Source organism: Sebastes umbrosus, chromosome 5 (assembly GCF_015220745.1).
Source record: "Sebastes umbrosus isolate fSebUmb1 chromosome 5, fSebUmb1.pri, whole genome shotgun sequence".
Taxonomy (NCBI): Eukaryota; Metazoa; Chordata; class Actinopteri; order Perciformes; family Sebastidae; genus Sebastes; species Sebastes umbrosus.
In genome coordinates this window covers 16272564-16394459 of record NC_051273.1, presented here as the reverse complement: position 1 = coordinate 16394459, position 121896 = coordinate 16272564, and the positions used below count along the sequence as shown (strand labels likewise).

The following is a 121896-nucleotide window of genomic DNA, read 5'->3' as shown; positions in this document are numbered from 1 at the left end:
TGGTTTGTCCGTTCTGTAGAAGCATGGCGGACTGTGAAGAGGACCCGCTCCCTATGTAGATATGAAGGGCTCATTCTAAGTTGACAAAAACACGATTCTTAGTTTTAGGTGATTATACACTAATGAAAACATAGTTATGAATATTATATTTCATTTCTGCTAATAGATCCCCAAAATGTTACACACTGCTCATTTAAGATTTTGGAAAGCTAGGATGCTCGTGTGACACACTTTTCCTATCTTAGGCTAGGTTAGGAAAATTGACCTAGGAACTGTTCATCTCTGTCTTTTTTTTTTCCTAAATCAGGTTCTTAACCTAATTACCATGGTTACCAAACAGTTAAGATAGAGACAGTGGTTTTCATTACAAATCATTGCGATGGTAATGAGAATGTACTCAAAGCAAATCACATACTTCACTTTGACATAACTACTGAATGCATATGGTCAACTCTTCACGTTACAAGTCTGATTAAGAAGTGCAAATATCACTGATTTGTATCAATGGTCTGTTAACTGGTCTGCTTGTGCTTTGGCCAATAATCTGAGATCTCACTGTGACTGAGAAAGTCCTAAAAGCTTGACAGTAACAGGCTACCAGCTATCCACCACATTAATGACTAAAGCACATCCTGTATTTCCTTTTGCCATATCTGTGTTGTTGGCAAACTGGTCCGACGAAGCCCTTATGCTGACAGAAAAAACAAACACGGAACAGACTTCACAAAGCCACGGGACGATCAACCAATCCACCGACCACTCTTGTGTTTTCTCATAAAAGATCTATACAGACGGACAACTCCAGGCCCGGGTGCTGCGGACCAACGGAGGCCTGTGGTGTGCCTGAAGAATATATCTGATGTTTGCAGTCTTACAGCTGATGTCCAGCTCTAGCAGTCTTTGAATCCCATATCTGCATCTGTGGCAGTTTTTGCAGCACATACGACTCTGCAACAGGCATCTGTGTGGAGACACGTCAAAACATCTGGCCGATCTTCCGAATGACGTTTTCTTCTCCATTGTCCTGCAGTGTGGCGCAACAAACACAATCTGCAGCCTCATGGTGATGGTCAATGTCTTTCCTTTGTATTCTGTTCATTTCAATGATGAGTAAATAAAGGAAGTGTGTTACTGGTCAGCATTGTGTTTATATTCCAGGATATGAAAGTGGATCTTAATCATATCCGTTAACCGTCGTTCCACTCCCATCCCATCCCCCATTGTCAGTAACCGTCATTCATGCCTCTCCTCGATCCAGCTCCTTCAGACTTGTCTTTAACACCGACACTCTGTTCATTCCTCCATTCCTGTCCAGCAGGCCAACTGGTGAACTTGTGCAGCACACACATACACGCTCGCTCACACACACAGACAGACATACACGCACACACATACAGAGTTCATCCCAAATCTTTTACATCGTCACTGTTTTTATATCACCACCTTACTAATCCAGGATACAGGTTAGCAAGATGGAAATTGTGTGTATGTCCATTTGTGTGCATATTGTATGTGTGTGTGTCAAGTCTGGTCCACAGGTACCTGTGGGCATATACAGTATGTGTGTGTGTGTGTGTGTGTGTGTGTGTGTATGTGTGCGTGTGTGTGTGTGTGTGTCAGTTGGTCTCGTAGGAGGAAAGCAGCGCGGCGTCCACAGGCTCCATGCAGGAGGGGCAGGTGAAGGATCTCATCAGCCAGTCGTCTATGCAGTCCATGTGGTAGATGTGCATGCAGGGCAGGAACCGGATGGGGTCTCCGTACACAAAGTCCATCATACAGATGACGCACCTGTGTAGGTGAACACAGATACATTTTGCTAGGGATTGCATGGACAGCACAGAAATGCAGAACATAATGGAAGTTCAATAAAAAGTGCAAAAATGATTTTGCCACTTGACACTACGTAGACTTAAATGACTTACAGTGTTGTATTCAATTTAAAATGGGAAGGACAGTGCAAGTTTCTGCAAATAGATCAAAGTGTTTAAACTCTCCATGGCATTTAATGATAGGGAAGAATAACTCCACTGGTTTTAACCGTTACCATTTACAAACAAAACTTTTAAGGAATTAACCATGTACTGCGCTATAAAAAAGTTATAGATTATATACTACTTACATGCACTGCTTACACAGCAATGCCACAATATCACAATATCATCAACATTTTGAATATGTATAACCATCCATCTCTGTATTACAGCAGTAACCCTAACCCTGCACACCAATAATTACAAAGTTCTTACATGACATCATTTCAATTTCTAGAAGTGTGTGGTGGTTTCACACAAGGCCCCCTTTGGCTCTGTCAGACACAAAGCGGTCGTATTTCACGGATGAGAACGGGTTGTGTGTTTTTATGTGCATGTGCTCCAGACAGTGTGTCCTGCGTAAACAGAGATCACTGCTGTGAAGCAGTCTCTCTCCTAACTGTGTTACTAGGGCTGTGTATTGGCAAGAATCTGGCGATACAATACGTATCATTATACAGGGGTTATGATTCAATGTATTGCATTATATTGCAATAATGTAAGTAAGGCGATTAATTGCGTTTTTTTAAATCTAGTTTTCCTAAATTTAGATTTTTTAATCTTATTTTAAGAAAACTGTCATAGTATCAAGAACACACCACCATGTGCATAAAATTGGAGTAAAAAAAGTAAACTTTTTTTCTGCAGTCAGAACAGTGGAATCTGTATTTGAATTTATCACAGTCCCTGTAACATTCAACATCATAGCACTACTTTGAGAGGGCACATCTCTTTGCAAATGATATAAAGTTTTGACTGAGTTAATCTTTGCAAGTAAACTATTAATTAAAAATTAGTAGTGTTTTTGAGAGTCGATTCAGTATCACAAAAACATAATATCAAGATATTAAATTTTTTCTATATTTTCTTACACCCCTATGGGTTACTGTGTGTCACTCCCACTGCTGAGTCCGACCACACAGCGTTTCTACTCACTCTCTGATCTTCTTCTCAGAGCCATCCCGCCCCGGGTCGTACACGCCCTTCGGGAGGTGCTGGATGAGTCCGATTCGCTGGGCGATCCGAATCTGCTCCTCCTCTGTCAGCTGAGTGGCCAGTCGGGCTTGGCTGGGCGTTGGGTGGTAGACAGGCACATGGATCTGCTCCTGCAGAAAGACAGAGAGAGAAGACCACATAAAAAGGTCAGACTAAATAACTGAGGATTTACAGAGAAAAAAAAACATACGTCATGATTAGTTACCAATTCATGCAGACACCTCACTAGCAAACGTATTTCTGCTGCTCTCACTTTGCAGCTCCAGGACCGTCATAGTCAAGTGTTCACCTCTGAATAATTTCTTGTTTCATAAAATCTCTCCACCTTTAATTCTACCATTATGAGATGTTATTCTCAGAAAAGCGGAAGATGTTGTTCTTGTTATCACTTTCGGTGGAAGTGAGGACACACCGAGCAGTTGAACCACAAGCACATAAAATGTAATCCTCCCCCTAAAGGGTGGATTTCACTTTGGCTCACTACACAATGAAGGTACTCAGTTGACTGCAAGAGTTTCACAATCAAACACACATTCTTTGTTCTAATATGTAATTATCCCTCTGAAAAAGAAGGCCAGCAGGATGTAAACTCTCACAATAACTTTTGTCAATAAGTGATGCAATCAATGATTAATAACAAGCCAGCAATATTTCTGGGCATGCTGTGATTCTGTTCACAGGCAGTAGGTGGAAGTGTTTCACCACGCCGCTGCAGCAGAGAGCTACACGGCTACTTTTACACGACTTGGCTGGAGATAAGAAATGTTTTCTAACTGGTACATAATAAAAATAAATTGTGTAGCTTAATTTCTGGTGTCATACAGATTTATGAAATGGGGATTAATAAAACAATTTCACTTGACTTTGATTTAATCAGAGGACCGGAGTCTACAAAGTGAAATGAAAGATGAGCTCTTGCAAAGCCGTTCTCCTGGCTGGGAGTCAACAACAAAACTGTGAAGTCACTATAGACTGCTCACTGCAGGAAATATCTATTCAAATTGTCTGCACCAAACTTCAAAGCAGCCAAAACCTCTGAACGTGAAGAGTGACAAGTCGATAGTCTTTCATTATGTCTGTCATCAATATTTTACATATTGTTCCACTAAACCACATAAGTGGGAATTTAAAGTGTAATGAAAGTAACATCAAATCAAGATGACAGGCAGGGTTTCAGTATCAGACTGTAATGAGTCTATTGAGTTGAAAAAGTCCTACAGTATTATCACACCCCAAACCTATACTCTATATTACACTGAGTATACAGTATATTGTTAGATATTTTGGTGAAAATTATTTTCTCAAAAAGGATTATTCATTGGCTGAAACTTTACTGCCGATATCAAGTCCAGCTCAAGTATTGGTAATCTTTAGAAACTAACAAGAGTACGCTAGATTATAAAAAAAATGATCCAACCGAAAAACCCAGCCCAGTGTTGCTAAATCTTTTCCAATGAAAGTAGCAATTAACATAAATAATGTTAGTACTCACAGCTGTCAAACTAGCAGATTGTGGAAAACTCCGGTGACGTGCAATGAGAGCACACGCAGAGTGCCGAATGAAATGATTGAACAGGCTTATTACAGTCCTGTGACAGCCACAGATACCAGATTTATTTGTTTTTTTGTCAGAGCATTTGATTCATTGATGTCGGGATGTAAAGAGAATTTCAACAAATAAAATAAAAAATGTTTTTAAAGCTTGGCTTTAAAATTAAGGTTCTTAAACAATTGCACAAAAAAAAAGAGAATTTTAAATAATAGCATCATATTACACAGAAAACTAAAATAATAAAAGATAGAGCTAAACATACATAAAATTGCTGCTTTTCTCTGTCTGATATGATAGGAAACTGATATCTCTGGGTTTTGCACAGTTTGACGGACAAAACAAAACGCAATTTTCAGCTTTAGGAAATTTCGATGGACATTTTAAACTATTTTCCGACATTTAATAGAGAAAAAAGTTATCGAGAAAAGTATCTGTAAATCAATCGATGGTGAAAATAAATGTAAGTTGCAGCCCTAAAAAAAAGTTGTTTCCAAATGGCATATTAATTGTCAAATAATTTTATAAAATTAAAATGGCAGGACCATCACAGCAGAGCGACCATGCTTTCATTTCCTGTAAAAACAGAATGCCAAACATGAAATAAAAAAATAATTAAGCTTTTTTAAGGAATGGCAGTGATAAAACAGATTGATCTATCTGTTCTATCTAGTGCGGTCCTCCTTTATATCCTTGTATTTGATAAAGTGGATTTAACATATACAGTAGAAAACAGTTTACATAAATTCAGAGGAGAAAAGGTATGCATATATTTTGTCTGTCTTGTGCACTTCCTACATCTGTAAGCTTCTTCCTCCTCTCAAACACAACTTTCTATACGATCCTCTCTCTCACTTTGCGGTCTGTGACCGTGCGTTTTCCTTTCCTTCCTCCCTCCATCTCATACATTCTTATACACTTACTACAGTCTTTTTGTGGTTCGAGTACTAGTTCCTCCTCTTCCTCTATGAGCCCACACTTCAGCCCACTGACTCTCTTCTCCTCCTCATTCAGTGTGCCAAACCTTCATGTCGGGCAACAGCCAGGTCATGGATTAGGCTAAATCCACTCTAATGCCATTAAGTGAGCTCCTTCATTAACCACCTGTATATCCACACTCCAGAGACGACCTTTTGACACAAGCACCGTACACTTGAATGAATGCAGCTGGAAATGAGCGGGGCCTTAGCAAGAGAGAAACCTATCTAAACATGTATGATTGTGTTTCTGATCTGCCGGCACAAAATAGCAGGTAAAGTAACTACTGTGCAAAATCTTGGTGTTAGGCCGACCGCTAGATACAAAACTCTAGTCGCTCTCCATTTCCTGCTTTCTTTTTGACTGAATAAATGGTAGTAGGCAGGGTTTATTGAGAGACAAGCTACAAAAGGAAGGGTACCGTGTTCAAATGATGCAACACTTCCAGTTTCTTTTACCAATGACTGGTGATTTTCTTATATAGTGATTTCGGGAATTCAATCAAGGTGTTTCAGGCGGTTCAGGAGCAGAGTTTCTGTGGAGGAGAGTAACTCCCTTTGGCGTGGACTTTGAACTTTGCAGACCTTTTTACATGCACAAAATACTATATAACACTCTAAAGGAAAGGGAAAAAGCACAAAAGCATAAAAGGTCCCCTTTAATCGAAATTTTATCAAAATCGCAAAATGGCCTACTACAATTTTCAATTTGCAAGAGGCACAATATTTGTTAAAGTTGTCAAAATGTGTGTAAAACTGCCATTTTATTAAATATTGTGGTGCTTCAGAGATGTCCTGGCCTACACACCATATTCTAAAGACTTAAGAAAACACTTGAAAACTTTGTTTGGTACAGATCCACGAAAAAAACACAACATAATCATTTTAATATGTTTTTCAAAGAAAATGAGAATAATGATGTAAAAATGATCATTCCCTCTAATATCGCAAATCATATCGCAATTACAATATCAGTCAAAATAATCGCAATTAGATATTATTTTCAAAATCGTTTAACCCTATTTGTAAAGAGGATTTTCTACAACCTAAAATCATGAAAGACCATTTAAAAATATAGAGTAGTCCTCTCAGACAACCAAACCCAATCAAGCTTTTATGGCAGGTGATTCCAAACTTTTGAACGATATTGTAGTCTCATTTCAGTTCTTGAAATCTTTCTTTTTAAGTTAAATGGTTTTCATAGTAAACATGCAGAACAACGATGACGAAGCTAGCTAGCAGTCAGCCTCTCAGAACCGAAACATTTTAAGCCATGAGTCGGCATAACTTTAGTAGTTGAGGCTATCTGCTGCTCCCCTGACAGCCACTCCTTTCTCCCATGATGTCAAAAAGAGACGGCGGCCAGGCAGCAGGAATGAAAGCTACAGACGGGGCCTCAGAGGGGGGCAGCAGCTGTACTCTCTGTGTTAGGGGGATTCACTGTGCAGCGGTCAGCAGTGTCATTGTTGTCATTTGCCTCTCCCTTCCTTCATACATGGCCTGTCAGCTGGGCTGTGATAAATGTTCATTATGTGACCTCAGATTGACCAGAGGGACAAATGCCATACTGTACAGACCCTGGTTTCCTCGGCCAAGCAATGCTGTAGGCTGCTGAGCCGGGCGCAGCAGCAGAAACTGTCACCCTGCCAGGCCCAGACTGATAATGGTGAACGAGGAGGAAGGTGAAGATTGTAGACAACAAGGACTGAGAGCAGATGCACTGAGTGAAAGTGGAAAAAAGATAGATGGAAAGGGAAGGTATTTATCCTAGCTCTTCCATCATACATCACTAATTGACATTCAGAAAAAACAAGAGTGGGAAAATGAAAGATAGAGGCACTCTCAGCCCACAAGTGCAATAACAGGCAACAGTTCAAGTGCGCACACACACACAGCCCAGATTTCCCCCGCTGTCCTATTTGTGTATCGATGTGTACGTGTGTGTGGCCATGTAAAGGACGGGAAAATGGGTTCGAACCACACAAGCCCCTTTCACTTGCAACATCAATCATCTAGGCGTGGTGCTGTTGTTGGCATTCACATATAGAAATATTTGAACGGTTTGCTGTGGTCATTTGACTTTAAGAAAATGCAGATTGTGGTTAGTTGTTATGGTGACAACACACGTCAGTGGGGCCGTAAGGTGTGTCACACATTGTTGCTTTGCCGCTAAGCCGGCAGCTGACAAGATGACATTTTAGATGGGTAACTTTAGCCCACTACTCTGAGGTGATTCGTGTTTTTCCTCCAGTCTTTCCTCTGTGTTGCCTCCAACTAACACAGTGATGTAATCGTGGCGTTGGCTGTAAAAGGGTCTATATGGAAGTAGCCTGCTTCTTTCTTTGCAAACAGCAACGAGATGGGTCTATCTGCAGTCTCGCAGGCTACACGAAACACTTTAACCTATACATTTTAACCCAAACCACAATGCTTTCCTAAACCTAACCAAGTAGTTTTGCGGCCTAAACGTTTTGGTGCCTAACCCTAACCGAACTGCGACCATTTCGAAGGCGCTTTATGTAGTACGGGCAGTACAGTGGACCCGCAGATAGACCTACTTGACGGCAACGGTACACATAAAAATGGCTGCCGCTCTGACCATCCTGCTATATTGATTTTAATGTGCGTTCTACTCCTATTCTATTTCTATGGTCACCACATTAAATGACTGCTCCAGACAGATTTGAAACAGAAAAAAATAACGTGTTAACAGCGGAGGAGTTCTGAATACTCTCAAAGGCTGCCAAATTGGTGGATTTTAAAACTTGTTTTACAGTTAAATGTCTCCCCAACTGGACTAAAAAAGATAGATTTTGGGTGGAATATCACTATAAGCATCATAAGACTGCTTTCAAAAGGGAAATACAGTGAGTTTTCCACCTGTGCTTCAAGAGACAGGGTCACCTTGATGGCTATGTAAATCTGTAATATGCAAATAATAAGCATGATTTTGTATTCTGGGAATATTTCTGCTTTATTCCTACTCAAGCCATGATGTAGCATTTACAAAATTGGTCCTGAGCTGGCAGAATGCTGGATGTGGGAAAGGGGCTGCAGACAGGAAGCATGATGATGACTGGGCAAAATTACTCTTTTTAACACTTGCTGTAGGAACAGCTTAGTGGCAAGATATTACAAATACAAAAAAAATGCATTTCCATCAATTCTGTCTGTCAAATCTTAGAAACCTCAATCATATCCAGTACAGGAAATATATACTTGCCAAACATGGCTCTATCTTTTGTGCAACCTAAGCAGCGTCAATATGCACTTAAAGGGAAGAAACACCAGATGAAGCGTTAGCGGGCTCTGAAATCTTAGCTCTCGTTCTAGTCCTAGTGACTGCAGTGTAACAAAATCTTTGAACAGGACACCTGCACACAATACAGGCGAGCATGCACTCACTTGATCACACAAGCATGCACAGTGATAACAATGGGAGGAGGAAAAGAATGGACATTAGCATCACAGGATGTGTTTGTTGATGTGATAGTGGGACAGGCCGACGACGATAACAGTATGTGTGTGTATCGCATTACTTCATCATCCTGGTAAAGCAGGCTAAGAGTATTAACCCCAATATTTACACATAACACATGACGAAGCTCACACAAAGCCTACACTGTAGCCGCACAAAACCTGCGGATGATGAACATAATGAACATATCTTGGTGGAAAAGGGAAAAGTGCATTTAAGGGAAACAAAGTTGAGTAAATGTTATGGCTGTCAATCGATTAAAATATTTAATCGCGATTAATCGCATGACTGTCCATAGTTAATCACGATTAATTGCAAATGAATCACATTTTGTATCTGTTGAAACTGTACCTTACAGGGAGATTTGTCAAGTATTTAATACTCTTATCAACATAGGAGTGGGAAAATATGCTAGCTTTATGCAAATGTATGTATACATTTATTGTAAGAAATCAATTAATAACACAAAACAATGACAAATATTGTCCAGAAACCCTTACAGGTACTGCATTTAGAATAAAAAATATGCTTTAATCATAACATTGGTAAACTCAAGCTCAACAGGCAACAACAGCTGTCAGTGTGCTGACTTGAATATGACTTCCCCCAAAACTGCATGTGATTATCATAAAGTGGGCATGTCTGTAAAGGGGAGACTCGTGGGTACCCATAGAACCCATTTTCATTCACATATCTTGAGGTCAGAGGTCAAGGGACCCCTTTGAAAAGGGCCATGCCACTTTTACCTCGCCAAAATTAAGAGCAAATTTGGAGCGTTACTTAGCCTCCTTCACGACAAGCTAGTATGATATGATACCAATGGTTGGTACCAATGGATTCCTTAGGTTTAGTTTCATATGATGCCAGTATCTTCACTCTAGCTTTAAAACTGAGCCTGCTACAACCTAAAAATCATAAGTTGCTTTAATGCGTTAAAGAGATTAGTGGCGTTAAAACAAATTTGCGTTAATGCGTTATTATCACATTAACTGTGACAGTCCTTGTAAATAATAAAAAGTAATCATATTTTTATGTATTTTACCAGCAGCCATAAGTTAATCATTCCAGAGCAGCAATGGCCAATCAAAACAAGTATCAATAGAGTCCACATTATGTAGACCCTTTAACAGTTATTTACTTAGTTATGACACTGTAATGTAATGTCCAAAACCACCTTGACCCCTCTGATCATATGAACCAGTGCTGCCAACTGTCATTCAAAGGAAGATGAGAACTAAACTAAAGGGAGAGGGAGTCGTGGAGACAAAAGAGTTATTCGTGGTTCTTGTAGTTTGTGCTCAGGAACAGCAACCCCTATGTGGCTGCGTGTCAGCCAAAGCCCACAGACTATGTCACTGACCTGCAGTACAATGGCTTGTTTGTCAGCACTGCCTCCTCCACTCCCCCCCTTAGTTTCTGTTGCCATATTAGGTCAAGACGGTAGGTAATCCGTCACATCTAGGGCTCTCTGATGGGGTGTATCACTGCCTTACAAGGCTAAAAACCAACAGTATATCTGAGGTAAGTGACTTAGTCATGCCAGCGGTGAAATCAGTGTTACACTCATCTGCCTGACACATTACTGTTATCTGAACACAGTGAGGAAGTCACACTCTTCCCCTGCCTTCACTGATTGTAGGGCTGTCCTCAACCAAAGAAATTCATAGTCGACTAACACTCATACAATTTTTTCAACTAATCGATTAGTCGATTTAATCGACTGTGAAACTGAGTTTCTCCACAAAGAATCACGCAAAAGCACCACTTTAAATCTTGTGTTTACCAGAGATGTGCTCATAAGTTTCTTGACAATAAGTCATTGAGCATGAAAAAGCATTGAAAAATGATTAAAGAAATCTTAGTCGACTAGTAGACTAATCGACTAAGCGCGAACCAATCAGCATCCTGTGAGGAGCATCTGGCAGCTACGTGCGTGGCTTAGGTGTATGTGAGGCGACACAGAGAGGCGACTTTTTGTTCTAAACAACAATGGTGGCTCCTGAAGAGGTTAACGTAGATGCTGCAATAGCCTCAGTTATATCAGAACTATTTCTTCAGTCTTCTCCCAAGTCCGACTGGCTTTTAGGTAGGCTAAAATACGTTTTGCTGTCAGCCCGGTCCACAGCAGTACATTGCTTTGGTTCTGTGTGGTAACTCCTGTCTGCTTCGCCAAACTGGGGGCGTGCTGACCGTCATCTACTGTAGGTAATACACTGACTATGGATAAGTACCTCATACAACCCCACTTCAAACTATACCTTTAATATTTATGTCACTTACACACATGGCTTATCATGTCCTTCACGACCAGAAGACAGATTTAATTGTAGTTGAACTTTTGGATTTGAAAGCTGAAAAGCCTCCTTTTCAGACGGTCTCAGTCGGTTCTTCCCATCTCCTACGCTCCCACGTCTCCACTCCAGGTTTGACAGCTAATTATAAACCACCTCTAAAGCAAACTTTCTCTCCCCATTTCTTCTGACCAAGCTGGCTGAGCTCAAACCAAACTGCTGACTGCAAGCCTTTTCATCTCAACGGCAAGGCAGGTGGTTGACAGACTCTGTGTGTATCCACCACATTGAGTACCCCCCGGTCTACTAAACCATCTGAAAGTAGATTTGGCCCTTTTGGTCTTTGAGCAGAGCAGCAGGCGCTTATTTGACATGTTTTAAATCATTTCTTACCCTCTAGGCCTCATGTTCACACAAAAGTGAGAGAAACAGTGGGACTAAAAGGCCGAACCCGAGTTCAGCTACATGCAAACACAGTGGATTTTTTAAAGTCTGCAAGGTGTTCCAACCAATACGGTTTGGCCATAAAGATACATGTCATAGCAGCATAAAGGCCTTTGTGCCAAACTCAATGTGATCAATTAAAACTCCTGTCGCTGCTCTCATCTATGAGGCTTACAAGGGAGACATTACAAGCCATACCAGGGGGCCAAAACACAAACACACACACACACACACTCTCTCCCTCTCAAATGCAAACACACACGGGTGCTTTATCTCCCACAGCGCAGTCCCACAGCGATGAGTCAGCAGTCGTCTCACCAGCTGCTTTCCAAATCACCACACAACGTGTTTTCAGCAACACACACTCACCAACCGCAGCCATCACAATATTAGGAGCAAAAACAGAACCGCACCTCCTCCGAAACAAACATGAACGCAACTCACACACACACACGCTCATTTTGAAATCATTTTGACAAGACATTAAATGGCCCACTAGCCTAAGTGGTTGGCTCAGAGCTGATCTCATCCACTTTAAGTCTTATAGCTTTCAACATCCACCCATCCTATGTGTATGCAGAGATTATAGATAATAGAAGATAATTTTGCAAGTCAAGAAAGTGGCAGTTTGTTGTAAAACTGTTGAAGTATAAGACTGTGAAAATACATAATTAGAAAGACTACACACCCAAAAGTCGCGTAAGTGACGTCTCTCTCTCTCTGAAGCTACGATGCCTGTGTGTTTTGTATGCTACGATGTACTCTCACACCAGCAACGGGTCTCGCTCGTTCTTTCGCTTCCTGGCTGTGAAAAAAAACAGGAGTCGCTCAAAAAAACACAGCTAGCTAGTGTTGGTGACGTATATTGTGCGAGACGAGAGACACGCGGTTACACACAGAAATAAATTATACTACGACAAACGGCAAATTTCTTGACATGCAAAATTATGTTTTAAATTGACAATCATATGTGTGATTCATGGCGCAATTCAAATGGGATCAAAAAATTCTTTGTGTCTTGCCGTTGACTACCGTTCATATTTTTTCCCAAAATAAGGTCCCATGGGGCCCACCAGAAGGGAAGGGACTTCGCCTCTCTATAAGGGGCAAAGAATAAAAGGTGTGTCCCCTAGTATCTATAGCCACTTACTGTGACAGAAAGTGATATTATAAAAAGTATTTTCCTACCCCTACTGACTCTTACGTATGGCTCAAACCATGTGGATTTTTCAAAAGTTGGACATATCTGGAAACATGGAACAGGAAACAGGAAACATGGTCTGATCGGTGGCAGCGAGACAGACAAACTCAGGTAACAGCAGACGCTTATAACCTTCACCATTCTACGTGCACTGTACATGTGTTGGAATGATATTCACTTCATTGAAATTTTCAGTGTCATTCACGGCTCCCCAATGTCTCCAAGCTCCCAGTTTATCTGTTGTTTCTATCATTTCCAGCTTAAAATACAGAAGACCCCAGAATTCAGCACATGAAATACGAATCTTATTTAATTAATATCATGTTAGTTATTCTGTGACTTTATTGTATTTCCAGTTCTTTCATTCTAATTTTATACTAAAAAACAAAAATAATGTATCCACCCATCTCCCTTTGTTTGTTTTGGGCTGTACAAACAATACCAGGGCTGGTTCTAAATCATTGTCTGTCTTCTGTGTTCATTTTCTGTAGCTTAAGCCCAGCCAGAGCTCATGTTGTCTTTGCTTTGGATTTCACTGTTGGGATTCCTGGCATCATGTTTTTCACCATGACAAGCAAACTTCACCCTCTGGTATGAAGGAACGACCTCCAGCACAGTGAGAACACTGGCCTTTACACACCGGTCCATACTCAACAGCTTTTAAGAAAACACCAAATTCAATTTCAAGTCGAGTATGGTGGAGCCTTTACTCCCCTTTCTGACACACACACACAGCATTTCCACAGTGTGTTAATCTGAACTGCAAGCTCACAAAAAAAATGTGTGCTGTGTTCTCAGGCTGGGTTCAGATGGTGAAGGTGCTGATTACTGTGGTCAGCTGGGAGAAAAGAGCTGGCAGGTCTCAAAGAGCCCTTTATAAGTAGCATTTAACTAGTTAGTTAACCCTCTTGTAAAACTCTGTCAGTATAAGCAAAAAACAGCACACAGATTTTCTTAACACCACCGAAAGCTTAGTCAGAACTCTTCCAAAGAAACTGGGCATGTTTGTGTCGTTGATTACATCATCACGCCTCCATGATACAGAGCTGGTTGCTTTGGCCTAATTACACACTGCTGTATGCCAGACATGACATACTTGTAGCAACCTGGACATGGATGCACACCAAGGACTCCTCCTAGCCCTGTTCAGATATTATCTGTGACTGACTCTGATGAGTATATAGCTGAACCGTGTATGGTCAGTCTGTGAATTTGTGGATAAATTGTAATACAAATAGTCAGTGGTCATGTCTATAATGTTAAATCCAGCGGTACATGTCCACCAGGTGACAGGTCCGGCGAGGACACTAGGGGACGCGCTGCTCCACTCAACTGGCCGTTCAAGTAGTGACGTACCCTATTTTTGAATACACCTGATTGGTCCCTGGTTTTCTGCCTGCCATTTCAATCGGGAAACAACATGGCGACCTGCTCGTAAACTTTCTGTTATTCCGTCTAAACAATCCACCAAAATCTACTTCTGAAAACATTTGAAGCGAGAAATAGCCTATGCCACTGCTGAATGTTCGTTTCATTTTAGAACTAAATCGCCTAGTTTGACAGCTTGGTCCAAGTTTCGTGAGCCGGACACGTCACACTGAACTGGCTCATTTGCATTAAGGAATGTTCCGCGCCTTTTCATTTTGAAAGAGCAACAGCCAATGAGGAAACTCCAACACTCGGCCGACCAATTGTGTAACTTCATCACTCACTCAGTGACAGACTTTTGCATTCCTGCGGTCCAGCCAAAAACATAACATACATTAAAGACTAGTAACTGGAATTGGCCATCACCTGTTTCTACAGAAGCCCAGAACGGACAAACCAAACACTGGCTCTAGAGAGGGCCTTTCGTGTTGTTACGTTTCCTGAAGGCCACCGTAGTTTTCCAACAGGTTTGGAAAAGGAGGGGTGAGCGGAGGGGTATTCAGTTAGTTGTAATCTGCAGCCTCACTGTTAGATTGCACTAAATACACTGGTCCGATAAGACCGATTTAAATATATAAAACAAAAAGGAAAAGATATATCCATTGTCGGTTTTAGGCCTTCTAAAGAAATGTATTGATAATAAAGATAATAAAGAAGCCCCACACTGACCTTGACTATAATGGTGATAGAGTGAGATTGTCAATAAAGAAACAAAATTGAGCCGACTCATAACGGTTAAAAACAGCTGAAGATTTCCTGGACATATAATGTATGGTGAAAGTAAATTAGATCTTTGAAGTGGAAACCAATAATCTGTGTTTATGACATTTTAAAAAATATATATATATATATATCACATCTGTTTATCTTCCTATCTATTTATAAATTGAAAATGAAGCATTTTAAAATCTAGTTTAACCATTATGAACATCCAATTTTGCTTTTCAAATGATAAACGATAACAGACTGAGACAGTAGTATGTTTATGTAGCATATGTGTGTGTTTTCATCTCTGCAGAATTGAGTAGTTTTCTACAATAAAAGCTCTCATGACCTGAGACCTGAGATCGCCTTCAGTTTCCCATGCTGTAAAAAACACTTATCCTAAATCTACAGATAAGGCTTGGCTTAACCTAGTAGCTCTCTGCCCAGGCCTTACATAACGCATACCAGCCGCCTCTCAACATAGATAAACACACAAGAGAAGGGTAACACCATGAATCATATTTACAGCTACAACATGGCCTGGTCTGTTTGCAGATGATCTAATTCAGGAAATAAGGACACCAGACAAACAAGTGCTGCCCTGGAGGGGATCAGGGATAGAAAGAAGCAGCTGTGAAAGTTATGAGAGCCAAAACTCCCCTCTTTAAATGGAGAGCTGGGGTTTGTTTCAAGTCAATTAAAATAAATTACAGTACATACTGTTAACCTCCTTTACCCAACGAACCCAGTACCGGGTTCAGCTGAGCTGTGTGTTAAAACACTGCCTTTAAACACTTCATAAAATGCTGTGGTGGTCTTTTTTCCGAATTGTTTCTAAATGACGAGGCCTTAACGCTACTAAAACAACACTCCCAGTGTAACTTGTCCAAACAATGTTTGTTTGGCAATGATTTCAATATTTTAGTTACAAAATCAACGCACGAGAAATTGTATTTTTTACTTTATAATATTTTTGTTTTTATATTGAATGTACATACTTGACTTTGGATTCTTATTCTTATTTACATTGTTATTGATCTTATTTGTTATTATCTAAGTTTTACTTGATCATATTTCATTATTATAATAAAACTATTCCATTTGGAGTCAAAAGTATACAATTTAGTTGTTTCTTTTAATTGATTTTATACTGTGCACAATGGTAGAATCTGATGATGCACAGGGTAAATGTCATGGCCAAAGGCTCTATTGTGTGCACATAGCCTCCTGTAGTGGATATAAGTAGTATTTTATAGCCAGATTCCCTTTCAAGAGGTAGAAAACCCATTTGGCACACTTTAGGCATCCAAGTGGCCAAATGGAGAGTCCAACTGGTCCTATCCTTACTAAAAACCTTCGTAGAATCTATGTGCTTTGTGTTATTTACATCTGCTTTGGCACAGTTGCAGTCAAGGAGTTGCTGAATTAATTCAATGGCATCGTTGCTATAATGGTGTTATCCACTGTCTAATCTGGAAAACATATTGGGTGAGGATAAAAATGTAAATTCTTCCTTTCGTTCATCACAATTTACCCAGGCATACTAACACTGGGGATTAATTCTCTGCAGTCTTACCTATCCATAGAGACCAAGATGCATGCATATAGACCTTTATTTTGGGTATGTCTGGCGAACCACACCTTCCAGCACCCCTAGGGCTTAAGAGGTTCAAGAGATGTCTGGCATTGCACCTGGTCATGTACAAAACTTAATATCTTTTGGCAGGACTTCTCTGACATTATGACAAGACTTACAAGATTTACCTTCCCATTGGATCCGCAAATTTGCTTATTAGGGAATTTCACAGTCATTAGTAAACCTTTAAGAAACTTTCAAAAAAAAGTTTTTAGAAATAGCTCTATGCATCGCCAGGAAGTGTATAGCAATTACATGAAAGTCTGATTCCCATCTCCTCATATCTAGATGGCTTTTAGAAATGAACAGCTGCATTCCACTTGAAAAGATCACATATACCCTCAGAAATGAATACAACACCTTTCTGAAGATTTGGCAACCCTATTTAACCTACATGGACTCCTTACCAACACCTATATCGGATTTGATATAACAAAATTATCAGACTTGATACATCATTAGTCATCTGAATATGTCAGAACACTGCATCTCGTTATTTATGATTTCTTTATTTTTGTATTTAATTTGTTTTTTTCTATATCTTTTTTTAATTCAATTGATAGTTAACTAGCCTACTCCTTTTGAGTATAGTTCTTTTTTTCAGTTTGTATGTGGGTGGGATAGGGAGGGAATTTGGAGCCATGTTTGTGTGAGTTTGTATGTTTTGTATATTTGGTTAACTAAAAAATTTGAAAATAAAATATTCAAAAAAAAAAAAAAAAGAGATGTCTGTGGTTCATCTACAGTTAATATTAGCCTAAACTATTGGACTCCTGCAGGCCAGGAGAATGATAGCTTTGTCTTGGAGAAAAATGGATTTACCTTCGATACATGTATGGGTGAGGGAGATGGCATCTTGTGTTGTACTGGAGAGACTTACATACATAACCAGAGGAAAAGCAGCAGAATTTGAAAATGTTTGGAAACCTTTGTTGGAGTTTCTTGGACGTCAAGGGGCACAGTCAAATTGAAACTCTTGTGTGTTGCTGAGTTCTGTTGTTGAAATTGTTGTGTGTTGGATGTTTTGTTTTTGTTCTTCTTCTTTGAGGTATTTATTTATTTTGTCTTATCTGTTTTCTTTGTTAGATATGTGAAATACATGAAATGGCACGTCTCTCTTTCTTTGAAATTCTGACTAAACATTTCATTGTATAATTTAATTATTAATATTGTTAGTCTGTCTGATTGTGTATATATGTATATATGTAAAATTCAATAAAAATATTGTTTAAAAAAATACAAACAAATATGAGTCTAAACTACATGGTTCAATGTTTTAGAATGGCTACTATAGCAAGTGATACTATCATATCAGCAAAAGGATGAATCATAATATGACTTGAGGGAAATGGTTAGACAGAGACAGGACCTTCGGATATAACAAAGCGGATTAGTATCAAAGCCATGAAGGGAGGGGGTCAGTGGGCATGGCCAAGGGTGATGTTAGATCAGCTGATCCAGCCTCACATATTGTTGAACACCTACAGAGAGAGAGGCTAGACTGGGGCCAGACATCACATGACATCATCTTTAACCCTCCTGTTGTCTTCCCGTCGACCATGCAACTTTTATCTTCCCGGGTCAAAATTGACCCAATCTGGTTTGACTGTCTATAAATCATACACTATAAATTATCACCCAATTCTGTGTTACACTTTTTTGGCCGACTTCATTCCAACTCATTACCATTGGGGGGAATTTAAGGTTAATAAACTAAATTTTTGTAAAATTCTACTTAATTTTTTATTTAAAAAAAAAGAAGCAGAAATTATGAATTATTTTGACTATCAGAGGAACATAATGTTGATGGATTATCACAGATGGGTAGATGTAAAGTTTAGTTAGAATATTATTTTGAAACCATTTTTCTTAATGACACCTGTGGTCCTCAATTTTACCACAGATGCTATAAATTAGAATAAAACACCCAGAATTCAACGAAGGTAGTGGTCATTCATTGTTTTTGCAAAGACCATATAGTAGGGAATGAGCATGATATGGGATCTTTAAGACAAAAACACAGTGGTCATGTTTTGGTCCCAGACAGTTGGGTGAAAGGTTACCTGATAGGGGGGCGGTGGCTCCTGGTCTGGGTCGGCACCGTCTCCGTAGCTGGCTCGGTCCGATTGGGATTCATGAAGCAAAGAAATATCATCCGAGGTGGGAGATTTCAGACAGTTTCCCATCTCCTTCCTCTTCTGGTCAAACTCTCTCCTCTCTCTCTCGGTTTACTGAACGTTACACTAACGGGACACTTTGATAACAATGTCAGCAGATGAGAAGAAGAAGGCGTTTCTCCATACACCAGCTGATGAATCTCCTCTCGGACGGGAGGGCTGCTCAGTTCAACAACAAACAAAACATTCCCTCAGCTAGCAGCTAGCAGTTAGCCACACAAAGAGCTAGCATTACACAAAGAGCTAGCACTCACAGGAGAGACTCGGTTAAAGCTCAAATTCACGACTGAAACAAACCCACACAATGTTGTATCCGCGGTAGATAGCGAAACGAAGAAAATATTAATATCATTAATTTAATTTGACAAAGCCTCTCAGTGGTTTTCCTGTCTGAAACCTCCCTGGTTGTCAGGGACTTTCCAGTTTGCAGCTGCTGCTGAGCAACGACTAGTGATGTGTCGGTCACGAACGAGCCGGTTCTTGGAGCCGGCTCCCGTCTGACGGTACGTGTCCACAGGCTCTGTGCTTTTCACGCATCCTCTTTCATTGTCTATGTAAGCAGCCGTGCAATGCATTATGGTAGCGTGGCGTCGCGATTCGAGAAACGGAGCGTCACAAAGCCTGCTCCTCATTTGCATAAAGTTGAGGGCTAGTCCACTTTATGCAAATCAGGGGCGTCCGACGCGACTCGCCGCCTCTCGAAACTCCCGAGAATCTTTTAAAATAAAAGTTGTCGATCAAAAATAACAGATTTAGCAACTGCATGGCTTATTTCTCGCCTCAAATGTTTTCAGAAACACATTTCGGTGAACTATTTTCGTGAAATAAGAGAAGAAAGTTTCCAAACGAGCATCCATACTGTTTCCGGTTTGAAAGCTGGGAGCAGCAGCCCACGGCGGGAAAGCATTTGTCCAATCAGGTGGGGACAGCCTTGTGTCTAGGACAGCCCACCAAGTGTCCGATGTTGGGAAGCGTCGCGTCCCCTCGCGTTAAAAAATGCCCCTGTGGACACGTACCATGACTGTGACTGAATGTTGTGTTAATGACGTCCGTGGGACCAATCAGGTGATGACAGCCAAGGATCATACCATTAAGCAGGGATGGGCGGGGGTGCGCGGCGCGCTGACGGTCTACAGGTACAGAGCAGGAGGGAGAGGAGGAGAGAAAGAGAGAGGAGTGCGGTCGGCGAATAGCAGTCGGAAACGAAGCAGCATGTAAAATTATGGTATTCTGGAAATTATAAGGATTAGTATAATTATATTGAATAATTTAAGTGATATAAATGTGAACACATACTAATCATAGGTCAAAACAGCGCTAAATTTGGCTGAATTATAAAAGGCAGAAGTGGTAAAACGAAGAGTCGTTTGGGAGTCGAAAGAGCCGGCTCTTCTTGGTGAGCTGAGCCAAATGATTTGGCTCACTAAAAAGAGCCGGAATTCCCATCACTAGCTACGACAAAGGTGGCGATATAGCAACACGAAGCCCCGCCCCCTTTCCTACAACGAGCCAATGAGCTTTTAGCTACATACCAGGAAGCTCTTGTTGGCAGCCAATCAGATTCGGGATCACATTACCCTTTGCTGAAACATAAACACAGAGCTGAAAAATCAATAAATGAGTCTTTGTGATTGCAATTTCAGGGCAGTTTTGCTATTACCAGTACTGGCCTCAAAATACTACATGATCATCCACTCTTTTACCAGTTTCTTGCTAGAACACCAAAATACATGTTATCAAGAGCTCGTTAACCTTAGAGCATTTTAAAAGGAAATTATCATCACATTTAATTCATGATGTCTAATTATCTTTTGATATGGTTAGATACATTTTCTTTTTTTCTCTGTACTGTTTTTTGTATGTATTTCATTGTTTTTATTGGATTGTTTTCCACTGTTTGGTTAGGTTTTTCTGCACATTTTGTGTACTTCTTGTTGTTTCAATTTTGTTGTATATTTAATAATTATGTTAGTTTAGATCTTTTTTTCTTTTTTGTTATTGTTTTTTTTTCTCCTGGGTTTGGGGGGGAGGGGGGGTCCTTTGTATAAGCTTGTGGCTTCTTGACCTCTCCTGACACATTTCTTGTTTTGTTTTGTTTCATTGACTGGATTTTGTGCAGTTTTATATATGTGCAAATAAAAAAAATAGTCAATTTAAGCCATCTTTGTTTATTTTGAATTAAATATTATGTGTATACTATTCCAATACCCCTTTTTGTGTTCTTATCCCTGGCTGCCATTGCCTTGCACATCAACAAGATGAGATGACTTTACTGTATCTGTAGAGGATTACATCACACGTATGAGAACAAAGAGTGCAAAGATTTGCAAGCAAGCAGTGCCCTCTTTGTTCTGTAAATAATACCACTTTGTACTGTACATATTGTATTTTCTGCTTCTGTTTGTGGTGCACAAATGACAAAAAAAAAGACAACACAAAATGGGATTTTTTTTTTTTAGTTGCTTATCATCATGTCATCTTAAATTACATTAGAAACATTCAGTATGTACAGGAATGTCATTCTGCTCAGTAGTAGCCGTGCCCAATAAAATATGCTGATTGTAAACAATGCCACTAAATTTGGTTAGAGTTTCGTTCAGCTATATCTGCAAAACTAAAGGGAGGGGGGGAAGAGAAATAAGCTTAATTCATTATCAGAAAATTAAATATAATTTGTTATTGAAATATTCCAGAGAGCTGGAAGACAACAATATTGAAAGTATGTTTCCTTCACCATTAAAAAAAAATGGAAACTGACTCCTCATCATCGTCTTGAATCCCAAACCTTACTCTAATCATGAATAAATAAGCAGTGCTCTAATTCCAACACTTGAGACACCATCTGAGTTTCTAGGTTTTGGACAATCTGTTGCTGAGACACAGCCCTTCAAATAACCTCACCACAGACACGATTAGACCCCTTTCTGTCTTATTATCAATCATTACAAGTGTTTGTTCATATACAGATTACTATTTGATACAGGAGCGTGGTTATGATGTTCATGTCCCTCTATAGGTGGTTGTAGTCAAGCATGGCTGATACAGGAGCAGCAGAGGACGTTCGCTAAGCCGGAAGACTGTGGTGGTTCCCGTTCAGAGCTTCTTCACTCACTATAGATGCAACAGGCGGACGAGCACACAGTCCTTCGCTGCTCGGCGTGAATGGCCTATTTGTTTGAGCTCAAGTACTGCTGGAGCCTGTCCCACGCGCCAGGAGGAGAAAAGGAGGGAGTCTGCCTTTCTAAAAGACACATGCATCTGTCCTCTTAAAACAGGACAATTTGTGTAAAAGGTGCCACTTACAGTATATAAATGTAAAGAACAACTCTCACTTCAACTCTGATTCTTTGACTCTGGAGAGTTTACATGGCTGGCTGATTTACAAAGCGCTGTGCAAAAGCCATTACATGTGACTGTAAATACAACAGGATTGCAGATTTAATTATTTCTTCAGAAGGAGACTGTTTCAATAGGTTTAAAGGAAAAATGTAAAATAATAAAAACAATAAAACTCACTCTGAGAAACACACTGAACCAAAGTTTATGTAGTGTAAAAGTGAATCCAACATATAAATAATTTATATCTAATTATGTCGTATTGGTTTTGATCAAATATCTAAATAGAGGTGAAACCTGTCAACCAAAATGTATCAAATGACACAGTATAAGACAGTCTCATAGTCCTCATGGACCATGTGGTGAGTTGCATGATATGATATGTACGTGATGTGTCAACACATAACTATGTGTCATCTCCCATCGACACAAGTCATTTAATCAATAATCTCTAATTTACATTAAATTAAAAGAGGTGGGAGAGCTTTGTAGCAACCAGGTCAAATGGAGCTGCTGGCCAGGTGGAGTTACTGTCAGTAATTTATATGGGAGGTATTTGTGCCACCACCCTGAACCGGGCACATTTTTATTCCGGGGTAGTAGTGGAGGCCATCTGCAGTATATACTACACAAATGTCACCTTGTTTCCTACCCTAGTGCGCCCCTTATGGGTGGCCACAGTGCTAGACAAACAAGCCTGCTAAAAGCAATGTTTCATAAATATAGGCACATTCCTCAACTCGTCTCTATTTCAAATCACACAAGGAAGTGGAGTTCATCATAATATATCTCTGGAAGAGGACGTAGCAAACCTGCCTCAGCCGGTCAGAGCCACATAGAGCTGCAGTCGCCCGAAAGGGCAGCACGCATGAGGAAAACAAGCATCCACCTTCCCCTACCCTCCTGATGGACAAAACAAATCACCCACCCGAATGGACGGAGCTGGGTTGGGCTGAGTGTTGCATTGTGGGACTGCGGAAACAGAAATCTGTCTCTGCTCTAGTGCGCTCTCCTCTGTCTGTTATGGGCTGGTGGGAACATTGATACCGTTCTCCCCCGCGCCCACTCCTGCGCCCGCGCCCTTGGCCTTGTGCAGAGCAGCCTGAATACGGAAGTGTGTTCGTGATTCCATCGAGTAGTTTTTGTAGTTTTGCCTGAAGCAGAGCAAACAGAGTCATTTACAATCACATCAGGGGTAAATCTATTATTCTCACACATGGGTATTGTAATAAACCCATAAAATCACAAGGATGGTTTAAAATCACTCGTTTACTTACTCAAAAATGAATGGGTGTGGCATATTTATTTCAAAAGCCTCTCCTTACAGATGATTTGAATACGTGTTGCTGATTGACAGACTTACTTTGCGGTTTCTAGGAGTCTGACAGCTTCGGCTGTCCTGCCTTGCTCCAGACACAGCAGGCCGTTCTCCAGCAGGGCATTAGGAACCAGGTAGTGGTCGTACTTGATCTGAGTCTCACTGTAGAAAACGCCAAAAACACAGTGGATACAGTATGTGTGTGGAAGTGAAGTCAGTATTAAAAGAAGATTCCCTCAAACTGTTGTGCTGTTTGTTTTTTTTAAAACAAAACTGCCTTTAATTACCAGAGAACGCACAACAAATATGATCAGGCTAACTGGTGATGACACACTGCAAAAAACTAGAGCATCTGTTTTTTCTGGTTTGGTTGCGTATGCATATACTGTACATGTCTGTACACATTACTGAGAGACGCTTACTTGCAGAGGACGAGGGTAAAGTAGTGTTCGGCTTCCTCTTGATGCCCCAGGTGTTTGAGACACAGTCCCTTCAAGAGGCTGATCAGACACTGATCATCTATGGTGAACTCAGACCCTGACAAACACACAACCAGACAGTTAGGACCAAATTTGTAGATTATATCTACAGATTAGATAATTCCCTGAGATGCTCCCAGTAAATGTAGCATCATTATAGCATCTAAAATAAATGCAATCCAGGTTAGCATATTAATATCAAAAGAAAGAAAATGAGAATTTTTAATCCATTCGAAATGATCCTCTTGGCTCTGGTAAATAATTTTTCATACTTGGGCTGCTCTCGAGATTAGCCTGTGCCTCCTCCAGTGTTTTCAGCATGCCTTCAGTCAGGTCTTTGTGTTTGCCAATGACTGTGTAGCCGTTCCAGATGTACATCATCTCCTAGACAACACAAATCGTGCAAAATCAATAATCAGATCATTTTCAGTGATAGAGGTGAACATAAAAAAAAGTATTTTCTCTGTGACAAAGCTCAGCTCTCTTTATGGATTTGACTTAAAGGGGACATATCATGCTCATTTTCAGGTTCATACTTTAATTTATTTTTTATTTTTCTGGAAACCAGGAGGGGTTGGTGGGTCCATCCTGATTGAACCAACCTGTACACGCTATTTTCAGCATGGGGTCTACAAAACCTGTGTGAAACTAAACTACTAATTTCTCTGATATTTTTTTTTATCAATTTACTTCATGCAACACACTGTAGTAACTGTGTAAATATCCAGTCAAGCTACTAGTGAAGCAGTGCGACATGGCAAATAGCCTCGTCCAGTACTGACCAGTGGAGGAGCAGGAAGAGGAATGGGTTTTTCTGCAAGGTAGCGACGGGCTTTCCTGATAGCAAACTTCTCTGTTGGTAAAGATTTCCCCGCTATTTTCTGCTTCAGCCCTGGGACCTGCCTGAAATATAATAAAGTACACACATGCACATCAGCAGTAAATATGTGACACAGTTTCTAGTACTTACATATCTCACAAACTGTTAAAAAATTAGGTCCAATCAAATGTTCAATTAGTGGAGCATTTTGTACCATCAATAAATAATTTAATGTCAAAAAACACCAATTCAATTCTTGCTATATTTATAATATTATGTTCATATTCCCTACCAATGAAAGCCTCTTCCCAGAAGAAGAGACTATGATATCATAGATATATAGCTGTCACAGCGAATCATCTTTGTTTCACTGTGGTTGCTGTGAGTAGTTTCAGTAGTGCCTAACCTCTTAGCTCATACCTGAAAAGAGTGAGCGCAGTCTCCCCGAAGGTTAGGCAGTCATCCTCAGTCAGCATGCTGAGGTAGGCTGCTTTCATATACGCATAGGTAGCCTGAAGGAGGGAAAAAAGTGGTTACTACTGCAATCCCATCTTTCCTTTTTAAATGAGATGAGGAGACATTTTTTTAAGACATTTATGTTCAGCCACTACAAGATGCTGACTAGGCTTTCTGTCTCTCTAAATAGCACAAAATGTAATTCATTTTCTTTTTTAACTATGCAAACATTTAATGGATTTTGCTTTGTGTATTGTTGCTGCCAGGTGAAAACACTGCAGGGTGAGGGAGAGATGGAGACTGACTTACAACAAAAAAGCCCCACTAGAACTGAACAGGGGAGCAATTCCTCTATAAGGTATGTGTCATAACCATAAGACACCCCCACTGGTGTTGATTTTTATGTTGGAATGATTACATGTTTCTCTACTTTGAGCTGAGAAAAGGTCAAACAACATTGCACTTTAAATGAATTTGATAAATTAAAAACATTTGTCAAACTAATTATGAGGTTGGTGTCAAATCCCACCTTAGACCAGGTGTTCTCCTTGCTGAGCAGGTCGGCGTAGAAGTAGGCCATCTTCCAGTGCCTCTTGTACGTGAAGCACCACATCAGCTCCCAGTAACACATGTGGTGGAACTGCTTCCACTGCTGCTGAGCCTCGCAGCACTCCTCAAAACGCATGATAGCCTGGAAACATAAAAAACATTTAGGATCCATCAAACCATCAACTAAAAGGCCACATTAAGTATATTTGCCTGTATTTAATTAAAATGATACATATAGTAAAAACCTGTCCTGACTGTAAATCAAGGTTATAATAACTTAGAATTTTCAATTAGGTTTTTTTATTTTAGTTTTGACTTTTTCGATTTCATTTTAGTTTAGTTACTTTTCAGAGTTTTAGTTTAGTTTCAGTTTTCCAGAAAGGTTTAGTTTTTATATATTTAGTTTTACAGTAGTTTTAGTTTGTTTTTGTTAGAGCCAGCTATAAAGTCTCAGAAGTATGTAGCTACATACAAAATACATGGTTGGAGGACTTTGTAGGAATGTCCATAACGTTTAATGTTTAGTCTTTGTGCTAATTTAGTGTCCGATGTGAAGCAATTGTGTCATAGTGCCATCTCCTGGAATGACAAGTCGGTTCAGTTTCTGTGGTTCAACGACAGAAATTCATGCCGTCTCATTTTTTGGGTAGTTACATATTATAGTTAAAAAAACTAAAACTGAAATTAATTTATGTTCATTTTTATTTTATTAGTTTTTTAACAAAAAAAAAAGTTTTTATTTTAGTTATAGTTTACTATAAAAAAAAACTGCTGTAAATTGATGGCAAAATACAGTATGTCACCATGTTAATAGGTAGCTGGTTACGGTAAACAATCACTGAAAGTTATCTTCTCAGCACAAAAGTTAGGAGGGAAAAGGTTAAAATGCAAGAAAAACACTGCTGAGAGTTCAATAGTGTATACACTTGCCAAAGCTTGCCACAGTCAGACAGGTTTTTTGTAGCCTAGTCTGACATGGAGGCAGACTGACAATTAAAAACAGATTTCTCAATAAAAAAGATAACCACATCATTTAACAGATGGTGTTTTGTTTTGTTTGTGTATAGAAATGACTAGAACTCACAGCATCCAGGTTGCCTTTGATCTCCTCTATTCGACCAGCGAAGAACAAGAAGATGGATCCCTGGAAAAAGACCACCCACAGTTTGTTTAGGAACATTTCTAATTATGCAGGAATTGGAAAAAGAAACTCAGTGTTTAATTCTGGCAACCTTCGGATATTTTTTCAGATATGGCTGCAGCAGTTTCTCTGCATCTTCAACGTCTCCTTCTCCAGTGCCTGCGAGACACAAACAGAACAAAACCAATTAAGATGCTGTTTTTGAGGTTGGTTGCAACTGCATGCGTGTGTGTGTTTGTGTGTGTGTGTGTGTGTGTGTGCGTGCGTAGGTGCGTGCGTGCGTGCGTGCGTGCGTCCTTGCTCACCTAGTATGAAGCTCATGAAGGTGTGATAACAGAGCAGCAGCATGTTACACAGGAATGACCTGAATGTGCTTTCTACAGAACCCTCCAGAAGCTGCTGAAGACCAAACTCCTGCATGAACACACACACACACACGGACATCAAGTTTGAATCGAGTCTCATTTCAGGGAAAATCTGTTGGTGAAAGCTGCACACACAGGACACACTAATGCAATTTGAAGACATTCTCTGTGCAGGAAAATTACAGAGGCAAGAATAGTTGTCTTATTAAGTTTGTGCTGAAGGATGAGCAGCATCTGCTTGTTTACCAGAGTACTTTTAGGCATCCAATCTGAACAGAGCTAGGTTTGTGTGCAAAATATGCAAGTACATATATATATACAGGATATGCAAGTTCACTGTGTCAAGATCTTGTCAGCATAACTCTTAAGACTTTCAGAAATAAGATGTCTTTGTTTTTGCAACCGGAAGATAAATCAATCAAATTCGGAGAACAATACCCCAAGCGATATCCAGAACTAAATGCCTTTAATCGCCAGATCTGTAAAACTGAGTTTCTCCACAAAGACTCACACAAAAGCAGCACTTTACATCCAGTGTTTACCAGAGATGTGCTCATTAGTGTCTTGGGAGTAAGTCATTCCGCATGAAAATAACTCAAAAAGCATAAAAACTACAAATCGTCTAAAGAAATCTTAGTTGACTGAGACCACAAGGACTGATTAGTCGACTTATCCAGTGGTTCCCAAACTTTTTAACGTCAAGAACCGCTAAACTGACACAAATTAGACCTCAATTTGATAAGATTTTGTCCCAGGGTCCCTTATCTGATAGGATTTTTGTCATGCATTCTGTCATCGTGTTACTTATGGATACAATTTTAGTGAAAATCATTTTTCCCCTTTTTGCTGGGGACCCAATGAAACCCCCTAAAGGACCCCTGGGGGTCCCCGGATCCCACTTTGAAAGCCACTGGACTAATCGACTAAGAGAGGGCAGCTCTAAGTGACAGAATCAAAAAGCAAAAACATTTCTTTTAGCTCAACAAATAATAGGAAGTCCAAAGAAATGGTACAGTCATAATCTATTATGATCAAAGCAATTTTAAAGCCATTCACCCATCAACTAAAAGTGTCAGCTTCAGCACTGTAGTAGTCACATTAGTTTCACCACAAACCATAGGCATGATTTACTGTGAGTCAATGAACCAGTGAGGCTGAAATTAGAGATTGAGACAATTTCCGCCTTCCATATACGCTTTTCATTGTTTACAGCAAAAACCCAGCACTTCCCACATCACAGAACAATCCCGCCCCTGTCAAACATCTCTAAGTCGACCCATTCCGCCCTCAGTCTTGCCCGCAGCTCCGTCTTTCAGCCATAACTGGCTCTTACATGTCAACTCACCTTATTACCAGAGAAACCGACAAACTCCAGCAGCTTCAGCGTCCGCGTGGGCAACATGGAAATCATCTGCAGGAAGTAGACAAGCAGTGCAATTGAAAGGCCGCAGGATTACAGTCATTCCTTTGTCATTACGACACCGGTGGTTTCCAAAAAGTGGTCTTGAATTTACTGTACAGTATTTACAGAAGTTTTCCATTTCAAAGTTTCTACCGCAAAAACGTGAAACAAATGAAAACATGCACAAAAGAGCAGAAGAACAAAATGTGATTGGCTATAATCTAACACGGATCCAGAACTGCTGCATGAGCAGCACTAATCTCAAAACACACTGCTTGTCTGCATGGTAGATTATAGTTGATCTTACTACATATTCATAATTTGCTTTTTATGTGCTTCTATTTAGCCCTAAGATACCCACAGACCCGTTTTTGTCTTTCTTAGGAGGTCTTTAGGGGGAGATCGCAGGTCAGCAATATATGTCACATAGAAGTGGTGTACATCATCAACCAGTAAAGTCTTTCTACTCATAACTCAGAAATAAACATGAATGAATGAATGAATGAATTAAAATAAAGTGTAAAAGTGTATAAGGGTTTAGAACATTATGATAGATTGATATGATGGTCATTCCTATGCTCTATTATGTCTCATAAGTCGTTGCAGCATGGGGGTTGGGTTGATACCATTTGTTACACAGATTTGATGCTAAATTTAAAAAAATTTTACCGCTCATGAATTGCTAAAAATTATCAATAATCCCTCCAAAATACCACATTAAGACACCAAGACCTAGAAAACACCACAGAAAAAGCCATGCTGTGATCTGGTATCAAAAACTTTTGACATTTGGAGATTTCTGCAAGAATTTTTCAATATTTTTCGACGAATGTATGGCGAGCACTTCTGTTCTGGAAATTGCTCAGAAATCCCCTTTTTGTTAATCTACCTAGGAAAGGCATCCATCCTCTGAATGCTATAGGTCTGTAGTTTGTGGTTCTAAAGTTTCATGAGGCTGTGATTATCCTAGAGGTCACCACAGGTCATTTTATACAGTGACGTCGTGTTTCAAAAAATGGTCTCAATATATTAAATGGCTCCTCTGCGGATTAACATTCATAACATACATGAATACAATTGAGCTCATTGGATCCACAAGAGTCTCGGCTTTACAGTGATACCCAATTTATGTGATTCTAAGAGTGTTTATACACCCCAGTATGCAGAAATATTCAAATACACCATTTTAGAATAGGGAAAAAGAACACATTTGTACTGCATTAAAAAAAACTGCATGGTTTTTGCCCCAAACTGCATGTGATTATCATTAAGTGGGCATTTATGTAAAGGGGAGACTCGTTGGTACCCATAGAACCCATTTTCATCCACATATCTTGAGGTCAGAGGTCAAGGGACCCCTTTGAAAATGGCCATGCCAGTTTTTCCTCGGCAAAATTTAGCCTAATTTTGGGTTTGCGTTATTTAGCAATCATCCCGACAAGCTAACATGACATGGTTGGTACCAGTGGATTCCGAAGGTTTTCTCGTTTCATATGATACCAGTATCTTCACTCTATCTATCTTAAGACTGAGCCTGCTACAGCCTCTTAAAGACAGTAATGTCGGTTTCAGAGAGTGCACATGGCTTCGGCCCTGGACTGCTTTTTCATTCATATGTTTTTTATATCCATAGGTACCGTATACTGTGTATACTGCGCTATTTTGCAATACTATAATTTCATAATTTATTAGTACTATATTAGTATCATTATTTTTAACTTTCAAGATGTTTAAAATTTGTCTGTATTGTGTTGTTAATTGTATTACTCTACAAGCCTCTACAATTGCCCCTCGGGGACAAATAAAGTGATTTGAATTGAATTGAATTGAATTGAATTAATTATGACCGTCTTAAGCATCACAGAAAATGTATGGCAAGCAAGTAGTTTTTTTTTTTTTTTTTTTACTTTGGTTCAGACTTGATACTTTCTGGATGCAAACTTTTACTTACTAGATTAAAGGCTCCTACTCCCAGTTTAACGCCACCCTCAAAATGTCCGTGGTTGTCACCGTGAGAGTATCCAGAGGACTGGAGGACTGTGTGAAGCTCTCTGTGAGTTAACAATAAAGGAAGCAGATTAAATGCAAGGTTTTACAAAGTAATAGAAGGTCTGCTAAGAGAATGGGAACATCACAAGCACAATGAGATGAGAACAGAAATGATAAGATAGGATTTCAGATTCTCACTTGTATGTCTGGTAGCTGTTCCTCACTTTGATTCCCCCTTTGATGAAACTGATCATGTTTTCATCCTGAACAAGAGAGACGGCAAGGACAGGTAAGAGAAGGAAACAGAGAATGAAACAAGCATGAAAGTATCAGTGGTGGCAGATTCAGTGGAAGGCTATCTGGGTATAATCCTCAGTCCTGACCTGAAGGAAGGTGAGTGCTGCCCTCTGCAGGAGACACTCGGCGTAGCACACCTCGGCGTGGAGCTCCTCTGAGGAGAAAATGATTACGTCAAAGTTACCTTGAGTCACAGTAATGGCCAAACACATTCATGTGCCATCTGTTTGTCACACATTTTACTCATCCTGTCAGCACATGACTTTACTGACCTTCTGTGAAGTTTTTGGAGAAGCTCGACTTCTTGCGGTGCCTGATTGAGGAAGCACAAAAACGCAAAAGCATCATGAGTTATCAGTGGGTTTGTTCCGCTGAAAATCTTCAGGATTGTTTTTCAGCTGCACGGCACATGTCCTGCATTTCATTGCTTATCTTGTTTCTATGCAAATCGGTGGCTCAGCCTCTGTTCAGTGAATACAGGATGCTGAGCTGCTGGCGGAGTGAAGTTACCACAAGGTGCTGAGCATGCATTAAATCTCCTCTCTAATCTCAGATCAGTGTTGGTCTGAAGAAGGGTGGGGGTTTGTCTGGGTGGGCTGATGCTAAGAATCTTGGTGTCATATTTGACCGGTATATGACTTTTGATCATCATGTCACTAAACTTGTCCAGTCCTGTTTTCTCCAGCTAAGAAAAATATACTATAAAATACATATTACAATATTCTGTTACTGTAATGCTTATTTCTCGCCTCAAATGTTTTCAGAAGCATCTTGTAGTGTACTGTTTAGCTGTAAAATGAGAAAGTTTGTGACCCGGCAGCCATGTTGAGATCTGCTGAGGAAATACCAACCACCGCCCACCAGCCGGAGCACAGCCAATAGGAACGCTCTCTCTGAAATGACCTGTGATTGACCAAAGTCTCCCGTCACGGGCTAGATTTTTTAAAGCCTGAAGACAGAGCCATGAGGAGGTGCAGAAGTCTAGTTTTCTCTCAGAACACTTGAATTACAATATGCTGAAAGGTTATTTTGGACTTTTTGCCCAATGATGCCTAAAACGTGTTGCCTACTGCAGGTTTAATTCACACTTTCATTTTCTCCTGTCTAGACAATTGTAATTCCCTCTACACCTGGGAGTCAAACTGCTTTAAATCGCAGTTACAGTTTGTTCAAAATGCAGCTGGCAGGTTATTAACCAGAACTAGCCGTCGGTCTCACATCACCCCTGTTGTGGCATCCCTCCATTGGCTTCCTGTAAAATTCAGAATAAACTATAAGATCTTGCTAATTACATATAAGGCACTGTATGACGTCGCCCCTAGTTACATTTGTGATCTCCTTGTTCCATATTCTACCTCTCCACCACTCCGATCCTCAAATCTCGGCTTTGTATCCATCCCCTGCTCCAACTGCAAAACAAAAGGTGATCAGACCTTTTCTGTCGTAGCCCCATCCCTCTCGAAACACTTCCCCCAATCCATCAGAGCTGCTGAATCTTTTGACTGCTTTAAGCAGCTTCTAAAGACCCATCTTTATAGGCATGCCTTTTTATAGGCCTCATCCACATTCGTTTTGTTTGTTTTAGTCTGGTCTGCCTCTCATTGTTTCTGTGTTTCATATTGTAATTATTCTTTGGTTTCTGTCATTGTTCAATGTTTTTTTTGTTTGTGAGGCGATTTGTAACGGTGTATTTTAAAAGGTGCTATATAAATAAAGCTTTACTTACTCACTTACTGATGAGATGTACCGTTAGTCCGGCTCTGAGTCATGACAGATTCTCACATTGTGACAGACATTTGTGAAATTCCTTCGGCCAGTGAGTCAGGATGATCTCAGCATGTTTTCTGGTTTTGGTACGATGTTACTAATGGGAACCATGTGTTCAAAAGATAAACCTTTTTGTTTGTTTCAAAAGGGGCTTGACTCGAGACCGACTAAATTCATTTCTGCCGGCAACAAGAGAGGAACTAACAAAGAAAAAAAACAACCCCGTCACAGTTTATCAGCTGGTCATCGGGCCATTATTTCACACAAGTGTTGTGGGAAAGTCTCACCGCTGACAGATGGCCTGGGCCTCCTTCATGGTGTTTCCTGCAGTCAGGATGTGTTGGGGGTCAAAGGTCATCATGGCCTGCATCTCCAGTATGGTGGCATAGTTCAGGGCGTGGTACATGCTGTCTTTGCTTCTGTAAAATAGACATCACATGATATTTGTTTTCAGTTTTATTGCAAGAGGAAGTTGAAGGTATTAAACTGGTGTGCTGACAGAGATGATGAAGAGGTGAAGTTATTTGATTAAGAGAAGAGTTAAAGAGTCGTACAGTAGTCACTTAATCAGGCAGTTTAAACACCACTTCACAGAAAAAAAAACAGTTAGTGTCTATTTATACCTGCAGTTGTTGGTGTGTCACGTCACACCCTGTGTTTAACTACAGCACTTCTCGCAGGTTTTAAAGTGATGACGGAGGAGTGTTCGATGTCACACATGTTTCCACTAGATGTACTTGTTGTTCCAGTTAAAAAGCTTGATGGTCCAGTTATAAGTAATTATTTGAACTAATTATTAAAAAAGTTAAACAAAAACAAAACAAAAACGTGGGTGGTTTAAATGGCTTTATATGTACCCATGTATTACACACATGCACAAACACAAACACAAAGACATGGCTGAATAATTTTGGTAAAACATAAAGGCAGAGCGAGGTGTGTGGAGAAGAATGCAGTCGGTCTGCATTACTGAGTCATGTGACCAGCCTCTGTGATGTCACTTTGAGCTCCAGCCAGTCGTCTTTCATGGAAACTAAATTTGCATCAACATTTGAACCCATGGAAATAGAGCACAAAGACACACCACCACGTTAATCCTGTTTAACTTGACTTATATTTATAGGCTATATATGTGATAAAGGTGAAAGTGGTATCATCTCTGTGCATCTTAGCCAGTCAGGGACATAAAATTGCTTTAGTAGTAGACAGAGAGCAGAGGGCAGAGATTCAACCTTTCACCTAGAGGAATTATTAATTCTAAACAAGTGGCCAATCGGTAAACAAGAGCCAACTCAGTAACAACCAGGAAGCAACAGCAGAGAGCCGGAGAAGGCGGAGGTACACACTGAGAAGCAAAGAGATTTGCCTGACTTACATTTCCATTGCGTCAGGCTTATGGAAGACGACAGCCCAAACTCAAGCTAAGAAACCTTTTAAGATGGACCTGTGAGGTGAAATGAATTGCTTGTCGCCGTGCTGAAGGTTGGCTGAGAATTCAAAATATTTCACAGCAGCACTCAGATCATCTCAGGGCTCAGGGACACAAAGGTCCTCACCCGTCTGACAGCATTGAAGTCGGGTCTCCCACATATTTTCACCACATATGCTCCATGATGCGAGGGAAGAGTTGTTCGGTGCTTTCTACAAAAATGCAGACAGGAGCACCGACACCGGAGCAAAGCAATACAGTACTGTGGGTGGGGACGGCAGAAAAAAATATTTTTGCCACCTGAAAGAAAGGATCACCTAACAAAATGGATATCTGTTTAAGTGTACGCTATATTTAGAATATTTTCCAACAGCAAACTGAATTGAAAGTGAAACGTATTTATACTGTTTTTGTCATCTGGGCCTGCTGGCTTTGGAGAGAGCCTAGATACATTTCACTTTCAGTTCAGTTCCCCATCGGAGAGGAGAAGGAAAGGGCTGTCTGACGGCAAGATAAAGCAGTGAAATATTCTAAATATAGCGTACACATAAACGGATATCAAATGTTTTAGGTGGCTAAAATAAATGGCTCTGCCGTCCCCGTCCACAGCACTGTATTGCTTTGCTTAGGTACCGGTGCTCCTGTCTGTTTCTCGATGCTGGGGGCACACAGACCGTCATCTAGTGTGGGTAATACACCTACTATGGATAAGTACCTCATACAACCCCACTTCAAAACACCCAAACTATCCCTTTAAGACTGAGTCCTCACTGCAGCGCCCAGATTCCCTCACTCTCCTCTGCCTTTCCTGTCTGTCTCTGTCACTATCAAAATAAAGCTGAAATGCCAAAAAAAATATCTTGAAAAAGGAAGTGGGGTAACGGCCAGAGTGTCAATATGCAAAATTGTTTATTTCTGTCAAAATACATAATGGTTTTCAGTGTGAAAGTTGCCGAAATTAGCAGCTAAATTCCAAAATTACATATGAACCTTTGAAAGATAGGGTCACCTTTTCTGAAAAAAAAAGTTGTGAAACTTTGACACTCAAAGAAGCACACGGGCACAACTTATCAAGTATGTTCATCATACTTCTACAGTACACCTCATGCACCCACTCCCTGCTATGGCTGTGAGGAATAAGGCAGGACAGCATTATGGGAGAATACGATTGTATGCATGTTTGAACAGAGAGCTGGCAAATTAAACTAAGCCTGCTGTTGGATACCTCTGGGATCGGAAGGCAGATGAATTAGTAGGCATGTTTCTACAACGTTGAGTCTACAGTGGCTCCTTGACTACGACTCAGAGGAGGAGAAGCTTTAAGCGCAGGGCCTAAATATCTGAACGAAAATAAGAGAGTAGCAATTTAAAGAGAAAGCTCCTCTTATAGGCTTATTTAACATGGTATGAGTGGCTCACTCGTATAGTGAAACTGACGCATGGACAATAGTTTAGTGTATAATCACCTAAAAATAAAAAATAGTTATGTTTCTGTTACCTTAGAATGAGCCGGTTATATCTACATAGGGAGCGGGTCCTCTTCACAGAGCCGGCCGCCATGTTTCTACAGTGGCCCTAAATGGACAAATGGCCGGAGTTGATAATGTTACTCGCTGCCGTCGCCGCCTCTCTCTTGCTTCTTCACTCACTTCCCACGTACACACACACTCCACACACTGGCTCTGCTCCAGATGACCTACGCTACTGTTATAACAACTGGCTCTAGATGGGACCGTTCATGTTTTTACATCGGCCACCGTAATTGTCCTACATGCTTGGCACACGGGAGAGGTTTCCATCTGCAACGTCACCGCTAGATGCTGCTAAATCCTACACACTGTTCCTTTAACCCTGTAATGGCAGACCCTGTCTTCCTCCCAATGTATGCTAGAATAGCTTCCAGTTGCCAGAGACCATAAACAGAAATGTAGGAGGTAAAAGTAGATTGAAGTACATCCAGATGATGAAAGCTCTCTGAAAGAGTCTCTCCTGTATTTTAGTTTCAGTGTGTGCGTGTGTGCTGCAGAGCCTCTAGTAGACTGTATACCCTTGTCCCACCTGACTGCGTCAGATCACAGCTGGAGGAAGAGGAAACGAGATTGGAGGAGGAGAGAACTGGCAAGCACACGTGGACTAAAGTAGAGCACAGACAAGCACCGAGGAGGACGAGGACAGATTCTTCCAGTGCTTCACATCCCCGGGGCTGCTTGTTCCCTCAGTCTTTCAGAGTATCTCTCTCATAATGCAGCAGATGTCATCACACCTTACATAATATTATATAAGTCTGATGCCTCGAGCCATCGGCTTCGTCACGAAACCCTTTTCTGAGCAGCATACAGGAGTTTGTGGGTGTTATTGGGCTTTGTATAAAGCCAAACAAAATAAAGTGCTGTCTCAATTTGATTAGAGTGCTGCATTCAAATGTAAAACAACACTACACAATAATACCTGGCCAGATCACCACGCAGGCCCTGGTTATTATAGGATAGACGTGTCTTATCTCTTAAGTTTCAATCTGCACTCTCATACTGTCCTACTGTCAAATCCAACCATCTGGGCTCAAACAGCTACAAACATGATCATATTTGCAACTCCTGTTTGTTCAGGTGCACTTTAGTGACTGGAGGAGACAGAGATATCACAAGATAGCACACACAGACAGAAATGAGGACGCCTGCTGAGCTGACAAGCCTCAGGTGGCAGCAGCTAGATGTTGGATTTAAACAGATTTTCCCTCCAGGTTGGAATATTTGACAAATCCGGATTTAAATACTAAAACATATATTATGATTATGACAACAGGGCAGTCACTTGGCAACAGGGTACTTATGTAATGTTGCAATAAAAGTCTCCATGTCTGAGTCGGAGCTTAAAAACCAAACTAAATACATCATTCTAAACTTTCCCAACACTTACAGTGCTAAACACACTAAAATGGCTCCAAACAACAACACCAAACTGACAATCTATAGCCGTATAGTACTAAATTATAAAAAGAATGTACAGGCTGACAGGAAGACGTTCTTGTGCTTCGATGTAAGACGGCACTGAAAAGGAGAAACTGGGGCTAAGGAGTGGCCCGCAACCCCAGAGAGGAGATCGAGGGTGGAGGATAATAGCGACGGTGTGATGAAGTTTCTGATAATAGAGGAGAGAATGAGCGGTGAACAATGGAGAAACTTGATGACACCAACTAGAGGCGGGGTGTGAGCCCGGAGAGGGAGTTTGTGTTTGTAAATGTAACTCAAAGCACCATGTCAATCATGGAAAACCTACTGCCACAAAATCCTCTAATCAGCAACAAACACCAAAGTTCCTTTAGCCCATGGTGACCAGATGTTTTACCGGTTTCAAGTGTCCTGAGTCCCGACAACTATCTGTAAAACACTAAAATGTCCCGGTTTTCACCACAGTTAAAATAATAAAAATAATATTCTACATGTTTTCAGCGTTTACATAGATGTTCATCATGTTCTTTCCCATTCATTACTATTTAACCAAATATAAAAACATAAAAAATGCATCTGAACTCAACACTGATTTGACTGTATGTGTGTCAATCAATGTGTTGTTGTTAAGGCTGTTACTACGACGCTTGCTCTTGTGCTAACATGCTCACAAAGATGCATTACACTGATGTTTAGCAGCTATAATGTTTACTATGTTCATCATCTTAGTTTAGTGTGTTAGCATGCCAACATTTATTAATTAGCACTAAAAAAAGCACTACAGCCATACGCCTTTTCCATAGACAACATATTGACTTGTCATAGTACTGTAGGAAAAGCACAGGTGTTACTAATGATGTCTCTGTTCTGTTCAGGTATCCCTGTAGGTTACGACAGTGTGACAGTGGTAACAATACCAGGACCCTGAAACTGAATCAGCTAGGTATTCATCCATCATTGGTTCTATTATTTACACCTGTGTTTTCCTACTGTTATATGTAAAAATGTATTCCCTTAAAAAGGCCTTCTGCGCATGAATGCAATTTGCTGTCGGAAATCTTCGCCTTGTAACACCTGAGAGTGCAAAAACACCTACAAATACAGTTGCTTGCACGTAAATCATCAGCTGTTTGTCTCTCATATTTGTCCACAAAAGCACAAAGCCAGGTGGGTCAGAGCTCGACCAGAGCTGAGAACAACAGTTGTATTAGCACGTGGTTTCGGGTTGTTCTCGTACCTGCATCTAAGCCGGGTTTGCGCTTCCTCAAAGTCGTTTCTGAGAAACAGATCCAGGGCTACCATGCAGTCCTCCAGAGCCAGCGTCAGGTCTGACCGCGAGCACCTGCAGAACGAAAACAAACACACAAATCTGGATGAGAAAAGAAAGAGAGTGCTGAAAATACATTATGTCATAAATAAGCCAAGGGGTTTGAGCATTTCTGATCTCTTAAAAGGCACAGTGTGTAGGATTTGACAGCATCTAGCGGTGTGGTTACAAACTGCAACCAGCTGTACAGAGTGCTGCAGGGATGATGTATTTTTGTAGAAGAAAATAGCAAGTTAGCATCGCCCTGGTTCGCTCAACAAAAACCCAATGACATTTTTCCATTGGATTTTAGATTATTGCAGAAAATAAGCTCTGTGGCAAACAAACGTTTATGATATTTACACATATACGTACATAAAATTATTTACTGACATATTTTATATCGTACAACAAAACATTAAAATCTCTTAAAATTGTGTTAACCACAGACTTTATTTCAAGCATCTAACTAAAAACCCATTGACTGGAATTGACACAATTTCACAGTCTGGGTCTGGGAATATAAACATTCCCCAAAAACTTCCCTAAAAACTTCTTTAAGTGGACACTTTTTTCAAATTAAACTCTAAATTGATTCATATTTCAACACACAAAAAAAGATTCATGTTACTCTGTTCTCTGTAACTGTCTCTCTCACTACTGCAGTGACCCTGTTCTCATTTACTGCAACAAAAACCGTCTCCAAACACTGACCTACAACAGAGACCGGGAACTTGATATAGTCTCATTTTACATATTCCTCCTTTATTCAACCCTTTCTATTCCTCTATTATGTCACCCAAGGGAAACAGGAACACACGCAGGGTGAGCCAGACGAGCAAAATGGCTCGAGAGAGAGTGCTTTGCTGTTTGCGTTGTTGGATTAAACTGCACATTACAAAGGGAATCATCTTAAATTACAATACTTGCACAACCATCCACTTCTAGGCTAATGAAATACACACTCAGGGAGCAGTTTTGAACATCTTCATCTTCTAAATGTGAGGAACGGGTGTTGCTGCTGCTTTAAATAAGTTATGTTTCCTCTCGTACTCACTGTTGTAAGCTGTCTTTGTGAACGTGAGGAACTACTCCGATTGATTGTTGATAATGTTGCTGTGTATTAAGACTTCATTACATGGTGCACATGTTCCTCACGTGACGAGTGTATAATGTGGCCAAACTGATCATGCACTCCTCTTTCCTTTCATCACAAGGCTCCCTCCTCTCTGATTTCACTCGCTGTACTGATGATGTATCTGTTTTAAATCCGTTTTATTCCTTCACTTCAGCAGCACACAGCGTTTGAAAAACACATCAACATTCGGCATAATGAGCTGAACGAATGAATTAAGGTGACGGTACATCTGAAAAACCTAATGTTATTCACATTCATTTGGATCATGACTTGTTTGTTTTGTAGAATGACTTTTATTATTTTTGTATTGTTATTTGTCATTAATGTTCATTTGTCTCATGAAATGCTTGAAAAAGTGGCACATTTTCTGAGTTGTTTATTTGTTTGCTACGTTATTGATGTGTATTTTTTTGTGAAATAGGAAGCTGATTTCTATTTTGTTTTGTCTTGAAATGCAGTTTGGTTTTGTGCTCTGAACTTCCAGCCCACTGTGATCACATGAGCATGACAATTATTACCCGTTTAGTCAGTCAGTCAGTCAGTTTTACCTCTTTAACTCAGACTTCAGATGTCAGCAGCAAACATTAGAAGAAGAATAGGAGAGCAGAAAGTGAGCAAACACAACTAAGACTAATGTGTATAACAGCAGTGACGAATAGACAGCATTCACTTTACATTCCTGCCCATTAGAAACACAGAGGAACTATACACTCATCACACACACCCACCACCACCATAAAGGAGCACACACACTGGTGCAGCTCTGGCTAATGACATGCGGGTGACTGCTGTGTTCACCATATGACCAGCAACAAGCTGAGCTTCCTGTAAACAGCATGAGATTTAAAATGACAACTGCTGTCAGAGAAACATGTATGTTCAGTATGCATGTGTCTTTAGGTGTGCACACAATCAAGATTTCCCCCAAAAAAACATTAAAGTTTCAGTTGTTCTGACAAATCTGACGAACAGACAGATAAAAACTATAATTACCACCTCGTGGTTGTGGGCCTCGGCCAACCAGTCAAGTTGTAGTTTACATAAATGTCTGTCCAAAATGTCAGAATTTCCTCATTTTATCTTGTTAGAAATTTGTGTCAAATTGTCCTGAATTCTTGAGTTATGACCAAAAACGTGTTTGTTTTTTGAGGTCACAATGACCTCGACCTTTGACCTTCTCTTATCAGTTCATCCTCGAATCCAAGTGGACGATTGTTCCAAATTTGAATACGCTCAAGGCGTTCCTAGATATCGCTTTTTACAAGAATGGGATGGACATAAGGTCACACTAACCTTGATCTTTGACCTTTGACCACCAAAAACAGTTCATCTTTGAGACCAAGTGTACCAACTTTGAAGAAATTTCACAAGGCATTTCTTAAATATCACGAAAATGTGACGGATGTGAGGTCACAGTGACCTTTGACCACCAAAATCGAATCCATTCATCCTCGAGTCCAAGTGGACGTTTGTGCCAAATTTGAAGAAATTGCCTCCTGAGATATCACAAGAATGGGTCATACGAACGGACGGACGGACGGACAACCTGAAAACATAGTGCCTCCGGCCTCGGCTGAGGCATAAAATATAACAATAAAAGGGAAATTGTTTTATTCTCCAAGATCATGTGGGATATCCAGTACTGTCTTGTAAATATAATATAAATTGATAAAAGAAGAGCACTAATTCTATTACAATACACATTGTGATAATAAACTTGATTTAAATTTAGCCATTCAGCCTACTAACAATAAAACAATGAGACAAAAAGGGATCAATAATAGAAACATTAATAACACCAGGAGGATGTTAAAACAAGGTAGCACGCTGTATATGTGTTTATGTGTTTATGTATTTATGTGTTTATGTTACTGATGGAAAGGATAATGCTGTAGAGTCGCATCTCTTCCAGTGGCTGCTGACTTAATCCAACCAATCCAACCGGAGCTTCCTCTACGGTGTCGAAATACTTTTCTTCTCTCTGTATGACTGTAGCTGCAGTGGCTGCCTACTGTCACTTTAACTTAAAACAACAAGCTTACAGAAGAACGAGAAAACTGTCAGCCACGTGTGCAAGCACAGCTATCAACATCAGGTTTGTCTTGGAAACCAATTGTCTCACTGTTTTTGTGCTGACTCTGCACTGACTAGATCCATTCCCTGGACCTTAACTATCAAAAATACATGTTTAATCTTACTCTAATCTTAGCCTAAATTTAATTATAATCTAAACACTAAAACCAAGTCTTAATCCCACACAACTCCCAAGGTTGGAGTCAAATCAGAGTACAAGCATAAGCTCATAAATAATAAATGTCAATAATCATTAAGGGACCATGGTGTTATGGAGAGCTTGTTTACTTATCTGGCTGTAACCAGCAGGTACATGTGCGCACAACATAATGCCTCTTCCTGATGGTCTAGTGGCGAGTAGGGCAAGAATCTAGCGATGCGATATGTATCATAATACAGGGGTTACGATTCAATATATTGCGATACTGTAGGCACGGCGATATATTGTGATTTTTTAAAATCTTATTTTATGAATTGTCATAGTATAAAGAACTAGGACTTCCCCCTCTTAGGTGATTAGTCGGAACTAATCGGTCATTTTGGTTTTTGAGTTTTTGAGCATGTAAATTATTAAAGATCTCATATTATGCTCATTTTCAGGTTCATACTTGTATTTTATGTTTCTACTAGAACATGTTTACATGCTGTAATGTTGAATAAACCCTGTATTTTCCTCATACTGTCTGCCTGAATAGGCCTGTATTCACCCTCTGTCTAGTACGCAAATTGCATACTATTTCCAGTGAAATATTACAGTATGTAACGCTGGACACTACAGCTGCATAAATATCCCACAATGCACAGCGGTAGTGATGACAAGGTTCATATTAGACGTTGACTGGCAGCTCTGTAACATCAATAACACTTCAATTTAACTGCAAGTATAAGATTTCACTTTGCTAAACGTCATATATATTTTAAATGAATTCAGACGTTTTGGTGAACATAAGGCTGTCACGGGTTACCATGGTTACACGTCCCCAAATCATCAAGGAGGCTCTCAGGAAGTGACGACGTAAATTACTGCTCAGTGCGACCGAAAAGATACTTACTACTGTTTATTCACACAAAAGTATGTTGAACGATAGTACAACTATTGAGTATGTAGTAAATAGTATACGATTGCGGACGAAGCCACACTGCAACTGGAAAGAAACTGGGTCACATTTAGAATGTTTACGTTTAAAACTGTGAAATGGTCGAAATATTGTAGATTTGTGACATCACAAAATTACAGAAATCCTGACGGCTTGTTTCAAACGCACAATTTCTGAATACGGGCTGTGTGTATTTCTCCATGGATTGAGTGTTTCGATACTTTCACAGTATTTATATAGCACTTCAACCTGCTTTATAATAATAAAAAAACATGAAAATCTAACTTTTTACAATATGGGACCTTTAATTAAAAAGCGATGCAGTGTTTGTGTGAATCAATACAGTATCACAAAACACAATATCGCGATACTCAAGGGTATCGATATTTTGTTACACCCCTTGTGGCTAGGATTTGGCGCTCTCACCGCCGCGGCCTAGGGTTCAATTCCAGGCCAGGTAAACTTTACAACTGCATTTTGTTGTCTCAGGACTTATAGAAGTTACTTTGCTGGCGGCAAACAATCAGTGCCTACATAACTTGCTTATAGCTGAAAACTGACTCAACTGGTCCCGACTGACAGGAAAACACTTGGAGGATAATCTGAGGCCTGGGGACATGGAAAAGAAACCAGATCCCAGTCAGTGAGCACAGATTATTACACAGTAAGCCTACAGGACAATGTCCTCTATATGGAGGGAATAATTGACAATTAAATGAAAGAAAGAAAAGGCACAATGAGGAGAGACTGCTGGATTCAGGATGTGCATACCGTGCATTGTCCAAATAATCTAATTGAACTTCAAGTCAGCTGAAATTCTGGGTTGATTTCTCTAGAGAACATCTTGCACAATGATGATCATTATCAGCGAGGCACACACACACAAATAAAACCACTTCTTTTCACGCACACAACCACTATTCATATACACACCCATGCATGTGCTCACGTAACCCATAATCCACACACACACACACACACACACACACACACACACACACACACACACACACACACACACACACACACTCCTCTAAGAGTGACGAAGCATTCGACTGCGGTTCACAGAGCTTTCACCACATTCATTCCAGCTGGTATAAGATGTTTCGGAGGCCTCGCGGCCGAGCTGTGATACAAAAGAGCCGAGCTGCTCCTATAATAAACTGAACGAGTTTGTCCACATGCCTGAGAGTCAGAGCTTGAACATACACACACACACACACACACACACAGACACACACACACATACAAAACACTTAAAGAGCATCTGACCCAACTGAATGACGCACGGCATGCAAACATGTATCTCACCCATTTGACAGAGTCTCTTCCTCTCCTGACATTTTCATCTGGCGAAAGTGTGTGTGTGAAAGAGAGACAGAGAAAAGCTGGAGGAGTGAATGTGAGGCCTTCCCAGTGGTGCAGTGTGATGGTCTCTTTCTGTAGCAGCAGCAGCAGCGGCAACAAGAGCAGAAGCAGCAGCAGAGGGGCAGTCGGGTGAAAGAGTGAGAGAGGGAAGAATGAAGGAGAAAGGGAGGGAGGGAGAAAGAGAGGAGGAGAAGGAGGAGGAGGGAAATACGCAGCAGAAACAGCAGATCTTAATAAGATTGGGATGACTATCACACATGAGGGTAGAAAACACACTCACACATACGTACATACAAAAGGCCTGTCCCACCTCTTCCGATCATCACCCTAATGCCACACACCGCAGTCTGCTGCTCCGATTGGTTAATGCAAAGTCAGGGGCGGGGCTAAATCAAGACGGACAGAGTGACAGCTAGATGAAGAAATAAATAATTTGCTCATCCCCAACACAAAACTTCATGCTGTTAATGGTGAAAGAGGGAAAGTGAAGGTTTAAAAGATAGAAGAAAGAGAGTGCTGGTGTTTAGTGAGACTCTCAGCCAGTCCAGTCTGCTGCAGTGGCAGAGTCTGAACACTGCAGCGACCACAGAGTCCAGAAATAGAAAACATAGACGCAGTACGGCCTGCTCATAGTCATACTGTGGATCCACAAGACCTTGTGTGAAATCATGAATGAAAAATAGGCACAGTGCCAGCCAGGACTTATGGTGTCTGTTCGCCATAAACTGCAGCTCAATGCTCTCCACTTAGATGTGTTGACATGACGTAGCAGGGAACATTTAGCTTAATAGTTTCAATGCTCTGCCACTGTTAGTTCACAGACACGTAGATGGAACGGAGCTGTCGTTTAAGGCATTCATTATTACACCTGTGTGTTTCCTGCTGTGACAAATCAAAATGTCTGCTGTGAAAAAGGTCCATTATCTAATGTCAGAAGATCATGAATCCTTTGGAGAACTGGCAAGCAGGATTAGATACACTCTGGTTTGAACAAAGCATGTACAAAGTAACTACATTAGTGCCACGACTAACGATCATTTTCTCAATGAATCGGTTCATTGTTTGGTCTACAAAATACCAGAGAATAGTTTATAGAAAATGCCGCTAAAGCCCGAGGCGATGTCTTCAAATTGCTTCTTTTGTCCAACTGACAAAACCCAAAGATATTCACGTTTACTATCACGAGACAAGGAAACAAATTCTCACATTCTCACAGAAGTTAAAACAAGGGAAGGTTTGGTGTTCTTTAAGAAATCACTTTTGAATCCAAAACATGAAATCCCCTGCTGATTTATAAAAAGATATAATTTCTCTTCATGGAGCCGGAGTGGAAATCATTAAACGTGCAGAAGCATGACTCTATAGCATACGTACACAGCCACACACACTCTATTAGTAACACTGCTTACATCAAGAGAGCATAAAGATCATACTCATGTGACTGGAAAGCACTTTGACCAACACAGAAACATGAAGGGAAATACATTTATCTTTATGGACTGTAGTAAAAAAAAAAAAAAAAGCTTAATTGTTGCTTCCATCTCTCTCATGTGTGTGTGCTGCTGTGAGGAGGAGCACAGAGGGTCACGGGTTTGAGGTGGAGATAATTAGATTTGAATCGTTGCCATCCTCATGCTGGAGAATTGGATTTGACGACAGAAAAACAACAGTTTATGACTCTAGAAATGTCGCCACTTAGTCTTTTGGCTTAATATAATAATACGCAAATATCACAAACATGTGTGGGCCTAGTTCTCAACACTGGTATCAGTACAACAGTGTTTCAATGACATTTCTTCCAATGAGGTAAAAGTAATCTTAAATTGAAAGTATCTACATAGAATAATGCATAAAGGAAGGAATAAAGGCATGTGTTAATTCCTTGCAAAGTAAAATAGATTTGTGCCATAAAGCAACAAACCATTGTGCTGTAAAGCAGCCATACATTTCAACACAGCACAACAATGAAGCAAGAGTTTGACATTTTGTGAAAAGTGCTTATTTGCTTTCTTGGAAGAGTTAGATGTGAAGACACCACTCTCATATCTGTTCATTGAATCAGCCCAGTCGCACTAACTGGTGTATGAATGATACGGTAATTTGCAAGTAATTTTGTGTATAATAAGAAAGGCATTCTTGCTTTTGGCGTGTCATCTGTACGCCAATGTAAACGCACCCGTGTAAACGCTCAGAGCTAGTGACGTACAATAAAAAGTGAGAGAGACTGCTTATGGGGGATGGGTGTTCGTGTCACAAAGTGTTATTTTGAAGTTACATTAGTGACATTTGTGCCGTGTTTTCTGTACTTCTGTTACGTTGTTAACGTACGTATTTTACTTAGTTTACGTACTTATTTTAAGTCAAACCATGATGTTTTCCTAAACCTAACTAAGTGGTATTGTTGCCTTCACCTAACTGCAGGCGTTACCGTAGTTTTGTTGCGTGGCGTAAAAAGGACACGTGAAAAGAGGCAAATAGACACAAATTAGTGCTGTCAATCGATTAAAATATTTAATTGTGATTATTCACATGTCCGTAGTTAATCGTGATTAATCGTAAATTAATCACACATTTTTTATCTGTTCGAAATGTACCCTAAAGGGAGATTTGTCAAGTATTTAATACTCTTATCAACATGGGAGTGGACAAATACGCTTGCTTCAGGCAAACATATGTATATATTTATTACTGGAAATCAATTAACAACACACAACAATGACAAATATTGTCCAGAAACCCTCACAGGTACTGCATTTAGCATACAAATATGCTCAAATCATAACATGGCAAACTGCAGCCCAACAGGCAACAACAGCTGTCAGTGTGTCAGTGTGCTGACTTGACTATGACTTGCCCCAAACTGCATGTGATTATCATAAAGTGGGCATGTCTGTAAAGGGGAGACTCGTGGGTACCATAGAACGTTCACATATCTTGAGGTCAGAGGTCAAGGGACCCCTTTGAAAATGGCCAGGCCAGTTTTTCCTCGACCAAAATTTAGCGCAAGTTAATTTAGCAGAAGTTTGGAGCGTTATTTAGCCTCCTTCGCGACAAGCTAGTACGACATGGTTGGTACCAATGGATTCGTTAAGTTTTTAAGTTTCATTTGATTGCAGTAGCTACACTCTAGCTTTAAAACTGAGCCCGCTACAACCTCCGAAACATCGATTGCGTTAATGCGATAAGGAAATTTGTGTCGTTAAAACAAAACTGCATTAACTTTGACAGCCCTAGTAAAAATGACATGTGGATGACGTGGAATGTCCTTGTAAAGTTGTGTTATTTACATGCCTTCTCATGAGATTGGGTTGATTTAATATGTAGCTGGAGCCAGCAGCCGGTCAGCTCAGGATATAACAAGTAAATCTATGAGTTTTACGGGTGCTGGTAGGCAGATCTTCTTACCGTTGGACAGAGCCAGGCTAGCTGTTTCCCCTGTTTCCATTCTTTATGCTAAGCTAAATGTGTCTCCTGGCAGTAGCTTCGTATTTAGCGTACAGATATGAAAGTCACATCTAACTCTCGGCAAGAAAGCGAATAAGCGTATTTCCCATAATTGCTTTAAATATGACAAGGATGTTTTCTAATAAACTAAAAATGAAGATGTAATGTGAAAGTGCTACATTTAGCTCCTTTAACCTGGATTTGTTCAACCCATAGATTCAAACAGACACAGCTATCCTCCCCCTCAGGATAACAAACAAATCCTCCACATGCCTTGACAGAGAATGTAGGATTTAACTATTGAACAGACAACTAATTCACATTCATCCAGTCATAACTCAACAGGGGGAGTTTAGAGATGATTATCAGGTTCTCTCTATTTGAATTATTGATTTGTCAAACAGCAGGCGGAAGTTGCCAGTGACCTTCTGATGACCTTTACCTCAACATGTCATTAATATGTCAAGAAGTCCTTTAGGTCAGCTGTAACGTGCAATCTGTTCACAGCAGCTCACTCTCTCATACAGGATTGCAAAAGTTTTGCTTTATGATCAGTCAGAGATCACTTACCCATTTGATGGATTTGTTGATTGCTGCTCATCTTTGTTGTCCGGTAGCTGTAACCTGAAACAGTGGAACAAAATCAAGTCTGTTTAGAGAAAAGAGGGAAATCTCAAGGGGATGAAAATCCAGCTGAAAGGCCAGCTATTGTTCGAGCAACATGATCGTGAGAGCCATAGAAACGCGGACACTGATATATGCGGACACTCCCAGGCTATTTCATTTCTTTGGAATGACTTGCTGAGGACATTTCTGCAGATAATAATGTGACAGTTTTGGGGGAAAAAATCTTTGAAATCAGTCTGATATGGGAACAGATGTTTGAAAAGATCAAGTTTCGCAGAGAGACTCAAAGCATTAAACTGCAACCCAGAATTTTACCTTTCATTGGTTTTCAATTCACTCACCTGAAGTCTGTGATGATGGGATCCATTTCTGGACTGTTTATGACTGACAACCTGGGAAAACAAATACAAGTCAGTCTGTGTATAGTGCTGTGAGCTCACAGCTGATTGTGCCTGACTGTAAGAACAAATAAGTGAGTCACAATGTGAACCTACCCGCTCGGGGAGTCCCGGCCGTCAGGACTGTCTTGTCCCCGCACGGCGTCCCTGTGAAGAGGTCAAAGGTCGTTTTAGAGAGAATGTAAGAATGGACCTCACGATGGTGAGAAGAGGAGGTATGATCGGATCCTGGAAGTCCGATTCTGAAGATCGGAAGACGACTCAAGAGTTTAGTACACGTAGTTCCAACTAAAGTTGTTACCAGCATATGGCTCGGCTGTCCCCCACACTGCCTGTTTTTATATCAAACCTCAAAACGCACATTTGTTCCTTGGCTTTTGGCTCGGCATGAGAGTTGACTATTTTAATCCTTTTTCCTTTCCTATTGGTCTTAACCCTTTTATTATTTTAATGTGCTGTTTGTTTTAAGTTGATCTTAGTGTTTTATTGTGTTGTTTTTATGTTTTTTATGAATAATTGTACAGCACTTTGGTCAACTTTTGTTGTTTTTAAATGTGCTTTATAAATAAATTTGGATTGTATTGGATAGGGAAGCTATATGTGATGAATAAAAAGACACCAAATGTTAGTTAAAAAAGTATGTATGTATTCATTACACTCGATGTGGAATCAATAAGGCTACTAAGACAAAACTAAATGGATTGAAGCTGTTTTATTGCTCATATTTTGTGCCGTATTTTTCATTGTTATTATGATTTTTCTGCACAAACATTTTTAAAATGTGCATGGATTAAGAGCTTCTGACAGATGACGTTTGGAAGAGGTAAAACTAAACAGTATTTCAGAAAAAATAAAGCAACGATTAGAGAAAAATCAAATGGTAACCATGATTTGGTGTAGCAAAAATTAGTTTTTCCACCTTATTTGTTTAGTTTTACGTACTCATAGTAGTTTGCAAAAATGATGTTATGGATGCAGCTGCAGAGATGGGGAAACAACTATATAAATAACAAAAAACAAAAACAAAACAAATCAGAAAGTGGATTTCAGCACACTTTCAGCTGCTACTAAGCCTGATTGACCACATCATGAATGTAATGTTGTCTAACAGGCTGCAGACCGGCAGGGACATACTGACAAAGACATAATGAGAGCATTTAAATGGGTCATGATACCAACATGTCTACAGTACATTAACTACAGTATTTTTCCTATTGACTCACAGTGTCAGACTCACTTTTTATATGAATTTATTACCTTCCTTTTTTTATGAATGATGAACAGTGGCAGCTTTTGTTACAGTGAGATAATAACTGAACTTCACAGATCACAACACTCATCTACTTAAAAGTTGGTTTATAGACTTTTGTAATTACGAACAGTGAATTGCATATATGTGAAAACAGCCTTGAAAAAAGGGAAATAAAGTATAAAATAAAAAAGAGTGGTATGTGAAGAGGATCTATGAGGCTCCTGATCTGAACATGTTATGCTCTATGAAGTATGAAACTTATAAAGTATGTGATATTAAATTCTCCCTGTTGGCAGCACTATAAAAGCAGACAAGTACCGACAGGGTCAGGACTTGCACAGATTTTCAGAAGCTTTTCTTTTCTTCTACTCACTTTTTGCTGTCATTTTTCTTCACACTGCTTCTCCAGTTGGTTATAAAACTCATCCCACAGCTCTGAGAGTCGGTGAAACGGCAGAATATCCCGGTTTACACACCGAGCATGGACGGACAGACAGACGGAGTTCAACACTGACACAAATGTACCGGAATTAACGCACTAACATTAACAGCTGCGGTGCGTCTTCCTCCTTCCTGACGTGAGAAGGTGTGTTTGCTGTCATCGCCATAATAATAATCACCTTCCTATTGAAATGCATTGAGATGCTGCTGCTGCCAGGTCCTGGCTTCATGGTCCTAAAGCCCTCCAGATTATGACATGGTTACACACTGCTCACAGTTAGCTAATGTTATACAATGTGAGTCTTAAAAATATGTTATTTCAATAAACAAACACGTAGATTAAAAACAGAAAGCAAAGTAATATTAATAAAGCCAAAAAATGTAAAGTTTTTCATCATAAGCCTTATAATTAGACGCAGGGCTGGACTGGGACAAAAGATGTGCCCTGGCATTTTTGGCCCAGCCCGGCCCCATCACTGGTCATTTAGTTGAAGGCTCTGTTTGAGGAAATCCCTTCAAATGTGGTTGTTTTGCATACTTGCCAATCTTGAGACCTCAAAAATAGGGAGGATTTGAAATTCAAAGTGTTTTTGGTTTTTTTTTTAATTTGAGTTACAGAGACTTTTTTCCTGAATTCTGGTGACTTTAAAACAATGAAAATAACAAAATAATAAGCACACTGCAACAGCGTTTTTATGTTAAATAATCATAATAATTTGAATTGTGTGTTTTATGCAAACAACCACTTTTTATTGACAATAACTGTGTACAGTACAGTACCCTCCCTGCCCCGAAAAATAGGACTCCCCTAGAAGCCACGGTGTAATTTGAACACTGTAATTTACCGTGTATATAATTTTTTTTTTATGTTGTGTATATCAAACATTGAATGACATCAGATCTAAAATGTTATTTCCTTCATTTAGCGCAGAGATTTCAAAAGTGGCAGATAACATTTCTGAGTTGCAGACAAAATATAGGACTTGTCTACCACAGTGGCAGGAAGTGAAAAAGTTAATTTCAGACCCTGACCTAGAAAATGTGTTTAGCTACAGTACAAGTCAATGTTCTTAGTCACTTTCTACCACTGCTTTTACTCAACTAAACATTTGAATGCATGACCTTCTCTTGTAATGGAGAAGTCTATTTTTAAAATGTGGTATTGCTACTTTTACACAAGTGACTTGATCCCAGTAAGAACAAACAAACTGCAAAACTACACGTTTAATATTTATTCTGTTTCAATTAAATGCATTACATATTCTGGCCAAACCTCCAAATAATGATTTTGTTTCTTACATGTTAGAAAATACAAAATAAAATACAATTAGCTTGAGTTTTAAAAAGCCTTTATGGGTAAGCCTAGACACATAAGTGGTTCTTGATTTGTAAAAGGAGTCTGTACAAATGACAGTAATGTGTCAGGTGGCCTTTAAATGTGAGAGAATGAAACTGTAGCATGACAAGAGACTCAGCTGTGACGGTGAAGAAGAGACGGACGACGCCTGCTCTCTTGTATTTACAATAAACGTGAACTGCAATATGAGACGCACTGAGTAGGAAGTGCAGCCTCGACCACGGACAGTAAACTGGATGAAAATGAGAAGTGGAGAGTATGACGATGCTTAATCTTAACAAGGTTGAGAAGAGAAAAAACTAACAGGAAGAGGTGTTCAAAATGTTGTGCACTATTTGGTCAGCAAAGGAAATGAAAACAAACACCTCCTGCTCTTCGACCTGAGCCTTCCTTTGTTCAGAAACCATCTATCACAGTTTAGCACTCAGTGTTGGTTCATTTTCTGGGAGAAAACACAAAATTACCCAGCACGAAGAAGAAGAATCACTGGCCGGCCAACAGCTGTATGGGTGTTAAATAACTGGCGTGTGGATGCAGTGCAACGGGGGGGCGTTTATCCTCACACCAGTAAGTTAAATCCCCCACAGAGCCTGAAGTGCACAGACAAGAAGACAAACTGCTCCACCAAAACGCAGAGACGCTAATCAACTTTTACTGACTTTGTGTAAGACTTTTTAAAATCCAGTTAGTCTCTCAGAGGAAGCATCTCCTGAAAAACAAAATGTCTTGGAAAAATTAAAAGTTCACACAAACGCTAACAAAAGAAGCACCCAACACTTTGTAATGGGATCTAGTGTGACATTTGTGAAATGGATATTGACTACTTGAGGAAGTTGATCTTTTTTTAATACACTTCTCTCATTAATAATCCAGCATCCATGCTACTGAAGTGTCATTCAGCATGATGCTGCTTTAGGGAGACTGCTGCGTGCCTAACCCTGGATCAATCAGGATTAACAATTCATTACTATTAACACTATTCATTTAATGTAAGAGTAAACAGAGCCGGTAAAGTGTTTCTTCACACTCATACATTCATCTATGACAACCCAGTTTCTATTTTTGAAGTTATGTTTGTCTTGTTATCTCACCGGTGTTGCAGCCATATTTCAGCATAACATATTAATAAAGGCTCGGTGATTGCCCAGAATTGAAGGTTTCATACTAATTAAAAGATAAGTATTTGGTCCTTTTGGACTCAAAAAAGCAGTTATTGTTTTGTGCAATCCTTTGTAGTGTGCCCTGAAATTTAATGCTAATTAACATCTAATCATTACATGTAGTAGTTGTAGTTTCATTCCTTTCAGTTATCTCCCAAGAAATACATTTTTAACTTTGACAGAACAGAACAGAACAGATGCAATACATAAATGTAAAAGAAATCAAAGTATCTAGAAGCTGAATGTGGTAGCTGTGATGGATTTGTTTGATTTTTAGTATAAATCTGCACATGCGTTTCACATATCAGAGGACTGGTAACTTCCAGTTATACAAGTACAAATGTTGAATTCTGTCACACTATCCTGGACAATTTTTTTAAAATCTCATAGGCCCTCTTCCATCATACAGGACTAGAAAAGTACATGGTCACTCCATTTCAAAAAGTTTGTTACAGTGCCTCAAAAAAACACTATTTTTCCCAGCTTATGGTCTTGAAACTACAGTTCTAGGTTTAGTTTCAGAAAAGAAGTTTCAGAAGAGCTGGAAGGGAATTAGGGGGGTGGGTTAGGGATCTTCAAAAGTAGCAAGTCTATTTCTAATTGAAGGAACAGTGTGTAGCATTTAGGGGGATGTATTGGCAGAAATGCAATATATTATTAATAAGTATGTTTTCTTTAGTGTATAATCACCTGAAAATAAGTATTGTGTTTTCGTTACCTTAAGGCCCTGACACACCAAGCCGACGGTCAGCTGTCGGAGAGCATGTTGAATCGGCAGTGGCGCCGTTTCTTGAAAGAAATCGCTCTGATTGGCGGTTCAGCTTAAACGAATAAGTGCACGAGAAGAGAAACGGACGTGAGGAAAGCAAGGCAACGAGTTAAGTCAAGAGGAAAAAACACAGAAGGCTCTTCTCATTTTTATCTTCATCTCATCTGATCATTCCAATACGCGGATATTTTCACAACGACATGGCCATCTGGAATGAAGCCAAGTCCTCGGTCTTCCCGTTTCTGTTTTTGAATGACAAATACAGACTACTGCCGCCTGTTGATAGAGAGAGTTATTTCATCTCACGCAGGCGCTGAACATACGTGGTGTTTGGCCGTCGGCTGTAGTCTTTGCGGTGTGTTCGATTGCAACTTTTGCAAAGGTGACGTAAGGCGACGCAACTTTTGGCCTTAGTCAACTCTAGTTCTTTGATGCTGGGTTGGTGCGCCTGGGCCTTCAGAATGAACCGTGTATATCTACATAGAGAGCAGGTCCTCTTCATGGAGCCGGCCGCTATGTTTCTACAGTAGCCCAGAACGGACAAACCAAACACTGGCTCTTGAGAGGGCCATTCGTCAGCCTCCGTAGTTCTCCTACACGCTTGGCACACGGGAAAAGTTTCAGTTGGTTTCAATCTGCAACCTCACCACTACATGCCGTCAGATCCTACACACTGCACCGTTAAAGAAATCTCATGATATTCTCAATGTAACGTCAGAAGCTAAAGTGAGCCGAGTTTAATCAAGTGTAGTGAGTACTGTTAGTGGATAAAGACAGGACTTTGACAAGGCTGTTTCAATGTAATTTTGAGTGCATTAAATAAATTACATTCTGGAGAGTTAATGTGGCATTTGTAGCCTGGTGTTGAAATCAACGGAGCGATTTCTAGATCCATATTCACTGCATTTCATTTTCAACAAACCCATTCTTCAAAACATACATCTTCCATCTTGGTCCTTTCCTCCATAACATGACCAACAGGATGGAAAAACACAATACTGCAATGCCAGAGAACCGTGAACACAGTCTGGGGAGAAAGATTCAGAGATGGGTTTATTCTAAGAAAGTCTCTTCATGGGGTCAGCAGGTGCTGCTGAATCAGTCCTATACAGTCCCCACTTTACTTTGGTGCTTTCTGGGCTGGGCCAGGCTGTGCTGTGCCGTGCCGAGCCAGGTCAGTGGACTAGGGGAGGGGAGGGGAGGAGGGGGGGGGGGGAGACGAGGTCCTCAGGAGAGTTCAGACTTGCTGAGTGCGATGGCCAGCTCCAGGTCCTCTTGTTCCTGCTGGGTGAGCCTGGCAAGTCGCTCCTTTTCCTCTCGCTCGCTCTCGCGCTTTGCCCACTCTATCATGTCTTCCTCCGTTGGATACTGCTTCATGAACACAGAGAAACAAACACACACATACACACACACACACATCACACATCACACACAAGGGGAAAGAGAAAACACACATACGCAAAGAAATATAGAGGGAAAGGAGACACAAACAAACACATATACAGTTAACAGATTCTCAAAGGTTAAATACAACTTATTCTTAGAGCCTGCTGATAATAACAGCAATAATATAATGCATGTGATTACCATTAAGCTTTATAAGCTTCATAAAGGAACTGCTGATTGCAGAACTTTTGTATTACATTTCCCAGGTTTTGCTGTTTTTTTGTGTCTGGCCCTGTGACATGAGCCCATTCTCATTCCCAGGGCGCTAAATACCGAGGCTTTGTAATGGCTGTCGGCGTTCTGTACTGCAGCACAAGGCACCCTTTAACGCTGGTATGAAATGCACCGGACGTTTTATTGACTATAATGTAAACCCATCTGTGGCAACAGTAAACGCTTCGGCAAAGTGCGCCGGGAGTGAGGTGGCGTAGTTTAAAGAGCGAAAAGAGACATGGGAGGGGAAGTGGGTGGGTCCAGCAAACACAAAGCTTTCATCCAGGTGGCCGCTGTTAGTGTTCCGTGCATCACGCTACAATCAGCTGTTTGTTCGTGTCCTGTGTTCACCACGTTAAGTGTGAACACCTAAAGTGACGCCAAGGGGCATGACAAAGCGGCGCCATGTGACGAATTGGGATGGGACCTTGCTGGCGACATCCATCAAGGATTTATTATTGTCATTATACAATAGAGGATTTCAGATTTCAAAGGGTGAAAAGAGAAAAGTGTTTGTGTTAACATTAAAGCGTGTAGACATGTTCTAGTAGAAACTGAAAATACAGGTATGCACCTGCAAATAAGCTTAACAGGTCCTCTTTAAGATTTTTTTTGAGGCATTTACAGCGGGTAAAATAAGTATTGAACACGTCACCATTTTTCTCAGTAAATATATTTCCAAAGGTGCTATATTGGCATGAAATTTTCACCAGATGTTGGTAACAACACAAGTAATCTATACATACAAAGAAACCAAAACAAATAAGTTCAGAAATTAAGTTATGTGTAATAATGTGAAATGACACAGGGAAAAAGTATTGAACACATGAAGAAAGGGAGGTGCAAAAAGGCATGGAAAGCCAAGACAACAGCTGAAATCTATCAGTAATTAGAAAGCAATCCGGCCCCTTGTCAGTGCAAATTAATATCAGCTGGTTCAGTCCCAACTGATGGCCTATAAAAAGGTGTCTCATGACCAAGGTGTCACACAAGAAACATCTCATGATGGGTAAAAGCAAAGAGCTCTCTCAAGACCTTCGCAACCTTATTGTTGCAAAACATACTGATGACATTGGTTACAGATGCATTTCTAAACTTCTGAATGTTCCAGTGAGCACTGTTGGGGCCATAATCTGGAAGTGGAAAGAACATCATTTCATCATTAACTGGCCACGACCAAGTGCTCCTCGCAAGATTTCTGACAGACGAGTGAAAAGAATTATCAGAAGAGTTGTCCAAGAGCCAAGGACCAATTGTGGAGAGCTTCAGAAAAACCTGGAATTAGCAGGTACAATTGTTTCAAAGAAATCCATAAGTAATGCACTCAACCGCCATGGCCTGTATGCACGCTCACCACGCAAGACTCCATTGCTGAAGAAAAAGCATGTTGAAGCTCGTTTAAAGTTTGTTGCACAACATTTGGACAAACCTGTGAAATACTGGGAGAATATAGTCTGGTCAGATGAGAGCAAAATTGAACTCTTTGGATGCCATAATACACACCATGTTTGGAGGACAAATGGCACTGCACATCACCCTAAAAACACCATACCAACAGGGAAGTTTGGAGATAGGAACATCATGGTGTGGGGCTGCTTTTCAGCATACGGTACTGGCAAACTTCACATAATTGAAGGAAGGATGAATGGAAAAATGTACCGAGACATTCTTGATAAAAATCTGCTGCCATCTACCAGGATGATGAAGATGAAACGAGGGTGGACATTTCAGCAAGACAATGATCCCAAACGCACAGCCAAGGAAACTCTCAATTGGTTTCAGAGAAAGAAAATAAAGCTGCTAGAATGACCCAGCCAATCACCTGACTTAAATCCAATTGAAAATCTATGGAAAGAACAGAAGATCAGAGTTCATAGAAGAGGCTCACGAAACCGTCAAGATTTCAAGACTGTTTGTGTGGAAGAATGGGCCAAAATCACACCTGAGCAATGCATACGACTAGTTTCTCCATACAGGAGGCGTCTTGAAGCTGTCATTACCAACAAAGGCTTTTGTACAAAGTATTAAATAAATATCAGTAAGCGTGTTCAATTCTTCTTCCCTGTGTCATTTCACATTATTACACGTAACTTAATTTCTGAACTTATTTGTTTTGGTTTCTTTGTATGTATAGATTACTTGGGTTGTTACCAACATCTGGTGAAAATTTCATGTCAATAGCGCTTTTGGAAATATATTTACTGAGAAAAATGGTGACGTGTTCAATACTTATTTTACCCGCTGTATGTAGGGAAATTTAGGGAAATGAGGGGATGTTTCAGTTTACATGGTACGCATCTTAGCGCCTGGGCCATTGTGAAGTCCACAATTGTCCGATAATATTGGCAATACCAATGTATCAGTCGGGCTCTACTGCAGTAGGTCACAGAGAAAGGCAACCTTAACTGTAGTGGGTTTTTACTTGAGCACTTCCGTCTTTGCCCCTCAGGCAGGCGTGTGTCATTACACATGTGTGTGTGAAGGCGTGTGATCAGGGATGGAAATGGGATGAAAGCGTGAAAGATGAGATCTCCGTTGATGAATAAATGGAGGTAATACTCCATTTCACAGGTCCGCAAATTTCATGGTAATTAGGTGATAATTAGTAAGTAACCTATTTGTAATTTCTTTGGAATTACTGCCAAATTACCCCAATATTTACCTCAAAATGTATCAAAAATTACTTTATTATAAACATTAATAATTATATTCCACTATTTCCCAATAGCTGGTAATTTATTTAATACATTTCCAGGAAAAGAATACAAAGTTAATTGATATGCTTTATTTCCATGATAAACAGATAATAATTAGCAAATAACTTTTTTGAAATTTCTTAATAAACTCCCTGAATCATTACATTTAGCTACCAGGTTACATTTGTGTAGATAATAAGTCACACAATGGTGAGATTTGTGCCTGATTAGAAGTGTCTTCTATTAGTTTTGGTTTTCCACCTCCGATGAAGAGCAGCACACAGCCGCTTCTCAAGCCTAAGGGCCCTATTTTAACAATTATATGCTACTTTAGCATATAATTATTAAATAATGTTTATAACAAAGTAATTTTATTTATCAATTTTGAGGTAAATATTGGGGTAATTTGGCAGAAATTTCAAATAGGGTAACTTGCTAATTATCACCTAATTAGCATGAAATTTGCAGACCTGTAAAATGAAGTGTTACCTAAATGGGGAGATTTGTAGGTTCACAACAACAAAAGACGAAAGACGTGAACTTTAAAATTGACAGAACGCTGGTTAAGACGGTGAATCATTACAGAACGGACATGCACTGTTTCCGATAGTTTCACTATTCTCAATGAACGACAGACAGAAGCATCACAGTGTGTATCCACCCATGCAAATGAAAGTAGGCAGCGATGACGACATTCACTAGCAGGTGTTTTAGAGCTGATGAGTGACGAAGAACATGCATGATGAGAACATTTAAGAAACATCTAATGGATTTAGTAGAGAACATGCATTTATTACTTGTAGGTGGAACATCCCACTGCTGCTTTTAAATATGAACGAAATCAGACATCAATAAAGTACTTAGCAAGAGAGGAATGATGTGCTTTATTGCTAAACTAAAAGGAACCCTTCACATATCTGGTACTTTTGTCTTTACTGAAGTGATTTGATGGGATTCTGTCAAACTACTTGAGAGTACCATACTGGTGTTTTTGCATGTTTCAGCCCATTTAGTACAAATCATCTAAATCTTATGTCAATACCAAACATTTACCAAAGCATGCCACTCTGTAGATTATTGGATATATTATATTTTTCCTGCTTGCCATTAGGCCACTACAGTCTCAAAATATATAAATATGCACTTCAAAAGACATAAAACTTGCTTGAAATAAAATGATCAGGATTAATAACGTATCTACCTTCATTACTGTGCAAAATTTACAACTCAATTCATGCTTACGATGGCTCAACAAAGCAGCAATGACAGAACTGAAAAACAAAAGTAGGACGCTTGAAAGGTAGAAAATGATCTTAAATTTAAAGCATGCTTTGGGAAATGTCAGCGGTAGTTAGGGCTGCACGATTTTGAAAAGAATATCTGATTATTTTGACTGATATTGCAATTGCAATATGATTTGCAATATCAGAGGGAATGATCATTTTTACATCATTATTCTCATTTTCATTGAAAAACATTAAAAATGATTATGGTGTGATTTTTGTCGGGATCTGTACCAAACAAAGATGTTTTCTGTCTGTAGAAGTCTGTAGAAGATTGATGTGTGGGCCAGGACACCTCTGCAGCATGCCAATATTTAATTTAAAATCGTATTTGACATTTCGCCTATAACAAATACTGCAATTTGAAAATTGCAGAAGGCCATATTGCAATTTCGATAAAATTTTGATTAATTGTGCAGCCCTAGCGGTAATGCAAAAATATAGTCACAACTAAATGAACTGAAAATGCAAAAATGTGTGGTCCTTTAAAAGCTCAGGCATTCTGCAGATAGTGATGTCATGGATGCACATAGAAGCCAGAGATGGTGCCCTTTATTCAACTCTTTATTTAACTTTTTTGACAGAGGTGGAAAGACACAAAGAAAGAAAAAGAGAGAGAGAGAATACAGGCGATCTGCTTCTCCACAACACACTGCTGACCAGACAAGGACTGAATTAACTGATAGGTGAAGGAGGTGGATGGATGAACAGGTGGATGCATGGATAAATAAATAGCGGCGTGTGTAAAGGAAAAAAATAAACAGGGATTTGAGGGATGGCGGAGGCGGTGGTATGAGTGAATGACACACGGTTAGTGCGTGCAGGTCGGGGTTCGACAGGGACATGCGGGTGCAGTCATGTGATGGGAGAATCAACACCGTCTCTTAATAATCGTCATCCATCCTAAATTCAGTGTGACAGTACATTTCTATGCAGTACTATAAAAGGAAGAGCTGAGAGGATTTTAATACTGTTACCAATTTATTCCTGATATATTAACAAGGGTTCAACCCATGTTTAGATCAACGTACAATGACAAATTTTACTGTTTGTTTTTTTATAATTTTTTGAATGTTTGATAAATGGCTAATTGCACATATTTAAATTAGTGAATAGAAAAAAGACAGGGAACTATAATTCCCTTTTTCTTCTCGATTAAAGCAATATAATTATTACAACCACCTGGCTCTTGAGAAGTAATTATTAAACGCCTTATTTCTCAAAAGGCATCTGTTATGCAGCTTAGCTGCTACAAATTTGTCCTGGAGCATATTTTATCTATGAGTTTGTAAAACAAAGACAGCTCCATGAAGCTTCAAGTTTATAGGTTTAAACCATAGACTGTATATAAAGGTGGACGACATCACAGTGAAGCCAAAACATCTTGATCGCCCCCTGGTGGCTGGCTGCAGTGTAGGCCATAAATCCCGCCTCCTCCATGTTAGTGGATGGGACATGGGCCAAACTAAACGTCAAAGAACACGTCAAATACATTTTTCCCAAAGATGGTTTCTGTCATTTTAGGTAGTTCTTATCAGGCTGATGTGTGTTCAAATTGTTCTGATAAGTTTGGTTTTATTTAGTTATTTGATGTTATAAAAAGGGAGTGAGACGTCATGATTGATAGCTGTGATTAACAGCTGCTCTGAGTGAAGTAGTCGCAGCCGGAGGCTCGGGAGGAGACGTAACTTTACCTTTCCATAACCATCACGAGTCTCTGTAGTAGAATGTGTCAATTTGACCATAAATGTATTTATAGAAATATTATGGTTAATTGTTGTGTCTTTTAGCCAACCAGCTACCGTGGTGCTAACGTAGCAGCTAGGTGGCTCACGCTAGCAAGCTGTGGCCAAGCTCAGCTTGTGATTGGCTCGAGCAGGTGTGTGGGCGGGACCTCGATACCGTGGCTTCATCCCCCCCGATCACTACTGCGCAGACTCCGGCTCCAAATTACTCAAAATCTCAAGACGGCAGCTCCCGTATCCGGGATATTTTGGCTTCACTTTTTGTACAGTGGGAGGAAGTGGAGATGCGTCGTCCATCTATATATACAGTCTATGGTTGTAACAGTCTGAAATGGGATCTCATTTATGATGCAGCAGGCACCACTTTGCATCTCATCAGTCAACTGATATAATACCTTCACGAAACAATTGTGCCGACTCAGCGACATATTGACTCTGAGCCCAGTCGCTGGTCAGACCCAGAATAAGCACCATCAGTGTAAAAAGGTGCATAAAATGCAACGTTTCGCAATAAAATATCTCATTTTAGAAGTGAAATGTGAACATGCACAGGCTGTAATGTCAGTGTGCTGAGTTGGGATGGCCAACAAAAGCCAAATACAAGCAGGCTCTCATCTCTCCATTCACTGCCAACCATTATGAGTAACTTGCCATCATAACGATACTATAGATGTGTGTAATCAATTAATATGTAACAGAACTTGTGTTCGTTACTACAAATATGTTTCAGAGTAAATATATCAGTGTAATTGGTATGACATTTCTGTACATTTCCTCATAAAGTAAGACAGTGCAACTTCAATCATGGGGCTTAAATTAAGTGCAATCCCAGTATAAATCAGTAACAAAAAATAATTACAAGTATAAAGAATCTTTACATGGCAAAAAAAAAATATTGCATTCCTAATAAAGAGCTAAAATATACACCAACGGCACACAGGAAGCAAGAAAAATAAACTCAACTATAGAAGATTTAATAGCTTATGTTAGCTTAGCTCAAGAAAACAAGGTTATCAAACAAATGTAGCATCAGGAACTTGTGCTACTATGTGACACTTTAAATGAGCTGATTAGTTCACTTCTTTGGGACTTTTTAAAGGCAGTGGATGGAGTGATTTATAAAGCTGGCCTGATTTGCTTGGTGGTTGTGACGTCATTAATTATTAGCAGGAAAAAAAAAAGAGAAGAGGGCAGTGACTATTGAGAGTCAGGTGAAGGTGAGGGAGAGGGCGAGGTGCTCACTTTGTCAAAGCTGGCAAATCGGTCAGCTTCCCGTGCGTTGTGGCGAGGAGGGGAGGAGGGGGCGAAGGGGTCGGCTATAGGATCCTTGGCAGGCAGGGAAGAGGAGGAGGAGGAGGAGGAGAAGTCTCCTGAGGGCTGCTGGAGGAAGGGCCCTCGTCGCTGGAAGGACTCAGACGACTCTGTCCGAGAGATGGACGATCTCTTACCTGATAAGACACACACACAAATGTTAATACAGACACACAGAATTAGTAAATAATACTGTATAAAGACGGACCAAGTATATTTTAACATTAAATATAATACTACTTAAAGGGTAACTTCGTTATTTTTCAACCTGGACACTATTTTTCCATGTTTTTGTGTGTATGTGACTAATGGGGACAACAATTTCTGAAATTGGTCCAGTATTGAGGGAAAACGCTGTAACCGGCAGCCACGAATGTAACGTTCGTTCACTAAAAGTGCTTGTTTTTGCCTCTGACAGGCTCAGATTGTTATTATAAGAGTCTGACAACATTATTGAAAGGACCCTACAGAGAAATAAAACGTCTTCCTTACCTTTCACTTGATCCGGTCTGTTTGTTATTGTGTCCAAGTCCCGCTCAAGGAGAAGCCTCGTTGTCAAATCTGAATATCCGTATACTCTGGCTCAAATAAATACGGGCGGCCATTGAATTCAAAGACCTTATCCACTTTGTCGAAATCATCTAAATATTCAATCCTTTAGATAACACTAAGCTACATTTTCTGTACTCTAACACAACAAACTCTGCCCGGCTGGCACTCGTGTTTCCAACATGGATGTATTCCACTATTCCACCGTTGTCTTCTGGCAGCACATCACCTCGCCAGATTTCAGAACGAGACTTCTCCTTGAGCGAGACTCTTTCCATAATGGAAACTTATAATAACAATCAGAGCCTGTCATGGCAAAAACAAGGACTTTTAGTAGACGTAAATGACGGTACCAGCTTGCCCCAATAGCACCACATTGCTGCCTGTGAGCAGCTGCCATCTACAGCGCTCTCCCTCAATACGGGACCAATTTCAGAAATTGTTGTCCCCATTAGTCAGGTTAAAAAATAAGTTACCGTTTAATACATCCTGAAATGACTGATAAAAGCACTACAATTTGACTACAGTTACATTTTCATGGTAAGTACTGACCTGGAGGTGGAGGAGGTGGTCTAGTTGGCGTACCCGTTTTTGGGGGCAGGGCTGGGGGCACATCGGGGCCGGCAGACTGACTTTCTTCCTGGAACAGGTTCTTATTGTTGATGCCAAACTGGTCAGAACCGTTTGACTGAAACAGAAGGTTCACACCAAATCAAATACATGCAGTATTATAGTACAGTAAAAATAACACGGGGAGTAGATACTACTGTAAATCAGAGGTGCAATCACAGCAGCCTATTTAAAGATTTGTTATTATTATATATTATACATGTATTATTATTCAGGGTGCCGTACAGTACCTTTTGTGCATATTTACTATTTTAAAAAATACTGCAAAAATAGTCTCAAACGAGGGCATCATTAACCAATATCTAGAGGCAGCATTTATAGAACACACTTTCCAATAATGTATGATATTGCACATCAAATTGCTGCTTGTTGTATGTACTAAATGATGAGTTTAGTGTCCAATTCCTCCACTGGGGAGAATTGTGTTCCAGCTATTTCCTCCCAAAAACCACAACACACTCAACAACTCACTCACAGCCTTCCTGGATGTTCTGGTTTGACAGCAGAAGTGAGTTCACTGTGTCACAACTATTTCTACTTTAATACTCTATTCTACTATGGACTTAACTGACTAATATTCAGCGTGTTTCACTCTACACTGAGCGTTATTTCAGCACGGTGTAGTGTGAAGCACAGGGCATGAACAACCCCTCTTGATTACCTTTGTCAAAGCGGTGAAATCTGCAAAGCCGCCTCCAAATGACTCATTACCAAACACAGCAGCAAACGGATCTGAAACACACGAGCATATAGAAGTCATTGAGCGTATAAACTTGGCAACACTCATTCAAACATTGTACCTTTTGTAATTTCAACAGCTGCAATGGCCTCGGTTCCCAGAGGGTGGCGCTACACCACAAGTCCTACCTGGATCAGAGCTGGCATTAACTGTAGTACCACCTGGAGCGAACGGGTCATTGGATGCTGCAGTGTCCTTCTAAAAACAGAACATAGAAACATGCAGTATTGAGTATATTGTACAATAAACTCTGCTGTGGACGTGATTATCCTTAAACTTAATGGGATTAACTGGAACTATTAGTGATGTACATCATACATAAATAAAAAAAACACTACTGCTGATCTCATTTTATTCTCACTAAATTCAGATTTAGCAGAAACTGCATGATTATTATTCTAGAGGGGAGACCTGCTCAAGACTGTAGCATGAAAAGTTGCAGACAAAATAATACAAACTCAGATATACAGATAAATCAATACTCTATTGCACTACAATACTAGTAATATCTAATATTAAAATCAAGGTTTCTGTTATTATTTCTTGTCATTTTAATAACTCTTGACTTACAATTCAGTGATTCAGGGTTTTTCAACTGTGGTGTTCACAAAAATTACTGATTTAAACAAACCTTTAACAGCATTAGAGCTGCAAAGATTAGTTGACTAATCGATTAGTCGATCGACAGAAAAATAATGGCAACTATTTTGATAATTGATTAATCGTTAAAGTAGTTTTTTAATGCAAAAATGTCAGAAAATGCTGTTTACAGTGTCTCAAATATGAAAATGTCCTGCTATTCCCTGTTTTATATCATATTAATATGAATATCTTTGGGTTTTGGACTGACAAAACAAGACATTTAAGACATCACCTTGGACTTTGAGAAATTGGGATGGACATTTTTCACTATTTCCTGACATTTTACAGACCAAACAATTAATCGAGAAAATAATCGGCAGATTAATCAATAATGAAAATAATTGTTAGTGTCATTCCCAATAAATTTGGGAGTGCGTTGTGACCAGGTTGTACAGCAGTTCTACTCACCACGGCCAGCTCATAGGAGGGTGGAGAGCAGCTGAAAGGATCCGTCCCTCCGTCCGGAGAACCAAATGGATCCGCCTCCCCGGTGGCGTTCACTTTGCCTATGAACGGGTCCGAATCAGCCTTATTGTTCCCTGAGGAGCTGAATGGATCCTTAGGTGCTGAAGCTGGATTGGTAGGTTTGGAGGTGAAGGGACCTGGACCTGCTGCTGGCGCAGCCGCTGCGTCATTCGGCTTGGCTGCAAACAGGTCTGGTTCTGGCGCGCCAGTAGTGGTACCAAACGGGTCAGCTGAGGCAGAGAAAGGGTCCTCTGAGGAAAAGGGGGCACCGGCGGCCTGGAAGAAAGAGTCTGCAGCAAAGGGGTCTGACCCTTTGAATGGATCTCCTCCAAACGGATCTGATTTTAGAGAAACAGATACAAAGTGTGAACCTTTGATATTGTAGACTTGCTTGTCAGATAACACATGAAATAGATATTGATGCATATTTTAGGATTTGTTTCACATGAAAGAGATTAGTTTGTCTGTTCATCACTTTCAAATAGAGGTTTAACTTGAAGAACTTACCTGCAACATCTGCTTTTCCAAATGGATCATCTTTAAAAGGATCGTCTAGAAGGTAAAAAAAATATCATCAATCTTTGGTACCTAAAACACTTTAAAATATATAATAAATACGATTAAATCTGTAAAACAAATCCCTTTGTAGGTGTGTGAACTCTTTCCACAAATAGCAAACCTCGATATGAAGCAGTTTCATTTTTTAAACTGTTAACTAAACTTTAGATGTTTGTGGAGACTCACGGTCAGTAAAGGGGTCTGAATGGAAGAAGTCCATATCAGGCAGGGAGGGAGGGCTGGTCTGAGGCGGCATAGAGCGAGGGCCGACTTGAGGTGGTAACGAGGTGGGGGTCGTGGTTTCTGGAGACTCTGCTGGCTCCTGTTTGCTCTCTGGCTCTGGCGATGCAACCTGTTGAACAGTGACAGGGTTCTGCTGACAAGCTTGAACGCTACAGTAAATGATGTGAACGTTGTGTGTTTACACTACACATGATTAATTAATCCCTAAAAACCTCAGATAAACATGGGTTAAACAAAAGTCTACTCAGTAACTCAGGGTCTTTACCTTCGGTGGGCTCTCTTTAGGCGATTCCTCTGCATCATCTGTGACCTCCGAGGAGATGTCGGGTGTCGGGCTACTGTGTTCCTGGAGACATGACAGGACAACATAGCGTTAACTAGTGTTACTTACTTTTTCTGTCATTCCCCCTTTGGAGGAATGACACACTTCTACTTAAGATTTATCAAACCACATGTTTTATTGACGTGACTGGGATGTAATGCTTCTAAATGTGCTCTTAATTTGTTGGGTCTCATACTGTGAGTTTTCAGACATAAAACTCATTCTTGTCTGTCCTCCTCTCCCACCGCATTCATTATTAGCCTATTTATATTTATATAAATGTAATTTATGGTGCTGTTGGATTGCTGCAGACCGCCCCGTTATAATGCAGGCGCCTGTGGTAGAGTAAACAGTTTTTGATCGCAGTGAAAATGCTGTTTTTAGAAAGGCTAAATGCCAACAAATATGGACTGAAGCAGAATATTTTGTTAGATAAAATATGGTGTGAATTTTGGAAATTATTACACCTCTCTTTTTTCAATAGATTTTGACTTTTGAACAGAGAACTGAGCCAATTACAGAGAAGGATGGAGCGCTGCGTCGCTCGCTCTGTGTGTGTTTGAGATAGAAGGGGGAAGAGAAGGTGGAAGGTAATGTTTCTGTAAGTTATTATTATTATTATTATTATTATTATTATTAATAATAATAATAATAATAATAATAATAATAATAATACCCCGGTCTTGCATACTTTGTGGGTGCAAAAGAGAAGATCCTATTTTTGTGGAATTGTGAGGTTTTCACAACTAAAACAGTTGTAGTAGGAAGTGACAGGTAGGCTTTATATTGTCTTATTTCCATCTATAAAAGGATTGATAACTAAGGCGAGTGTATTCACCGTGTTCTCCTGTGGCTTGGCGAGGGTCGGTCGATTATTGTACATCTCAGAGGAGGCTACACTAGTATAGAGATCATCCAACGCATCGTGTTTCAACTTTTCCTCCTCTGGAGACTTTGGACTCTCTTCCTCCTTCTCTTCTTCCTCTTCTCTCTCATTCACTCCTTCTTTTTCTTTTTGATCTAAATGTTCTTTCTGCTGAATGAAGACAGCAGCTGGTTGTTCTTCTTCCTTCAGCTCTTTAGGCTGGTCCTCCTGGAAGTGGTCCTGCTGGAAGGGGTCCCCCTGGTTCAGCTCTGCAGTGGGGCCTGCTGAGCCGTTGACCATGACGGGAGAGTTGTCCTCCAGGGCTCTCTTCCAGCTGAGCTGGGCAGTTACTGACCTCTCCTCCACTTGAAGGTCGTTCACTTTCTGCTGAACCTGAAGAGAACAGAGAGATGAAGAGGTTCAAAGAGCGAAGTAGAACGTAGGTCCTATTTTCTGTGGAGATTCACACAAACCGACCTGTGCAACTTGTGTAAAGGAGTCGCGGACAGACTCTTGCAGAGGTGTGAGCTGCTCCTGAGCGTTCTGGACCTTCTCCTGCAGCCTCCTGCTCTCCTCCTGCAGAGCGAGGAGCTCCTCTCGGGCCTGGACAAGCTCCTCCTCAAACTGACATATCTTCTGCTCCTGCTCCTCATGCTCTGACTGCAGCGATGAAATCTGTGTCAGATGTAATCATTATGTATAAGCTAAGAGAATGGACTGGAATAGGTTATGCTAGTGGTCAGTCATTTCTGTAGCTACATATCTTTCCAGTATTGACATAAATCTGTTGTGAAAGGATAAAATCTACAAGACCGACCAGATGGGTCTCTTGGTTGGTCTGCTGGCGAATATGAGTCAGCTGCTCCTCCAGGGAGCCTTTCTGTTGGTCCAGCTCGTCCAAGGCATCCTGGACCTTCTGCCGCTGAGCCTGGAGCCGCTGCAGCTCCCCGCTCTCCCTTGCCACCTCCTCCTGTAAGTCCTGCACACATCAAACCAAAGAAGAGACAGAAGGAAATAAGTGTGTGCTTGTCTATTCTAGGGCTGAACCGAATGCTTCGACCACTGCCATGGTATTTGACCTCCAAATCACTACTCAAATGCTTTGTTTTTTAATTATTTATTTATTTATTTTTAAATTTTATACAAGTATGTAATAATAATGTATAAATCCCCAAATAGCCCATGAAATAAGGAGTAATCCCACAACTTTATTCATTATACGTATTCAACATTAATTATTATTAGTTATTCTCAGAAGGATATCGCTGTTTGTCGTGTGTAGAGGTGTGTGTGTGTGTACAGTAGTCCGGCAGCAGCGCTGTCCCGGTCACTGAAATGGGGGAGATGGAGACAGACAGACAGAAGAACATGTCAGCCGCTGCGCTGCACCGTGCTGATTCGCTTCGAATATCTTCGAATATTTTTCACAGAAGCTTCAAAGCCTAAAAAAAAAAATGGTATTTGGGACTGCTCTAATTCTTTCACAGACAAACTTTGGTAAAAAAAGAAACAGGAGAGAGATGAAGAGGGAGCTCAAATACAAGACTTTAATTACACTGATTATTTAATATATGGATAATTAAGGAAAGGACAACAAGGGACTCTTTAATCTTCCAGGTCCTCAGAATGCGGAAGGATAAGAAAACATCCAACATGCAAAATTGAAATCTTTTATTACACTGCACCAGACACTGAGAAAAGGAACAAAAAGAAGCTTGCAAAGCATGCAAAGCATGATGAAAGGAGGAAGCAATAGGTGAAGGTTAAGAGGAGGTCAATTACTTTGTGAAAAGGGCATACATTTCGACCTTCTGGCAATCTAGTGGTCTCAAGCAAATACCAAGTAATCACTGGCTTGATTCTGGCCGACCACCTTTGTTTCATGTCATTCCCTCTATCTTCCCTCGTTTCCCAGTCTCTTTCTACCGTCCAATAAAGGCAAAAACTACAAAACAAATAAGTGGAATTCACACAAGAACTGTGACTCAAAACGGCCACTGCTTCCAGTCAACAGAGACACCGACTTCTTACAAATTCAAATGAGGCCAACTGTTGCAGCGGTCTTTACAAGGCAGGCTGATAATCAGAAATATCTCCACCAGACTGATATGTGAACAAAAACAGTTTGACAGATTACACCATCGCTACCTGTGTACAGGATGAAAACGAGGGGTTAACATCCTCTCATCCTCTTCTTTCTTTAATTTTCTAATTTGAAGGTAGTAGATAGCAGTACAGTTGCAACAATTAATTGATAAATTGTTTAGTTGTCAACTATCAAATGAATCGCCAACTATTGTGATAATCGATTAATCGGTTTGAGTAATTTTTTCATTAAAAAAAAAGTCAAAATTCTCTGATTCCAGCTTCTTAAATGTGAATATTTTCTGGTTTCTTTACTCCTCTATGACAGTAAACTGAATATCTTTGAGTTGTGGACCAATCAAGACATTTGAGGCCGTCGTCTTTGGCTTTGGGAAACACTGATCCACATTTTTCACCACTTTCTGACATTTTATAGACCAAACAACTAATCGATTCATCAAAACAATAATTGACAGATTAATCGACAATGAAAGTAATCGTTAGTTGCAACCTTAGATTGCAGTCAGTGTGACTTCACACATTTATTTACATGGACGACTAAAAATACTCCAAAAGCTTCTGAAACCTGTATGAGGACAGAAAAGGAGGGGAGAGAGAGGGAATGAGCTGCAACAAAGATCTCTGGCTGGACTCAAATCAGGGGATGTTGATATCACGATTTATAGAGTGCATCTTAACCACTAGTTCGCCACAACATCACTCATATATACAACTTATATGGGCAGCCCGCTTGGCTTCCATACCAACCAAAAAGATATTTTGTGTATATTATTCTCCTTTAAACATTTGTGGAAATGTACCTGAGAGGTCGTATTGTTTGAGTAGTCTTCCAATACGGTGCTTTCAAGTGCAAATGTATATACACTAGAAAATGGCCGTTTTGCAGCTGACTTTCAAGTGATGGATGTCAGAGCTCCCCGCCACCGCGTGAGACTGCCACAAATAAATTCTCAACCTCTGAGAGAAACACTGCAGGGCAAGTCTTAGCATGGAGTCTGTCACGACAACCAAGAGCGCACAATAATGTGAAGTCCTTGATATTTTTAGAAAACACAATACAGTATAAATAGCCAAGAGCATCTGAGGGCAACCCTGCAGTTCAGCTAGGAAGTTCAGCATCACCATGAGACCCTCCAATGAGATCCACCCTCACACTCCAATGTCAGGCTGAATCCCAAAAGCGGAGTAGACTAGCCCTTTAAGCCGCCATCAGCTCCCAAAAATAGAGCCCATCTCTCAGGCTCAGAGCAGGCAGCGGAGCAGACACGCCTACACAAGGACACCACCCTCTCCCTCGCTGAGAAACATTAACTGCGTTTATGAACAAGCGTCTGGTACTGACGGCCAAATGTATTATTGATTTCCTCCTCCGGTATATACATCACAACAAAAGTGAACAACTGCTTTAGCACCTTACCGTCTGCTCTGTCTGAGCAGGATTTTTATACAGCAGAAATACCTACATGCTCATACACCAGCTATGCTCCAACATGAGTCCTTTGAGAGGCACTGATTACAAAAATAAGAGAGCAGAGAAGCAGTCTTTCTCCTAAATATCCACACAACCATGCCATAGATTCGGTCTGCCCATAAATCCCTCTTTCTCTCTGTGTCCACTGTACTGGGGACAGAGACAAACTCACAGACAAACAGAGACGGCGAGACCTTACCTGCACTTCGCTGCTGCGCTGTCTGATGGCCTCCTCCTTCTCCTTGATCTCCTCCTCCACAGTGATCTTCTCCCTGGGGGTCCAGCACAAGAGACAGGAGTATTTAGCCACCAAGGACAGAGAGGGGAGACTCGGTACTCCAAGCCAAGTCTCCACTGAGCCTTCTTTACCCTGTCCCTGAACCGCCACCACCTCCTCTCCCTGAGCAACCATGGTGTCCTGAAATCACAACTCCACAGTACAGGAGAGAGACGCCAGAACGTCTGCAGGCGTGTGTGTCGTGATGTGAAGCAAGTTGGTGTGTGCGTGTGGCGCTGTATGCGTGATTGTAGAAAGTGAGAAATGTGCTTGCTCAGTCAAATGTGTGGGAGATGAGGAGTGAGAGGCAGATGGCTGCCTTGAGGATGGAGGGAGGAAGAAGGAAAGGAGGAGGGACGAGTGATGAGGAGCCAACCTACAACATCTATCATTAGTGCTGCGCGTATGTTCATCCTGTCTCCTTCACCATTTCATCCACCCAGCCAGAGAGGAAATGGAACGGGGTGGGGTGAGGAGGCGTATTGACTTGTGTACAACAGACAATTAATAAATGTGCATTTTATTTTCCGCTATTACCAACCATCAGAAGGCACACCAGAAACACTGTACTTAGAGTCCATATAGCGTTTTTTCCTGATTGCCAGCATTTTTCTCAATTGTTCCCAATAAGGAGAGGACATATGCAGCTTTTTTTGTGTGGCCGCTCCCAGCACTTCTAGTCAAAAATCTCTGAACTTTTCAGAAAAGTGCTGGTAATGTCACTGTAGAAAATAGAGGACAAGCTTGTTTTGGCCACGTCTGCCTATCCTGAGCTTTATATGTCAGACAGACACTATCATAACAAAGACTGAAGCCAATTTGTGGGAGCAGATTGGCCGGGCGGACACTGAATGTTGCTGGTGAGTGTTGTGCTTTATCGCTGTACATTTTTGTCTCAGACGTATCGTTCTCCTTGCTCTAAAGCTGTCAGATTGAGCGGTGACAAGCTCATTCACACAAAGTACGAGAGCATGCATCTTCTGGTTGGTGCTCATGGTGAAAAGAAAATGTCGAACAAATAAATAGTAGCCCCAAATAGATAATAAAAAGCAATGGGGCGATGCTCGTCTATCATACCACAATGGTGATATGTTGTCAAGATATTGTTGTCATAGAAACATTAAAAGTGTTTCTGAATGCTCCGAGCTCAGCCACAATTTTTCTTCTGCCAGAAAGACGCTATATGGACACAGGTCCTAAAATTTCAGCCCATTTTTGTCTCAAGTCATTAAACCTCATCATTAATCATGACTGGTATAAATCATTACGACACGCAGGAAGATAACTGCCATTTTTGCTATGAATGAAACCTAAGTCTGGAGATGGGGATATTTTGCACCAGACTTACATACTTATCTTATATTTTCAACTCCGACTTCTTGAACATTATTAAAACTACTACACTAAAAGTGTGTTATGTTATGTATAACACATGTATAAAAAAGGAAACAATCATAGATGTCATCCATTGGTTTGTGGACTGCTGTTTTGAAGCCTCGAGTTAGGCATTTTGGCCGTTGCCATCTTGGTTTTTTGCAACCAGAAGTGACACGACAGGGTGGAGCTAAGTACAACCGAACGCTGAATAAGACATTTTTAGGCGACCAAAATGTTACAATTAACTTTCATAAACTGAAATCACACTGTGAAAGAGTTAAGAAGGAAACACAGACAACTCCCAGACCGGATAACGCCGTAGTAGCGACCTGTCAATCACAAGGTAGCCACGCCATAAATCATACACTGCTTTATGGTCTATTTGACTCTAAATGGGACCATAATCTACTAAATGAACATCATGCTATATTGAAGAAGACTTGAAACTAGCGATTGAGACCATAAACTCATGTTTACAATGTTTACTGAGGTAATAAATCAAGTGAGAAGTAGGGTCATTTTCTCATAGACATCTTTACAATCAGACTTCTTTTTGCAACCAGAGGAGTCGCCCCCTGCTGGCTATTAGAAAGAATGCAAGTTTAAGGCACTTTTCAGACCCGGGGGTTTCCTACTGGAAAGCACCGACAACATTGAGGAAGCACCTTCAAAATATATATCCTGACCGATACTTTGATTTTGATGTGCTAATTGATCAACCCCCTGTATTATTGTTTCAGCTCTGAAAACAGTATCCATACATCTGAAACAAAAGGTAACATTTAATATGCATTATGTGCATTTGTTGTGTAAAAGCAACGCAGATCACAACACAACATTATTCCTGTTCACTTTAACATTTAGATGACTGAACTAAAAAAAAAGAAAACAGGCATCAACCTTAGGAAATTTCTTATCTTTTGCCATTTTTCATTTCAACAGCGACTAAAAATAACAGCAGCTATTTTTATATTCTCTCTCCTCTCACATCAAAATGCACAATTCCTTTGATAACAGTACAATCCCCTCCCAGCAAACCTACAGTCAACTCAATCCCATTCTTCTCTTACCCATCATCATCATCATCATTATCTTGAGCAGAAGGCTGCTGCCACATTTTGAAGCAGTCACAAACATGAATCATCGTTTCGAGCTCCTCTCGATCTGCTGCCTGTCTGAAGCTCTGATCTTCACTAAGTCTCACTTCTATCCATCTTTCTTACCTCTCCTCTCTGACCTCAAACAGCTGTCATCTAGTGTGTGTGTGTGTGTGTGTGTGTGTGTGTGTGTGCGTGTGTGTGTGTGTGTATTGAAAGGTGGGGGGTGAGGCGGAAGACCAACTTTCTCACTTCTCACTCTCAGCTTTCAAGAATAGGGAAGCTGAGTTCCGTTTGTTATGAAAATTACATCCAAAACAACCGATACTGATATCCAACCATCAGTGAAACCAAGATAACATGTACGTTCTTTTTTACATCTACCTATAAAGCGAAGAGAAAAATGAAACATAAGGAACTGTTAGTGAAAATGCTATATCTGTTATCTGTAAATATTTTGGTATTAAAGATAATTTGGAGCGAAAACGTTAAACACACAAGGTCAAATTATTTGACTTTTTTTTTACATTATTTAACTTATTTTTTGGAGTAGATGTTTTAGACCAAGAAATATAATAGTGAAGAAATGGTGAATACATGAAGTCTGGTGTATATTGCATATTCTGTCTATCACTCTCCTTATTCCACTTCACTGTCAAACAGCAGCTACATAACTCAGCTTTACAGCCATCTGCAGTGTTTGATAGCCTGCAGCAAAAATACAAATGATGTATTTTGTCTTAGAGAGTGTGAGTGATGTAATTTTGTATACTTGAACCAGTATGAAACTCTTTCACCTAGTGTGGTTCACAAATAACAACTTTAGCTGGGACCAGCACAGCAGTTGGTATAAAATCATTTCCAGATGCATAGAATTGATTTGGGCATCCCATCAGTTTGTGGGAAACACTGCATCCTGCTGGTCAGCAGAGGATACAGAGAGTCCTGGGTTTAAATCCTTATCTGATGAGGTTACATTGAACGAATTTTCCAAAATCTTTTTCCAAGAATACATTCATCAAAGCTGGGTCTCCTCACACTAAAATGTATCTTTATGTTTGATAGCATTTGATGCAGTCAAAAACTGGCTTAAATAGTCTATAATCTATTTTGGATTTTTAATTCAGATATATTGTACATATTTTTATAGTATCTTTTTAACATTTTTACTGTATTTTTCTTCTTTTTATATTTTTGTTTCTTGTACATCATTTTATATTTTTTTCACATTGTTATTGTATTTTTCTGCTATTCTATATTTATGTTTCTTGTACATATTTTTCATAGTATTCTTTCCACATAGTTTTTGTATTTTTCTTCCATTTTATATTATTGTTTCTGGATACTTGCTTTTAATTTCTCTTACTTAGTTTATGTTATGCACCAATACATCAAAGCAAATTCCTTGTGTTATGTGAAAACCTAGTTGGCAATAAGTCTGATTCTGAACATCCTAATTAATTAGTCTAAACAGGCCATCTTTAGGTTTCATCTTGTCACCCCCTGTGACATAACCTGCACCAATATGGCTCCAGTAAGAAAATGCAATGTTTTTAACATTTCTTAAATGAATGAGAACAAAAGCTTACTTTTGTAGTTCGACAATCTCGTTACTGAGAGAGTCCAGCTCCTTGATGGCAGAGAAGTCGGCTGCCAGGTTAGCCAAGTTGTTCTGAAGAGGAAGCGAGGAAGAGGATACAAGAGGATTAAACTCATGACTGAAGGAAAAAGCACCATAACAATGATGAAACCTCACATACTGTAGGCTAAGAACTACCTCTTATCACATATGGAAGGTACAGACTGATTTTTAGAGAGGACAGAGAAAATAGACTATAGAGGACAGCAAAATTACTACTATGTTGATGAAAAAACTGTCACAGCACAAACAAATGAGCAAAGATACACTGATGGCTTTACAAAAATCACACATGAAGCCACTGATGGAGACATAAAATAGAAGGGATGGGAGGGAGACTGACTCAAGGATAGTGATACTTGGAGGATACTACATTACATACAGTATATTTAGCTAATTGATTTGCATCTAGAGACCGGATGTGCTGCCGTTGGTACATCCCAAAATACTTAATACAGCAACCTCTGCTCTTGTCAGCTTACCTCCTAGGCATATGATGATGAACTCAGAGAAAAATAAAGATGCAAAATATGATTTAATTTTAGTAACAGAAACACAAATGAGTGAGACGAGGCGGTAAGATGACAAAGAGAGGCAGCCTATTAAAAGTAATGATTTCCCCTGAGTCAGTAAACTACCACACACACACACACTCACTCAGGATCATCCCACTGCACGTGTGAAGTGGATGCAATGTAAAAAAATATAAAGAGAAAGCATAAAAGTGTTGCATAAGTTGGAAAGAAAGACACACAGCTGCACGCTTAGAACAAATCCCAAACGCACAAAAATAGGAGAAAGAAGGAACAATGTCAGTAAAAATGATCAAACAAGAAACTAAATTAAAAATCAATGGCAGTATCAATCAGGCAATAAAAGGTGTTTTGAGAAAGTAATAATAATATATAAAAACATAAACCTAGTAGTCATAGAAGTGTATGACAGATTGTTTTAAGCTTAAAAAGAAAACGTACTGCCAGACTGTCATTATTAGGGATGCATCTGTTCTGAATCAGGTTTCCTTTTAATTATAAAAATATGCTCATTTTCAGTATCGTCAGGCACATCTTCATACTGATTGTAGACAATAAAAAGGATCCAGACACACCTAATTATTATTATTCATAGACTTGAGCGCTCAGAGAGACTCACCTGTTTGATGTTTTGTCTGTCGGCTGGAGGGATCATCTCTGGGGAGAGACTCTGCGGCGGCTCCAGGCCTTTAGTCAACCTCTGATTGATTAGATGAAGCGCCAGGGCAAACTGCTCTCGGGTCAGTTTCCCGATGTCTCCAATGTCACAAAGCTCCCTGAGAACATAAACAGGTTACATAAGAGAGTAACGATCTAAACCTCAGGCAACGACTGTTTGCGATAGCCTGACTGATAATCATGTTCAGTGGTTATGGAGGCCAACACACAGGACAGCCGAAGATAAAAATCCATATAACATGACGTGTCAGCACGCACTGCAGTGCCATGGAAACTGCTGCTATCATCCTGTACCAATGTCACCTTAGACATCATTATTTGTTCACTAGTCATTACGTAATAATCGCAAGCACTATATTTTTCTTGTTTGTAACATTTTCAACTCCAATCCTTCTTGAAATTTTATTTTCTATTCTATGTTTATTATCTGTGGAAATTAAGAACATGATGTTTCTTCCTCCCTTATTCTCATTAAAGGTTTTTTCCGTATCCAAATCTTGGGTCTACGGATAGAGGGTGTCGTATATGGAGGACAGAACCTGCCAAAAATCAAAAATAAATAAATAAATGTGCCATTAAATAAACCAAAGATAATATTAAAAATAAATGTAGGCATTAATTAATTGTTAAAATGTGACAGAAATGTATATTTCTGTTTTAATTTGCTTCTTTATATAGTTATCTTTGTATTACTTCCCTATCTCTTTACTCTTCTATTCAATTTTCTCTTTTATTTATGTATTTTTATTAACTCTTACATTTATTTATTTGATTTTGCATTTATTTTATAAATATTTCAAATTTATTTTTACATTTATTTATTCATTATTAAATGGAATATTTATTAATTGTCATCTATTTATTTATTTTGGCAGGTTCTGTCCTCCACAGCCGTATGCTGTACAGATTACGAAGCTTTTTGAGGCAAAATGTATGATTTGTGAATTTTGGCAAATAGAAATTGATTTGACTACAGAATAAAAATAATGTAATAAAGACCAATTTCATAAAGACCCAGCGCAAAGGTTTTAAATCAATCAACAAAATAGCTACAAGGTGTGTGTTTGTGTTTAGCAGAACCAGCCTTATATGCTGCCAGAGGAGCTGAACGGGAGTTTTGCCATCTCTACCTACCAGATACGTGCGAGTGTGGCAGAAGGCAGCCCGGTCTTCAGGAAGATATCTCTGACTTCAGGTCCAGACACGAGGCCATCCATGTCACCGTCTGTCTTGCTGAATAGCTCATCATACTTTGCTTTGTCTGCTGGCGACACCACCCACTGCACAAGCAATAAAAAAGACTATTAATTAGCACCATAGCTGCTTCATAATAGAATTTAATACAACCTACGCAGATGAAACCACACTACCTCAAAACTTACCTTCACACTCCCACTCGTCTTGTTTTTTTGAAAAACACATTGAACTAACCAGTTTGAAATCATTTTAAATGTTTGTTGTTGCAGCTAATAAAATAAAACAAAAGCTTTTCAGGCACTGCATGCACAGGGGGGACGGGTCCCGTACTCACAGGGGCAGCTGCTGGTGTTGGGGCAGGAGCTGGGGCGGGTTTAGGGGGTTGGGGCATGGTCTTAGAGCCAGCGTGGGAGGAGCGACTGTCTTTGACTGAGGGGGGCGAGGGTAACAGGGGCATCACAGGAGGCACCGAGGGTTTTTTCCTCTTGGAGGGTGGAACCAGGGGAGGTGGTAGGGACATGGGAACAGGCTCGCCCTCCAGGGCTCTGTACACCAGATACATGGCCTGGGAAAGGGCAACAACAATCAATGATAAAAGACAAATTACCAATATAAACATCCTGTAGTTATTCCATCCTCATACTTCGTCCACATGTCTTATTTGTTCCATTCAGGGCTACAGAAATGATTTTTCCAGCCTGTAATAGCTTGCAAGATTATATAATAAGCACACACATATATACTTTGTCAAGGTTTAGTGTATAAACTTTTAATTCTATTCCTGGTGTTAAAATATTGCTGGGGAAAAACAAGAGCTAGAAAACCTTGATATGATTTATATGCCTGGGGGATCAATGCTGTAATATAATAATAATATAATAACATTGAGGGAAACAGTATAGAGTTGAGTATATCAGTTCAAAAACAGTATAAACTGAAACTGCACGCTTACTATGTGGTTTCTTTCTATCTGTGATATTAGCTCATTTCTTACCACAGAAAACTCATCTCTGTCCAACATGCCGTCTCTGTCGATGTCACTGAGCTCCCACACCTTCAACACAGATACAGACATTATTATTCAGCATGCATCAGTCCAAAACTATATAAAACATAATAACACATGTCCCTGAAAGCCTTGACTCACTACTGATTCTCACTTCCTCTCCGAATTCATTTATACCCAACTTTTGATTTCACACTTTCTGCATTGTGGGGTTTCATTTGTTATCATTTAGACTAGTAGTTCTCAACCTTTTCGAGTGCCAACCTCCCAGAAAAATCCGGTTGGTGTTCGTGCCCGGCATGAAAAGCTGCTTCTACGCGCCTCCCCCAGCTGATTTTGAGTGATTATTGTGAACAGGATTAATAAATGTAGGTTAAATAATTTAATTCTTTGTTTGTGAGGACAGTTATGTTTAGTTTTAACAGCTAGCACCTAGGCATTGTCCAATGTGCTCTAGGCACTGTGGATTTTTCATGCGTTTTGTGACTCCCCCGTCAGAAAATCATGTGCACACACACTTTGACTCTTAAACACACTCAATAAAATCTATTCTGAGGTAAATTATATCAATGGTACAGGCGATGCAATGTAAGTCTAAAATATGTAATTTTATTTTTAATATGTTATTTTATGTTTTTCTGCACAACTATCTGGAGACCTCCTGAAATTGTCCCACGACCCCTTTGCAGGTCCCGACCCTCAGGTTGAGAACCACTGATTTAGACTGTATGGAAAACATTGTGTTATATACAATTGCATGTAACAGTCTGTCTATCATTTGTCACTTTGTTTTGATAAGGGGTGTTTTAATTAGCTAGTTGGGATTTTTTAAGACATCTGCAAAAATTAGTAACTACTCACTTCTGTTATTTTTGAAAACATAGGATTTCTCTCTTTAGTTTTGTCACTTTGCATGCATGACTATTTTTAATCACTTTGTCAGTAGCTTAAAGAGGTCAATAGGTTAAGACTGTCCTGTTTGGGGGTCGTACCCTGCCGAGGATGTCCACTGGCAGCTTGGAGTTGAGCAGGACAGGCTTGACCTTGTCTCCTGTTAGAATCCCTCCTACTGGACCCAGACTCTCAAAGATGGAGTCAAACTTCATCTTCTCCTCAGGCTGGGGAAAAAACAAAACAGATGTAAAATGATTAAGGATGGAGGATTCAAACTTGATGTATTCCTGATGCAGCTACTGTAAAAAAAACCAAAAAAACAACTCTAATAAAAGCCTGCATCAAGGAGGTAGGGAATGGATGTGCTTCTTTCAAATACGAAGCTCAGCTGTCACTTTGTTGAATTAATTGTTAAATTACTGATACACACTGCATATTTTCATATTTTACAGTCAGTCTAATTAAATATAAATTCTCTAGGCAGTGTGTGTGAGCCTCAATAACATTTTAGTAGCAAGTAAGCAGTGCTTATGCAGCCTCTGTTATTATTGTAGGATGAAGCAGAGGTTGAACTCGTGAACTCTTGAAGGGGAAAAATGTCCCATCATATGACATTTTACAGTTCTTTACTCACCTCCACCTCAGTGGAGGTGAGTAAAGAACTTGAATTGGGCTTTTATTGGACATTCAATAGGCTCGTTCAGGTAGCAATTAATATATTTATTTTCTATATGTTGATCATGGATGCAAAGAGATGGAGGTCAAGGGCTTAAGAGTACTGCCCAAAGGAGCTGTGGAAATCCTGGACACATAAGACACCCAATGTGTCATCCCTGCCAACATTTGGCAGGAATCATACCCCCAACCTCTTTCCACACTCCCAGCAAACCTAAAGGCTGACCACATTACAAATAAATATAGATCACCATGTTACGATAAGACAAAAAGATAAAGGGCCTCACCTTGACGACCCAGGGAATGTCACCAGCCCCTCCTGCTAACTGCGGGCTGCTTGTGTCATGCTGGAGATAAACAAAACTCAGTTATTCTTAGTCTATTCTAGAAAAATAAAGTACTATTTCAATGTTTGAAATAAAACAAAATATATTAAATAAAATAATGTGTTTGTTATGCACAACAGCAGCAGACTTACAAATTTCGGTGGAGGAACAGCCACATAAAGGCTCTTGGGTGCCACCTCCAGGCCATTTTGAGCACAGGCCACCAACCGCAACGCTATGAAGAATTGCTGAGGGGAACAGAGGTACAATATGTGACGTGAATCTAGTGATTAAATGCACTTGATCCACACAAACAAATCCATTATAACATGACGCCGCAGTGCATTTATACCTGCTTGCTAAGAGCACCTTTACGTTCAGAGTCTGCCACATCCCAGATCTATGGAGACACACACAGTTTATACATTTATTACCATCAACATAAAGGCAAGAGAAGTAAATGATGCTGCGCTGATCCAAGTTTTTGCTCACCTTCCCAAGGACCAAGTCAGCCAAGGCCGACCGCTTCAGGAACAGAGCTGCATCAGCTGCTGCCACCCGCCCACTTCCCGTCGGATCAACCTGCACACATACAGCCGGACGTCATTATAGATTATATCATCTCAGAAACACCAGTAATACATCTGTACTGCTGAGAAAGACATGTCTTATTAGCCGATAGCTTTAGACCAAAATTATGTTTGAATTGGAGAAAGAGCGAGGCAAATAAAGAACAAACGAAAATGTGAGAATTGCCCTGTGGGATAGAGGAGTCTCTGAATCACTCAAATCAATACTGACAATAAATCAAAGCTATTTTCTCAGCAGTCTATTAGCTCCTTGGTATTGGATCTGTTAGTAGTCTTTCATGAGGCTCACGGCGAGCTCCCCTGACATGTCGGGCAAAGGGAAACATTATTAATTCATAAAGCCATTTCCTTTACTGGACACCGAAACCAGAACTGATAGGAGAGAAGTGAGATCACTGCTCATTGCAACACTACAGCTTGTTGAAGCAGCTATAAGCTAGTTTACGGTTCAAAGGGTCAGTGCACCCAAATGTATTTTTGTACTTCAGCCATTTCTAATCAAGAGCATTTTACAGCACAATACAACAGACAGTCAGATCACCTTCAGTATAAGTGTACACTATATTTAGAATACTTTTGCTGGTTTACCTTGCTGTGATACAGCTATACAGTCTGTTTCCGACAGGGAATTGAAGCCGTTATCTATGCTCTCGCCAAAGCCACCAGACTCCATTGAAAAAAAACAGTAACTTCCGCAAGGTAAAATTACTGTTTTTTTCAATGGAGTCTGGTGGCTTTGGCGAGAGCATGGATGGATACAACGGATTCATTTCCCCGTCAGAAAGGGCTGTCTGACAGCCAGGTAAAGCGTTGAAAATGCTCTAAATATAGTGTACACTTAAACTGATATTGATTTTTTTAAGGTGAACCTTTATTTTAGGTGGTTAAAATACATTTTGTTGCCGGCCCCGTCCACAGCAGTACATTACTTTGCTTCCGTGTGGTAACTCCTGTCTGCTTCTCCAAATTGGAGGCGTGCCGACCGTCATCTACTGTAGGTAATACACTGACTATGGATAAGTACCTCACACAACCCCACTTCAAAACACCCAAACTATTCCTTTAAAATTACTATATTAAATAATAGTAATGGGCTCACTACTTAATGATATACTGACACACATTTTAATCAATCAATCAATCAATTATTTATTTTTAAGCAAATAGAAAGAACAATAAACACAGAACAAATACAACATCAAAGTCACAATGAAACAAACCAAATTGTTTTGTTTTTGGGAAGATATATTTGCATACCTGTCGATAGTATTTGTCATAGACGGGATTTCCACTGGAGATCTGTAAAAAAAGAAAAACATTAAAATATACAAATTTAAGTTTACAGACTGAATCCCAAAAAACTTTTACCACATTTATAAGCACCTTTTAAAACTATAACAACCCCACTTGTGTCTGCTCATTTGACCTCTTTTAAGTTTAAACATAACACTTATCAAATCCCTAAAATGATCTTTAAAATAATCTGACAGAGAATAAACTTTAAAATAATTTCTCAATTCTGCAGTTTACAAGCTGAAATGATCAACAAGTGTTTTGCTGGTACAGTAAGTGTGTCACTCACTGAGCCAAGGCAGCTGTCAACAAGAAGAAAAGAAAAAAAGATTGATCCATTACAGATGGCGGATGCAGACACACAGACTATAACCAATATGTTCAAATTCAGCTTTACTTTTCATCATCACTGAAACAGCTGAAATATTTGTCAACGGCCCAAAACATCTGCCGGGGAGAAATGTACACAGTGACTTTGATCACTGCTCAGACAAAAGGAACAGATGCAACATTTAATTTAGTTCACTGTGCCAAAGAATAGCTCTCATTCAAGACCGATTTTACCGTGGGACCAAGGATGAGGCAACATAACGACTCCAGACATGACAGTATGCTAAACAAGATCAAGGGTAAATCATCATTCTAAGGAAACAAGAAACACGATTCTTATTTTCAGGTGATTTTACACTAAAGAAAACTATATTCCATTTCTGCCAATAGATCCCCCTAAATGCCAAACACTGTTCATTTAACTGACTAACTAATTATCATATAAAACGCCAGAAAATCGAGAAAAAGTTCTATCACAAGTTTCCAGAGCTGTAGGTAACCAACACTGTGAAACACTGGACACACACACTCACACATAAACATTCAACCAGTAAATGTTTGGCATGTTTGATTGACAAACGTCTTAAACAATTAATCAATTATCAAAGTTGTACGCAATTAATCTTCTCAATCACCTAATTGTCTAAGCACCAGGGTTGGAAATTAGCACCGTCACAAGACAAATGATGGTAAAATATACAAGTGGCTGCTAGATTTTCTTCACTCACCAGCAAAAGAAACAATGGTGGACAAAAAAGTTGTTTTCCAACACTCAGCACTAGCTAGGGCCACTAATGATTATTTGAGAGGCATTGCTGTCGTGTGCTTCCTGGCAAAAGTGAGCACATTTTCTGGACAAATACAGTATGTGTCATAGACCATACAATCATCTGTGAGTCACAACGAGAGAGAGAGGGTTTATGCTGAATTACAAGCAGAGAGAGTAATGACTTCAGTATGTAAGCTACACTAACTGATGGTCAGCTTTAGACCGTTTGAACAGGGTGTCGCTCCACAGACAACAGCTAATGTTGCCTTCTGTCATATCCTCTCTAAACACCCCCATTTCCGGTGGTAACGCGATTGTCCACTGCTGGGCTAAACAGGAAGAGAGAATCAGCATTTCCTTCTCCATATAGCTGAAACTGACACGTGATTGTTGTGCTTTTTAAATCGACAGGTGCAGCGAAGGAGAAGTGAACAGTAATTGTCCGAGCTGTGAATCAACTTGGGGAGTGGCACTTCAACCAGTGGTTAAAACTGTCATAATGTTCCTCCACAGAGAAACAAATTGGCATGCATAATCTTTCCATAATGTAAAACAAGAGCATAGCAAGGATCTGTCAGTCTTGTTACACACAGAAGAAGACTCTGTGATCAGCATCTGTCCGCTTTTGTCAACTGCCAATTTACAGTGAGATAACTGTGTTCACACACACACTTATCTTTCTTTGGCCAATGCAACTTATTTTCTGTGACACACAATAGTGTGTGCCTGGAACTGTTGGCGGCTGTAACACTGTGGTCATTGTACTGGTGACTCTTTAATTGAGCATTGAAAAAAACACCCCTCAATCATCCCCTCAAGCTAGCCCATACAAAACTGCAGCAGATAGCAAGATACATTACAGTACAGTCTAGAAGAAATCTCAATTCCCTAATTCACCCATGGCACTAAATAAACTGGGGAAAAAAAGTTTGGAAACTTGTGTTTGGTGGATTATTTATCTGTTGTTACAATGCTAATTGGCATTGTATTTTACATGGTTGGAAAGCCTGTTTATTTACCTTCACAATGATGTCCAACTTGTAAGGATCATGCATTTGTGGGATGAGCAGCACAGCTGATTATGTGATCTTATGGGATCTTCCACCGCTACTGAGGCTCCTGACTGGGTATTAAATGAATAAGTGTAAAATTGCCAATATGTCTTGTTGGTTCCTTGTTGCTGATAGAGAGTTAAATCATCCAATCCACAAAACAACTCAAAACAAGAGTCAATACCAACAGGAGAATACACTGTTTACTATCGGCAGAGCATTTAGGCAATGTTTTCATGGGCACTACCCACATAATCAGCTGTGCTGTTCATCCCACAAATGCATGATCCTTACAAGTTGGACATCATTGTGAAGGTAAATAAACAGGCTTTCCAAAGATGATAACATTTCTTTTTTTCCCCAGAGTTTACATTAATGTCACTGGTTACACCAAACAGTAGGTCAGTGTATGAGGATTATCAGGCGGGTAAATGCTGACAGCACACAAACAAGCATTTACTGCCTGACAGACCAGTGCAGTTTCACAACACACAGATATAAGCACAGGTTTTTTGAACTCATCTGTGAGAGATAATAATGTCAAAGCTCCTGTCTGTTGTTAGAGGCAACAGTTGCTCAGGTAACAAGTCAGGGTGTGTAACCAACTTATTACACCTGGCTGCTACCTGCTGCTAAATAACTTATTTACTGTGCAAACAAACACACTCAAATTGCAGCATTTAAGTTAGCTTAGCAACAGTCTTGACATTTTGTGCTGACTGAAAAAACACTAAACCCGGTCAGTTTATAGCATGTTTACTTCTAATAAATAGCAATAAAACAGGTTTCAGTCTAACCATATAGCAAGCTACATAAGCAAGCAAGCAAATCTATAATGTATAATTAACTGTTTAACTGTTGCTAACTTCACTGTTAGCAGAGAGGCTCTGCAAGCAAAGATATGACAGTAAAGCCACAACACATCACTATCTCCTATTAACATCTCTTTGGATCAACTAGCCTGCAGCAAAACATGATAATAAACACTCCCTACTTATTACACCTGCCTGCTAAATAACTTATTTACTGGGCAAACAAACACATTTACACTCAAATTGTAGTATTTATAAGTCAGCTAGCAACAGTCTTGACATTGTGTGCTGACTGGTGGGCCATTGAAGTTCACTTCCTCTTTACTGGTTGCAAAACATCTGTTAACAATATTTGAAGTTTCTGTTATTGGACACAAAAACAACCTTTGTCCACTTCAGAAAACTGTGAAAGGTCACAGTTAAAAACACTAAACCAGCCAGTTTAGCATGTTTACTTCTAATACATAGCAATAAAACAGGTTTCAGCAAGCTACATAAGGTAGCAAGCAAATCTATAACATCTAATGTGTGTAACTGTTGCTAACTTCACTGCTAGCAGAGAGGCTCTACTAGCAAAGATATGACAGTAAAGCCACAACACATGACTATTAACATCTCTTTGGACCAACTAGCCTGCAGCAAAACATGATAATAAACACAACCTACTAAATAACTCATTTACTGTGCAAAACAAACATTTACACTCAAATAGCAGCATTTAAGTCAGCTAGCAACAGTCTTGACATTTTGTGCTGACTGGTGGGCCATTGAAGTTCACTTCCTCTTTACTGGTTACAAAACAAATGTTAAGTTTTTAGTTTCTTGGTATGGACACAAAAACAACCTGGCAAACCAAACAACCTCAGCAGCTAACATGCTAACAGTTCACTTCAGAAAGGTCACACTAAAGTTTAGCATGTTTACTTCTAATAATAGCAATAAAACAGGTTTCAGACAAACCATACAAGAAGCTACATAAAGCAGCAAACCCCCTAATGTAGGCTGTAACATACAATGTGTAACATAGCATAGTGTAATGTGTGTAACTTGCTTTATTGTAACTGTTTAACTGTTGCTAACTTCACTGCTAGCAGAGAGGCTCTACTAGCAAAGACATGACAGTTAAGCCTCAACACATCTCTATCTCTTATTAACATCTCTTTGGATCAACTAGCCTGCAGCAAAACATCACAATAAACACTCCCCAGTCGAAACAAAGCCAAGTAACGTTACTCAAGTTTAATAAAACAGCCCAGCACTGCTCTCTAACTAGCTGTTAGCTCGCATGCTAGCTAGCTAGCTACGCCCTTACGCAGTCCCCCAAACAGAGAAACTTTTCCTCAGTCACAGCAGACACTCAAACTTCCACTGAAAGAGACACGAGTGTCGAGGCAAAGCTCGTCTTTTCTGCCCTCCTAGTGTCGCTAACACTGTTGAAATACCTCCCGAGCAGACTGGAGACAGGACAGGAGAGGTTTGCTGTGGTTATATTAGAGTTGTAAGACAAGTGTTACCTGATTAAGAGACAGACTGGCAGCCATAGTGTTTCTGTTTCTCTCTGCTTTCATGCTGCTGCTGCTGGACAGACACACACAGACAGAGGAGGCGGAGAAAACCTGGCGCTGGATCGCAGGTCTACACTGGATTGTAGATTTTACTCATGCAAAACTATCATCTGTTATCCTGTTTAGCCAAAACAAACCATAAAGCCTGAAACAAATGATATTAAAGCAGAGATGGAAGTACTTCAGTTACAGAAAAATACTTCAGTCAGGGCCTGAGCAAGGATTTTAGAGAGACTGAGGTGGTGAGTCAAAGTCCCCCCCAGTTCACCCCCTCCCCCATTCTCTGTATTTATTTATATTTTCTATATTTTAGTAATGATAATAATGGCAATAATAATAATAATAATAATAATAATAATAATAATAATAATAATAATATAATAGTAAACATGTGAAAATGGCATCTGAGCATACTTTTACTTGAAACTGCAGTGGGTAGAAATAATCGGAATATTATGAAAATAAAGTCCTAAGTATACGAGAAAAAAAGTCGTATTATGAGAACAAAGTCATAAGTATAAGTATAAGTCATAAGTTTACAAGAAAAAAAGTCATAATATTTTGAGAATAAAGTCAGAAGTTTACGAAAAAAAGTTGTAATATTATGAGAATAAAGTCATAAATTTACAAGAAAAAAAGTCATAATATTATGAGAATAAAATCACAAGTATACGAGAAAAAAAGTAATATTATGAGAATAAAGTCATAAGTTTACGAAAAAAAGTTGTAATATTATGAGAATAAAGTCATAAATTTACAAGAAAAAAGTCGTAATATTATGAAAATAAACGCAGAACTTTACAAGAAAAAAAGTCGATATATTATGAGAATAAAGTCATAAGTTTACAAGAAAAAAAGTCGTAATATTATGAGAATAAAGTCAGAAGTTTACAAGAAAAAAAGTCGATATATTATGAGAATAAAGTCAGAAGTTTACAAGAAAAAAAGTCGATATATTATGAGAATAAAGTCATAAGTTTACAAGAAAAAAAGTCGTAATATGAGAATAAAGTCATAAGTTTACAAGAAAAAAAGTCGTAATATTATGAGAATAAAGTCATAAGTTTACAAGAAAAAAAGTCGATATATTATGAGAATAAAGTCATAAGTTTACAAGAAAAAAAAGTCGTATTATGAGAATAAAGTCAGAAGCTTACGAGAAAAAAAGTTATATTATGAGAATAGTCAGAAGTTTACGAGAAAAAAAAAGTTGTTGTATTATGAGAATAAAGTCATAAATTTACAAGAAAAAAAGCCGTAATATTATGAGAATAAAGTCATAAGTTTACAAGAAAAAAAGCCGTAATATTATGAGAATAAAGTCATAAGTTTACAAGAAAAAAAGTCGATATATTATGAGAATAAAGTCATAAGTTTACAAGAAAAAAAAGTCGTATTATGAGAATAAAGTCAGAAGCTTACGAGAAAAAAAGTTATATTATGAGAATAGTCAGAAGTTTACGAGAAAAAAAAAGTTGTTGTATTATGAGAATAAAGTCATAAATTTACAAGAAAAAAAGCCGTAATATTACGAGAATAAAGTCATAAGTTTACAAGAAAAAAAGCCGTAATATTATGAGAATAAAGTCATAAGTTTACAAGAAAAAAAGTCGATATATTATGAGAATAAAGTCATAAGTTTACAAGAAAAAAAGTCGTGATATTATGAGAATAAAGTCATAAGTTTACAAGAAAAAAAGTCGTAATATTATGAGAATAAAGTCATAATATTATAAAGTAAACATTGCAGACATGTACTCAACATAATGTTACAGAGAAACAACGATATGAATTTAAAGAAATAAACTATAATGATAATTTAAAAAATAGAATTGGGATAAATAAACTTCAAAAATATAAAATTATAAGAAAGAAAGCATAGATTATTTTTCTTTAAAGAGTTCACTATACATTTAAACAGTTTTATCACTTTTCTTAGTATTTATAATTTTGAGTCTTGATATATTCTTTAAACTCACATCAAAATTGGACTTTCATCAGTGGGTCATTGGCACAATCACTATCGTGTTACCTAATTCAACAATAAATAGTGACTTGACAGACATTTATGTAAATAAAAATCTTCAAGACTTTAAGTAAAAGTAATATTATTATTACCACCATTAGGTGGTGCTAATTTTAACTACTGCATATACTGTTGGGTTGTTTAAACTCTACACAATGTCAGATCATGTGTTTTGTATGTGAAATCTGATTCTGCAAAGTATAGCTGTCAGATAAATGTAAAAAGTACATTTCCCTCTGAAATGTCGTGGCGTAGAGGTATAATGTACCATAAAATGAAAATACATGAGTACAAGTACCCGTCAATGGTTGTAAATATACTTACTTTCCATCACTGCTATAAAATAATAATCAGTTGAATGAACAAGAAAACAAATACAAATGCCGTAGAGGACTGTGCTATCCATGTAAAGCCGCTTTAGACATAACAAAACAGAACTGAGGAAGACGTCTGCTCATTTTCCACTGGTTGATTTTATTGGACAGAACACCTGTCTTTGTTTTTTACACAGCAACATGAAAATCTTCCCACTTCAATTACTACCATTAGTACAAAATGTGTCTGTTACAAAAGGATCATCTCTCAGACTGTTTGGGACAGTGTGTTGGGGGTACAGCAGTGCAGAGATATTAGCATCAGAAATGAGTAAACCTAACGTGAACACGTACCAAATGAATGTAAGCTTACCTGCTACTGGAGTGCTCTCAATGTACATCTGAGTTTGAGCACAGTTTATTTAGACACACAATACTACAGTATATGCATTGAAGTGAAAAAAAAGTGTTAACTATACAGTACAAAACTATGCAAGGGGTTTCATCTTAACCATCCTATGGACGACGACTTTTTTCAACAGGTTGTCAAATTCAGTCCTATATTCAGTATAGTCAGTCCTGGTGCACTATTTTCCCTAGGTCATTAACCCTTGTTCAAATCAAGAAGTTTAAATAAGAGCAGGTAAGATAACCTGTGTAATAATGATGTCTAACCCTGTCGAATCCTTCGAGAGTGACAAAGCTTTTAAAGAGACAGAGTGACATGACTGACTGCAAAAGATTAACAAACAAAAACATGTGACACAGATTATTAAGACAAACAAAACACATGAGGTAAACAAAACCTTATCATGGTATCATCGTATAGACTATATATAAAGATGGATGACATGACAGCTCCCTAAAAGTGAAGCCAAAACATCTCGATCGCCCCCTGGTGGCTGGCTGCAGTATAGGTCATAAATCCCTCCCCCTCCATGTTGGCGGATGGGATATGGGCCAAACTCAAAAGTCCAAGTTCACGTCAAATAAATTTCTCCCAAAGATGGTTTCTGTCATTTTAAGTAGTTCTCATCACACTGATGTATTCAACTGTTTAGTTTTCTGATGAGTTTGGTTTTAATTAGTTATTTGATGCTATAAAAAGACGTCATGATTGACCGCTGCTCTGAGTGAAGCAGTCGCAAAGCCGGAAGCTCAGGACTCAACTTTAAGGAGCTCAACTTTAACTTTCCATAACCGTCACGAGTCTGTGTAATAGAACTTGAGTCAATTGGATCATAAATGTAGCTACAGAGATATTATGGTTAGTTGATTTGTCTTTCTAGCCAAACAGCTACCGTGATGCTAACGTAGCAGCTAGGTGGCTCACGCTAACAAGCTGTGGCAGTGCTCGGCTCGTGATTGCAGACTCTGGCTCTGGATATTTTGGCTTCACTTTTGTACAGTGGGAGGAAGTGGAGACGCGTCGTCCATCTATATATACAGTCTAAGTATAATCCACAGACCAAATATAGCTTTTCATGTCACCACAACATTATACTTCATAAAAACCTAGTTTTTCAAAGAACACAAATGAGAATTTTTATATTTCCGCTGGGCATAAACTGCAAAACAATTTGATTTGATTTCCTGTCTTGACATTCGTTATGACATCTTCAGTCTTTCTATTACTATTCCTCGTTTAATAATAATATTAATAATAATAATAGTAGTAGTAGTAGTAGTAGTAGTAGTAGTAGTAGTAGTAGCACATGGAAACAGAACAATAATTGCCCTTTTTCACCTACTCCGTTGCTTTGTAAACAAAAACCCCATCCCACCCAACCCCACCCCAGGGTGTCAGTCATAAGGGTCTCATCAGTCTCCAGCTTCGTTCCAATGGCTCATTGACACAGACAGTCACTTCCTGCATGGATTTTATAACTCATCCTTGAGTTTAGAGTCCGTGCCTTCATCCTCCTCTTCTTCCTCCTCCTGCTCTTCCCCTTCCTCCTCCTCTTCTTCATCTCCCTCCTCCTCCTCATCTTTCTCCTCTTCCTCCTCGTCTTCCTCCTTTGCCTCATCTCTCCTCTGGTTTTCATCATCATCACGCTTCTTTCTCTCCTCATCCTCTTGGCCTTCCTTCATCTTCTTCTCTGCATCCTGGAGATGATGCACATAAAGATAATAAATGAAAAAAATTGATGAATAGATCATTCCTTTGCAACAGTGGTTGTATACAGACGACGTTGCTTAAAGGGACAGTGTGTAGGATTTGGTGGCATCTGGTGGTGTGGTTGCAGATTGCAACCAACTGAGTACCCCTCCGCTGAGCCGTCAAGTGCAAAACATAGTTATGAATATTATATTCCATTTCTGCTAATAGATCCCCCAAAATGTTGCACACTGTACCTTTATTGCTACACCAACCAAGCAATTCAATTAGGGTACACTGTATATATACATATATACCACAAAATACTCCAATGCATGAGCAGAATCCATTCCTAAAGATAAAAGTTTTGGGCTGACCTTAGCTTTGCCCCATGTGTCGTTGCCTACTTCCTCTGCCAGGTTTGGGTCGTTGGTGATCAGGAAGTTATCAAAGATGGTACCAGATTTAACCTACATCAAAAAGAAGAAGTCAATATTTCACTGTCAGGTACTTCGTGCAACCAAATCCAATAAAAGAAAAGCTACATTTTGTCAAATATGTTTCGTACATTTCCTCAGCATCTCAATTTCTAAGATAGCATCTCACATTTGAAATTGAAAAGAAACAATTTTCTGTAGACACCAGAAACACACTCAGCGTCTCTAATGGAAAATAGGGCAAAATAAGCAGTGCAAGTAAAATGTTCCTGTTCCTGGATGGATATAATAAAGTAGAAATCATATACTAGTTTGTTCATTTCAGCAAATTCACTCTTTATTTATCAGCAAATAAGACAGTCAGCTACAATATCTTCTTACCTGCCACAAGTCGAGTCCAATCACGCCGATGCTGTCGTATTTATAGATCTCAGAATCGGCCGTGTACTCCGGGTTGTCGATCTCAGGGTGGACCCACTTGCCCTTGTAGGCAGGATTGTTGATCTCGCTGGGCTTCCACTCACCCTATCAACACCCAGATAGTGTGGTTATGTCACAGGAATCACAAAAGCAAAATACAGCTGCTTGATTGCTTTTTAATTTTTCGTTAGACTGTGGGAATCTTTAAGGACACTATATGGGGCATACATTTTAAACTGACATATTGGACATTCAAAAATGGCGTTAATATAGAGTATTGGGTAGCATGATATAATTGATTGCTGTTACCTTGTACTCAGGGTTAGCGACCATAGGCGGCTCCCACTCTCCGTCCATCTCTTCATCCCAGTCATCAGGCTTCTTAGCATCAGGATCAGGGATGTTCTCAGGTTTGTCCCAGTCCTACCAAAGAGATACAGGTGAAGACATTACTTCACAAAGGCATTTAAAAAACATTAAAGACATATGGGTTTCATACAAATAAAGTGAATGCTGTCTGTATAGCAAAAGATACATTTGCATCAGTAGGGAAAAATGGCCCCAAAAAGGATTATCAAAAATATGGACAAGCAGATTTCTAGAATGGCTCAAGGAGACTAACCTCTGGTTTCTTATCGTCAGGGTCGGGAACCTTCTCCCTGTCATCCCAGTCCTCTGGCTTTTTGGCTTCAGGGTCCTTAACTTTTTTGGGAGGCAGGAAGTCCCAGTCATCCTCCAGATTGCCGGACTCGACCTTCTTATTGTCAATCTTGACCTCGTAAGTGTTGTCAGGGTTGACAATCAGTGTGTACAAGTGGGAGTACTCATCATCCTGCAAGGAATAAAAGAAATATTAGAAGCTATTCTCATTGTGTTTCATTCACAAGGGATTTACATGTAACTGTTTTATAATGCAATACACTTTCCATATCAGCTGGTTTGGTTTTATGGTGAGAAGGACAATAGCAATATTGTTATTACAAAATACTAATGAATTGGAACAAACTTTAGAAGCTATTTCTTCATGAAACAGGAATTAGAAAAAAACTTCTGCCATTTCCCAAGTAAATATAAAACCAAGAACCATTTATTGATGTCTCACCTTGCATCTGATGTCCTTGTTAATCAGATGGTTCTTGCCTTTGTAGTTGAAGATGACATGAACCTTCTTTGTGCCGGGGCCACAAATGTCAGGACCTGAACAAGTAAACAAAACAGTAAAAATGTGGAATCCAATCCTTAAAAGGTTAAGTGTGTAGGGTTTGGTAGCATCTAGTGGTGTGGTTGCCGATTGTAACCATCTGAGTAACCCTCTCTTCACTCCTCCCTTTCCAAGATTGCGGTAACGTGAGTCGCCGAGTGCAAAACTGTTGTAACGCTTTTCGACAGCCATTCTTACCATAATAACACTACTTTAGGTGCAACGGAGGTCAGACGGCTGCTGGCAGTACCACGGTTTTGCACTCTGCGGCTCACGTTACCAGAGTTTCACAAGTGTGCTGGAGAACTACGTGGCCTTCAGGTATAAAACGTGAAACGCTATAGAGCCAGGATGTGTCCGAAATCGCACACTATGCACTACATACTCAATGTGTGTACTATTGTTCAACATACTTTTGTGTGAATAAACAGTAGTATGGATCTTTTCGAACGCACTTGACTTGACTCGACTTGTACTGTTATCACTGTAAGAATACACATAAGAGACAGTCGTTTGGTCCACAGTTGATACTATCCACGCTCACCGAACATGATGTTGTAGACGGAGTCTCCGTGCATGTCCTCCTGGTTAAGGCCTGAGGGGAACAGTTTAATGTAGCCTCCACCACAGTCGATGCTCTGCTCGTGTTTCACAGTGAACTGGATGACTAGAGGCTCGCCCTGGTTGCTGAAGTCATCAAAACGATACGATGAGGCGTAGAAGCGGGCGTCCTGGCTCGTCTGCAGACCTGCGGCGAAAAAGAAAACGTTACTGCCATGTATCTGCATTAAGGGAAGATCCAGCATTAAGTATAACTCACACATGCTGTTTCTATTAAATTGTTCCGATTAGCTTAAATGTGTGAATTCGAACAAGTCTCTTCTCAAGCTGTGCAACCAGAGAGACAGCCTGTTGTGATGATGTCATGTAGAGACAAATACTGGAGCTGCTCCACAGAGAGTGAATAATGGAACAACTCTGACAGCACCCATGGTGATTTCACTGGCATATGGGCCCATTTTCAGACCCATCCTCCATTCAGAGTAATCTCATTTGGGTAGAATATCTCAAACGATAATAACATACAGTATGAGCCCACAGACTCAAGTCACAAGTTCAATGTCATCTGAACTCCAGTGCAACTTCAAAAAGTGTCACTGACTTCCAGCTCTGATCTCCAGTAGGGCTGCAACTAATGATTATTTTCATTGTCGATTAATTTATTGATTAATTGATTAGTTGTTTGGTCTATAAAATGTCCTCAAATGTCTTGTTTTTCCAAAACTCAAAGATATTCAGTTTACTGTCACAGAGGAGTAAAGAAACCAGAAAATATTCACATTTAAGAAGCTGGAATCAGAGAATTTTGTCTTTTTTTTTTCCTTAAGAAATTACTCAAACTGATTAATCGATTGTCAAACTAGTTGGTGATTAATTTAATAGTTGACAACTAATCGATGCAGCTCTAATCTCCAGGTCAGGGAGATCGAGTTGCATTTTACTTCTTAAACTTCAATAAAAACATGTAACTTCTGTTGAAGGATATATATTGTCTCTGCATTGAGAAAATGTCACATGAACAACTAAAGAATTAAGAGAAATAATCCTTTAAAGTCTCAGTCAAATCTCCCATTAAACCTCTTCACCACAGACCGTGGACAAACACAGGATACACACCCTTATTCTATAAAAACACACCCAAAACAGTGTGTGGGAGTTAACCATCTGGCACAAAAACCCACAGTGGGTGGATGCAATTTAACCTTTCCACTCACCTTTGTCTTGCTCTGCATCTCCGTAGAACTTCCCAGCAGTCAGGACCAACTGGCCGTAGTCTGACTTGTGCTTGGATTCCACCCAGCGACTCTTCCAGGCATCTGTACAAAACAAAGTGGAGGTTCAGCTGCACGGCAATCACTGTGAAACACACTCACACAGGCTGCTAATCCACCACTGATGATGCATCAGAATTGATTTTAAGATTTCATTATTAACTTTTAAAGCTCTGCATGGTTTGGCACCAAGCTACATCACTGAGCTCCTTACACCCTATGTGCCACCGCGTAACCTGAGGTCCTCTGACTAGGCTCTACTGGTTGTACCCAGGTCTAGGCTGGTGACTAAGGATGACAGGGCCTTTGCCATCAATGCCCCTAGACTGTGGAACAGCCTACCTCAGGACCTCAGGTTAGCTAGCTCTACTACCAATTTTAAATCTCTTTTAGAAACCCATTTTTATAAAAAGGCCTTCTTACTTGTCTTCACTTTTAAAAAGGAAAACTGGAAGTCATAATCTTCGTTCTATGGACATTTTGCAATTTGTTGTTCCCAAAGTACGGACTGAATTGGGAAAGAAAGCTTTTAGGTTATCGGCATACTGCTTGGAATAATGTACAATCTGATCTTCAACTTCCAAAATGTAGTTACCTTGAATGAGTTTAAGGCTCTGGTGAAATCGCAAGTGTTTTGTATGAGCAAGTTTTAATGTTGTTAATTTATGTTTTGTCTGTTACTTTCACTATAACTGTCTTGCTGCTATTTTGGCCAGGTCTCCCTTGTAAAAGAGATCTTTGTTCTCAATGGGACTAACCTGGTTAAATAAAGGATAATAATAATAATACAATTAGTATTATTATTATTATTATCAGTACAGGTGCACTGGGTGGGAATGTGTAACGCTGCAGGGGTGCATGCTTTAAAGGTCCCATATTATGCTCATTTTCAGGTTCATACTTGTATTTTGTGTTTCTACTAGAACATGTTTACACGGTTTAATGTTAGAAAAAAACTTTATTTTCCTCATACTGTCTGCCTGAATATACCGGTATATATACCTGTCTGAAACGCTCCGTTTTAGCGCATTTTGACGGAATTGCAACGGAATTGCAACAGAATTGTGTTGCTGGGCAACAGCTTGGGTCCATGTGTACTTCCTGTCAGCTGATGACATTCACGTACACTGCAACCAGGAAATAAACTGGGACACATTTAGAACGTTTACGTTTAAAATTGTGTCAAGGGTCGAAATATTGTATATTTTGTGACATCACAAATGGGCAGAAATCCTGACAGCTTGTTTCAAATGCAGAGTTTCTGAATACAGGCTGTGTGTATTTCCCTGTGGATGGAGTGTTTTGATACTTTCACAGTATTTATATAGGACTTAAGACTTCTTTATAATAAAAAAACATGAAAATCTCACTTTTTTATAATATGGGACCTTTAAGGTGACTGCCTTCACTATCTATATAGTGGTTTGTTGTCAGGCATGGTGATGAGAGAAGAAGATATGTAAAGAAAGGTGTGACCAGGGGAGAGATGTGCAGGAGGAGGGGGGATGGGAAGACAGACAGGGTTTGATGATAGCTGGAGGGGGTAAAATGGAGAGGAAAGGGAGGGGAGTCAAATGTAGGTGTCCATGTACACTAAATACACTGGCATGGCCATTTGTCAAGATGTCCCTTGCCCGCAAGATATGTGACTGAAAATGGGTTCTATGGGTACCCACAAGTCTCCCCTTTACAGACATGCCCACTTTATAATAATCCTATGCCGTTTTGGGGAAAACATACAGTTTTTTGAATGCAGTATACATGGGAACTTGGGTTCCTAGTAACATTTTGCATCTTAACAATACAATACAATACAATACAATACAATAGGTGTTTAATGTTGGACCGTGGCCCTCCATTGAGTTCCAGTTTTGGTCCTCCAAGGGAAAAGTTTGGGCACCCTTGATCTACATAGTGGTTTGTTGTCATGAGGCATGGTGATGAGAGAAGAAGAAGACAGATATGTTAAAGGTCCCATATTGTAAAAAGTGAGATTATCATGTCTGTTATATTATAAAGTAGGTTTAAGTGATGTATAAATACTGTGAAAGTATCAAACCGCTCAATCCACAGAGAAATACACACAGTCCAGATTCAGAAACTGAGCGCTTGAAACAAGCCGTTAGGATTTCAGTCCATTTGTTATGTCACAAATATACAATATTTAGACCATTACACGGTTTTAAACGTAAACATACTAAATGTGTCCCAGTTTATTTCCTGGTTGCAGTGTATGTGAATGACATCAGCTGACAGGAAGTAAATATTGACCCAAACTGTTGCCTAGCAACGCAATTCCATTGAAATGCACTAAAACGGAGCATTTCAGACAGAGCATGAATACAGGTATATTCAGGCAGACAGAATGAGGAAAATAATGTATTTTTTTTTATGTTAAAGCATGTAAACATGTTTTAGTAGAAACCCAGAATACAAAACATGAACCTGAAAATGAGCACGATATGTCCCCTTTAAAGAAGGGGTGACCAGGGGAGAGATGTGCATGGAGGGGGGATGGGGAGACAGACAGGGTTTGATGATAGCTGGGGGGGTAAAATGGAGAGGAAAGGGAGGGGAGTCAAATATAGGTGTCCATGTACACTAAATACATGTAAAACTGAGCATTTAACACACAATGCACCACAGAAATGGTCAAAATATGAGTTGTCATGCCAACCAACATGATGAATAAGCATGCACTGATTCAATATTGCAATATCTTATATATTTCACAGTTTCACCAAATCACAACAAAAAATAATGTAGGTATGATTGATTGAATAATTAAAAGGACCTCACCCCCATCTTCAAATTGCTCTCTCAGATACACAGAGGACTCGGCCAGGACAGATGCGGCCGACACGGCCATCAACAGCAGCGACAGGGCTGTCATTGTGACGCCAAATAAACAAAAACACACGATTATTATTACAGATAAGTCTATATACTGTGTCTACACCCCGTATAACAGGCGTTGTTAGTCGGTCCAGCCTCTCATACAGTGATGTTACAGTGAAAACCCGCTGAGACGCTGCTCTCCTCTCCTCTCGGCTCGGAACAGATGTCTGAATCTGATTGGACGTCGCCAATGAGGAAGCGTTACTCCTCTCAGCCAATCAGAGGAGGATAAAGTCTAGACGGACAGCCGCTTTGGCCAATGGGAGCAGACCACGCGTTTGCTTGGTACACGCCCAAAGGAAGAGTGATGCGCGCTGGGTGAATCATATATATGTATATATGGAGGAAAATCACAATAAACATGGTTACATCTATGTAAAAATCAGTAATATAAGAGGTTTTAAATGTATCTAAAGTCAGATTTAGATTTTTGTTGTTTTTATTTTGTCTGTATTTCATTGTATCTGTGCAAGCACTTTGAAACTATGTTTAGAAAGGTGCTATACAAATAAAGATTATTTTTATTATTATTATTATTATCATTATTATTATTATTATTATTATTATTTAGGACTCTCACCAGCAGACTCAGGAGCAGTTTTTCCCCCCAGGCCATCAGACTTTTAAATAGATAGTTCATACGACACATTCTCACACAAAAAGTACTTCAATCATATATCTTATACTGTATATGTTCTTAATGTATATGTTCTTAATTTTCCTTGTGCAAAATATTTCTTATATATGTACATTCATACTTCCTGATATGTATATGTTATGTCATATATATATAAGGAGGAAAAATCACAATAAACATGGTTAAATCTATGTAAAAATCAGTAATATATATATATTTAATTTATTATTACTCTCGTATTTATGTATTATTATTGTTGTTGTTTTTTGGGGGGTTTTTTAAACTCTATTCCTTCTTTTTATTATTATTATTATTATTATTATTATTATTATTATTATTATTATTATTTATTTTCTTAATTTTATTTCAATTTTGAATGTTGAAGTTGTTTTCTCTAGTGTACTTAATGAGTTTGTCTGTAAGCTCATCTACTTAAAAATTGGTTTATAAACTATTGTAATTACGAACTGTAAATTGCATATATGAAAACAACCTTGAAAAAAGGGAGAAAATAAAGTATAAAAAAAAAAAAATCAGTAATATAAGAGGTTTTAAATGTATCTAAAGTGAGATTTAGGACTCTCACCAGCAGACTGAGGAACAGTTTTTCTTCCAGGCCATCAGACTTTTAAATAGATAATTCATGAGACCTTCTCACACAAAAGGTACCTCAATCATATATCTTATACTGTATATACTGTTTATGTTCTTAATGTATATGTTCTTAATATGCCTGTATATGTTCTTAATTTGCCTTGTTCAAAATATTTCTTATATATGTACATTCATACTTCCTGATATGTATATGTTCTTAATATAACTTGTACAATAACTTATTATTTTTGAATGGATCTTCCCAGCAAAAAGCATTTCACACGATTGTACCTGTATAACCGGCGTGACAATAAACATCTTGAATCTTGAATCTTGAATTTAATGTAATAATTCGACATACGCTGCCTTGAAAAACAAATGTATTATTTTTTTAAAGACCAGACATGTTTTGACATATAAAAATACTCTCTTGACTAACAATTATTTTTTTTTTCCCACAAAAACAATTCAACTAACTACTGTAGTTGCACTTTGGCTCCCAACCTAGTAGTGATGTAGAAGGTGAACACAGATAAACTTTCACCCTTCAGCAGATGACTGTGAAAACAACCTTCTAGTGTTAAACTCTGCACATGCATTATTCTACTCAGTGAAGATCAATCATCTAAATATAAACACATTTTTTTAGTGGAGGGGAACTTAAAGACTTGTGTAGGGCTGCAACTACCAATTATTTTCATGATCACCTGCCGATTATTTTCAGTATTGTCATAAATAATATAAAAAATGCCTTCAATTTCTTGGAGCCCAAGTTGCCATGTTTAAATTGTCTTGTTTTGTCACACTTTGAAATCTAAAGATAATCCATTTATTATTATTGAAGATAACACAAACTGTCTGCCTGAATATGCCTGTATTTACCCATTACATTTCAACAGAATTGCGTTGCTAGGCAACATCTTGGGTCCATGTTTACTTCCTGTCAGCTGATGTCATTCAAATGCACTGCAACTGGAAATAAACTGGGTCACATTTAGAATATTTATGTTTAAAACTATGCAACGGTCTAAATATTGTAGATCTGTGACATCACAAATGGACAGAAATCCTGATGGCTTGTTTAAAGTCACAGTTTCTGAATACGGGCTGTGAATTTCTCCATGGATTGAGCGTTATGATACTTTCACAGTATGTTTTTTTTTGCACTGAAACCTGCTTTATAATACAATACACATGAAAATCTCACTTTTTAGAATATGGGACCTTTAAGTTTATTTGACAAATGAATCCCCTCAAATTATTGCATTAAATAAAAACAACTTCTGTTGGTTTAATGTGAACGTTTATTTCCATTTCTGACATTTCTTTTCACATTCTTCTTGTGATGTCACCCTGAGCTTCGGCACTGAAAGCAGACCAACTCAGACCCGTGTGAGAGTATGTGAAAGTAAATGCATGAATAATAGCAATAAAGAAAGTCAGTGAATAAAAATAATTGTTTCTTAACTATGCCCAAAATTAACAGCAGTATATTATGTAATGATGACGACAGCAAGACATGTGAAACAATGAAATTACTGACAATAAAAAATAAATTATTAAAAGCATTGTTATTAAACATATTTTTTTACACAAAAAACTTTCAAATATTCCTTGTTTTGACGTGTACTCTCACACATTTCCAAGTAACAATTTCAAGTAACATTTGCACCACAGTACGTGAGCTGTTACACATACTTCCATACTGTTCACACTACAGTGCCATCTATTATTGACTAATACCTTACAGTACCACCAAATGTATATTTAAACAACTCCACAAAACATAACCTGGTACAGTAAGATGCTAAAATCTGGCACAAATGATGTCAATAAATAATCAGCACAACATGCAACACATGAGGTATGAACTTACCTAAACTTAAAACACAGTGCAACTAAGACTTTGGCCAAGGTGAACAGACATAAATGGTGACAAAAAATGTAAAATCAGTATCTCTCGCGTTATTTTTCACCCCAAGAGTGTCCCGCCTATCCCCGCCCTACTGTGCTGTGATTGGCTAGTACTTGTGCATCGACTGTTGGGGCTCATTTTGCACAGGGGACAAGTCTTTGCGTTCAGGGCTTTCTGCCAGAAAGGATTTATTTCAGCCCTAACCGTGATCTTTTCCGAAACCTAACAAAGTAGATTTGTTGCCTAAACCTAAGGAGATTTCTGGCAGAGGCAAACTTGTCCCATGTGCCAGCTAACTAGCCAGCCGCTAAATGAGTAAACCATTTAATGCTTCATCCGCACACTCTTGTCACAGCGTAGGAAAGCACATTACTATCGCCAGATGAGTGACAACTTTGTTTGGCTCATTTTCTGTAACCAGTGTAGCATTAAAGCATGGTGGAATTAGCAATCTAGCTAAATGAGTAAAATTGACATACATGTACTTCCCAAAAAGTCCCCCCTTTTGGTGGGAAGAAAACCGAAGATCCCATAGACTTCAATGCAATTTGACGTATGTTTTGATTGCAATTTTGTATACATTCATCTCTTGTTATACAAATAATTGTTTTATACATTGTCTAATAAATATTTTGCAATCTTGTCTGAGTCTGAACGTTTCGCAATACCATAATAAATTAAGGTTGATTGCCGCCATGCCCCTTCAGTCTTCCCCCGTCCAACACAGTGGCCGGATATTGCTTATCCAGACATCAATACATATTCGATTGAATAACGTTAGGCTAAGTGTTGTCTGTAAATAACCAGCCTGTTAATAGCCAACTGTTTGATCTATGGGCTGATATATAGTTGGTAATGACAGTCAGATGCTGCTATAACGTTAATGTGTGACTGTATTACTGCAGCAGCCTCCCACTCGAGCTGACGTTAGCTGGCCATGCTAGTCACTGTCACCAGCATCATTTAGCGATTTACCACACTGACAGTGAATATTCACGTATTGTACAGTATGTGCCTCAAATCTCAGTGTGAAAGTTTCTGTTAACCCACTACACAACAGCTTTTCATCATTCTCTCTCCTGTGACAGGTGACTGATGTATAGGAAAGCACATTGCTATCCAGGTCATCCTCCAATCACAGCACAGTAGTACTAGCCAGTACTAGCCAATCACAGCATGGTAGGGCGAGACTAGGCGGATCACTCTTGGGGAAAAAAAATAATGTGTATCTCTCTATGACATGCACTGCACAACCATTAATACTGTCTGACTCTCCGTCTTGATACTGTGAGGATTCAAACCGGGCAGGTGCTGCACATGATGACCGTCTGGCACTACTCATGTCTGCAGGGTGGGTCGCGCTGCTTTCCCCTCTAATGCTGGATCAGCCCTGCTGCCTGGCCTTCTCTGAGGGACCTGGACAGACACGTGTTGTATCTGTGGGGGGAGAGTACGTAGAGCAGAGCAGACACGTCTCCTCTGTGGCTCTGTATGCAGATGGGCTGGTAAAGCAATCTCACACCTCCTCCAGGTCTCTCTTGTCTGTCTGTCTCTCCTTCTAGGGGAGAAAGAAGTTGATCCGCTGGGGAATGGACTTGCATCCCTGGGCTGAGAACAGTCTCTCCTCTTTGGGGACATACAGCATCGCCTTGGCCACCTCATCCAGCGTAGCCTCATCTGTCTCCAGACCTCGTGCTGCGTAGGCGTCCCGTGCACAGAGCTTGACATGGCGGTACTCCAGAGGCAGGAATGGCACAAAGAAATCAATCAAGTGGCCGGACATCAGCTCACTCTGAGCAAAGCCACCTGGGAAAGAGAAAAATGCTTAGAAATCCCCAAACACAATTAAAGCTCCACCAATCAAGGTTTTATATTAAAGGGATAGTTCGGGTGTTTTGAAGTGGAGTTGTATGAGGTACTTTTCCATAGTCAATGTATTAACTACAGTAGATGACGGCACACTTCCAGTTTGGAGAAGCAAACAGGAGTTAACGCTCAGAGGCAAAGCGATGTACTGCTGTGGACAGGGACGGCAGCAAAATGGATTTTAGCCACCTAAAAGAAAGGCTCACCTAAAAAAAATCAATATCAGTGTAAGTGTACGCTATATTTAGAATATTTTGACCACTTTACCTTGCCGTGAGATAGCTATATAGTGTATGTTTCTGAAGGAGAACTGAAGCCGTTATCTAAGCTCTCGCCAAAGCCACCAGGCTCCATTGAAAAAAAAATTTAATTTTACCTCGCAGAACAAAGGAGTTGCTGGTCTACCTCTGCCTCGATCAGTTAGTTTGTTCATCTTATTGTGTGACTTTGGTTAGGCCGGATTCACCAAAGTCCCACAGCGACCCCTGTGTTCTGCAAGGTAAAATTACAGATTTTGTCCGATGGAGTCTGGTTGCTTTGGTGAGAGCATAGATTGATACAACGGCTTCAGTTCCTTGTCGGAAAGGGTTGTCTGACGGCATATATAGCGTACACAAACTGATATTGATGTTTTTACTTGAGTTTTTCTTTTAGGTGGCTAAAATACGTTTTGCTTCCATGAGGTAACTCCTGTCTGTTTCTCCAAACTGGAAGCGTGTCGACTGTCATCTACTGTAGGTAATACACTGACTATGGATAAAGTACCTCATACAGCCCCACTTCAAAACACCAATACTATCCCTTTAAGCTAGAAAAGACTCGCTTTAACGTGAGAGGGTTGCTTATACCACTGATCCCGCCAATAACCAGTACTTTAGTCTCTATGCTTGCAGCTTTCAGCTAATTATCTTCAATTAGAACAGTTGAGTAACTTTAACTCTCACCCACCCCCACCACACATGTTAAATAGGTTTGCAGGTCACTCTGTAACACAAGAATTGTTCACTTCCTGCCCAGAGAGCTGAAGTAAACAATTGAACCACTGCTGAAGACAGTTGAACATCTGGCAACCAGCTGAGAAACGTAAAGCCAGCACATACCATGAGACTCCATAGTTTCAGCTCGTAGCCGATGCTCCAGGTCTTCCATACCGATGTCCTCTCGATTCTGACCAGAGTGCCAGAAGTCCAGCGCTACATCGTTGATCGTTGCTCCACCGATATTACTGTAGAGACAACCGGCACGTCAAAGGCATGATGTAAGATCAGTGCAGTGATGATATAAATACTTTAACTTCATACTTAAATAGTGTTGCTCAGTTATTGTGACTCAGTTATTGTTTATTTTCTCCAAAAATAAATGCTAATTTAACTTAGTCAAAAAAATGAGATCTGAACCAATGAGAAAATGTTATTTGAAAATATAGTTTAACAAATAATACAAATTCTACAAGGTTATTTAACATGTGATTTTGTATATGTTACCATTGTTTTTTAGTGATTCCAGGTCTCTCCTACATCATATCATGACACCATAACGGTGTAGTGAAAAATGTGTTTCAATATTTGACTGGACAGATTATCCGTCAGCAGAAATCGGACGTGAGTAATTGAAAACATGAAAAATCCATAAAGAGTGCTAATGGAGACACGGGGAGGAACATCCTTCATCACAGAAGAGCTGCCATAATACCTGGGATAGTTTAACCCAGCTTCAACAGACGAGATGTGCCTGATGTATAAACCAACCTGAGGAAGAGGAAGGTGGCTCTGCGGTAGCTGACGCCATCTACGTTGTCGTAGTGATCCATGTAGGGTTTGATGGCATCGATGAGGCCCGGGTGAAGCTTCTCAGCCTCGTCGAAGATGAACAGAGTCTGAGGGCAGCGCAACACCATGTCCCGGATCGCCTCTCTGAGCTGGCCCTGGATACAGAGAGGAAGACCAAAGTACAGCATGAAAAATTACTAAAATCTCTCGATTGACAGCAGAAATCTTTGACTCTGTTAAAGCTTTGAGTCTGACAAAAGTTCAAGTTAAAGGCGAGACAGCCCAGGCAAAAACATTTATGAGATTTTGGGCTATTCTGCTTCCATAATATGGAAAGAAAACATCCAAAATACACATCTAGGTGTTTATTTTATTCCGCTTTGTTTAGTTGCGCCTGTAGATTTCTCCTAAATTCACCAAAAGTTAGCATTAGATAATGCCTCATTTACATATTTAAACATAGCATTTCAGAAAACTTGTAATACAAAAAATAATTGTCTTAAAGTAAGTCATGAACTGGAGAAGTTCCATGGTGATATTTATGAGTTAAAATATATACCCTATTCACCTGGGGTGTCTCCCTTTAAGTAAAAGAAAATAATCAACTTTTGGTAAAATTGGAGTTTCAGACTTTATATATAGCCTACAGGAATATATACTTATACATAAGATGAAAATTATAGCTGCTATAGTAGCCTAAACACCTTACATTGACATTAAAAAAGTTTAAAAGGATTTGTAGCCTAAAAACAGCCACAATGACCATATATATATCTGTTTTTATTAAAGACTTTTTCACTCTAAAAAATTGGCGTGTTTCCCTTTACTATACTGCGTGTAACAAATTTTCCATTGCACTTTAGACATAAGAGACTTGCAGAAATGTCCACTTACGCACATTTTGATAGTATCAGGGTTTAAAGGGCATCCTGCGTAGTATACCCTGTTAAATCTGGATTATTCTGTGTAATAACACTGTGTCAACATCATTTTGAAATCTAAAGCAGAGTTTGTGTAACCATCGTGTGACCAGACTGTGACCTGGTTGGACAAACGCCAGGTTCCAAAATGACAAACATTAAAGTACTTGTAGGACCAATATTTGATTTGAAACATCTTTCCACGTTATTGTTGACAAGGTGAAAATTGCAACACACAGAATAAACATCTGAATAAACTAGCAGGGCTCTCTGGGACAGGATGCCAAACTCTGTGCCAAGTCGTGTGCGTATGTCTGACCTTGTACGTGTCCACCAGTCTGGCGTGTGGGAAGTGGAACGGGGCGATGAACAGTCGGACACACTCGCTCTTCACCCCGTCACGGTACAGGTTATCAGCAATGATCCGTGCCACAAAGTTCTTGCCGGTGCCGGACCAGCCGTGGAAGGAGAGCGTCAGCGGCTTGTTGGACTCTGGGTTATTGATGAAACCCTGGATGGCTTTCAGAACCACAGTCTGAGCCAGGTGCTGCCCGTGGAGCTTCATCTGAAGGTCCCTCGCCAGACCTGCACATGGGTGCACAGAAGACAGCGCATGCTTAAAAATGACAGTACCAGATAGAGAATAATCCTACTAATGATGTAGTGTTATTATATTTAAGTTGGGAAGCTAGTTACTAAAGTCAAGCAGAGATGTTCAAACAATAATATGTTTCAACTGAAGTCATTGTCAGACAATAGTATGTGACAATATTCAATGTCTTATATAGGCTGCATCTAACGAGTATTTTCATTGTTGATTATTTTCTCAATTAATCGATTAGTTGTCTGATCTATAAAAAGTCAAAAAATTGTGAAAATGTCAATCAGTGTTTCCCAAAGCCCAAGATGATGTCCTCAAATGTCTTGTTTTGTCCACAACTCAAAGATATTTAGTTTACTTTGTGGCAGCTGCCAATTCTCTGGTGCTTGCTGTTGTTTCCCTTTTCCCTGGTGTTTTTTTGGTTGAGTTGCTGAGTGATTAGAGGGTTATTCAGTTCACCTGTTGCGCAGGGTGTGGGGACTGGCTCTTAAATGATAGTTGAGGGCAGCTTGGTGCATTCCCCTCTTGGCCAATCAGGGTGTAACGACGCCCTTTCTGTAGGGCTTAAAAGAGGAGGGAAACTGCACACCCAGTGTCATTCTGATCTCTCCTTCACTCAATGCAACATGTGTTATCAGCTTTACCAGAAACTCTGGTCTGTTTTGGGCCCTTTTGGGATTCTGTGATCTTTGTGTTTTGTTTGTTGAGAGTGTTGACTCTCCTAGTTTGGGAAACAAGTTAAGTGCCAACCAATTGGGTTACCTGCACTGGGACGTTTAGGTACTATTTGTGCAACGATCTGGCTTGCCTTACAATAGCCTAACGCCTGCAGGCTGTATTTTTGTATTCTATTCATTTGTTGATTTTCAATGAAACCCTTTATACCCATTTCTTTTAGTGTATTTTATTTGGGAAAACTTTAAAGGAGGGTAAAAGGAAAAACACAAACCAATATTTCAGTTTCCTTAATTGTTTGTTAATATAGAGGCATTTGTTCATTATTGAAGAGGCATTTGTTCATTATTATTATTAAGAAGGCATTTTATTTTATATTATTATGTGGATGGGAACTGTTTTTCAGTCTTCTGACTCAGTACCACCACAACTTTCATAGAGGAGTAAAGAAACCAGAAAATATTCACATTTAAGAAGCTGGAATCAGAGAATTAAGATTTTGTTTTCTTAAAAGAAAAAGGTCGGAAAAGGCTCCTCAAACAGAATTAAACCTATTCAGTATCAGTTAACCTGAACTCCACTTCATACATCAAATATCATTAATATATAATATTAATAATCTATGGCTACAGGTTACTGTATGGACATGGCACATATTTCGATAAGGATAATTATATCAGTAATTAATTTATATTTATGTATGACACAGATTAAAGGTAATAATTATAGTTAGAATATTAGAAATAATAATTATAGTTAGACAAATTTAGGAAAATTTAATTAGAGTATATGTATAGCTCAATGAGGAAGCTGGTTAATAATTAATAATTGACTTATGTAGAATTATTCATTATAATCCTCCCCCCTCTGCTTCTGATTGAAAGCTGCTGCCCTGTCTATGTGAAGTTTCAGAGACAAAAGTAAGACTTATTAAAGACACTTTTCTTTTTATCATGTCATTGTTATAACAACTTTAAGAAGACACCTATGTTAGATTGAACAGAAATGATGAGCTGTAGGTCTATAACTAGTAGAGTAAAAAATCATTGAGATTAAAAATCTCTTTTCCAAGAGTGTCCTGGCCAAGATAGGCAGCAGCACAGTTACACGGTTGCAGACATAAAACAAACATAACAATTGAAAACGAAGACAAAGAGCAAATTGCAGAATCATAAGGTATCAAAAAACATTCATCAACATTCAAAACATCTACAGCCAGATGTGCTTGTTTCCAAGCACTTACCCACTAACCCTTTTCTGTGTCCACACAGCACACAATTAAAAAGAAAAATTGATGTGATTAACTACATTAATGTCCACACAGGCACTGTAATAATATAAAGCAATCACTTAAACTGGAGGAGTGGTGGTGTGCTACTGTACCTGTGATGTTGTTGGTGACCCTGCAGTCTCCAGACTCACAGCACTGGCCCAGGCTACAGTACCACTGATGCAGCAGGCTGATGTAGTCCTGAGGAAAACCTGCCCAGAGGTCTCTGCTAGGAACTGCTCACATCAACAGCAACACAACATACACTCAGTCACATATCAATACTGTGAATTATCAACATTAACTGTGATGTAACATGCATTACATAATTGCATTTGTTACATAAAACCTCTTACCTTGCTCTGTAGCATCGTCCTGGTTGGGCTGACACTCCCCCTCCCAGATGTTGCAATAGATGTAATTAAAATAGTAAGAGGAGACATTGGAGATGCTGTCGAGGCGGAAGAAGTCGGCCTCTGCGGACAGAGCGCAGAGCAGCGGCAGCAGCCAGCGCACAAACATCTGGTGAAGAGGCTGCTGGTCAGAGACAAACACTGACTGAACACCGAGTCCCGGTGAGTCTCCTCTCTCTGTCCTGTTTATATAGTTGTTAGCTGTCGGTCTGCACAGTGAGGAAATCTAATGTTACTCCTCTCTCCTCCATGGTAGCGTAGGAGGAGGAGGAGCGCCTCTTTAAAGCTTCTGTTCTGCGCATGCGCGAATTTAGCCCCGCCCATAACGGAAGAGACCAATTCCTGCCCTTCAGGGATCTATTACACTAATGACACTGGTTCATTACATTTTAAAAACACGTTCAGCCACCTATGAATGGAAAATAATTCACCTTTCACTTGTACGGATACTTCCTAAAAAAAAAAAAATGTAGGATGCAAAGGAGGTGATAACTACCTCATTTCCGGTGTATGTATTATTTGAAAACGTCACTTCCGTTAAAACCCCTGTTTATGTATTCCCCACTCCAGATGTGTGGTTTTTGATAACAAATGTGAATTCTGTAAAAATTCTGTTTTGTTTTTAGTACACATTTGGACTCTGGAGGAAAATGGAAAATTCAGGCACTCAACTCAGCCAGGGATGTAATATAAGACAAAACCCAGAAATTTTTTTTGGGGAAATGTAATTTCACATCCATAAAGCCAAATTGTCACCTATCATTTGAACCCTTAGGGACTGAATTTAGAAAGTACCATAAGCCTATCCACATTAAAAAGAAATGTGCTCTTATTTGCTACAGAATTTAATTTTGAGAAATGGGATTTATTGCCTTCCTTTATAAGTTTCCCCTTCCTTTTTATTATTGTTTCAAAGTTACTAATGCAGATGTGAAAGTATCAGCTTAGTAAGAATGGAGTCATGTTTTTTGGTACCTTTACATTTGTATGATGTTTCATATTCCAACACATTGTAATTCTACAATAAAGAAGTGTGATCAAAGCAGTATGGCCATGAGTCAAAGTGACACCTTTATGGTATAGATTTAAAAAAAAAACAACCAGGCAGTATTTCTTTTAGCATTTATTCACACAAAAGAAATCTTGACATGTTCTTGATATTCATGGGTTGTCCACAAGCCCTCAGAGTCATCATCCAAAAAGGGCTTCACAGCTGCATTCCTGAGGGCAATAAACAGATTTCTCATTAAAATAAAGCCAGGGAACACAGTAACACAAATGGATGTTGACGGACCACACAGCCTCAGAAAATATGGAACGGTAGGAGTATAATCAAGAGATATCATTTGGCAGAATCTTTTCATCACAGGTAGAGTGGTCAATTTAGTTTTATGGCATCTAAAACAACTTGTGCCAACCATAAAAAGGTCTGGTTGAAAGACTTGAAATGCTTACCAAGGTCAGCAAGACGGATCCAGCTCTTTCCTGGAAAATGGTCAAAGAAAAAAGAACCTTATTAAAAGTCAGTGACTGGTTGATTGTGATTTAATTCACTGGGTTACTCAGTAACAGATATTGTCCACATTAAAGTTCAGGTCAGACATTTGTTAAAACATCACTGAACCCAGTCAGTCATTGTGCATCTTGTGGGAGGATTTGAATTCTCACCTCAGTCGAGCACATCCTTGTTGTACAAACTGGACTCCATCATATCATTGTGTGACATCTTGTCCTCACGACCGTCACAATCCCACTTAGATCTGTAAGGAGATAATAGTTTCATGTTATTTATGTAAATAAATAACTACAGTTCTTTTCTTACAAACTATTCAGATCAGATTAATTGACTTGATGTCCTCAACTAGATCAGAGACCTGATTCAAACACATCACATCTGAATGATATTAGCTGCACAACGCCAATCTGTGACATGATGCTTACCAATACACGGCTGTGAGGATTCTCCAACAGCGAGGGTTTACATGTCTGGATGGGACAAGAAGAGATTTGCCATTATTGTTTGCATACAACACCTGAGACCTAAATTTCAAGTGCAGTTGATACATCAGCTAGGAGCGAAAGACAATAGGATAATCGTCATGGTTAATCTGTTGAACTATGCTATCATCATTGTATCAAGGAAACATCATTAAGACTATTGTGGTACTACATCCTTTCAACTCACCTTCACTTGGCCTTTTGTGCTGACAGTCTTGTTCCTGTAAATGGAGAATATATTAAAAGCTACTCCAGAAATTGAGTGACCTCACTGGTCATTGAGGCCGAAACATCAGATAGGAGCGAAAGACGATAGTAATCTTCATGGTTAATCTGTTGAACTATGCTATCATCATTGTATCAAGCATCATGGGCTGTTTCACAGCAGCCAATTTGACACCATTGTAAGGTGAACACAGGTGTAATTAATAACATTATAGTTCACTTTGCTAGGTGTAATATGCATTTTAAATTAATTTGAGAGAATCCAATTTTGAATTTCTTTTTTGTTTACATGAGGTTGTCATGAGTTACCATGGTTACGCACCTCCCAACCAGGCTCGCAGGAAGTGACGATGTAAATTACTGCTAAATGCGTACAAGAAGATAAATTGTATATTGACACAGTTCACATATTGGGTATGTAGTGCATAAATGAGATTTAAGGGGCCATAATTACACCTGTATTTATGCTACTGTGACATGTCAAAATGGCTGCTGTGAAAAGGGCCAAAAGGATCCTTGTACTTCAGCCTATCAACTCACCATGTGCCTTCTGTACTGCCAGCCATTGTTCCTGAAAACGGAGAATATAATATATTTTTAAAAAAAAATCAATTTAGAAATCAAGTGGCCTCACTGGTCATAGAGGCCGAAACATCAGCTAGGAGCGAAAGACAATAGGATAATCGTCATGGTTTTTCTGTTGAACTATGCTATCATCATTGTATCAGACCAGTTGTAATTAAAAATGTTTTTGAAGCACACAATTAACTCACCTGTTAACCAATCCAAGAACATTTAAACTGGATCCAAGAATAGGGGACCACCTGCAAGTCAAACACCAGACATTAGTAAAAGCCCAAATTATACAAATATGCAGGCATGTCTTAATCTGCACTGTATCAGTAACAAGTTGTCTTTCACTCTTATTCAGAGAGATTCCCAATGTTTGTAAACAATTCATCATTAACAGTTTGTTTTAGCAGAATGTTCATTGTAAATTATGTGGAGCATTACCTACTCTGGATGTCATTGAAGGTCAATTCAACCGATGTAAGCACACCTGCAGGAACACAAAATAAAATGATCAGTTGAAACATTGATATTAAAAACTTGCAGGCATCATGTTGTCTGTGCCTCAGATAATTCAACTGGTGGGTTGAAAGTATCGTCATCCATCTTGTCGAGAGTAGCAAATAAATGTCATCACAGTAGCACAGGGCGAATGTGCAGGATAAAGGCAGACTGATGCTTCTCTGGGGGTGCTTATTTGGACAGCTGGTGTGCATCTCAAATGTTAGAAGTCTGCACTGAATTGTCTGCTTTGCTAAATGCTTCAAGGGCCAAAAGCAAAAGTGCAGCTGGTTGAAAAAAGATGAATTTTGTGAAATAGTACAGCCCTTTCATGGACACACTTTGCTCTGCCCATCAGAAAGTCAAAGCTTTTAAAAAGAATAAAATTACTTTATTAACAGCCATGTGTTTCAAATCCATTTAGGACTGATAAAACCTAAAGTCAAGTTACATTAGGGGACACCTCAGAGAAGCATAAATCCATCTTTAACTGACATTTTAAGTAAAACTGAGCCTTACCTCATTTTGCTTCATCAGTTTCTTCATGTCTTCCAACTTTCTTGAGACCTGTGGATACACTCTTTTAGTACCATACTGGTCATGCTGATAATATATTGAGCTTAACTAAAAGTCTCAGTGTAAAATTTCTCAGAAATCACATCTGTCCACTACTCTTAAAGCATCACTGACTTCAAGTTAGGATAAGCAGAATTGTTTTTTTTAAAATAAAGTAACTTACCAGCACAGTATTCGATGTCGATCAATGCTTTGAAACATCATTTTCAACCTGAAGAAAATAAAGCACATTAGTTACACAGCTCTTGTAGTTCTTAATTTTCTTTTAGTGAAATGGCACATAAATAATCCTGCCATTACTTAAATCTTAAGTGATGCAGTTTCAGGAATCACTTCTGTCCACAACTGTTCCTTTTTGTACCCCCCATTTGTCTTTAGATAGTTCACTTTTAATGCAAATTTTAGTGCTTTTAGTTTTGTATTTTATCTCTATTTGTGTCTGCAACTTTGTGTTCTTGCTGCTGACTGTCTTGACCAGGTCTCCCTTGGAAAAGAGGTTCTTAATCTCAATGGGACTAACCTGGTTAAATAAAATAAATACAAATCAAACTCTTATAATGAAACCTTCTGATTCCTTACCATCTAAAGTTAATGTCTTTAAATACACCTTCTCTGCAGTATAGTTATATATGAAACGCATTAAAGCACCAGCTAATAGCACATGAGTTGTGCTGCTAGTACCTTAAAGCCAGACTTTAAGCAGTTTTCCCAAGCAGTCAGAAATGTTGGCATTCTACATATTTATTCAGATGTCCCTACCAACATAAATCTCATCATATAGCCATGGGGACTAACTTGTTAAATAAAATAAATACAAATTAAACTCTTATGAAACCATTTCTGCTTCCTTACCATCTAAAGTTGATGTCCATCTTCATTGTGCAGAGATCCTGCAGAAAAACCTGCAACCAAAGAATGGGAAATTGCATTTAAAGCTTTAAATACACCTTCTCTGCAGTATAGTTATATATGAAACGCATTAAATCCTGTCTAATATGACGCACAAGCACCAGCTAATAGCACATGAGTTGTGCTGTTAGTACCTTAAAGCCAGACTTTAAGCAGTTTTCCCAAGCAGTCAGAAATGTTGGCATTCTACATATTTATTCAGATGTCCCTACCAACATAGATCTCATCATATAGCCATGGGAATGCTGCAGCTAGGAGACTCTTATTAGGTGAATTGCGTCAGATTAGCTCGTTTGCTAATTTCAACACGTGGTTGAGGCCTGCTGCACCAGTTCACATTACTCATCTTTTAAAACATTTAACTGATAATAAACAGCACAATTCAGTAGAATGCATATAGAGAGTGCATTGATCCACCTGCTTTCACAGCTTAATGTCAATAGTTTGACTAAATCAATGTATAATTAGTAGCTGTGAGTATGAGCGTCATATTTACCCAGTGAGCAGAGGAGGAGTGAGGCCGGTCAGAGGGTGCGGACCGCTTTTATAGGGGAATGTCGCAATGGCTGATGGGAAAAATAGCTCAACAGTCTAGCGCGTCATGGGGAGGGGCTAGAAGGGAACAAGCAAACTGGGGATTTATTTATTATTATTTATTTATTATATTATTATTCTTTTTTATTATTATCTATTTATTTATTTATTTTTATTGTGTTTTTTTTTTAATTTCACGTTGGTTTTGTTTCATTTCTGTTGTCCTTTTATGTTTGTCACAGCTCTTTGTTTATGTTTTCGCTATGCTTCTTTTGTATGTAAATGTTTTTAATGTTTTCTGCTGTTACTATGTATACTGTCATTTTGAAATAAAAATAAAAAAGCAAACTGGGGGAACTATCGCGAGATTGTTAAGGTAAGGCATTGATCTCGAATAGTTGAGGTTAGGAATTGATCTCGAATAGTTAAGGTTGGGCATTGATCTCGAATAGTTGAGGTTGGGCATTGATCTTGAATAGTTGAGGTTGGGCATTGATCTTGAATAGTTAAGGTTAGGAATTGATCTCGAATAGTTAAGGTTGGGCATTGATCTCGAATAGTTGAGGTTGGGCATTGATCTTGAATAGTTGAGGTTGGGCATTGAGTTCGAATAGTTGAGGTTGGGCATTGATCTCGAATAGTTGAGGTTGGGCATTGATCTTGAATAGTTGAGGTTGGGCATTGAGTTCGAATAGTTGAGGTTGGGCATTGATCTCGAATAGTTGAGGTTGGGCATTGAACTCGAATAGTTGAGGTTGGGCATTGAGTTCGAATAGTTGAGGTTGGGCATTGATCTCGAATAGTTGAGGTTGGGCATTGAGTTTGAATAGTTGAGGTTGGGCATTGATCTTGAATAGTTGAGGTTGGGCATTGAGTTTGAATAGTTGAGGTTGGGCATTGAGTTTGAATAGTTGAGGTTGGGCATTGATCTTGAATAGTTGAGGTTGGGCATTGATCTCGAATAGTTAACGTCAAGAATAAGATCACTCGTCGGGCTGCAAGTCTCGCGAGACTTTCTGCAGCTCTCAGATCAGATTTCGCAGTTTGCGGGTTACCTTCTTGACACGACCGGCTAGCGCCCCTGCTTGCCATTCGTGTTATTAAAAAAAAACTAATAAAATTATTAAAATATATATATTTTTAATTATATTAAGCCTGAAATTGTATTATTGAACTTGAAAACAGTATAACTAAAATGAATATTAACTCAAGGTCCACTTACTCACTGTTTCTGGGGCTTCCCTATGTTTATACTTCCTTCTATTTAAATGGTTCATATTTTGTTACACTTTAGCTCTTCTTTTACTGTGTTAGCTGATGCATCTTGTTTTTTGCACTATCCCCTTTGCTGCTGTACACTGCAAATTTCCCCACTGCGGGACTAATAAAGGAATATCTTATCTTATCTTATATTATCTTAAACCCATCTAACCATCTCCCTCAGTGCATGTAGTGCATGTAAACTCCATCTGCTACGGCAAGTGGTTTTATAAGTGGGGTCCGGGGATCCCTGAATGGGTTTCAAGGGGTCCCCGGCAAAAAGGGGAATAACTGAATTTCACCATAATTCCATCCATAACACAATGACGAATGCATGACTATTTTGGTCATGGGTTTCTTAAACTTTCTGTAATAAAACCTAGTACAAAATCTTGTCAAATGGGGGTCCGTGGTCTAATTCGTGTCAGTTTAGAGGTCCTTGACATGAACAAGTTTGGGAACCACTGTTAAGGAAGCCTGTAATATGTGGTTGAAAGCTCCAGGAAAGAAAAAAAACTACTATGTGTACCGAGAGTTAAGCTTTTTATTTTTAGTGTTTTATTTTCAGTGTAATTTAAATAACCTGAAACTAAACTTTAATTACATGATGCATTGGGAAATTATATAAAATGTAGTAAATGTTTTATTAAAATGTAATCCCTATTTGTTAACTCAACATTATGCTGAATCTAAAGGAACACATCAGATTTTCTGAGGATATGTTATCCTGATGTTACTGAGCTTACTCACAAAGGTTGGATTTCCAAACAGGCAAAGTTAATCAGACCCCAATGGGCCCCCAAAGCCCCGGGTTCACTGTGTGTCAATTCTTTTTTTTTTTGGTAATTTAATTAACTACACATTTGTTAGGGGATTAATGCACAATATCAAGTAAGGCTGGTCCTGTAATCTTCTTTTGGCCGGTGTCAAAATCTAGTTTTAGGAAGATTACTTGCGTTTTTATTGTGCTTAAATGGTGCATGTTCACAAATAAAGTTCTATTTAATCAAATTAATGTAAACTAATTTGCACCAGTTGTTTATGTTGTTTTCCAGCATATAGTAGTGTGTTTTTCCAGGATATATATAGTAAAGCAGTCATCTTCCCTCTCTGAACCTGTCACAATGTTTCGGGCAGTGAGATTTGATGCTCATCTGAAATAACCATGACAAAATCTCACAGGAATAAACTCATGGAGATTTAATATTATGCATCAATAAACAGGAAAATCTGATACAATCAATGGTTATGATCAAAATGAAATAAAAAATACATTTTGATTGCTCTCTATCAGGCGATACTGAGTGATACTGAAATGTATGGCAAGGCCTCGATTCAATATAATTTACAAAGACATAACATGGAGGAAAAAAAAACTAAACAAACTAAAAACGAACAAATTTTAGCTTGGACGCTGAATTTCATTTGGCTTGTATGCTTTAGAGGAGGATTAAATTCAACAGCTGCAACTACAGGCATCAAGATTTTTACCAAGTTGTTCACTTGATCTGCATACAGCACCAGGAATATGTTTGTCTTTATAGATCCCTTCACCTAAGAAGGACTTTTAATATTAATTTAAATCAATTAGATTCATACAGGACAAATATCTACAGCAGACAATAATCAAATCTTGAAAGGGACTGTTGTGAGCTCGCTACAGTATTGAGAGATATTCTTGTGCGTTTTCAGGTGAAAATTGTTCTTTTATTTCATCCAAATATCATTTAGATCCAACCTATGTAGCTGTAAATAAGAGAATGAATGATGGATTTAAGAAAGCAGAGGTGTACAGTAGGATAAATATTGCCCTCCATCTGGTTCACTCGAAAAAACATAGGACAAAAAGAAAATGATGATACATGAAAACTGAAACCGGTTGAACAGTCTGGACACTATGAAACAGCAGCAGTGTTTCAAAAGTCTACTCTGGTTCCTCGTTTTCGCTCTCCTCGCCCTCTGACAACACGTGAACCATCGAGGTGATCCACTCTGACATCTGTGGGTTCGGAGAGGAAACCGGGACAAAAAGGGAGACTCGGTCCTTGCCTCCTCGTCATGAACCAGCGATCCAGAAAGACAAAAATATGTAAACAATCATTTGTTCATAAATGCCTTCAGGTAAGATGGATTTTTCAGAGGATTGTTTGTTCTCTGTCCAGATGAAAGTCCCTTCAGCCTTTTATCTGAACCTCTTTTTTGGCATAGCGGACACCCAAATTTGTCCTTTGACAGTCAGTGATTTCTCTATATTGCATATATTCCACAAATCTATCACAACTCCTCCAATCAGTGAGTTCAGATGCTATGGCTTATGTAGGGCTTTGCTTCCGGATAACACTTGAGACACAGGACAGTGTGAAAGAGGCGGCGAAGTCAACTTGAAATGGGAACGCCAAAAAAGGAAAATGGAATGATTCCTAAAGCCATCAAGTTCATATCCTCAAATATTTTACACTATTGCCAGAAAGAAAAAAATAAACAAAAAGAGCATTGAAAATAAAAAAAGAATATATATTTATATATCCATCATATGTATATCTATATATAAACAACAGGTACAACTAGTTGCAGGCAAAGAGGAGGATTTCTCCTCCCCTCACCCCTTTAAGATTCATCCCGTCCACCGTTATAAGGCTGTCAGACTCTCGGAGGGGGCAGCAGCTTTCTTTCCTCAGTCACCAGATTCCCTGAGATGTAGAGCGCCGTTTTGTTTGTCAAGATTTGAACACCATCAACCACACACCCTTTGCCCCCTCCCGAAAAAAAAACATATTTGTGTCGGGGTCTGGCTCGTCCTGTGGAGCTGATGAAGAGCGCGGACGTGAAGCTGTCGGGACAGAGTTGAGAGACGCGCCGATCCTCCCGTCTCCGCTCTGCGCTGCCGAGTCTCGTGTTGGCGGGTGGTGGGTTATTGGTGGCGGTGGAAGTGACTTTGCCCAAATAAGAGAGAGGAGCTTTACTAGTTCTCATGTTACATCTTAAGATGCTTTTCCATTTGATTTCATTCATTTTCCATATTGTTGTTTTACAGTCAAATGCAAAGCTGTGTACATATTCGATCATCAGTCATTCCAAGGCTTGGAAAAGAAGTGGTTTTTGCAAAAGAGTTCTTATGAAGACTCTGTTGTGTGTGCATTTCATTATGCATATTATGTATGGTGTGTGTATCAGAGTGTGCGTAGTCTCCTCATTGCCTCTGAGAGACTAATCTCTTTAATAGAGGCTCGTCGTAGACCCAGCACTCCCCGTCCTCGTGGAATAGCTGCAGAGACACACAAGCAATGACAAGTTTTACACAGTTTTATACAGTTTTATTTGATCCGAAAATAAAACTGAACAAAATGATTTGACATTTCTAACAGTGATCTTTGTCTACTAGGGCTGTCCTCGACCAAAGAAATTCTGAGTCGTCTAACACTTGATTAGCTGATTTAATTGACAGATTTGTAAAACTGAGTTTCTCCACAAACAATCACACAAAAGCACCACTTTAAATCTTGTGTTCACTAGAGATGAGCTCATAAGTTTCTTGGAAACTTGGAAATTTCAAGTACAGAGTGAGTTGCCTTCAACTTCCTGTTATTATGAATGTAAGGGCGCTTTCACAAGCCATAGTTTGTTTCTCTCTGAATCAGAGTGAAATTGATACTTTTTGTTTGTTTTCTGTCTGACCTTAAATGAATGTTCTACTATCAAACAGTGTTCATGTTCTACTATCACACAATGTTCCTGTTCTCTCTGGTAGATGTAGAACAGACAGTCTCACCCTGGTCTCCCACTGCTGCTCGTTCTCCTTCCTCTCTCTGGCTTCAGCTCTCTGTTTCTCCTCCAGCCGGTGTTTGGCTTCTGTTGCCGAGTCGATGTCTTTCAGCTTCAGGTTCAACGTCACATCTCTCCACAATCTGGTGAATTGAAGGGGTGAAAAAAACAGTTTGCTTCTGAGTGAAGGACTTTTTTTTGTTTCTGGATCCTTGGTAGGTTCGTTCCATGATAGAAAAGACTGCTGTGAAAACCAATTTAATTTCTCACCTTCGGGACTCGTAGTCGAGCTGGTCTTCCAGCTTTCTCACTTTCTTCTTAATGATGCCTATCCTCCTAGTGTCTATGAATGCTGTGTTCTCCTAGAAATACACACAAAACACATTCATTCATGTATTAATGTATTAATTTATTGCTTAACTCTTTCCTTTAGTAGTTATTCCCCAGTGTCATGAATAGGCTCGTTTGAGATGAACTGCGCCTCGCCAAGATCAGGTGGCAGCAGCATGGGGGCGGTGACTCAAAGCTGCGGACAAGTCAGACAGTTTCCAGCCGTTTCCAGCAGCATTCAAAGAATTTACATGAAGTCAAAGGAAAAGTGACATCCTGTTAGATCTGACCAAAGTCTGCCCTTGCTACTTACAAATGATGACTACTTTGCCCTAAGTTATTATTGTCTAATTTAATGCAAACTCCACCCCCAATCGAAAAAATAATAAAAGAGAAATGAAAAAAAAAAAAAGACAGATAAAGAAAAGACTCACTCCAGATGACCACTTGGCATACATCACTCCGTTCCATTCTCCCTCAATGGAGCAGAAAGACTTCTTATCATTAGGTGGACTGAAAAAAAAACAGAAAACAATTTAATGGTATATGTCGTTAAAAATGTCTTTGAACTGTGATTGGAGTGAAATGTTTTCCTCTTACAAAATCTCAGCAGTGATCCTGTGCTTCTTTCCTCCGTAGAAGGGTTTGGTGTGGAACACGATGTTAGCGCTGTAGCCCGACTTTGAGCAGGAGATGTTGCACTCGCCACCCAGCTCCACCCACGGCACGGTCAGAATCGACCTGGACACACGGGATCAGGTCAGTGACGCACATATTAATGATCAGAGAGAATATAGGAATACATCAACACAACGCACCTGCCGTATCCGTTCGGGAAGGTGAGGATGTAATGTTCATCGTGCTCCAAACACGACACACAACCTGAAACAAAACCGGAAAATAATTATTACAACTACATGAAGTTGTGACAGTAAAGTATGTGTATTGTGGAGTGTATGAAGCAGCGCTCTTTAAGTACCTTGGCCAATATTGTGGACACCTATGGACATGCCTAAGAACTTAGACTTGGTCCAGATGTGAGCGTTGAACTGGATCTTCTTATTTAAACATTCTGCGTAGAATGCAGAAACTGCAGAGAGAAGAGAGGAAATACTCATGAGGTTGTAGAAAAGTGGCAACGTCTCAGTGATTTAAAGTGTAAAAATCAGTCAAACAATTTCATTTACACTTTCAAGATTAAGATTTCCTAATTCAACATGTGATCAACAGCCTATATATTTTGCTTTATACATTTTTTTGGCCTGTAAAAGGTAATGACAAATGATCTAAAAGAGTCATTCCCAAAGACTGGGTCGGGACCCACAGGTGGGTCGCTGGAGATTTTATTAGGGTCGCCGAATAAATTTGTAGAATTTCTTCTATCGTCAGTAGTAGTAGTTTATTTAACATTTATATCTGCAGTACACCTTTAAGCTACATGAGCGAGCCTGAATGTTCATATTGTTCTGATAATTGTAGCCTTCTTATAACATTGAATCTAATATGAAAGGCTAGCGTACATTTGTACGTTTGTTTTGGGTTTATATAGTAAACATATTTTCATTTCTTTTGCTGATTTTAATCGTCATTTTCAGTCATTGTTCTTAATTTTTGTTTCCATTACTGTCTGTAGTGGTTGTTTGCCTATGTCTGCTTTATTGTTAGTTTCTCTGCCTGTATTAGATGGTTGTACTATGTGTTTTTATTTCTAACCAGGGACAATGTCTGCAAATTAGTTACGGCTAAAAGCTCTACATACATTGCATCGGTTGCACTTTATTTAACAATGCCTTCATGTATTGTCCCTGTCAAATAAATGAATAAAAATAGAACTAAAGAAGTTCGGACACTCACTGGGTGGGTGGTGAGAGACCTGCTCTGCCACAAAACACACACTGTTGGTTGAAGACCACGGTACCGGACCTTCTGATACCGTTTCCTGGAGGACGGAGGAGAGGAGAGGAGAGTCAGAATAGACAAGTTCTTCCATAGTACAATATATAAAATATGAAAAACTGAATCAATCATTGTAGTGACTATGGAAACATGTGGTGTGTGTAGAAATGTGCATAAAAGGAAATCGGTTCTCACAAAAAAAAGCAAAGTTTGTTCAATTTAATGTTTGCAAAGGTGACTATACTTATAATTCCAAGTTTATTTGTATAAACAGAGTTTCAATGAGCTTAACAGGTCAAATTAGCCAAAGTGACAGCTTGTTTTGTTTTTGCATATGAAGTGGTACCTTTTTCGCATATTGATATACAATAAATCCAGCATGAACTAAATATGAACTTTAGTAAGGATGTGTAAAAG

The 121896-nt window shown here is 39.4% G+C and overlaps 6 protein-coding genes, 2 long non-coding RNA genes and 9 other non-coding genes across 26 annotated transcripts in view; all 17 read right to left on the bottom strand.

Annotated features, from left to right (window-relative positions):
- Window positions 1–227: 227 nt before the first annotated feature.
- On the bottom strand, window positions 228–19394 carry rnf11b (ring finger protein 11b). Its single transcript, XM_037769135.1, has 3 exons — window positions 18799–19394; window positions 2967–3136; window positions 228–1788 (listed from the first exon to the last, which is right to left on the bottom strand). Exons 1-3 carry the CDS (start codon window positions 18919–18921, stop codon window positions 1617–1619), a joined length of 465 nt encoding a protein of 154 aa, XP_037625063.1. The 5' UTR covers window positions 18922–19394; the 3' UTR covers window positions 228–1616.
- Window positions 19395–21288: 1894 nt separating this feature from the next.
- Window positions 21289–50519, bottom strand: ttc39a (tetratricopeptide repeat domain 39A). 2 transcript variants are annotated; one of them, XM_037769113.1, is made up of 21 exons: window positions 50285–50519; window positions 48756–48806; window positions 48603–48653; window positions 48205–48258; window positions 38446–38550; window positions 33119–33250; window positions 31337–31377; window positions 31151–31218; window positions 30966–31030; window positions 30730–30829; window positions 28722–28787; window positions 27317–27425; window positions 27103–27170; window positions 26955–27014; window positions 25851–26012; window positions 25286–25377; window positions 24828–24948; window positions 24318–24429; window positions 23989–24103; window positions 23612–23728; window positions 21289–23402 (listed from the first exon to the last, which is right to left on the bottom strand). In XM_037769113.1, the coding sequence occupies exons 1-21, from the start codon at window positions 50335–50337 to the stop codon at window positions 23270–23272; spliced, it is 1875 nt and encodes a 624-aa protein (XP_037625041.1). In that variant the 5' UTR covers window positions 50338–50519; the 3' UTR covers window positions 21289–23269. The 2 variants fall into 2 exon arrangements, with proteins under 2 accessions (XP_037625041.1, XP_037625042.1); XM_037769114.1 differs by lacking the exons at window positions 48205–48258; window positions 48603–48653; window positions 48756–48806; window positions 50285–50519 and adding an exon at window positions 44134–44499.
- A 1042-nt stretch (window positions 50520–51561) lies between these two features.
- On the bottom strand, window positions 51562–87217 carry eps15 (epidermal growth factor receptor pathway substrate 15). 5 transcript variants are annotated; one of them, XM_037769109.1, is made up of 26 exons: window positions 86982–87217; window positions 82469–82510; window positions 81114–81203; window positions 80974–81021; window positions 80774–80869; window positions 80583–80642; window positions 79719–79844; window positions 78715–78774; window positions 78055–78285; window positions 77658–77803; window positions 76465–76621; window positions 75263–75345; window positions 71122–71194; window positions 68163–68324; window positions 67823–68005; window positions 67319–67738; window positions 66424–66504; window positions 66102–66267; window positions 65865–65909; window positions 65301–65695; window positions 64379–64448; window positions 64173–64243; window positions 63434–63569; window positions 62264–62469; window positions 58791–58812; window positions 51562–55009 (listed from the first exon to the last, which is right to left on the bottom strand). In XM_037769109.1, exons 1-26 carry the CDS (start codon window positions 87033–87035, stop codon window positions 54876–54878), a joined length of 3357 nt encoding a protein of 1118 aa, XP_037625037.1. In that variant the 5' UTR covers window positions 87036–87217; the 3' UTR covers window positions 51562–54875. The 5 variants fall into 5 exon arrangements, with proteins under 5 accessions (XP_037625037.1, XP_037625033.1, XP_037625034.1 ...); XM_037769105.1 differs by having other exon boundaries at window positions 67823–68020; window positions 86982–87214; XM_037769106.1 differs by having other exon boundaries at window positions 51562–55006; window positions 67823–68020; window positions 86982–87214.
- A 2295-nt stretch (window positions 87218–89512) lies between these two features.
- calr (calreticulin) lies at window positions 89513–98435 on the bottom strand. Its single transcript, XM_037769131.1, has 9 exons — window positions 98160–98435; window positions 95304–95405; window positions 94073–94276; window positions 93430–93524; window positions 92950–93159; window positions 92637–92750; window positions 92289–92432; window positions 91848–91940; window positions 89513–91478 (listed from the first exon to the last, which is right to left on the bottom strand). The coding sequence occupies exons 1-9, from the start codon at window positions 98251–98253 to the stop codon at window positions 91254–91256; spliced, it is 1281 nt and encodes a 426-aa protein (XP_037625059.1). The 5' UTR covers window positions 98254–98435; the 3' UTR covers window positions 89513–91253.
- Window positions 98436–100773: 2338 nt separating this feature from the next.
- Window positions 100774–109486, bottom strand: tor3a (torsin family 3, member A). Its single transcript, XM_037769132.1, has 6 exons — window positions 108862–109486; window positions 108619–108741; window positions 106279–106544; window positions 105019–105194; window positions 104371–104495; window positions 100774–103210 (listed from the first exon to the last, which is right to left on the bottom strand). The coding sequence occupies exons 1-6, from the start codon at window positions 109025–109027 to the stop codon at window positions 102963–102965; spliced, it is 1104 nt and encodes a 367-aa protein (XP_037625060.1). The 5' UTR covers window positions 109028–109486; the 3' UTR covers window positions 100774–102962.
- A 540-nt stretch (window positions 109487–110026) lies between these two features.
- Window positions 110027–111720, bottom strand: LOC119489004. The gene is made up of 6 exons (XR_005207069.1): window positions 111682–111720; window positions 111104–111137; window positions 110860–110904; window positions 110587–110678; window positions 110374–110403; window positions 110027–110139 (listed from the first exon to the last, which is right to left on the bottom strand). It is a non-coding gene; the product is annotated as an uncharacterized LOC119489004 (long non-coding RNA).
- LOC119489148 lies at window positions 110218–110290 on the bottom strand. The gene has a single exon (XR_005207111.1). It is a non-coding gene; the product is annotated as a small nucleolar RNA SNORD47 (small nucleolar RNA).
- On the bottom strand, window positions 110477–110542 carry LOC119489156. Its single transcript, XR_005207119.1, has one exon. It is a non-coding gene; the product is annotated as a small nucleolar RNA SNORD78 (small nucleolar RNA).
- LOC119489151 lies at window positions 110976–111057 on the bottom strand. The gene has a single exon (XR_005207114.1). It is a non-coding gene; the product is annotated as a small nucleolar RNA snR60/Z15/Z230/Z193/J17 (small nucleolar RNA).
- Window positions 111201–111280, bottom strand: LOC119489152. The gene has a single exon (XR_005207115.1). It is a non-coding gene; the product is annotated as a small nucleolar RNA snR60/Z15/Z230/Z193/J17 (small nucleolar RNA).
- Window positions 111721–111787: 67 nt separating the features above from the next.
- On the bottom strand, window positions 111788–111869 carry LOC119489154. The gene has a single exon (XR_005207117.1). It is a non-coding gene; the product is annotated as a small nucleolar RNA snR60/Z15/Z230/Z193/J17 (small nucleolar RNA).
- A 43-nt stretch (window positions 111870–111912) lies between these two features.
- On the bottom strand, window positions 111913–114237 carry LOC119489005. 2 transcript variants are annotated; one of them, XR_005207070.1, is made up of 6 exons: window positions 114194–114237; window positions 113641–113690; window positions 112952–112999; window positions 112732–112779; window positions 112156–112201; window positions 111913–111965 (listed from the first exon to the last, which is right to left on the bottom strand). It is a non-coding gene; the product is annotated as an uncharacterized LOC119489005 (long non-coding RNA). The 2 variants fall into 2 exon arrangements; XR_005207071.1 differs by lacking the exon at window positions 114194–114237 and adding an exon at window positions 113832–113854.
- Window positions 112034–112113, bottom strand: LOC119489142. Its single transcript, XR_005207106.1, has one exon. It is a non-coding gene; the product is annotated as a small nucleolar RNA SNORD79 (small nucleolar RNA).
- On the bottom strand, window positions 112842–112903 carry LOC119489157. The gene has a single exon (XR_005207120.1). It is a non-coding gene; the product is annotated as a small nucleolar RNA SNORD75 (small nucleolar RNA).
- LOC119489150 lies at window positions 113496–113576 on the bottom strand. The gene has a single exon (XR_005207113.1). It is a non-coding gene; the product is annotated as a small nucleolar RNA SNORD74 (small nucleolar RNA).
- On the bottom strand, window positions 113858–113938 carry LOC119489149. Its single transcript, XR_005207112.1, has one exon. It is a non-coding gene; the product is annotated as a small nucleolar RNA SNORD74 (small nucleolar RNA).
- Window positions 114238–116676: 2439 nt separating the features above from the next.
- The window catches only part of osbpl9 (oxysterol binding protein-like 9), a 42746-nt gene continuing 37526 nt past the window's right edge, over window positions 116677–121896 (bottom strand). For all 4 annotated transcript variants that reach the window (XM_037769704.1, XM_037769705.1, XM_037769706.1 and 1 more), the window contains 8 exons: window positions 121438–121522; window positions 120563–120673; window positions 120402–120465; window positions 120184–120324; window positions 120018–120096; window positions 119524–119615; window positions 119261–119396; window positions 116677–118756 (listed from right to left, as the gene is read on the bottom strand). In XM_037769704.1, coding sequence (XP_037625632.1) covers window positions 118682–118756; window positions 119261–119396; window positions 119524–119615; window positions 120018–120096; window positions 120184–120324; window positions 120402–120465; window positions 120563–120673; window positions 121438–121522 — 783 coding nt within the window. In that variant the 3' untranslated portion in view covers window positions 116677–118681. The remainder of the gene's footprint in view (window positions 118757–119260; window positions 119397–119523; window positions 119616–120017; window positions 120097–120183; window positions 120325–120401; window positions 120466–120562; window positions 120674–121437; window positions 121523–121896) is intronic.

What these genes read in the sequence shown, in the direction of transcription:
- calr (XM_037769131.1), bottom strand. Translation starts at nt 98,253, where the DNA reads ATGACAGCCCTGTCGCTGCTGTTGATGGCCGTGTCGGCCGCATCTGTC. An exon ending in ACAAGGACATCAGATGCAAG is followed by an intron (nt 93,160 to 93,429) that starts GTGAGACATCAA and finishes TATTCCTTGCAG; the next exon opens with GATGATGAGTACTCCCACTT. An exon ending in CTGACGATAAGAAACCAGAG is followed by an intron (nt 92,751 to 92,949) that starts GTTAGTCTCCTT and finishes TCTCTTTGGTAG; the next exon opens with GACTGGGACAAACCTGAGAA.
- eps15 (XM_037769105.1), bottom strand. Translation starts at nt 87,035, where the DNA reads ATGAAAGCAGAGAGAAACAGAAACACTATGGCTGCCAGTCTGTCTCTT. An exon ending in ATGACAAATACTATCGACAG is followed by an intron (nt 81,204 to 82,468) that starts GTATGCAAATAT and finishes GTATGTGTGCAG; the next exon opens with GTTGATCCGACGGGAAGTGG. An exon ending in GATTTGCCAGCTTTGACAAA is followed by an intron (nt 58,813 to 62,263) that starts GTGAGCACCTCG and finishes ATTTAAAAGCAG; the next exon opens with CAGTGGGATGTTCCACCTAC.
- rnf11b (XM_037769135.1), bottom strand. Translation starts at nt 18,921, where the DNA reads ATGGGAAACTGTCTGAAATCTCCCACCTCGGATGATATTTCTTTGCTT. An exon ending in AGCCACCGCCCCCCTATCAG is followed by an intron (nt 3,137 to 18,798) that starts GTAACCTTTCAC and finishes GTCTTTCTGCAG; the next exon opens with GAGCAGATCCATGTGCCTGT. An exon ending in TCTGAGAAGAAGATCAGAGA is followed by an intron (nt 1,789 to 2,966) that starts GTGAGTAGAAAC and finishes TCACCTACACAG; the next exon opens with GTGCGTCATCTGTATGATGG.
- ttc39a (XM_037769113.1), bottom strand. Translation starts at nt 50,337, where the DNA reads ATGAGTTTTATAACCAACTGGAGAAGCAGTGTGAAGAAAAATGACAGC. An exon ending in GCCCAGGCCATCTGTCAGCG is followed by an intron (nt 31,378 to 33,118) that starts GTGAGACTTTCC and finishes TTCCTCAATCAG; the next exon opens with GCACCGCAAGAAGTCGAGCT. An exon ending in GAGTAGGAGCCTTTAATCTA is followed by an intron (nt 28,788 to 30,729) that starts GTAAGTAAAAGT and finishes TACTTCCTGCAG; the next exon opens with ATGATTTCCATGTTGCCCAC.
- tor3a (XM_037769132.1), bottom strand. Translation starts at nt 109,027, where the DNA reads ATGTTTGTGCGCTGGCTGCTGCCGCTGCTCTGCGCTCTGTCCGCAGAG. An exon ending in GACTGGTGGACACGTACAAG is followed by an intron (nt 105,195 to 106,278) that starts GTCAGACATACG and finishes CTCTGTATCCAG; the next exon opens with GGCCAGCTCAGAGAGGCGAT. An exon ending in GCCACCTTCCTCTTCCTCAG is followed by an intron (nt 104,496 to 105,018) that starts GTTGGTTTATAC and finishes TTGTCTCTACAG; the next exon opens with TAATATCGGTGGAGCAACGA.